We start from the raw sequence: 144,179 nt of genomic DNA on the forward strand, positions 1-144,179 counted from the left end.
GTTATATGGCAAAAGCTTCTCATACATTGCAAAAGGGTGCTGTTGCCCAGCACCATGCCAGAGCCCATACCCTGGAAGGTCCTGAGAGAAATATGGAAATTTTGGCAACAAACACAGTGTGTTATTAATGTTTGCATCATAAGAACTATGATAGAACAACTCGAAAAAGAAGAACCCGTCGAATACTCCTTTGGACTGGGCTGATCAAATCATAACTGTTCACATTGCCGAGTGAGGCAATAAATCAAAAGTATGTTATGATTCCTCTCGAAACTTAAAAAAATCTACAACGTAAAGGTTAGAGATTTTACTCAATAGATTGCCTAATAAAAATATCTGGTTATCTGGCAACGAAAACGAAAAATAAATACATTCAGGAACATTAAGATGGATTCTATTTCCATTTTCGTTTAAGAGAGCTCCCTAAATACAAGAGTAAAAAAAATGCAAATAATGTAAATACTGTACGAAAACTTAGAGTTTTTGAGTAGCCATAACATATGGAGAATAAGCATGTTAATACGAAGGTGTGTGGATACAAATCCGTGGTCTGAGCCGCGATGAGAAGTATTTGATTGATCATTCCTGATCATTCCTGACTCCCGTTGATCTTCGAACTGGTTTTCCATTTGTCCCGATCGCGTGCTAGAGTAGCGTAGTGGTTCTTCGTTTCGAGTGGGGCACGAAGTGCATCATAATTTTCTTTTAAGGACTTCGTGAAGAAATCTGACCATCGAGTCAGCGGTCTTCCTGTAGTGTGCTTAATATCGCGGGGAACCCAGTCCAACGGTTGTTGTTAAAGCGCATCACGTGTCCAGCCCACCTTATTTTACTTTCCTTGGCAAACGCGGCAGCGTCTCTAATCTTTGAGTTGAGTGATAATGGATAATTATTTTCCATTGTAGTAACTTTGGTAGTCTATTTAGAACGGTAGAAGGACTGGAATTACCAAAAAAGAAGGAAAAAGAAGAGAAATCTTGACGAAGAAATCCCCTGGCGGGCAGTACCTGCGGTCCCATTAGTAATTCCGGAGATCAGTGAAGTAATAAACAAATATTACGATAGCATATCACTTAAAAATTGCTGACACTTGTAAGCTCTAGAGACTCAATGATTTTAAAGTGGAATTTAAGTGTTATGCGAGATTTGTTAAATTTTTACCGAAGCGGAAGAAGGAATCTCTTTAAATCGGTCATATCAACAGTGAAAATGTATTAGCAAGGCAAGAAAACAACAATACGTCTGAAAATTAATGTATTATAGATCTTGTAAACAAAAACAAATTGTTGCCTCACAGAAACGATAGACATCTTTAAAAGAAACAAGAAAACATGTACATAGTAAATCAGCCCGTAATTGGGAACATCGGTTCTTAATTGTTTAAGTGTTGATAGGAATAATTATGCGCGAATACTTATCCAAAGGCAAAAATTGGTCACCTGCTCACAATTAAAACCACACACATAAATGGACATGAGGGCTGATATTTCTTAAACCTGAAGATCTCAGAAACAAAAAAAAATTACAGGAGCGTTTCTCCTAAATATAGTAGTGGAATTTAGAAACAATACATCATAAGCTCGAATATGTTTCAGGATTCATTTCCTAGAAATATTTTCTACGAATGTCAAAATGACAACGTTTACACATTTTCTGCATCATGTGATAAAACAATGTGTTTAGTGAGTTGAAATTGACGAAAAAAGTGTCGAAGCTGTTTTCGAATCTCATGGTTACAGTGATAGTAGACAGGTAGTCGAGTCGCCGTCGATGAAATAGTCAGAAGTGACGACAAGTCAGCAAGATAACTGCAACAGCTTTTTATTCAGAAAAAAAAACATATGATTAGAAAAGAGAAAAATGTCCTCACTTGTACACCCGTCCTTCTCCTAGGTCCCTCAAAAATTCTGGATGAATAAATTCCATAATGGTTAGAAGAAGATTTAGAGTGTTTGTTAGTAGATAAATTGTCACCAAAGCGGCAAGAGTTCGAGTTGCATCCTTCTTCTTACGCATGACTAAAGGTGCTTTCGCGCCACCGGGTAGAAGTGTCGGAAGTTGCTGAAAAAAAGAGTTAAGTACCAAGGCCAAACTAGTTTTTTCCTACGAAAATGACAGAAAAATGTTGTTGATGAATTTTCTTTATTTATTCGCATACACAGATAGTGCACCAAAAAGAAAAAGAAAAACGCATTTGTCTATGTCAGGATAGTTAGGAAAAAGTCAGCAAACTCATTGTCAGTGGGGCCTTTTCGTGGCGCAAACGCATCAACATGCCGTTCTCTTACTCCAGAAAGTGAAGAGCCCTCTCATGACATCTAATCCCCCAGTCCAAAGCGCTCAACATCGGTTTATTTATCTACATATCGGGATAACAACTTAGCCCAAGAAGGAGCACGTTGAATATTTATAAATAAATTTCTATTTCTTACTTATTTCCGAATATTACACTTTATTCTGATCAAACACTGCGAGCACAAACCCCTTGAAGCTTGTTGATTGAGGATTCATTTGCTGTTACTTCATCTTTCTTACCTCAATCCGCTTCACTTCCCTTACCTCAGCAATGAAGTCCTTGGAATTTTTGTTGAGGTTGGCTATAGTAGCCCAATTTAACATCAGCAATAGCGAAAATGGAAGAAAGACATTAAGAAAATTGCGGCACCAGAACATCCACACAGTCTTGTAGATATCACTAAAGTCAAAAACGTACTATTCTGGCAGAACTATGATGTAACCATATACCTTCGAGTAATTTCTGAAAGGTCCAGTCGTAGATTGCTGAATGCCCGGCAGTACGGAAACGTATGCAATTCCAGCTCAAAATATATGGATCCCTGAAGCAGATGTTTGTGTAACCTTTTTATGATATCGTAGAAAATTTCCTCCGATAAGAGAGAAATTTAAAAAAGTTGCCGTTTCCCAGCAGAGTAGAAATGATTATTTCCGATGGGGGATACATTAGAGAAGCTTGTGGCAGTTACTTAATGATCGCACAAGATTTGGGCTAAGCAATCGGGGTTGTTTTAGTTCCAGACGTCATCCCCGACAGTGCGCCTCCTTATAGTGATGTAGAGGTGCGGGCTTCGAACTGCGATGCACAACGCAGGTACGTCCTCTGTGGGAGTCTCCTGTACAGAGGAAGAGTTCGATAACTCCGATACTTCCGTCTTCTCATAACTGGAAACCTAGTAAGGTACCGCCAAAATTCCCACCATTTTGACAAAATGTGGCAAGGTGGCTCCCTGCGATCCTTGTAGGGTGCCGACAACCTATGAAACACCTGTGAAATCAAAGCTCTCTCTGACAGGGGTGCTTAGTTTGGGGAAAAGTCTTCCTTGCACTCTAGCGTACACACTGCCTCAGCGCCATCTACAATGCACTGTGGCTCTTGCCTCCGCAGACGTCGAACAGTATGGCGAACATAAGAGGCGATCTAATCTCAGGTTGTTCGGGGTGTGTTTGCTGGCACCGACTAAATGATCTTCTCGGAAGACCACAAACTAAAGGTGTTTGTTTCAAGAGATTAGGAGCAGAAAAAGCGACGTGCGACAGACGAATGACGGTAAACCCGTCGTTCGCGGAGAAATGGTTCCGTCAGGAAAGAGAGCAAAGAAGTCGCATACGATGATTGTATACTCGAGGACTCCTTGTCCCACTTCGATTGGCACATTGAGGGGAGCACAAACCTTGACTACGACTTGCTGTTCGGAAAATTACAAGCCTGTGCTGAACGTACTTTCAAGCCGCGCACGACAAACTTAGATCGGATTTCGAAAGGTGCAAAGGAATCACTTAAATGGTTTTAACTTGATGGTCCGTTATCCATACAACCATGAACAGCCCTTTGCATTTTGGGAAGTACCACTGAAGAGGAGACTATGATTAAGAAACTTAACGAAGCAGGTAAGGAATAGCATCGTGAATAGGGATAAATGGAGACGACCACTGTGAGGACGGGTGAAGTGCACCCTTCCAAAATCTTGACTTGTATCTCGAACATTCCATCAATATCAAGAAAGATTTGAAAGTAGAACTAGAGGGATAGTAGCAGCGTATGCATCATTCCAAAGCTATGGACCAGCTGACAGATTAGATATCTTCTGAGTTTTGACACACCAGCCAGCTAACTCCGACTTAAGGGAGTTGTTTCTCTTGCCCAACCTAATATATATCGAAGACTAACCAGAGATAAGCCGGTCACATTATGAGGGGAATCGACGATACGTGGACTAAAGAAACGTTAGAGTGGATTTCAAGAGATGCTAGTCGTCCAAGAGGGAGACCGTCAACGAGATGGACTGTGATCGCTGCCCCTCACAAAACTTGTACACGTTTTTGATGACAGTTGGGAGGAAGAGGAACGACGTTAACAGATCCTGATGCCAGCACGTAAAGTCAAGATGGATCATCTATATATCATATATGTTAGACTGTTCTAGACTCTTAAGAACTATTTCTAAACAATCAAAAATATTTACCTTCATAATAATTGCTGAGAAAATTACTACAGCAATAACAATCATTCGCTTTTTTGGCTCAATACCTGCCGTAGAACGAAATGAGCAAATATAACGCTCGAACGATGCAGACACTATGAGTAATGTTGAAGCGGCAATAAGAACCTGCAAAATGAAGTATAAACCCCCAACAACGAAGCCATACAAACAGGAAAATCAATTTTTCTATAACACCATCCTTATTTACCTTCGGAAAGAAATTGTTGTTGTTGGTGTTGCAAATGTTTTTGCTACAACTCACCTTCAAAGTAAAAAGTTGAAGGAACAGTTGTAATGACTGTCGTTGACAAAATTTGCCATAGACCACTTACATACAAAATCGAATTTATACACATATTTGTTTTTTTCTTTTCTCTTATTTCTTTTCTTTTTTTCCTCACATGTAATGAGTCCGAACGGAATGGCGATTTGATTGATTTGATTGTGGACTATTCATAACAACAAATTGGGTCAACTGAATAGTAATTGAACTTGAATAGTAAGTGTTATTATTTTGAGTAGTATAGGAGAGAATTAAAAAAAGAGAGAAAAAGAAATAAGAGGTAAGGATTCTCGAGGTCAGTGAAAGTTTGCCGTGTTCGAAAAAAACGCTTTCATTCGACTGTTCGATTTATTTTTCTTTTTAATTAGGGCGCAACAATGTTATTATTAACTCATTTTCGGATTTAGTAGCAATCAATTCAAATTTTCAACAGTAGAAATACACTAGAGATTGCTAGTGGATGTGCGCATTCAAGAAGAATTATGACAGAGCTCTGTTAGTCATTTTAGAACGAGAAATGAAGAAATGAAAATGCGAATGAGAAGAGAAAAAAAAGAAAATGAAACCATCCAAACAACCAAGCTGATTTATTCTTTTTTTTCGGTTTAAGAAGAAAAACGAAAAAAAATTGTGTTTTATAAAACCGAAACTGTACCTGGGCACATGTAGAGATACTGCGAATATAATAATGCCATGCCACATATAACATTTCCACACGGAAATATTCCCAAATTAGAGCTGAGGGAAACATGAGCTGAATGACACACAGTACACAAATATGATTCAATTAGGGGAAGAAAATAGATGATTTTGTAATTTTTCTCATATGACCCGTCAATTATTCAGAAAATTGTTGTGACAATTGTTCACGAAACTGCTGTACCATGAGTATTTATGCTTAAAATTAAAAATAAACAAATAAAAATCAAATTAATGTTTAAAAATTCTCTAATTCATTCTAGTCGATAAATGGAACTCTCATAGTCGTTTATACAAGCGCTCATCTTAGAATTTTAACCCGATTCTAGTTTTTGTGAATTATAATATAAATATAAAATAAAACAAAATAAAACATAAAGCAAAGGATAAAGGATAAAGTTTCTACCGTTAATCAATGCAATTGGGATGCACCACCACGTTCACTTTGACTCAGAAGCGTTTGAGGTTTACGAACGTGTATCTAGCCCATAGCCCCAAGCGGGGGCCAACCCATTTGTCAGGTCAGTGTTTTAATCCTCCCGGACCAGTCTGATACCAAATTATCGACCCCGGAGAAATGAAGAGCTTGGTGAGCACTAGGGCGGATTCGAACCTCGATCGATCGTGCGGGAAGCGGAACCTCTACACTACACCCGCCCCCGTAAACCTCAAAAATAAAGTAAAAATGTAAATATGAATATAAATATAATTAAGTCCGTTTGTCGTTTATTTCTCTACGTGATATGGTTTGCAGGGATTTTTTGAAATATTTCTCTATGGAAATCTTGAACTTTCAATGAACCTCGGCATAGTAAGGTGTCATACAGATTTTTATTTAGCTGTACACGAGGTTGTTATTTAATTCTCTTCGCTAACACTTCGGTAAATCGTCTTCTTCAGAGTCTGAAATGGGCAATTCAGTTCATAATCTAAGCGAATAAAAATCTCCTCACAATCAAAACGAGTCCCTACGTTAATTCTTGAAAAGTAGGCTTAGAGCTTGTTTGTTTAGTTGTGGAGAAATTTCGCCAATTAGGTTGTGGATTGAATCGCCCAATTCAGGCTCTTAAAATGGAGATTTAACGTTAGCCAATAAAATTAATTAACAATCTCGTGTGCAGCTCATCAAAAAGCTCATTACGACATATTTTCCGATGAATTTTGAAAGAAGCATTGAAATTGCACCACCTCAAAAAATAAACCATTCTCTTTGCGGAGAAATCTTGCGCTTGTTTTTTTTAATCTTTCATCTCTCGCTCGCATGTGGAGAATTGTAAAAAAACTGTAGGATTGGCCAAAGCCTACTGTTGAGCTAGATGGCGTTTTTTTTTTCGAACGTTTCTCAGAAAACGAAAATTTCCCTTCGCGTTGTAAAATATCAGTTTTCATTGGGTGGGTGCAGGAATGGTGAGCAGTTTCAATTTTAGCAATTGAGATCTCATTAATCGTATGGAAACAAAGCTCGTAGTAATCTATTCTGTCATCAGGCGCAGTGAGAAGTCAGTTGAGTTACGGTATGTGGCGTGGCAAATCACCTCGCGGAAAGCACCTCGCGGCGACCACATCGATTCCGCGCTGTTCGTGATTCCGAAGGGAGCGAAATGAAGTGAAATGATACTCGTTTTAACTAACCACACAGTTAGAAAGGAAAGGAATTGAAAACGAATAGCCTGTAAGGATAAAGGATAAAATCACTGGCGTATCAATCCACTTGGGATGCGCCAACGCGTTTTACTGGAATTCGTAATCGTTGAGGTTTTGAAACAAGTGTTGGTCTACAAAATGATTTGCAGGGGATCTCCCGATCATCAAGTCAGTGTTTTTATCTTCCCACACAGGTCTGGTATCCATTTGTCGACACTTGGGGGATGAAGGGCTCGGTTTGCACTGGGGCGGTCTCAAACCAACCATCGACCGTGTGAGTACAACGGACCTCTAACCGACTGCACCACAACCGCCCCATAAAGTAACAATTGTAATTGTAAAGTAATTAATAATTGTAAAGTAACAGCAAAATAAGAAATGATTACGATGAACTCCCTGGATCTCTCTCCATTTTGCTTTCTACGGTTTTCCATAATTCTTTTTCGTAAAAAAAAATAAACAGAATTAGATCCCTAAGAATTGAAGGTGGGTCTAAGAGCAAAACGCCGTCACTATGTAGCAAATTTCGTGCTTCTCGGCTCCACATGACACACTTTTTGGTTGCATTTTTAACCGGTTGACTGCGCTAGTTGAGGCGACCAGCTGGACAAATCCAAGCAAAACCACTTGCTTTGCACTCCACTACACAGCCAACTTAACATTCTTCACTTCGACGCTTTGGTTTTTCCAAGAAATTGACGTGGATTGAAAACCTTCGGAAAAACGTAGAGTTTATAAGAAGTATAGATTAACTTTAACATTAAGATTAGCTCACGAGTATCAGCACGGTCCTGCTCAATTTCCCGTGATCGTTCTGAAAAATGCCGTGGGACAGGTTGGTGGAAAATGAGGGGAAGCACGCTGACAAAAATTTAAAAATAAATAAATAGTAATAATAAAATTAATTTAAATCCCGAACTCTATGTTTTCCATGAGGTTTTCATCGGGTCAATTTCGTGACGCTCTGCCTTAAAGGCATTACCCCACGAATCTGCTGTAGAGCGGGTTTCAGGTGGATTGTGCCTATACGGGGTCGTAGATTGTGAGGATGAGAGTGATTCCGCACATCTCTTCCTAATCGCCGTAAAAAAAAACGGCCCGGAAGATGCGGCGCGTGCACGAGGCTGGCGCGCTCCAATCGAACTCGTCGTAGAAAATAGCGCCGCGGAACGCTCGAAGCCTGATCTTCCGGGCCGTTTTTTTACGGCGATTAAGAGGAGATAAACGGAATCGCTCTCTTCCACACAATCTACGACCCCGTATGGGCATAACCCACCTGAAACCCTTACCACGCCAGAGTCGTGGGTGATCCCTTTAAGAAGGATGATGATGTTTTGATCCGGCTTTATGTTGATTCCATTCATGCATATGTTGCGGACGATCAGATTACATACAGATCACTTTAATTGTGTTGACTACAGCTGCGAGTGACCTCCCTTCTTAAAGGCAGCATTATCAGGACTAACCGATATTGAGACCTCTCCAGTACGTAGGATTCGAGACGTTCTTTGCGACGAGATCTTTAAACAGCAAAGAAAAAACATCACGAGTTCGTGGATCAGAGGACAAGAAGTCATAGAAATTGTTTTCAAATTAATAGTTGTAAATATAGTTGGGTCAAAACGACATGAATCACGGGCAGTTGCGTAGCCGGCTGCTTTCGTAACGGTGCGGTGGAGCGTTGCAGTTGGGATCGTGTAAGGACAATCGCTACCGCCACCCATCTCTGGAATTCGCCAAGGTCCCAGTTCAGATCCAACCACTGTCTTCACCGCACCGCTTCGAACGCAGCCGCTTACGCAACTGTCCGTGATTCATGTCGTTTTGACCCGACTATACTTTTTGTTCTTCGGTTTCTGTATTTGCACCGATTACATATATTTTCCGTTTTCATTGTGCTCTTTGTATACCTCCCAAACTCCAATTATGCAAACTCTGAACACCATAGTAGCATATTTCCGGGCATATTTAGTCACATATCATCTCTTCTGCCACTTTGCCAAAATGTCGAATACATTTTAGAGGGCGAAAGGAAGAATTAATCCTAAACTGGAAAACTCAACATTGAAAATTTTCTGGAGAATTTCCTCAGGCGTCGCTTCCACTCTGGGTGGAACTCACCGTCCGTAATCCATACACAGCTTCCGTGCTGTAAAATGCATTTGTCATTGTAGCAAAATAGCAACGGCGAGATGATTTGTGGCTAAACATGGTCGGAAATGTCCTGTTATGGTGTCGAGTGTTTGCTATATGCATATAAATGCATATATAATCAGTTTGCTTATCGAAACGTGTAGGACAAAATCCTTGGCTGAGCAAAACATCCACAAACACCTTTAAAGGTGGATATACTACAGAAAGAAAACTTCTCGAACATTATTCACGAGTGAGAAATTTTCTGGAACAAGAACTTGGAGAAATCACAGAAAGGATTGCACCAAAATTATTCTCCTGAATCCCTAACTCGGTCGAGTTCTAGGACTAAATGAGCGCTCCGAAATAGTCCGATAGCATAAGCTCGCATTTCCAGATTTACATTAATTAGGCCGGAAATGTGAACCAAACTTATGACACTAATGTGCATACATTCGGCCCCGATTTAAAGAGACAAAAACACATAATCGATTTTTGAGGTAACTGAAGGTCCAGGGTAGAATAGGAAGGGATATGGCGAGTGCTTTTGCAGCAGTATTACTTGTCCATGTATTAACCGCAAGTCGTAAATGAATCGTACTTCATTTCATGGTATTTTTCAATGTTACTTCAAAGTTCAAAGTTACTTACCACTTATTATTTTTTCACTTATTACTTACTATTATTATTTTATTTATTGGGTGGGTGTGGTGTAACGGTTAGAGGTTCGGCTTTCTGCACGATCGATCGGAGGTTCGAATCCGCCCTAGTGCTCACCAAGCCTTTCATCCCTCCGGGGTCGATAAATTGGTACCAGACTTGTCTGGGAGGATAAAAACACTGACTTGACACATCGGCTAGCCACCGCAAGTCATTGTGGAGGCCAGATACACGTTCGTAAACCTCAAACGATTCTGAATTGAAGTGAACGTGGGGGCGCATCCCAAGCGGATTGACTAACGCCAGACACTTTATCCTTTATTTCATTTATAATTTTTATTTATTATTCGTTTTTTTTTTGCGAGATACGAAAATTTAATTCAATAACAGGATTCTATCCAATTATATATAATATAAAAATATCTCTTCTAATTTTTTTTCGAGATTAGTTTGAGGATTTTCTAAAAAAACAACTCTGTACAAGGTGAATCTTTAAGGCCAAAACCAACATGATTTATACAGTTGGATAGATGAAGTTTCTCGTGAACTGGTGGATACAAATACAAATAAGGATGCGTCCCACGTTCTTATCTTTGCCTTTTAGGGTTTTTTTTATCCAACAAGCGATCTGACTGAACTGCACCGTGACCGCACCAGGATATCATCAATCGAATCATATTGATAGAAATTGGGAAGAAAAAAGAGACGGCGGTGGTTTAATTTAAAATTTATCCCTCTAAAGAGAGATTTTGTCAGGAAAAATTCGAACGAGTGTAGGAGTAAAGAATTTTGCTGCGATATTTTTCTCTGCTCTATGTATTTCTGGAAAGGGGCTTTTTTTTGGAGTTTTCAGGAACAGCAATGTCGCCTGGAAGGAGGCGAATTTGTAAGGAAAGGGACATTCATTAACGTATATATGTGCGGCTATTTACCTAGAGATTAACTTGTGCAGAAATTCTTTTTTTAAAAAATCTGATCCAAAACTCAAAACTAAAACTCAAACTAACTCTGCTGCTCGAGAAGCTTTAATGAAACACCTACATCACTCCTAATTATGTTTCTTATCTATTCTTCCATTTCTGATTTTCTGCGCTTTCCCTAATTAGACACACAGCTTTATAGGGATCGTTAAGCTCGCTCAGCTCACTAAAATTGCTTGTTTCCTTTAAGTGCACATTAAAACTCAAGTACATATTACGGTCAAGCTATTCCGTTGAAAAATTTTTTGTTCTTCAAATAAACTTACCATAAAGAAAAGTTCAACGAATATGTCGAATACGGCTAGGAGAAATAGATAGAGTAGGTTTGTGTTCCGGAATCGTAGCCGAGAAAACGTCAGGAGCAGCAGCGTGTTTAGAACAATTCCTGGAAATGAGAACTAAAACTATGCCTTCTGTTATTACCATATTATGTTACTTTTTTCAAAATTTGACTGGAACCACATCGCTTTCCTATTTTACTTTCTCTATTGTTCTCTATAGTTTCAGCAGCAGGCGCATAGGTTCAGGGGATTATGTGGCTCTATGTCCACACAAAATGAAGTATTTCTCGGAAAAATTTAAAACAAACGACTCCTGTACCATCCACCATTTCGGATTTAATCAAGCACACTACCATTATAGGTCTTAAGGAGATAGAATAAATTTTTTCCTAAAAAAAAAAACTATGCGTAAGGAGTGTAATGTGAGGTGAGGTAGTGGTTGGGGGGAAGGGAACACTCAGCTGCGCCCTTATTTCTCGAAGTAAATAATCAAATCAATCGGGGCCTTAAGGCCTAAGCATTAGCCTTAGAGGATCTATGACATGTATACTAAACTTACTAAGAGAAAAAAAGTAAATTAGAGCGTCGGGAAATAATGGCGCCACTGAGTGTCCCTCCCTCCCCCCCTCCCCAGCCACATTTTTCCCTGTAATGTGTGTAACACCTTGATCACCTTGATCACCTTTACTCCCGTTGTTTTTCGTAGTGGTCTAGCGGGCGCCTGTAATTTTTTTCTCCATTTGTCCCGATCCCGTGCCAGAATCGCCCAATAGCTTCTCTTTTCGCGTGAGACACGAAAAGCATCGAATCTTTCTTTGAAGGACTTTGTGAAGAAATCTAACCATCGCGTCGGCGGTTTTTCTTTGCGTTTGATGTCGCGTGGCACTCAATCGCTCATGGCTCTGGTCCAACGGTTGTCGCTGGAGCGCATCACGTGTCCGGCCCACCTTACGTATTTTGTTGTCCTTGGCAAATCCAATATATGTATGTGTAGCACTGTGGTACACAACGTAACACCGCTACTAACTTGCATCCAAAAATCGGTCTCCGACGGATTAATCCGTCACATATCGTCAGAATCCTTGGAACTGAGCAAGAATAAAATTCGAAAATACGATTTGAAAGCGACTGAACCGCTGATTTCAAACTTTTTATGGTTGATTATTGAATTATTCACATACTATTTACAACTTACTACTTTGTTTACGGTGATTTATTTTTAGGATTTAGTTTTGACAAATGTGTGGTCTGAAAGCAAAGTTTATCCAATAATTGTTAACTATTTTTACACCTCCGCAATCGTGCCATTGGTATACCCCGCGGATATATTTACAATACGTTTGGAATGAAAAAGTAGGATAGATTCATAGGATTCGAGCTGGTTTCCCAAAACTGGACAAAATATTTAGCATTTCGAAGGGATTCAAGAAACAAATTAGTGGCGGTGTTGTAATGTTACGAAACTAGTGATCCTAGATGGTTTTCGTTTTTTGAACCAGTTCCCAAATTCACTACTAGAACTATCTACGCCATAAAAATCTGGAAATTTGAGTTTGGGTCCCTTTCCTCGAGAATCTTCCCTTAGGTGATGTATAAACGATTGTCTGAGCCCATCACTTCAGGGTGAAATAAAAAAAAACTTGTACCACATCTTAGTGAATCTGCTAGAAAAGAAAGGTACACAACCAAATTTGTGATTTTTTTAAAATCAGAAGCTCCGCAACGATTAGAAAAACTGTGTTGCATGTTTTAAAAGAGTATTTTAGATTGGAGTACGTTTAGAAGTTTAAGCTGTTATTGTAAGTCTCAATTATTTCAACTAAGAAGTTCTATTCACATAAATCGAAAATACTATATCTAATAATTATACATAATAATAACCTAATAATTTAAAAGTAGTCATAATATGTTACGTCCCACTTATGGGATCCCACTTGAGACCGCGAGCGCTTTTAAATTAGAACACCTTCTCATCTCACAAGACATAATTGTGAGAGCAGAGCACACGGAAAGTAATTCCACGAGTCACATGCATAACAAATTCGCTTTACTTCGACTTATAAGAAGTAGATTCTATGGAAAAATAATGGATATCCAATCAATCAATACTCACCAATCAAACATGCTGTACTTCCCATACCTACGATCAATACTATTCGGATAAGGTCTGGTGGTGCTAGATGTTCATCTTCACATGTGTTGTCCGTTTCATCCATTCTGAACGGAAATTTCAAACTGATTATCGACTAATTCCATGAAAATTCCCAGCACTAACAGGAAACATTGCTTCCGGAAGGAGAAATTTGACGATGATATGAAAAATCGTACAAAATATATGCTGCCTATTTAGTTTCTGTGGAAGATAAAGAGGAATAGAAAAAAAAACAAAAGCGAAAGATGTAGAGACGGTTCGAAAACGAAGAAGTATGTACAGTAGTGCTTTATTTCCCTAATTTAAAATTCGAGAAACGTTACAGTTGAAGCTACGTTTTTGCGTAACGAAAATGTGTTCTGAATGTTCTTTTTTATTTGAATGAAGCTTCGCAAAAATCTATACAAATCCATAATCTGCTAAAATCCGGCTAAATCTGTGGATTTCATATGAGGTATGTATTTGATCGATGGAAAAAGATGTCTGTTGATGGGGAGAAAAAATTTGAGTGAGAGAATGAAAAGGAGTGAGAAGGTAGTGAAAATACGTAGAACAAATCGGAGCACATCAGAAACGTCATGAAACTGTGTTTATGCGTACGTAACTGTATTTATGCTACTGTATACCTTATTACTGTTTAGACCTTCGATAAAGAATAAGCAGACGCTGACTGAATGTGAAACTCATGAAGAACTACATACACGAAAGATTTGTTTTTATTGATGTCACCCCTCTAACAATCACTTCACAATTAATTTTGACTTGTCGTTTGCTTTGACGAATGAATCAATGATGAATTTAACACATCGCCTAAGGCATATACATTGTTTATCTGAAAGTTCTCAAAGAGACAATAAATAGGGCAACTCGTGACGAAATTAAAGGCATCACCCCACGAATCTGAGATGGTACGGATTTCAGGTGGAGTATTCGTATACGGGGTCGTAGATTATGGAGAGGGGGTGATTCCGTCCATTTCCTCCTAATTCCCGCAAAAAACGGCCCGGAAGATGCGGCGCGTGCGCAATGCTGGCGCGCTCCAATCGAACTCCTTGTAGAAAATAGTGCGCCGGAACGCCCGAAGCCGTATCTTCCGGGCCGTTTTCTATGGCAATTAGGAAGAAATGAACGGAATCATCCTTCTCTCCACAATCTACGATCCCGCATACGAATGCTCCACCGGAAATCCGTACCACCTCAGATTCGTGGAGTGATGCCTTTAAGTGAGATTTGAGTATGGACGCTTGCAGTTCGTTTCTGCTTCTTAGTTCAGGTTTAACTCTTCTACTAGCTACTACATAGAGGTTCCGCTGTGACCGCATGGCCGATCACGGAAGCGAATAGGCATGTACAGGCTTCCTTATTGACTTGACTTGGTCGGTGAACAGTGATGTTCACGCCTGACACAGTTGTTCACATCGTTCCCGACGTGTCTCACACATGAGCATCGCTCAGCACAAACTTCTGAATCCTCACCAAATCCACTTGCGCAGAATTTATCCATTCCTTGCTATTATAGAAGCGCGGGTGTGGCGCAATCGGTAAGAGGTTCCACTGTGATCGCATAGTCGATCCGTGGCTCAAAACCGCCCTAGTGCAACTAAGCCTTTCATCCCTCCACGGCCGATAAATTGCTACCAGACTCGCCTGGGAGGATAAAACCATTGACTTGAGACATCGGCTACATCCCGTTAGTCATTGTAAGGCTTCATAAACCTCAAACGAGGTTATTGATCGAAGTCTGAGTTGAAGTCGAACGTGGCATGCGCATCCCCGTAGGAATTGATCAATGCTGATCAAATTTGATTGATCAACTTTGCAGTAATTTTTGCACTATCAGAGATTTCTAAACTCATTGAAAATTAATTTTAAAAAAGAATAAAGTAATTATTAAATCATTAGTAAATCAAAGAATTGAACACTTAAAAATTCACAGTGCAAAGATCTTCGTTACATGCCGCTATAGAGTGGAATTTTACAAGTATCCGGAAAGGTGCTACTGGTCTCGTTACATAAGAGAATTATTTTATAAGCTTATTCATATCAACAATTATAAACAAAACTGCCTGTTTCCTACTTCCCAGTTCTCTATATTGATCCAAAAAAATCTTTGAAATCCTTTTCTGCACACTTTAGAACGTAAAAGCGATTAATTCTGTTTCGACTAAATTGTGAATTTTTTTGTTTTTAAGATGCTAAAACTGAGAAAAACAAGTTCTTATCAAACACATTTAAGCTCGCCTTATTTCTGCAATAAAATCAAATAAGAATTAGATAAGGTGGACCTCAAAAACAAACAGACACGAGTTTTTGCTCATAGATCCAGAAAGAATTTTCGGGCTACGTAGCGCCAGTTTCTTCCACTAGGCGAGGGAAGTATCATCAAGAAATATGTGCTAGGCGCGAAGTCTGGATGAATAATGAATAGACATCAGCAGGATTTTCTCAAATTTTAGCACTTCTGGCAAAACGAAGAAGCTGACAGCTCTCTGGCCTTTGTGAAGGATGTACATAGATTGGTAGGAGGAAATGCCGGGAGAAAAGAAATATTCTCAGTTTTAAAAATGCCAGTGAATACAAGTTAATAAAAGAAAAACATAGGTACTGTTTACATCACAAAGTTGAAAAAATAATCGAACTACAATGTCAGGAACATGAGAGATGCCAGTAAATTTCTACAGACTGCTCTTGAAATCTTAGTTAGAGAGGAGAAGAATGATTGGACATTGTTCATCTAAAGTTTGTTGTCTGAAAAAATTCCATTGTTCCCCTTTCAATAGAGGTTCTTCGTTGAATTTTCAGCATAAGTTTAGTGGCGCACTGCCATCCTCGAGAAATTGTGCCGCAACTAATTACGAGGACTTCAACCGCTCGTGTCTATCTTAATTGCACTCTAACTTCCATCATCGCCTGGAACTTCTTCGTTGATTATCGCTGATAGTACGAAAGTGCAACTCCGGAGAACTTACTCGCTACTAAAAATAGATTCGATTTTAAGAAAAGGTTAGAGATTCTGAGGAGAAGAAGAAGTAAATGAGTTGAGAGGTAGTTGTGGACTATACATCAACACTTGAGGACACTTTCACTGAACATGAGTGAGTTAATGTTATTGTTATCGTTAGTAGCACATTATACAGTCACAGACGAACGTACTGTATTTGCCTGACGAGTTTCGAGCCACAGTACCAATGCCTGATGGGCGGGCGTAGCGCACTTGGTAAAAGGTTCCTCCGCGACTGATTGATGGTTCGAAACCGCCCTAGTGCCAACCAAGCCTTTCATCTCTTCGGGGTGGATAAATTTGTACCAGACTTGTATTTGTGGATAAAAACACTGACTTGACATATCGGCTAGCCACCACAAGTCATTTTACAGGATAAACACGAGTCCATAAATCTCAAACGATTCTGAATTGAAGTGAACCTGGTGGCGCGTCCCAAACGGAATTATTAACGTCAGAGTCTTTACCTTTTTTTATTTTATCGGTACCCGCCTCTACTCTCTACTTCTATTACTTCTTACAACTTAGTACTTTCCCTAATACTTTCATTGTGGATAACTATTATGGGATTCTAAGGTTTTTTTTAAGTACTAGCGAATTTTTAAGAAGGAACCTGCAAAAAATACAAAAATTCTGGGAAAAGTTGCATTGTTGTTAACATTTCCAAGTAGATGAAACGTTCCTTCTATAATTTTGCGACAGACAAGCGCGGAAAAACTCATAGACTCCTTCCATATTTTTTTTCAGTTCACTTCTACTTTCATAGTAACACCAGTAAAAAGAATCTGTTACCACCACGACTATAAAGTAATTTTAAGCAATTTCAAGCAAAAGTAGATGAAAGAAGACTAAAAACTATCGGAAAACCAAGAAGAAAATAACTTCGACAATCTTATCCACACCTTCGTCTTATCGATCTCGGTCCTATTGAACGGTAGGGGCAGGAATGAGTGAACGAAAAAAGTAACGTCTCAAGCCGATATAGCCGACATAGTACATTTGACAACAGTTATATGCGAATAAATAAAAACATTAATTGGAATAATTAAAATTGAAATTAAAATAAATATTACAAATATTATTAATAGAAATTTCAATTCCATGTATTGTGATACATTTTGCTGCACAGATTGAAGGCTTTGAGAGCGTAGCGGCTCTCTCTTCCGTAAGAAATAGGCATTTTGAACGTTCTCGTGTCTTGAAACCTCGCGCTCACCTCAAAAACCTTATTGTCTATGTTTTCTAATAGTGTGCCTACGAGGTTTTTAGATAGAACTTTTTATTTGCCTGAGGTTTCGGCTTTTTCGTCATCCTCAAAAGCCTAGATAGAGGTTAATTGGGACACAGCTACGTTTATCCCGTCACTAACCTGGATCAATGTTTCGATAATCAAGATTCAAGGTAATGAAAACAGAACACATATTTTATTGATTTATTTATTTATTACGCACAAAGGCGTGCCCAGAGTAAGAGGCAAGGAATGAGTACAAGTATTCATATACATTGAAAATAAAAATATTAAGGAAATAAAAATTTCCATCTAAAAACCTCGTAAGGAAACTATTAGAAAACATAGCAGTTAGCATTATTGTTTGCTGTACGTGTGTTTTTACGGGCATCCACCTCTTCGCTAATCCTCCATAAGCTGCGCTGTGAAAGGAGCTGCTGACAAGTTTGTGCTAGCTCATGCGCATCACGTTTTTGAAACTTCTAAAAAATTATGGAAGAATTTCTTTGCTCAAACGTTATGTGACTGAGAGATTTGTGGTGATGCTAATTCATAAAACCATTAGGAATGTCTTATCCTACTTATTTAGTTTAATTTATTAGCTATTTAGCTTAATATATTTTAAGCTTTTTTTAAATTCAAGCTTAATTTATTAGCTTATTTAGCTTAATTTCATACAGTAATGTTTATTTAGTGAATTTTCAATGAATGGAGCGGTTTTAGCGCAGTCGATGAAAGGTCCCGTCGGTAAAAGGTCCAAAAGGTAAACTGTACGGTCCATCGGTGGTTCAAAACCGTTCTACAGCCAACCAAGCGTTTCACCTTTCGAGGTCGATAAATTCGTGCCAGAATTGTCTGCGAGGATAAAAATATCCACTTAATACAACGGCTGGACCCCACAAGTCGTTTTACAGCCTAAACTTGCGTTCATAAACAATAAACGATTCTGAATTGAAGTTGAATGCATTGGCGGATCCTAAGCGGAATGATTAACGCCAGACATTCTATTCATTTTTCTTTCAGTGAATGTGCTCGTAAATGGTGCTAGAGCTGGGTAAAAAAAGATATGAAGCCCAGTGCAATAGGCGAATGCATGGAAAAATGGGGTCGAGCAGGGCCCATCGTTTGTCGTAGGGGTGGCTGTAGGGATGAATAAGGGTCCCATTTCTATAAGAACCGCTAGATTCATCGCAACACATCGAGCGCAACCGCCTGCGCACCACCAGGTCACTACGTACTGTCATAGTGCATAGTCTGGTCAAATCTATGTATGTGTTTCTCAACAATTTTGTTAGGAGCTATTAGTATTAGGAAATACTTATGTGTATTTATTTATTTAGTGTTTATTTAAAAAGTAAGTGAACCATCATATTTCTCAGATTTCTGTTACTGTACTCGCTGGAATAAGAAAGAACAGTTGAAAAAAGTACTCTGAAGAAAAAAAAAAAAAAAAAAAAAAAAAAAAAAAAAAAAAAAAAAAAAAAAAAAAAAAAAAAAAAAAAAAAAAAAAAAAAAAAAAAAAAAAAAAAAAAAAAAATAATAATAATGGACAAAACAGATCAGATACAGTAAGATATTGTGAGGAGTAATGACGTCAAAATTTCAATGGAAAAGCCTAGTTTAGGAGCGTAAGGAAGCGAAAACTACAGTAACAAGAAATTGAAATCAGTTCGTTTAGCTTTTTGCTGCTGGATATTTCCCCTAACAAGTAGCGTTTGGACACGGTTTCAAGAATTTCACCTTTCACCGATGGTTTTACGGTTGTAATACCAGTCATTCCTAGCCATGTACATAGCATGAAATAAAAAAAATAACAAAAATAATAATATAAAATAAAAAAAATAATAAAAAGAAAAATATATAAAAACAATAATATAAAAATAACAAACTACGACCTATCGCGCTGCAACACGACACGGACCTCGCAATTCCTTGTTAAAATCAAGAATAACAATCTACTGCTCGTGGATGAGAGTATCTCGAACGCGATAGGTCGTAGTTTGTTCAATAGTTTGTAATTTTGTAATTTTTAATATTCGAAGTACAGTAGCGGTGAGAAAACAGAAGTTTGAGCGCGCGCATTTAAGATGATTCTCTTTTTGCTCGACCTAAATAAATTAGGATACAATACTTCTTGCTAAAATGTTATATTAAACCTGAACATGAGATCAAACGAAGAAGATCAACTATTCAGAAGAGAAACCACGCACTGCGCGCGAACCACTTTCACAGTCACTCAAACTTCCTCATTTTTTTATGAACACTTCAGACGATTTTCTCAGCTTCTTCCCTTTTACTTAGCTTTGAGCGTGTACTTGAAGAAATTTTGCTCGAAAGCGAATTGGTTGCAGAAGTAGGGCGTTGCTCGCTGAGAAATGAATGCTGCTTATGGAAAATCCTTAGGCGAACTAGAAACAGAATCCAACAATCCAAGTACTCATAGGTAACCATGGAACTGAAGGATAAGAATGAGGCCGCGTAAATGGACTAAATAAATAGTAAAGTAAAAAGTAAATTAACTTTATTAGTAATTAGTGTACACAATGTATATATAATGTATAAAATATATATTATAAGTAAATAAGAAAATATGCATACAAATTTATGCCAATAAGTTACCTTCTATTCAGCCCTCTGAAGATGGCAAAAAAATCCGAAATGTTAGGCTAATAAATGTTTAAATAAATAAAGTTGGTAAAATATAAAGTATAAGTAAAGTAAAATAGTAAAATAGTAAAATAGTAGTATAAATAAACGTAATATAAATAACGTTCTTTCAATAAGGATAGAAGATTGAAGAAGTAACCATAATGATAAAAGCAAAAAGCTTTAACTACGGTTTTCTGAAGTTAATTAACTTCAAGATTAGTTAGTTTTAATTATTTCCCAGAATTTTATGAAATCTTTTGTGTGCTCTTGAGTATAAGTATGCAATGACTGTGTGATTTACATTACAGGGAACGATGAGGTTGCAGGTGTTCAGTTCTCAATTGAAATTGAGATTTTTTTTCATCCTCAATTTAGAATTGGCGTTCGGTGCGATAATCCAACGCTGCGACTATTTCGAAAAGCAATCGAAAAAAATCATTAATTTCTCTTTTCTCATCGCTAAGCTTAAAATACAGCTCTTTTGCACTGACATTGAAATAAATGTAGCAGAAATGCTGTGATAAATTCGTTCTAATAGGTGCATACATTGTATTCCATGGTGTTAGTGATTCTCCTACAGTACCACTACTATTACAGTACTACTTCTATGCAACAAAATCAAAACAATTGCAAGAAAATTGCAAGAAAGAAAGAAAGAAAGAAAGAAAGAAAGAAAGAAAGAAAGAAAGAAAGAAAGAAAGAAACCAATTAACAACTCGTAGAGAAGAAGAAGATATGAATAAATAACGAAAAATAAAATAAATAAACAAATAATAATTAACAATAAATAACAAATAAAAAGGATAAAGTCACTGGCGAATCAAACCACTTGGGGTGCGGCAGGGCGTTTTACTGCAATTCGAAATCGTTAAGGATTTGGAACGGAAAAGAAAAGGAAAAAAATTAAAAAAATAAGATGATTAATAAGTAATCAGTAATTATATAAATTGAAGCGATTTCTTTCATTTCTTTAATATTAATTGAAAAAATAGAAGAAATTGCTACGAAGAGTTTCAAGTTTATATGGAAACAGCAGAAGCACGCTTATTCGGTTATTGTCGCAAAACAATCTTTTCCTTTATGAAAATAACTTCCATCGAAATAAAAACTGATATATAAAATCAAGTTCAAATCAAATCAAATCAATCTATTTTTTATAGGATTTAAATATTGATATAAACATTTTACTGTGGATACCAATATTTTCCACATTCCTACACAACTTTATAAAAAACGGTTCCTAAAAGTAATGAAAAATACTTGGGATTAGCTGGGAACACTGATTTTTTAACGCCTAAACGGTTCTTTTACTGATGAGCATGGATTAAGCGACTACATATATGGTAACTATCCTTATTCTTTAAAACTGGAGCGGACAAACGGATTTCATTTGGATGTTTTGGACGAAAAAAAGCACAAAAAACAAGGAAACGTCAAAATTTTTGTGGATTTACTGACCGATTATCTGTATTAGCAGGTTTTTTTTTCAGAAACGGTTCGGTATTTGTCATTGTTTGGGAACTATTTGAGTGTGGATGCATGTATTTTCCCTTCTTCCCAGCGCTTTCTATCCCTTCTATTCCTCGCTTCAATCAAACACTCACTACGGTGTTAAGCATGTGTACCATATGGTCCTAGAGATTGATGTTTTGGCCGTGATGCGGAAACGCACTCACCCTTACCAGCCTAAACAATCTGGCTGAGAGAAAAACACCTCTCTGGGAAATAAGCTCTTGTTCTGACGATGTGAATCAAAACAGGAATGGTTTATGGATACGGAATGGAACAAAATCGCACAATTTATTCATTGCTTATGCGACATGACCACAAGTGAATTTTCAAATGAAGGAGAAGGAGAAGATAGATTCTCTCAAAGATGTAGTCAGTACAGAGGAGGTACAAGGTTATCATCGATAGTACAATAATTTGCACATGGCGCAGAAAGTGAAGAAACTAAAGAGGAAGTAAAAAAAAAATTCCTCATTTCCATACACGACCGGCTACGCTGCGCAGAGTGTTCGTGTCAAAAATAGGCAGGCGGACGTCCGGCTCAACCTCATCCAAATAATGGGATTCTCGCTCGTTGTTCGCGTGATCGCTTTTGCTAATATCAAAATAATTGTATGGATAGCATGAAAGCATCGTTATTCAGAGACCAAACCGAATCCAGGCATTTACCAAGCGATGTGCAGCCGAAGCCGAAGCTTCTCATATTCCCATGAGGAAAACGGCTAATGAACGTGTTCACGAGAACAGAAGCATAGGACACAGCAATTCATTCAGGAGAATATTCTTGGATTCTAAAAGAATGACTCAGAAGGAATGATTTAGAAAGTGAGCCTGTGAGCTGTGTGAGAAACTATTTATTTGTGTTCTTTGCTCATAAGCTGTTGTTTTTTTCGAAACTTTCGCTGTCCACAACAACAAGCAATCAATCATCAGCGAAAATTATTCACTTTCTAATGTTGATGGCTAATAAAACAATCATTATTTCAATTAAAATAAATAACCGCTTGTGTCAGCACTGTTAAGACCTACTTTTTTGTCTCTTGTAATTATTAGCAAAAAAGGAGCAACACCGTAACCGTTTACGGAACTGAACATTTTATTTTTTTTTATTCTAACACTATTTTTACATCTTAAAAAACAATGAAAAGAGGGGAAGCTAAAAAATGATAGAAACGCGAAGGTAAAACACAAGCAAGTTCAACGAAAACACAGAGAAAACGCGCGAAGTAAAAGGAGTGAAACGAAGGAAGCGAAGTGGAAAAAGGGGCGGAGCATATGCCTGCAGTTATATACGGGATTAGACGCTGGGAAACTAGTAGCACAAAAACAATAGGATAAAGAAGGGCATTCAGAAATAAAACGGTGAACACTTGGAAATTTCCAGAAATAACATTACATTTGTCGAGTATTAGACAAAATATACGAATGAATCAATGATGAATTTAGCACATCGCCTAAGGCATATACATTGTTTACCTGAAAGTTCTAAAAGTTCTCAAAGAGACAATAAATAGGACAACACGTGACGAAATTAAAGGCATCACTCCACGAATCTGAGGTGGTACGGATTTCAGGTGGAGTATTCGTATATGGGATGGGAGACTATGGAGAGGGGGGTGATTTCGTCCATTTCTTCCTAATTGCCGTAAAAAACGGCCTGGAAGATACGGCTTCAGGCGTACTGGCGCACTATTTTCTACAGGGAGTTCGACTTGTGCGGCACCGCATGTTCCGGGCCGTTTTTTACGGCAATTAGGAAAAAATGGACGGAATCACTCCATTTACGATCTCGTATACGAATACTCCACCTGAAATCTGCACGACCTCAGATTCCTAGGGTGATGCCTTTAAGCTTTCCATGTATACAGTGAATTTTTGTGGGAACCACTATTGATACCTATTTATATTGGGTAGACATGTTAAAGAAAACCTTAAGGAATGAGTAAAGTTGACGAATTTTTAAAGAAAACTCGCTAACTTTAGTACTTAGTTTAAAGTTTACTTGCTTTGAAGTCGTAGAAAGGATAAGTGCTGGTTGGCAAAATGTTTTTTTTTTGGAAAAAAAAACCTCATTTTTTCCTTTAGTTAAACTCCAAAGCATTTATGTTCATTCTTATTTTAGTTCAACCAACCACATATAACCCTTGTATTCATTTCTATTTATATTATTTGTTTATTTTTAACGTGTATTTAGTGTAACCCCATAACCATCGTCGTAAAATTCCATAACCACGGTCCCCATTGAAATTATCAGCAGTGACCTTCCTGACATTTGATCGATACATTTATTTTTAATACCAAACCTACCAAAAAAAACCTACTCAGAAAATTTAAAAACCAAAAGCAACGATATTTTTTTTGTTTTGAAAATATCGAGACTTAGTGCATAAAAATAACATTCCAGTTCCCTTAATATTGGGTCATTTCAAGTTTTTTTTTCTCGATTTTAAAGAAAAAAATTGTTTTAGTAATAAAAATCAAGAATCAAAAGCAGTGTATGTAATTACCATTATTATCAACAACATCTTCGATTCTTCGACAAAGAGTTGAATGAAGAGTTTGATAATTTCTCCATTGAATACGGGAACAAATTGCGATTGTAATCACCTTAGATTGATTGGGAGAAAAAGCGTATACTACAACTACCCATTTTTCGTCTTCGTTTCTGGCGTTCATAGAATATATACTGAAATTTATTCAAAAAATAAGAAATTTTCAAATATTTATCCACAAGTTTCGCTTACCTAATTCAGTTTTGTTAGCCGTGATAGGTTTCCTCTTTCAGAAAAAAATAATCATCTTGAGTGTTCAGTGAGAGCAACACGGTACCGAATGTAATAGGTTGTTCGAAAAGTAATGAAACATATTTTTCTGTTTTAGTTTTTATTCATTTTTTACAAAAACAAGTTTAGTCAACAATGTGTTCTTAATAAACATCAAAAACTAGTGTCCATCACTCAACGAGAGAACGGATGTCCTCCGCAAACGTAAGAGAACAGCGAATCAAGGAACGACTCGAGCTCAGACGTCACAACTCATCAGACTTCGTGGATCGTTTTGCTCTGATAGAGTTCTCTGGATGATATCACGAGACGACTATGATCCAAATTCTTGCAAAGCAGAAATCAATGACGGTACATTAGCCCATCGTTATTGGAAATTCTCCAAAAATAACAATTGTTCTGTGGTTTCTGCATGAATCTCTTTATAATGATATGCTGTAAATCCACTAATTTCTTTCCCACAAAAACCATACGAATCACACCTTATCTTTACGTTCTTTGAGGAAAGATTGGTGCAGGTTTATTTGGCGATAAATATTTCGCCATTTAGATCGAGAAGACATCTTGTGACGTCCTTCCAGGATTATAATTACTACCCATTTCAAAAAATGGTCCAGATCCATCTTTTTCTCGATGCTTACAATCGTGAGTAGTAGTATATGGAGGATAGAGTGGGCTATGTCAGGTGAATAATAAGAGTGAGGGAGGATCCCCCAGCCAAACGTCTCCAGCTGCTGTCGAGTATTCAAAGCCACATGAGGTCAGACGTCGTCGTTGATCCGAGTCCGTCGTCGGCGTTTTTCCTGGACCAGGGGGCAGGGCTGACGCGTGTAACGTAACGTCGGCGTTGACCCGCATCCTCCTTGCTTGACAGCTGCTCAGAGTACATGGTCTCAGACGGTCGATCGGTCCGATCCTGACCTTTCAGGCTCGTATCGGCCGATGTGAAGCGAGCGAACCAGCGAGATACGGTATCGTGGCTAGTAGTGCTTGGGCATAGTTCAGCGTTGGCTGCCTACCTGTGGATTTTCAGGTACTCGTACAAAGTGATCGTCCGAATTTGGCGTTAGTCCATTTCGATTATACTACGCACAGCTACACATCGCCCTTTTAAACTCTGCCGAAGAACGACCTTGGAATGTTGCTCCAGATCCGAGAATAATTTGACTTGACCCCTTCTAATCCAGGAAAAGCTAGTGCTATTTTTTTTTTTAGCAATGTCCTACTACTTTCCGACAGTAGAATAAATTCGAGCGCAATGTTTCCTGTGATGAAGTCAAGTTTATTACCACCCACACAAAGGTTTTCCAACACTTGGCGCAATAATTAACCGTACTGGTTAAGGTTGGCATGACGAAAAATCAGCTAATTATAAAGTTCAGGACGAAATACACACCTGAACGCTATAAACACCTGCAATGCTCACGTATTTAATATGCGCTTCTCTTAACTAGATGGTATGGTATGGAACTTCTAATCCAGTAGGAGATCTAGGATCATCTTTGATCTTCATTCCTTCTAATGTTTTTTTCCACATCTCATCACAGCCTTAAAACTCAACCAAATGTCCAGATCTACTCTCTCAAATGCCTCATCATTCCTATCTTTATGCTGCTGTTTACGCTCGCGTGTTATTCCCATCCTCATCGTGAACAGATGTTTGTAGGAATAATGGAAACTTGAGAAGAAGGGGAACCCAGCCAACAAGAGATATGGCAAGGACCCGAACGAATAACAGAAAAGACATTAAAGGACAAAAAGATAAAGTGTCTGTGGAGTTCATCAATTCGCTTGGGATACGCCAACGCATTCACTTCAATCCGGAATCGTTTTGAGGTTTACGAACGCGTGTGTCTAGTCTATACGTAGACTTCCGGTTTTTAGCCGATGAATCAAGTCAACGTTTTCATCCTTCCAGACAAGTCTGGTTTCAATTTAACGACCTTAGAGGGATGAAAGGCTTGGCTGGCTCTCTGCGATTTCGAACCATCGTTAGATAGTGTAGTCACAGCGGATACTCTTACCGAATGAGTTCCCCCGCTTAAAAAAAAACACATTGGACCTATCTAAACATTTGTTTTTGAATATTTGTTCAAATAACATCTACTGTATACGTATTCCAAAAAACAAGTACAAACTACAATGATCACTACAATTACAATTACAATTACAACTACAACTACAATGATTTGAATTTGATGATTTTACACTCACTACAATGCACTACAGGGAAGCTCTCAGGTAGTTTGAGCTCTCTCAAACACATTCATCAATAAAGTGTGTATATCTGGCGTTAATCAATCCGCTTGGGATGCGCCCCCACGTTCACTTCAATTCAGAATCGTTTGAGGTTCACGAACGTGTGACTGGCCTCTTCAATGACTTGCGGTGGCTGGCCGATGTAGTGGTGTTTTATCCTCCCGACAGTCTGGTTATTTATCGACCCCGGGGGTGGGCTTGGTGAGCACTAGGGCGGATTCGAACCTCCGATCGATCGTGCAGGAAGCGGAACCTCTAACTGCTACACCACACCCGCCCCGCATTCATCAATACCTTCTTTAAATGACACACTTCGCATAATAGTGCTCGACTGCTTTACTGTTTTGCTTTGTGTCATTATGATCATCTTCAGAAAAATCCTTCTCATCATAAACGTGGCGTTAGCGGAAAAGCACAAGTTCTTTCCATGAAAGGCATAATCCCACGAATCTGACGTGGTACGGTTTTCACGGTACGGATTGTGGAGTATTCGTATACGGAATAGTAGATTATGGAGAGGGGGGTGATTCCCATCATTTCTTCCTAATTGCCGTAAAAAATGGCCCGGATGATGCGGCGCATGCACAAGGCTGGCGCGCTCCGGTCGAAATCCTTGTAGAAAATAGTGCGCCAGAACACACGAAGCCGTATCTTCCGGGCCGTTTTTTACGGAAATTAGGAAGAAATGGAATGGATAGAATCACCCCTCTCTTCATAATCTACGATTCCGTATACGAATACTCCACCTGAAATCCGTACCACGTCAGATTCGTGGAATGATGCCTTTAACAGCCATTGCTCGCCTTTTTTGGGAGGCAGTTGAGAAAAAGTTGAGAATTTTAACAATTTTCTCAACCTTTTCTCAACTAACTTTTAGGAGAATGAAACTTGACTGGAAGAAAATGAAAGTGCATTCTGATAGCAAAAGTTATCCTCTATAAAATATTTCAAATCAATTTGATTTCTGTAGACTACAAGCTGAGTTGTTGGACTTTGTTCAAAGTTATACAGATTTCGACGCACAGCCGAAAATCTGTCGCACTTTGCGAGATTACGATAGCGCGGTTGTAAAATTCGGTGCAAAATTTTGAACGAGTATCATGGAAAGCCCTGCGCTGCAAATTTTGTAATCTCTGCAGGTGTTCTGGCAAAAAACTAGTTGAGAAAAACTTTTTCCTAGTTTTTAGAAGGATACTAAGAAAATTAGAAGCATCAAACTTTGTACGAATGAAGAGAAAGTCTCTACAATTCCGCAAAAGTTTTATTAAATAAAATTCTCTTCGGGCGTCGTTATTCGGAAACTCGTCGGAATTACTTCGCACCAATTTTATCGCTAATTCCGGGTGTCTTTGTTTTCGCTCAGTAACAACAAATTCTTCTTTTTTTGGATGATAATAAGAAAAGTCACTGTCGAATGAGAAATGTGTTCTTCAAACTCTTGGATACTAAATGCAAAAATCACACAGCTGTGAAGGTCCGATACTCAACTTAGCTAAGCTAAGAAATACCAAAATAGAAATTAGAGCATAAAAAAAAAGCACGCTTTTTCGATTGATACCGTATTTGGACCATATTTCCATGGAATTCTACTCGCGCCACCCTTGTACACGTAGCGTCCCTTATTGCCTATCGGGGCAGTCCGAGTTGATTTTCGACGAATCGCAGGGCGGAGGCGGCACCTTGGGGCACTGATTGGTGCACCCATTTATCCCCCGTCGGTCCGCCATATCGATCCGGCCATTGATTCCCCTGCTGTTACTCGTTGTGGTCTACTCACCGGTCCTTCCATTGGTCCATTCTTCTAATTCGTCCGCCCATTGGTGGCCTACCCATTTCACCCATTATTGGGCCCATTCGTGGGCCCATCAAAGGGCACATTGGTCGACCTATTTGTTGGCCCATCATTCCAAAACGACTAAACATCCTTCGACGAAAGCCACAAGGGCGACATTTCACCTCGATGTTTAGTATGAGAACGAGCAGCAGTTTCCGTTTATGTAAATCGTTTTTAGAAAGCGCGCGATATTGCCCTAAATGATTGTTATTGTGGAAAACAGTGGAAAGGGTGAGATGGAACGGGTAGGATTCTGTTTATTGGTAGTAATTAACTATCATTTTATTGTTTGTTTGCATTTGTTTGCATGACCCAGAATATAATTCAGTGATTTTTGTGAGAAAAGAGTATGTGGTTAAAAATGTTCGATTTCCGTGAACTTGAATAAATGTAGTTTATTCGTGTATTTCGTATTTGGCCATATTTATGCCACATCACATCAACGTCCGATCGATCGTGCAGGAAGTGGTTAGAAGTTCCGCTTCCTGCTTCGCGTTCGAATCCGCCTTAGTGCTCACCACGTCTTTCATCCCTCCGGGATCGATAAATTGGTACCACATTTGTTTGAGAAGATAAAAACACTGACTTGACACATCGGCTAGCCCTTGTATTGTATGGGCCAGTTACACGTTCGTAAACCTCAAACGATTCTGAATTGAAGTGAACGTGGGGGCGCATCCCAAGCGGATTGATTAACCCCAGATTCTTTATCCTTTATCCTTTATGCCACATCTATACAACTTTATGCCCGAATTTTCCTCAAAGACACATTTATACTTCTTGATGCACTAATTTTTGTCAAAGATAGTGAACAACAACAAAAATAAAATTAACAACACCAATAATATTAATACTAGTACTAATATCCATCTTAGTAACGATAAGGTATGATACCAATTAGGTACACTCTTCTTACAAATCAATATGAAATGTATTCAGTCAACTAAACTTGTTTTAATTCCAGTCAATTGAATTCTGAATAAAATCAGAACTGATTGATCATTCGTTAACAATCTGTCTGCTCGAGAAAGAAGCGATTACTCCACCTCTCAACTCACACGTATTTGTGAAAGAGTTCTACTATTTTTATGAGTAAATTTTGTGAATATACATGTACCACTAAAATCACTGAATCGATTTTTACAAGGAGTTACATAGACTCTAGGGGAATTATCGTCGAATCTTTCGCTAAAGAGGAGGGTCGGACAAATCTTTCATAACACTATGAGCAAAATCCTGTACGACAGTGTGAAACGAGGTGAACAAAATGTGATTGATTGATTAAAATAGGATTTATCCATAAGTGACGACATTTAAAATTTAAAATTACGCACAGAAAGAAGAGTTAAGCCCTGTGTAACATGCCGTTTGAAAGAGCATTTCTTTCTCAATAAGCTAGTGTTTTTCGTTTTTTTGAAGGATGCTTTAATTTCGGTTAATTTTTAGGTGAATATATTTTGTATTATTGGGACCCTATCGCTGGATATCTAGGTTCTGATAGCAAATCAAGAGAGGATGTGAAGGTGGTCAGTGGATTTATTGGATGGGAATGAGATCGCAGAATTTTTTCTTAGGATTATCATCGTGCGTTGACGTCTTCAAATAAAATCAAGCACTACCACAAATTAAATAGATTTAACCTCCTCGACCTTCTCTGAATATTAACATTGTAGAATCGAATGGAGTGTTACTTCTTGAGATCAACACTTAAGTAGCGGGAGCAGCTCCGACACCCGATATCACCCGTCTACGGCTACCAAGCATCTGCGGAAGATGACGACGCTGGAATAAAATATCGATAAAAAGTTTTATTCTTTTGCACATAAACATTATAGCCTTCTGAACGAAATAAAATGACACTTACGAAAGATGACAATTGTGATGTTGAATGTTATTTTCAGCAATTTTTGATTGGTGTTGGCTTTTTCTATTTGGTTTGCCTTCGCAACTAAGCACACTTTTTACATATGACTGTTTATTATGTTCTGCTAAAAGCTTCATTTTCACTATCAACCTGTATCATTTTTTTTCACTTAGAAAAAAGCTACAATGTTCCTTATTTTGTGATTTTGGAAAATTCTCTCTGAAGGTGCCAACATAAGATTGTAAGAATCCATTCTGTGCAAAAGTTGAGTCAAAATCTAAGTGGTTTACAATAATAATGATAAAAATAATATTAACAATAATAATGAACAAGAACAACATACAACTTGGTGCGTGCAAAGTGAATATGGGTTGAGAGAAGCTCCCTATCATCCAATTTTTCTAATAAAAGATTATAAAAAAGGATAAGTTGTCTGGCGTTAATCAAGCCACTTTCAGTGCACCCCCACGTCCACTTCAATTCAGAATCGTTTGAGGTTCACGAACGTGTATCCTCGCAAACAAGTCTGGTACCAATTTATCGACCCCGGAGGGATGAAAGGCTTAGTGAGGTGAGCACTAGGGGGGAATCGAACCTCCGGTCGATCATGCAGGAAGCGGAACCCCTAACCGCTACACTACACCCGCTCCTAAAAGGTTATGCACCCTACAAGATGTATAACAGGGCCAATAGGCGAAGAAAGTGGTGAGAACCCCATTGAGAGTGTAAAAAATTGAGTTGAAAACTACAGATACGCTATCCTGCGTAAATATCAACCTAGCGTTGTTGAAAGTTTGAGCGAAGCTCATTTTTACGTTGATGAATCCAAGTATTGTCCCCTCGTGGTTCCCAGAACTTCATGAGTTCACCACTAACCCTTCATCCTAAAAATGCGTACCACACCAATAATTTAAATGACTTTTATTTTCAGTAAATTATTCAACAATTTAATACTTAATAATTTTATAGCTTTCTGGCCGATGCGCGCCAATTCGACACCGTGGGACCCGTTCTGGAAATCTGTGACCCAATATGTCCGTTATTATATAGCATGATATATGTATATCCCCGTTACGTTTCTACGTAAGTAGGAATTGACAACATTTGATACGTTGTCTATGAATTTAATTATCTATTTATATTTACATCTATTTATTTTATATTTATATCTATTTAGATTAGTAGGAAAATGGCTTGAAAGATAACAGCACTTTTCGGGAACATAATAGCACAACTTTCGGAGAACGCCAATCTACTCTTCTGGATGATAACATTTAAATATTTTGATCGTCTCGATGGCTTCTTCGGATATTTTTCATCATTTCGGAGAAGGCGATATTGAAACAACTCGTTTGTGTTCGTGGGAATTTTTCCCCGCCTACCGTACCGTATGTTTCACTTACTTGGCCCGTTCTCTACGCTGTAAAATAGTAGTTAAATAGTTATTCCTCAAGTTGCAACTAGCCGCCACTCGTTCATGGATATCTATTTCTCATTCAAATCCAACATTTCTTGTGGGATCCTCTAACTAATGAAAAAAATTACGAAGGATGCGTAGATGATAGTGCACACACTGGTTCTTCTCCATTTTTTAGCACTATCGACCGTCATTTAATCACGGTGGTGAAATAGATACAATAATTCTTCTAAAGGTAGCTGACGTCTATACAATGAATACGTCAGACCAACTTTTTTTCTGTTACAATTCCTAATAACCAGTAGGACTCCGCAGTTACACGACATTTACCTCATTTCAGCAGTAGAAATTTGGTAAGGTTGAAAATGGAAAACAGCACCGGTGCTTTAGTTATAGTAGTTTGTAGTACTAGTACAAAAAAATGATATTATAATAGAACGTAATCCACAACGACTTAGAAATGAAATGTTTTTAATGATAGAAAGAAAAGATAGAAAGAAATTAGAAATGAGTATTTTTAATGATAATATGATCCAGGAAACCATGCTTCTCTTTCGTGGTACACCATGTATGTACGTATCTTTACGTTTCGAAACTCCACAAATAACTAAGTCAATGATCAGACCGAGTGATTAGTGGGGCTTGTCACGTCTTTGTTAGCACAAAGCTCCATTCGTGTTGTCGTAAACCTTGTATACAAATTTATTACGCTCAAGTAGGAAACAACAGTAAGCGATGTTGAACTTCCCAGGAAAACGTTCAACGTGTTTATTTTCCAACAGGAGGACCCCCTTGCTGCCCTGGACCTAGGCACACTTCAATGAGATATTTATCTGCGAGTCTTTACCTATATAAATTTGACAAAGGACTTACCATGGAGTCCGCCACCCACTGGTCCGCCCATTTGTGATCCACCCGCTGCTCCGCCCATTCCTGGTCCGCCCATTCCTGGTCCGCCCATTCCTGGTGAGCCCATTCCTGGTCCGCCCATTCCTGGTGAGCCCATTCCTGGCCCGCCCATTGGTGGTCCGCCCATTCCTGGTCCGCCCATTGGTGGTCCGCCCATTCCTGGTCCGCCCATTCCTGGTCCGCCCATTCCTGGTCCGCCCATTGGTGGTGGGAGCATTGGTGGACCCATCGGTGGGAACATTGGCGGTCCCATTATCGGTACCATTGGTGGTCCCATTGGTGGTCCCATCATTCCAAATGGAAGAGGCATAGGAGGAAAGAAGTGAGATGTCACTCCAACCACTAACAGCAAAACAATCAGCATTTTCAGCTGGTGGAAAATAATTTTTGAAAGGTACAGATGTACAGTTCTGAAAGAAATATTTTTGAATGATTCTAAAATGGTTGAATGGAATGAGTGATTGGAAACGAAGGGCATTGGTTCCTAGGTAACAGGAAGACTACGTTGTTAGAACAACATGTGATTGGAAATCTTGCATAACTCCAAACTACTGCCCTTAAATAGTGCGTAAGCCACGAATAAATTACACTAATGGACATGCTTAAGTCATGTCTACACCACTTAATGCACACATCCTCGTCAAAGAACGTCCACAGTAATAATGGTGACGTTATTAACGCCCATTACATCAATGTTAATACTAATATTAGCATTTATAATGAGAATAGGAGTAGATATGCTCCTATCATAAAATCGAATGATATATACATCTATCAAATAGAATATAATATATGGAATACAGTCAATTGAAGAGATTTTACTCCCAGTCAATTAAATACCCACGTTCCGTTATGAACAGTCTGTTTCAGGAATCGGAAAGAAGAACTCTACTGGTTTGTATCATCACATCCTCAATGATCACCTCCGATGCACGCGTGCGTACGCTAAATGTACGGTCTTCTTGGTCGCGTCTCGCAAAAGGTTTTCCCTCCACCTTACGGGGTCATTTCAACAATACTAACTTTGCCAGAGATTTCCCAGGTATTCGCTATACATTACGGGTCTGTCGTCTTTTGTAGCACCATTGGCACCATACACACCATACGACTCTTGATTCTGAACCCTGGTAAGGAGTAAGAACTGCTGCATCTCGTCATTCTGAACGTCGAATTATTATTTGGTCGAGGCTTGCACAAAGTCTTTTACGAATGCAATTTAGTGAAACCAAGCCAGGAGCGATAGGAAGGCAATGTCTCAACTGCCAAAATTCTAAACAACATAATTACACTACAAAATACAACATAATTTAGTTAAAGGCATCACCCCACGAATCTGGGGTGGTACGGGTTCCAGCCGGGTAGTGCTTTTGCAGTATCGTAGATTGTGGGCAAGAGGGTGATTCCGTGTATCCCTCCCTATATCAGTGTAAACGGACGACCCCAATAACTGCAGAGTGGATAGATCTCATTGGATATCACTGGATACTGCACAGTGCGTAGATCTCATTCGCCTTGTTGACAATCTTTAAGAACGCGGTGGTTTACCAACACCGCTAGTCGGAGAAACTGGTCAGTTATTTTCCTTTTGAGGTTTTGCGTGGTGTACTTGGAACAATATCGAAGGTTGGCGAGGAAAGAGGAGAAGTTTAATGGGATATGCATGGTATCAAAGACCTCGAACCATTTTCAGACCTTTGAAAAAGACGAGTTTGTCGAAACGTTAGGCCAATAAAAAAGAGTTTCACCTAAACCTCTTTGGCATAACAAGAAAACATAAATACATTATCAAATGCCGAGGTTTCAAGAAGAGAGGACTTGGAGACCCCAGAACTGTTTCTTACGACGGCTTCCGTTGCAACGCGCAACTATTGCTCCTCGCACTCCGCCGCACTCTACTACCCTGTATAGGCACATTACCCGGCTGAAACCCGCACCACCCCAGTTGCGCGGTATGATGCCTTTAACTCTCTACCAGGTATCAGAATCAAGAGTCAGATAGTGTGTTTGGTGCCGATGATGCCGCAGAAGACGACAGACTCGTACTGGAAAGCGAACACCTGGGAAATCTCTCGCAAACTTCGTTTTGCTGAAATGATTTTGTAGGGCGTAGCACACTTCATGTGAGCAGCGACCGGATAGTATAAAAACTATAAAACTCAATGTACGGAATTAGAAGCGGATTCCACTCCTTGCCAGGTTTCAGAATCAAGAATCATGTTTTGGGTATCTAGCTTCATATCTAGCCTCTCTTCATACCTCCCATATCTATCTTCCCCCGCGGATTCCCTCTCCTCATCATATTCGTGGATTGCTGCCTTTAAGGCAGTTGTCATGCAGGAGCGGTTAAAAAAAAAGCTTCATGTTTCCCCTCCAGCGTATCCAATGGTTCGCATGATCAGATACATGCGATCACAAAGGATCACAGAAGGTGAAAAACACGATGTCAACGGAAATCTCGAGAAGAAAAAGAGAAGAACGTTTAAAGCACATGTAATTGCATGCATTAGAAGACAATAGAAACACGACACAACAAGATTCTGTACCCAAACGCTCACCGCCAACATATGAAACACAGACAAATAAAACACATGAACAAGTGAAGAATTTGGAAGGAAACTTACCTGAAAGAAGCTGGAGTATGAAAACGTCGAAAAATGAGGTTCTAAAGTAGTTGGGAAGGGCTACTCAGCTGCGCTTGCTTTGGCTTGTACTTTGACGCGCAAAAAAACCCCACAGAGCTGAAAAATCATAGCTCATTTCGATGTTAGTCATTAATCATCGTCAAATAGTTTCATTTGCATAATGGCTGCTGCTGACTTGCTGACTCTACGTGATTTCACTCCCGATTACTGTGCAGCCGAAGCTTGCATTGAAGTCCGAGGAGGAATTTGACGTAGTGACAACGATCAGCGAACCTTGTCCCAACTGTGGAAATTCCCGTAAAGTCACAAAGCAAGCGAACCCAAAGGCCTTAGGCCCTTAGCGCCACCAAGTTTCGAATAAAAATCAAAAATGTGTGAATAGAAGTTGTCAGATGCATACTTGAACGTGGATTATTGTGGTTACCATTTTCGGTTCTTTTTCTTATGGTACCATCTAGCCGGGGCGGGTGTAGTGTAGCGGTTAGAGGTTCCGCTTCCTGCACAATCGATCGGAGGTTCGAATCCGCCCTAGTGCTCACCAAGCCCTTCATCCCTCCGGGGTCGATAAATTGGTACCAGACATGTCTGGGAGGATAAAAACACAGACCATTGTATAGGCCAGATACACGTTCGTAAACCTCAAACGATTCTGAATGGAAGTGAATGTGGGGGCGCATCCCAAGCGGATTGATTAACGCCAGAAACGTTAACGTTATCCTTGCTTGGGAGGTTTGGTAATCTCAAAGCAGTAGTAGTTCCAGCTCTGTATTCCTTTTTTCTTGGTTGCTTTACAGGCCAATATGTTGTGAGTCCCCGAAAACGAAAACGAAAACAAAAACGGTTAGGATCGAGTGTGCACCCATACTACACAACTACAACGTGCTTCATGTCGTTTTGACACGATTATATGTACTTCCACTGATGACCTCGATTCGATCGATTTCGATTGATGAACTATCGCCTTCTTAAATGCTTCTCTGTTCTTCAAATGGGAAAGCCATTTGTCACTTAAGAACAACTTTTCTGTGCTCTATGGACGTTTTTGCACAGTTCGATTCTAGCGCGACAGAGCGTCCCCTCCCAACTTCGTTAGCACCCTCGCCCGCCTATCGCGCGCAGATTACGGCGTAAGTTTTGCAGTGGCTGAGATCCATACTTATCCCACTTTTTTATCGCGCGACTATTCAAAGCCATTAAAGGGGTATGTATGCATCAGTAGAGCCGAATTCTCTCGTTCAAGTTCTCTTATTATTACGTTTTCGTAGCTACAACTTCTGCATGCAGTAAATATATTGTTCTTTGCTTCTTGCTACTAGATAATGCAGTCTTTTTCTGTTACATTTGTTTTCCCATTTATAGAAGTCATGTCGGAACTATCGCGTTACTGCCTTGCTGCAGGAATCACGAAGCCGAAATTGCTTTTTGTCGGTGGCGGGAACATGGCATCAGCCTTAGCGAACGGGTGCGTTTCATCAGGTTAGTTTGCTTGCACATATGTGGGGATATACATTGAGTATGCATCACTCCTTGATCGTCATAGTTATGAGTGCTGCACTAGTAACTACTACTAATTATGATTTCTGATGACGACATTCAAGAGTTACGGGAAAGCGGGAAAAGCTGTTCTTCTTCCTTCTTTCTCCCTTCTTCTAGAAACTCGTTCTTGTTTAGCGAAATGTCACGTAGAAGCCGAAACATTTCTTAAAGGCAGTATATCACGAAATTGACGTGATATGGAAACCTCGGGAAAAAGATCGATATAAAGAAAAAGAAGAAAAAAAGAGATCGGATAGTAGACAAACAGACGATTTGGACTAGACACTCGTGGTCATAATATGCTATGTATGGGGAAGAAAGTTGTGACGCTCATTAGTAACAGCACCAACCTCCAGTACTTAGCTAAGTGTCGAACGCGATGGATGTTTCAAAAAAAAACAGCAAACATAAAATTAGTACTAAACATTGAGTGTTGCAGACGCAAACGTCGCAGCTCCAATCATGGATGCTTGACCCTTTGTTTCTTGTTTTTTTTTTCTTTTCTGCGAACGGGATCAGTCATTTATAGTTTATTCATTTATTTTTCTTTTCTTAGCAGCTTCTTGAATCCCTTCCGTTTCCTATGAGCTTGCAGTGATTTGATTTTAGGGTTTGCTCACAAAACTGATATTGCGATTAGCTGCCGTTCAATCAGTACGTCAGAGAAATGGAAGGTAATGTTATCCTTTCTGCAATTTGTCCATGATATCAATCTTGGAAATCCTGCTCATCTAACATTTGCAACGATGCCACCTTAGCAATTTTTGTTCGCAGACAATGTTGGTTAGAATGATTAACGGTTCCTTCCCAAACGTGTTTACCCACTGTGCTCAAGATCTGCTAACCTGTTGAAAACCAAAACCATTGCTAACCATATCTGTTGAACGTTTTGCTCGTTGCGACATATTGTTAGTATTATTGCGTCAGTATGACATTAGTATTATTTTGTTTTGTTTAGGGCCAAGGTTTCGAACTTGTATTTACTTCTACTTCATCAATGGTGAAAGCATTTCCTCATGGTAAGTTTTTTTTTTTAAAGTAAGTCTTGTAAATTACTCCATTTGTGGTGATTTTTTTGGATTATGAATTCTCTCTTCACGAAACCCACCCTGTTTTTCACGTCGGGAGTCCTAGGTGGCGCTTCACTAAAGGCAGCGTATCACAAAGTTGACGATGTTGGGATCTCTCATTAACGACGTACGGTTCGGGAACGCTTGATTCCCCTTAATTGTCCCGGAAAGCGGCGTGGGAAACATCTACTTCTGCCCTGTGATGCGCCATCCGGGGAAGTGCCAGGTCCGCGAGCCATTTCCCACGCCGTTTTAAGGACGATTAGAGGGGATTGAACAGGGACACGGTCATATTCGTAATCCACATCGTAGGCCTCATATTGTCCATGAAAGATCCCGACATCGTTATACGCTGATTTTAAACAGGTTGTTTTGGCTTATCAGCTCTTAGACAAACAATACAAGAGCGATTTTTCCGAAATCTAGCAGCATAAGGGACTCACATATGATTCTTCGCTTAGTTGCGGACAAAAATATTTTTAGCGAATTTTTAGCGATCTTGAGCGGGTTTATTCGATTTATAGAAGTTTTCGCGCGCCCTTTAATAAGGGGAAACGAAAACATGAATAGGCTATGCAGAGAAAACAGCACAGTTATTTTGGGCATTTGTAAATATGGTTTGGAAACTTGCCACTTTTGTTGTTGTTTTACAGGGATAATCGTTTTGGCAGTGAAACCCCAAGCTCGACATGACGTCATCGACTCCATGTTGTCAGACAATACAAATCTAGCAAATTGTCCATTGATCATCTCAATTTTGGCTGGGATCGATGAGACGATTCTGGAAAAAGAGGTCTATGATTTTTACATTTCCTGGAATTATAACCCAATAGTTCTTCGTTCCGCTCATATGTTCAAAAAGGAATGACAACATATGCTTACTCGAAATACTCAAGAGCAGTTTTTGTCTCGGAAACACCAAACATGTCGCTGGTTCCCAAAAGTGTTCTCCACTGGTCTGGATAAATCAACGAAGAAATTTATTCTTTCTAACTCTAAAAATATGCTGAAATATGAGAGAGAGTGGTCGTTTTTTTCTCTGCTTTCTATCGCGCTTTATTCACCTGAGATTGCGGTATGACGACTGAGGTGGTATTTTATCGATGGATGACGTTACAATAACAACTCTCACCTTCAAACTGTTACCTGGCTACCTAAGTTTCTGAGTCTTTTCTACATTTGGGTCGATTTCCATTCTCTACTTTGATGCTATAATTTTTGGCTCAATGCACGAGTATTTAGCATCGTGCCAAGTTTGAGGCAGAAATGATCTCTCTTTTTTGCTACACCGAGGTCAACAGCAGGATAGGGACGTTAAGAGAACTTCTTGGATAAGTTATCGTGTTTTGTTATGCAGAAATGAGCAGCAACTCACCATTCTTGCTCGTGCGTGCTAAATACGAAAATACTCAATTCCATGCAGAAACACAACACCACCTTGTGACACCTAAGTTAGAACTTGTGATAGTAATAAAAAGGTCATACTGTTAAAAAATAGTATGTTTTGATATTTTGCTCGCATTGAATCCGCATCAAATTCTGTGATACAATAAATATCGAAATATCATGGTGAAAGTAAATATGTAAACTAAGTCTTTTATAAATGATCAAAGATCCCGAACCTCATGAATAAGAAAGTCGAAGCGCTGGATGTGGAAAGACCTCACGGTGTAGTGGACGGGGCAAAGGTTCGCAGCTGAGAATGATCGATTTTATCGGTTTTTGTATTTTCAGTGTCAATATTTCACGCATGCTTGAGAAATTATGGTGTATCATGCGGATAACCACATGAATATTGATTTATGCAATCATCTTATTTTTTTTTACTCACAATTAGGTTCAGTTCCTTTGTCTGATAAATAGTACAGTGTATATTGATGCATTGTATTGCTTTACGATTTCCTCTCCGATGTACTGTCTTGAAAAACTTGAGATCCAAGTAACACGGGACTTTTTTGTATGTTTTCTTACTATTCAATCTGATTTTACTATCTAGTGCCTAGTCTTCAAATCATTCAATCAATGCAATTTTTTTCCTGGAAAAATAATGGACTTAACCGGGCTGCACTGCTCGCTACCACTCTTCTCTTTGAAATGATTTCACGTAGAGCTCGCTATCCTAATTCTTCACTATCTCAACATTTTGCTACTAGCATGTACGAGTAAGGCTAGCGGTCATCGTGCGCGCTGCTATTGCTGCCTCATATTATTGTACACTAAAATAAGGCTCCGTTGACAAATATGAGCACAACATTATCCTTCGCCATTCTTTTTTTCGTCTAAAGCGATGATCTTTCATTGCAGTGGGAGTATTTTCAGAGAATAGAAGCCTTCTTTTTCTAGTAAAGGAAAAATCTATGCTCTGTCCAATGTTTGTCATTGTACAAAATCGAAACAATGCATGTTTTTGGTTGAGTATCCTGTATTAAATCATTTGTATTACTTCCTCCCTGCACCAAAAATTTTCTAATGAAAGTGTTGTCCTTCAATTTTCTGGGAGGAAGAATGTTCATCTTTCGTTCGAGCAACCCCAAATTCTGAATATCAGAAAAGTTTAGAAAAAGCAGGCTTTTCAGTTGAAGTCTGTTGGTTATCTCGGTCCTATTGTACGACTGTTCCCCAACACTGCTGTTGCAGTTGGTAGCGGTGCCTCTATTTTATGTGCTGAACCGAACGTGAGCGATGAATTGGTGCGTTTGAAAACTTTTTGCAGATTAATGAATTCAATCACCTGATAAGTTGTGGCCTAAACTTCATTTCGTTCAGGTAGATCTTGTCAAAAATTTCGCATCCAAAGTTGGTCTTTGCTTGCGGGTGGATTCACGAAATTTTAATGCCTATGGCGCCATATCTGGGTCTGGTCCAGCTTGGGCAAGTTTTGTTTTGATATTTTATTCAAATGAAACTTCAGCACAACACACAAACAGGTATTGTTGGTGGAGAAGTACAAAAGTGGCCAAACAATTTTCTTTAATATAAGTAAAGTAGATTCGTTAGAGTGTTCATACCATGAAGTCATGTTTTGGTTTTAACTTTATTTGCGTAAATCGTCGGATTTAAGTGCTTTGAAATTTTCAGTATAATTCTTCGATAGTTTGTGCTGAACCTCAAAAAAAGGAGTCCTCAACTCTTCATATAACAGTGTCATTCGAATAAGCTATCCCGGTAACTGGGAATCCGTTTGTAACCAGGAGCTGAGACATGTTTCTTTTTGTTATCACTTATCTGGAAAAATCGTGCAGATTCATTAAGATGGAAAAATGAAAAAGGACCTGAGGGGACTAATGAAGACTAAGTTTGATGAAGAGAGATGAGCAACAATGTTGAAAAAACGACACTTGTGAACAAATATTTCAAAGATATCACAAAATACTTTATCCTTTTATCCTTCCCAATGTTCGTGACTGTACGATCCTCCACTAAGATTGATGACCTACTGCTCTAAACTCGGAGAATCTTTCCATTCTATTAAGTTGTGACCTCGCTATATTTGTCACTTCTTAAGACTTCGTTTTAGGTATATATGTTTATCGAGTCTTTGGCTGATGGAGGAGTTTTCGCTGGATGCTCACGTGAATCCGCATTGAAACTAGCTGCACAAACAGTAATGGTTAGTTTCCAATTTTGTTCGAAATGTAGTGAGAGCTTGACTCTGAGCAGTAACGTCCCTCACTTACTTGTGCACTGTACTGTCGGTTGTTGTTTTTGACCTAGCGAACTGGAAATCATCTCCTAGTTCGTTGTGACTGCGAATAACAATAATAAGAAGAATAGGTGGTGAAAGTAAATGGTCCGTAAATTATGTGCTCCCCTTGTTCCACCTTCTTTCTTGCAATTTTGAGGAAGATGGGGAAATATTGAGCAAAAGTAGCTTCGAATAAGTATTGACTTTTTTTGGTCAGTGGAGTCGGAAACTAAATTCTATCAAACAATTTTTTCTTCACTTCAAAGTCATTTTTTATAAGAAAATCTCTTCAAGTAGATTTATACTTCATTTACTATATATTATCATTATTATATTATCAAGCCAAATAAATATATTTGTATGCATACTTAGCCACATATTGCTCTTAGTTGTTGAGAATTTCAGCGATTTTTGCACAAACATATTTTTGTTGCTTCTGCTCCTACGAAATAAAGATTCTAGATGGTGTTTTATTTGCAGTAGTGAAAAGTATACTTCACATGTATTTAGGGGGCAGCCGAAATGGTTCTTGAAAGCAGTGAGCACCCTGCAGTTCTGAAGGACAAGGTATGCTCTCCAGGTGGAACAACTATAGCTGGTCTAAGGGAACTAGAAAGATCAGGTACACATTTTTCCATGAAATTGGTTTTAAGCATTCTGCGGCTTGGGTAGTGCTTATATTTTCTGAGATAATGGTTCTATTGATTTATTGTGCTTCTAATATTCCCCCCTGACTCGTAAAAACGGTGCTTTTGAGCTAATAAGTGGTGAAGTAGGAGTCATATCCCATCAAATTCATCATAATAAATCTCATTTTCCATTTGTCCTAGGCTTCAAAGTGAGCTCGTACTATTTTCCAGTCGTCCTATGCTCATCCAAATTAGCAATTCTATTCTTCCGCTCTGAGAACAACTCAGAAGTACCATCCTAAACACTTGTGTTCTCCCAAGTACGCGCCAATAACTTCATCTTTCCACAATTTGTGAATGAATTCTCTGACGTGTCTGCTCATGAGTGATTCGTTTAGCGTATATCTGCTCTCTATGAAAACGACTTAACCTTGAGCGTTTCTCGCAAAAGTAAGAACCCTGTTCGCATTCTGAGCACTTCTAGTCGAGGCTTGATCGCGAGTGCATCGGTGCTGTATCAGTGAACTGTCGCAAAATTCTGATAAAATGATCGGTGCGCTGCCAAATACTGCACATCTAACCGAAGCTTGCAAACAGTACCTTCTTCAATCACGAAGTATCCCCCTCCACCTCTTATACAGAGATCATGTTCGCCAGGTCTGTGCGGTCGTCGCGGATTCTGTTACGTCGGGCTGACGGGTTCTGCTACTTTATCCAGTGGTACCTATCTCCAGTTGTCTTTAGGAAGGAGGATAATTGATAGGGCGATGGGGCTGATAAGGAAGCTTTCTTGAGAGGCTTTTTTCCGATGGGTATCGTTTCTTGCATGACTAGCATCATTTTGTAACCATAGTCGGGGCAAAATCCTTTTTCATTAGCATCGGCACCATCGCCCTGTCCGACTATAGTACAATCGACCGGTTATGTTCGGCGACGACTGTGATTGATAGGGTCTGTCTGAGGTTCTCCTGACAGACCATTGTTTCACTTTTTCCGCTATCATATTTTGGTGGTTTTGTCCTTTAATTCTTCAGGCGTTCCCTTCCCTATTTTTTCTTCAATATACTGCTATGATTCTCCCATTTCACTGTTTAGGTTTTCGCTCTGCGGTCATCGAAGCGGTGAAGGCAGCAACAGATAGAGCCAATAGTATGAGCTAAACAATCATGGTGAATTGATCTCATTCTCTAGGTTTTGTCTACGACTATGACTTGATCTCGTTTTTTAGTTCCTTATTTATATCAGATAAATAGTAAGAATGATTTTCTCCACAGTTTCACACCTCCCGAAGGATTTACTACCAATTTTTTGGAATGTATGATACGTTAGGGACCTCAGTAATCCGGCATGGAAATCCGCCTGAATTTAATTTTTATTGTCATAATACTAAAATTTTTAGCGTTATCGCAACATAGTGCATTTTGTAAAGGGATGTATGTTCTCACGTATATACATAAATGATTATGAACAAACATATTGTTTGATGGGTGACAGTAAACAAGAGAAATTCGGCTAAGGATTACTATTTAAATAATGCACAAATAATGAAGCCAATTTTGACTTGCTATCGATCGGATTTGACTTGGACATGCTGATGAATTGTCGCCTTAATCGTGTCAGGACTGCCAAAGTACGGTACTTTCTTATCATCACCTTCAATTTGGGCCTTCAGGAAATCGCTTTTATCAATGAACTCTACCTCTGGATGTTACCTTGTTCTCGACGGGTTGATGAGCCGAGATAACAATATAATGTCCAACAGGTGTATTCCGCTGTCCTTCCATGACTGCATTGACAACATCTTGCGTAACACGATCAAGTTCATACAGGAAGTTGATTGGTGCTAGTGGTGGATTCTGCGTACTTTGATTCTCCACAAGGGCTGTTCCCTAGAAATTAAGCACAAATTTATTAGGTTCTTCAGCATAGCTCAGCTAAAAAGATTACAGAATAAAGTTAAAATGGTCAGAATCTGGATGTGATAAATTGGGTTGGTCAACGAGTCCTCCTCGAAAAACTTCACAAGAAGAACTAGCTCTTCTTTTTGATCAGGACATTCAAATGTCTGTGATGAAAAGAGCAGTAATGGAAACACCACAATTGTCAACAACATTCAACCATTTGCTGTGAAAACCCTACATGCTCCAAAATGAATTAGGCTAGCTACTGAAAGCCCAATGAAAAGAACTTTTAAGAGGGTCATGGTTCTCGAAATTTTTCCTTGGAGTCCTGAAGAGCTGGTAAAATGACCAAAGCGAGCTATGAATCGAATGGGAACTAAGATCATCTTTTAGTCGTACTGAGGTTTTTGAAACTCATCTCTCCCTTTCTGAAGCAGCGACGAGGCTGCAAGCAAATAAGTGACCGTTATTGACTATGACTAGCTGTGTATTGCAGTAGAATTAAAAATATTACTTTTTTGCGAAGAGAAAAGGACTTTTTGACATAATTAACAATAGACCTACAATAGACATGAGTATTTCGAAAGTTTAGAGAGCTGGATGCTCAAGGGATCTTCGGGATCACTTCAAGAGCCAGAAACTTTTTTTTATTATTATTTGGGAATGTAACGAATGATATCCGAAGGTACGGATTGCAGTGAGTGATGGAATAAAGTGTTTGGGAGCTTAAAATAACCATATAACTCTTGGCTGTGAGACATATTAACATATTTTTGAAAAGTCGTGTGTGGAAGTAGTTGCAAAAAAACATCGGAGATCCAGTACACTTGGAAGTCTGATTCTATAAGAATACTTACTGCTCAATCTCGCTGACGAACTCTTTCGAAGTTTCCAGATTTGATCCAGGAAAAGAGGAAAGCACTTGTAAACTTTGTCGTTCTTTTCAAAATTTCAATCAGTTGCAAGATATATGCAAATGAAAGGAAGTCTTAAATTCAACATGCTAAAAAGATTGATTATGTCGGAATCTCCTCGCGAATAGATGAGGTTAAGGGTATCACGAGATCAGGAGTGTAACCACGACCAAGCACAATGCAATTCAACTCGTTGCTAGGTGCCTCGCAAGAAAATTAACCCAACAAGTTTCCCACGCCGTTTTTCTGGACAGTAAGTAATTGAGCGTGATCGCATTCACAGTCGTGATCTAAACTCTTGACCCCACCTATTTGAGATAAGGTCCCAACATTGTCAATTTTTGAGAATGCTGCCTTCAAAGAGATTCAGGAGCATTTCAATCCTGCAATGGTAAACGAACCTCACAAAGCCACTTGAAGATATCTGATAAAGGAAGTTCGACAAATTTTGGTGAAGGGTGCTCCAGATCTACATTCATGTCATCTGGCACACTTTCAGTATGATTTCTGTAAGTTAAAAGAATCAGGTAAACTGTAGTTCTCTGTACATTCCGCTTAAAAGTTGCTCATCGTACGTTAGGACAAAGGACTGCTGAAATTCACCTCTCACTTTTTCCGACATTAACATCAAACAGTGGAGAGTCCCATCTATTGCGTTGGTCGGGTTTCTCGTATCGGGCTATAAGTTCGTGAATGGTATCTTCTTTATACCTTAAGTTCATAGTAACTATAAAAAAATACACAGAAACAAGTTGGGGATTTCTATGTACCTGTGCAGCTCCTCCTTTTTCTGGTTCAACCATACACACGTGTCAGCGGAAGCGTGGCAGTAAAGCACAGCGTACGTAGTTTTACACAGCTTGGCAATGAGGAACAATTCATACCTATATCCTAAAGAATCTTTAAAGACAACACACCTAAAGGCTGATCGGGACATCATTACAAATGAAAAGCTACTGTATAAAGCAAAAAATAGAGTTAAAAAGGGACTAAAATGACGGGAAACTATAACTACAATGAATACTATAACTCAATTATTGTCAATTAACTATAAAAATACTGACAAGACTTACCTTTAATGTAGTTTAAAGCATCACATATAACAACAGTGTTTTGATTCAAGGACTTCTGCACTGAAGAGCGCAGGAATGAGCGATGTTCTTTTTCCTAAAAAATTAGTGTCTCAGCAACATCGTCTTCTTAAGCATACAACCGCGTTAAAGCGACCTGACTTGTGGTGGAATCGCTTCGACGCTTGCGCCCGACTTCTGGGATCTGCGCTTAGAGTTCATTAAAGGTATCCAACGAAAAAGAGGTGGGTTGGTTTAAACGGATATAGACCAGGGGGGTATTTTCCGATAAAAAAAAACGGCCCGGAAGATGCGGCGCATGCACAAGGTTGGCGGGCTCCAATCGAACTCCTCGTGGAAAATAGTGCGCCGCAACGCTCCAAGCCGTATCTTCCGGGCCGTTTTTTACGCTAATTAGGAAGAAATAGACGGAATCACCCTTCTCTCAGTAATCTACGATCCCGTATACGAATACTCTACCGGAAATCCCTACCACCTCACATTCGTGAGGGTGGTAGGAAATTTAAAGCTAGAGAGGGTTCCACGGCGAGCCCAATCGCCTATGCAATTGTAGCCGAAGTCAGGTCATTTCGACCCGACTGTAACTTAGGAACATAATGCGAATTAAGAGGTAAACATTAGTTCGACAAAAAGTTCCAAAGGAAGCATTAACTGACCTTACTGGCATTGTTGTAATCGTCTCTGCTGAGAAGAGAATCATCATCATCGCCGATAATAACCACTTCCTTCCCTTCGACGGTGAAATATTCACGGACTCGTTGAACAATTGTCGATTTCCCACAGGATGGATGTCCAGTAACCACCAAAAGAGGCATTCCTACCGGAAATAATGAAAAAGAATAACCCAAAAAAGGTACATAACTAGGTGGTGACACAAAGGAATGAGAAAAAGACTTGTTTCGAGAGGAAAACTGAATTAATATGAAAGAGCTGCATACGAACAAACAATTGAGTCAAACATTTATTGCGCACGAAGACTTTGGCTGCTCGCAACGTCGCATCTGGACCTGGTGTCACAAACGTGTCACAGACAGAACATAAAAATAAAAGAACGAAGATCTAGTGCACTCTGAGAATGTCCAGACAAAGAGCATTCGAATAAAAAACAATCTGTGAGAGTAGCATTCTCGCGCAGTTGGCACATTTGCTGGACAAAGAGTAAGGTGAAATGTAGTTGAGAGGGGCACTCAGTGGCGCCCTTATTTCTCGAAGTAAATAATCGAATCAGTCGGGGCTCTAAGGCCTAACCTTTAGTCTTAGAGAATCTATGACATGTAAACCAAATTATTAAGAGAAAAAAAGTAAGTTAGTGTGTCGAGAAATAAGGGCGTCAGTGAGTCCCCCATCCCCACCTAGATTTTACCCCAAAGAGGTTTAATCCTCATTCAGAGCATTCTCGTACATCGAGTCTCCAAGCATTGTAGCAGCCCATTCCACATTACACTCGATTTTCATGAGCTGCCTTATCTTCGCTATTACTCTTTATTTACTTATGTATTTTACGTGTTTATGTTCGTTTCTACTTTATCTCTTTTGTTTCAATAAAATTTAATTACCTAAGTTTGAGGCATACTTCGTGACTAAAAAATCCACTGAACTGAACACTGAAAACACCTAGCACACATGAGTTCCGGAACTGTGGTTTTTTGTGACAGCCCACTGCGGGAGCCGCCAGCGAAATATGGTTATCAGTAACCAACAATTCCCCGAGCCGAAAGTGCGGCACCGCACATCCGGCTGCTTCAACGGGAAGACTTTTCCGTTCCAGAATTTCATGCATCAACTTCCACTGACACATTGATCTGCACCCACAAGGTTGTGACCCTGAAAAAGGCCTTGGGGTTAAAAGGTGTTTCCTCTGTGAAGGATGTTCGGTTATCTCATAAGAAATGGGATACTTTGCGGTTCTATCATCCCTTTTTCTCTTAGTAGCTTACTCCGACTAGCTTAGCTATTCACTTTCACTGATAAACTGTCGAGTCGAGTGATGAGCTTTCGCCTTCTCAAATGGGAAAGACTGAAAGAAATTTGAAAGGATTTTTGACAGTTAAGAGCAACCTTTGTGCGCTATGGACGTTATTTTTTGCGCGCCGAAGTACAAGCCAAAGAGAGCACCGTTGAGTGCCCTCAACTACCTTGCACCCAGATCTTTCCTACCTTAAATTTTCCGCATTCTCTGCAAAATACGAACGGTACATTTACATTCGCAGTAGGAACTATACAGTCATTTGGAAAAACGATGTAGTGAACGAAAATCAAGAAGTAAATGAAGCATGGATTTAGGTGAATCATGTGAGATATGAAATATACCAAGATGAATACATGACTTGGAAAAAGAGAACGATCGTTGACCTAAGCATATATAGTAAAGCCAAAAAGACATGAAGCACAGTGCAGTTGCGTAAGCGGTTGCGCTCAAAGCGGTGCAGTGGCGCGAACCAGTTAGAATCGAGGTGGGACCATCGCGAACTGCAGCAATGAACGGTGGCAGCAGAGGTCCTCACTCGATCCTAACTGATTCGCACCACTGCACCGCTTCGGGCGCTACCGCTTACGCATCTGCACCATGTTTCATGTCGTTTTGACCAGAATGCACCATCTTGATTTCGCCACATTATAACCGAGCACCTGTACAACACAACTGAAATCTTTGGCGAAAGTACGCTGTTGTGCTCACTGTAGCGGATAGATTCCTGACTAGAAGAATGCGGATAAAATGTAGTTGGGGAGGGGGACACTCAATCGCGTCCTTATTTCTCGAAGTTAATAATTAAATCAGTTGTGGCCGGGAAGAATGCATATAAGGGTGGTATTAGCAAACAATGAGAAGATAACGGGCGCTGAACCTGACATAAAGAATAATTCATTCAATATGTGGAAATATCAAGTCCAAATCAGAGAGAACCTCATAGCAAATGTCGGGATTTTTTTTCCAATCATAAGTACATACATATTGATGTACATATCCACACATCTACACATAAAAACACGAATAGGATTGCAAAAATTGGATTTATTTCGTTCGTAAATTCAAAGTGGCGCAGCAGTAGCCAATCAGAGCACGGTAATAATCACGCATGTGTCACAACGAGCAGACGCCAGGATCGCGTCACTAGTGTGGATGAATGTCCGAAACTGTTACGTTAAAGGATGCTCTAGGAAATGTAGAGGTGGGTTGTATGTAACATTTTTTATTCTCCAATTAAAAAGGAGTAAGTTTTCAGTTACTGGAGGATTTAATATTACCGGATGATCAACCAGCTATCGAGGCTCATCCCCTTCCCTTACTGTGCAGGTTACAGTTTTCTCTTTACTTTATTCATCGTTATCCCGCAATCATCCATCTTCTAGGACAAACTTTGACACCAACTTCGAGGACAGAAATGCGTATGTGACAGGTGTTTCTAAATACATTGAGGAGGCAACTCGTCACGCTCTTTTTGTGAGTTTCTTTTGTGAGTATATTATAATAGATTTGTCTTTGAATTTGTTGTTTTTTTTCCCTGAATTTAAGAGTAGGAGTGAAGTGCATAATGGATGCTACTTGACTTCCTGGCGTAAAACGTTAGAGAGCACAGCGGACGGTTCTTAGTCATCAATGGCGACCAAAGAAATGTTTCCCTAATAGTACTGTTAACAAAAGAATAGTCTGTGGACGAATGAATACGGTTATAAAAAGCCAGTGAAACGGCTTGAAAATAAGTAAATTGCAAAGAAGCATTTGAAACTAGTGGGAAAAGAAAAAATGGTCTAAGATGTAGTTGGGGATTAAGGAGGGTGAAATGTATTTGGGAGGTGCCCTCATTTGCGCTCTTATTTCTGGAACTAAATAACTAAATCAGTCGGGTCCCTAAGACATAAGCATTAGTCTTAGAGGATCTATGATATGTAAACCAAAAAAGGAAGATAAAGATCCCAGAAATAAGAGCGCAGTTGAGTGCCTTCATTCCCCCAACTGCATTTTCCCCCAAAAATAATTATAAGTTTTACACTAGTTTCTGTTGTAGTTTTCTCTTTAGCATTCCAAACATTGAAAGAGTTGTACATTGCTGTAATTATAATACTATATGTTCTATGCAAATTTGCACTTCCAGAACGACCTCCTAGTCGAAGGTCTGCAGCATGCGGCGAACCTTTACACATGGAGATGCTGCTCTCGTGCTGTGCCTACGGTACTAAATCTTGAATGATTCTGTATTGGCGTTATTTCATCTATATTTGTTTTTCAGGTGAAATCAAATGATCAGCCAAATCGTGTCGAAATTAATATGAAAGTCGTGGAAGTTTTGAGACCTGAAGTTGACAAACTTCAACAGTTTATGCTGTTCACGGTTAGTGAAACTATGAGTTTTCTGGTCTACGTCTACATGTTTTCTTTTGTCTGCCAAAAGAATCTGGTTTTGTCGCTTTGAAGTGAAATATTCGGGATTTTCGTTTTTGTTGTTGACTATTTCGTTTTTAGAATGATGCAATTTCGCGATTCTGTGAAGAAGTTCGGCGGCTTTGTCATACAGAAAAGCGGAAGGTAGGTGAATTGCAAAATTCTCTCGTTAACTTCTAACGCTCAGTGAATATGTTTAGGATTTCGTCTCTGAAGCTTACCTTCTTACATTAGGACGCTTTTTGAACATGTTCGCAGTTCTCGATGAGTTGAAAAATATGAAAGCATCTATTAAGAACGACTTCTCCACTTTCCGAAGGTTGTTCCTTTTCTTATGGGATTTTTTTTCTGAACGTTCGTGAGAGCAATTTAATGTCATATTTGCATCATTTCGTTCAGATCTGCACAATTTCTCCAAGTCATGTCTGACACCCAAACCATCCATGATATGCAAAACTTAAGCATGTTTCTAGCTACCCAAAACAAAATTAAGGATGACTTAAGGGCGAGGATGGTGAAGGTAGGGGTTTGGACTAAAGTGTTCATTGATTTTCAAATTTTTGTTTGTCAAGAATTCAAAGTAATTAACTTTTAGATTGAAGCATATGAGGAACTCCTAGCCGATGTTATCAATATATGTGCTCACATGTTCGAAAATCACTTGTATCTTACACCGTCAGAGCGGCATATGTTCGTCAAAGTAATTTGTTCTCCATAGGAAATTAATTGGCTTTGTTTCACTGTGATAATGGAAGTAATTACAAGGTGATTGCTTTTTCTCTGTTTCTCATGGATGGAGATGCTGCCAACGTAGCGAAGATGGATCAGAAGAAACGTCTAAGCATAAGCCGTCTAGATAAGATTTTTAAAGTACGTTGATTTTGCTTCCCTACTGTTAGTGCTTCTTGAGAGTAGAATCTTTTCACAATGCTTGCTGTAGAAGTCTGATCAGAAGTGAAGTTGAAGCGAACAAAACTAAAAAAAAGAAAATTTTATCATAGACGGTAGAGGAGCTAACCAAACACATAACTTGAAACAAACATGCTGTGAATATATTAAGGTGTAGGATTTCTAAGAACTTTCACTTCTTCTCTTTAACGCAGCTTCACATATGCCCATATTTGACACTAGTTCATGCATGTGATTAGATTTTCAAGCATTTCTTTCAAATATCATCATTCATCAATTTGTAACGATTATTCGTTCCGTCATAACTCTCATTTTTTCCGTTGTGCAGTCGTTGGAAGTTGTCCCACTTTATGGGGACATGCAAATACAACCGTTTTCGTTCGTGAGGAGATCGCAGTACTACGAATCAAGTAAATGGACGCTAAGCGATAAAGAGGGTAATTAGCTGGATTTATTTGAATAGTGTTTGTGATGCCAATTGTGTTTATAGTACCGCTTTTTTTTGCAGGTGACAAATGTCATGTGAACATAGTTGAGAAAATGAAGATAACTCGTGCTGATCATGAGTCTTACGTCACTCAGCTTGCGAAATTAAACAACAATGTCAGTTCATTTGTTTCTTTGCTTTTTTTTCGTTTCACTTTTTCTTAGAACATTTTTTGAAATTTGAACCCAGAAGCTTTTCGAGATGAAGTGGAGGCTGCATATTTGGAGATAATGCTTTGTGATGTTTGATATACAGGATACAGGATGATATATGTTGCACTTAGGTTGTGGAACAGAATATAACGCATGTTAGCTTTTACAATTCTATGTGTAAATTCTGCGCAAAATGTAACGTTTCTGTTGTGCTATTTATTCTCACAAAACCAGCGACGATGCAACCACTTCACTCGTTAGGTTTTCTATGAGCTTTGACTGTGAAGTTCAACAAGGACCGACATAGAGGTGGTCAGGGTTACCTCGTTGGTGTTTCTCATCTCCTGTCTTTCACAATCCGTAAGAAAATGCAAAAGTGGGTGCGCTGGGCAGCATTTGGAAAGAGACGTTCGCAAAAGCTGTACGAGTACCCCCGAATGATATAAATGAAGCAGTGAAATTGCAATCTAATAATAAAGATGATCCTGACTTTATGCTACTCCACCTTCTTGTTAAAACCCACATTTTTCGATCAATTTGAGATGATCCTCGTTTTAGGTTGCCATTAGCGATCGAGTAGCTCTAAACTCAGACTCGGAAAACCGCGAACTGACCTCATTAGCACTCAGTGGAATGCAGCTACTCTGTCAGTGGACGGCAGACGTGGTTGAAACTATTAGCTGGAAACTGCTTCATCCAACAAATAGCAGGGACAATAAAGATTGCCCAGAGAGTGCTGAAGAGTATGAGAGAGCTACGAGGTATGGTTGCAAATTGTTGAAAGTATGATTCTTACGAGTAGCTTGCATTGTGGAAACATTGGCTGTTCTGCAACTGCCTGACTTTAGTAGCATCGGTTTAGGTACAACTATTCACCCGCTGAGAAAACAGCTCTCATTCAAACAATTTCGATGATAAAAGGCTTGCAGTCGTTGTTAGGACGTATTGAGTCTTCACTTTCCAACGCAATAAGGTATTGCGATTTTTGTTTTAACTGGTATCTTTGCTTTTGATTGTTTGTTACTAATGTTTGACTCATGTATGTTTCATTTCTTTCTAGTCCCTCATTTCCAGGCGCCATATATACGCTGAATTGCAAGGATTTGTTCAACATGCTTTCAACGAACCGATCCAAAAAGCAGTGAAAAGCAAGAAGGACCTTCTTGCAAGGTAAGCATCTTTGCTTCCACAGCGAATCAGAAATATCCTACATGTATGCGAATGACTATCGTGAATTAGGGTTAAGTAGAAAAATAACTGAGTAGTATGGGATCCAATTAAGCATGTTTCTAGCATCTATCTCTCCTTATATTGTTTTAAGTGGGATGATAGGACTACTGAAACTGATGAATCGGGTGAAGAGGTGGAATGATCTGTTGTTTAGACAATGAAGAGAGAAACGGCAATATTGATTGGAAGTGCTATCATCTCTCATTTTCTTCCACTTCAATAGAAGTGTTGCGTTAATTGGGACAAATGCGGTAATAAAAGCTTTGCGTAGCTAAGATGTCCTCGCTAGGCAGATAAAATCCCGCGTGGTATATATAACAACTTCACGGGCAAAATCTCGCTTTTTATGATAACATCAGCATTAGCGCGAAAGGAAGAGCAAGGTATTTTAATTCGAGAGGTAGTGGTATTTTCTTCAAGGTATTCAGCGCCGCTCTCGAGAATATAATGCAAAGATTTTGATGGGATTATATGTGTATGTGAGAATCGATAGTCAGGAGTTATACCATCTTCGTTTTATTATTGTTCTTTTTTTAAAAGGCGGAATCTAGTCCTAGCCGATCTCGAGGAATCCATAAACAGCAGAAATCTCAGTTTCAGTTGCGCCATTTCGATTAAATGAAAAAAAAACGACAACAAAAGAGGTCCAAAATACTTTTGTCCACTTTAGACTCTAGTTTAATGATCTCATCTAACAGGAATGAATAAAACTGAAAAAATCAGGAAAATACTGTCTTCTAAAGTGAAAAATTCTTCCTTGAATGATGTATGATGTTTTGGGAATACTTTTCATTTCCATTTACATATTTCACTTTGTAGAAAACTATTACTACTTATTCTTCATCTCAATGCTTTAAATATAGATAATTTTTGACTGTTAGAGAGATAGTAGTTAAGGTAACCTTGTCGCTCTATAAACATGAATATTATCTTAACCAAGGCAGTGAAAGGTGTTTCAATGGTCGGAGAATCAGGTTAGAAATCCTCTTTTTTTTTGTCCGATATGGAGGTATTTAAGTTGCTAATGTTCTACTACAAGTTTTCAAAAGGTGAAGATGTATTTCAGAAACATATTGAAAAAAATCAGAATGAGAAGTAGAAGGCTCTATAACTTTTCAATTACTTTTGAACACGTCCCTTAGATACCACCAGACTTATGAAAGATAGCAGATTAATACACTTTAAGCATTCTGCAATCGGTGCGCGATACTTGCGTTGATACGTATTCGTCAACTTCGGATTCACGTCCTTCAGTTGAAAAACCTAAGAAGCGTCAGGGTAAGGACTCTACGACTAGTTCGAGCAGCGACTTGCGGATTGCTCGAAGAGCTTCTCCTCCTGCTCCAAGCAGTACACAGGTACTTGAAGAATTTTTATTTTCACCAACCTGTTTGTCTCTATAGTGGCGAGAAGAAAGTGTCTATAACAGCATCGAAGCAGTTGCTTAGAAGTTGCATCAAATATTTTTTGCAGCTTTACATGGCGAGGACACAGCTGGAGTCGTTGATATCTGAAAGAGCCAGCGGCGGTAAGAGAGTGCTACGTAAAGAGCTCGACGCTAAGACCATTGAAAGGATTTCTATTTTTCTAAGGTATTTCCATCCAACCCGCGATACGTTTATTATTGTAGAAAAATAACTTTGTACAATACGTCGTAGATTGCCTCTATTTTGTTGAATGTGCTGGTGCTGAACTCATCTGTTTTATCTCAGAAAATCAACTCATTGGCCTGCTTTGTTTCGTCTCTCGGACTCGTTAGCAGAGGCTGCTGAGCTAAGCCAGCTCTGGTTCAGAGAGTTCTACCTAGAAATGACAATGGGACAGCGCATTCAAGTGCGTCTATTGTACTTCCGTTTTCAACATTGAACTAATTTTCTTTTTCTTCAGAAATATTTCTAAACCACATTTTGCTATTATTATAAGTGTTAACAGCTGCATTTAAACTGGTGGCTTAGAATTGTTTTTAAGTTCCCCATTGAGATGTCCATCCCATGGATTTTGACTGACCATATACTGACAAATCCTGATTCGTCCTTGGTTGAGGGAGCATTATACCAGCTGGATTTGTACAATGACGCTGCCAACTACAGTCTTTTCAATTTTAGGAAACGGTTTCTCTTTGATGAGGTATGCGAGTAAAGACTTTAGGAAAGTAAAGACCTACTGTTTTTTTTTATATTCAAAGAACAAACTGCAGGTGGAGGCTGAAGTGAATTTGTGCTTCGACCAATTCATTTATAAGCTCTCCGATATGGTCTTCACACACTTCAAGCAGCTAGCGTCATGGTATTTATTTTATACCTCTATTGTCACTTGTCTGTATTCTTGGATTGTAAGATTCTTTGCAGTATGATGCTCGACAAACGATTTAAACTTGATTGTCAGCGTGCTGGAGTCACAATAAGAACACCACCGGCTGGTCGTTTTGATGGAGTGTTGAGACAGAGACATGTGCAGGTGTCATTATGAGTTAAAATGAGTTATGTTCAAACGAAATTGTGCGTTGCAGTTGCTCGGCCGTTCCATTGATCTTAACCGGTTAATATCTCAGCGGATCAACATAGCACTTCTAAAAGCACTTGACACAGCAATCTGGATGTTTGAAAGTGCAGAGCTTTCGAGTATAGTGGTTCGTCCTATTCTACCTATCATTTTTTCTATACTCACGAAGTATGCACTTGTGGATGTGGGCTGTTGTTATAGTTTCGGGGCAAAATGACCTGAAGCCTGATGCACTTGCGCTCGAAGCGGTGGAGCCACCCTGTTGGGATCGGAGTAGGACCATCGCTACTTCCACCTGGAATGTAAAGGGAAGGTGGTTAAGGTCCCACCTCGATTGCCACCGCCAGCTCCACCGCGCGCCTTCTTACGCAACAGTGTCACGTTGAGGGCCTTGTTGCTCCTCTTATACTTATTATTACAACACACACCATATTATGTTTCAGTATAAACGTTCATACATTCAGGAATTAGATTTCCTTATTGAGACGAATCGGCTGTGCCACTCCTTATTACGAGAAAGGCTTTTTTCTGTGGCGGACTTCAACGATCTTTTGCTTGAGGTAGGTTACCTTGCGTAATAAAAGATCATAGTGCCACTCATTCTTAGTATACGTTGCGAGAAGGTTTTTTTGGAGTCTCTCAAATTTACCGGTGTTGCATCCGTTTTCAGATGTATGTCAGATTTGAATACCTACAGATTCCTGAGTGATTATCAATATTAAAACAATTTTGTAACCACGATTCACTCGCCGACATTTAGAAAATACTTCTATTTAGCACTGGTGGACGATTTTACCAGTCGTTCACCAGAGCCTATGTCTGATATAGTTGTCACTGAGAGGATAAATGGCATAGAAATCGAAACCATTGGTGGTTCATTTCCCCAGCCGCACCATCCATTGTTACTTAGTCCATTTGCTGATCCGAATTGATACCTGACAGGATCTGACCGTCTGTTGGACAAACATTTAGACAAACAAACAGTGAATTATCTTGTTTTTGTGCTATGAAATGGATTTAATTTTCTACTGGTTAGCAATGTACCCAACCCAGACACATTTTTTCGATGCTGTAGCGGGTTTATTCATCTGGATAAATGGTAATGAATGTTCCACGTGAAGATAATGCGTGAAGATAATGTTAATTTACTTGGACAATGATGATGGAGACAGGTTCCGTTTCTGTGTGCACAACGGTGCGGTTGCAGTGCACTGTTTTGGCGTGATTTTTTTTAACAAAATATCTAGGAAGCATAGTTTTTGTATGTGCTGTCTTTTACATAGGGATGCAACCAACTTCAACTTGGAAAGATTCCTAGTACTTCCAACTGCAATGAATTCTTTTTTTTTTTTGGGTTTTCTGATTTTTTAAATTTGCATTTCGGATATTCCCTTGTTTTTTTTCGTTGTGGCTTTTTTCACAAGGGTACACCACTGCTTTTCATGATTTAAGCGTTGTTTATCTCCTCCTTCCAGTTTGAAGCAAGATTTTAATAACAACCTTATGCTTCTCGTTCTCCTTAACTTGGTGCAGTCTCTTTCGCTCTTTTTTCCTGTAGATTATTTTGTAGAGAACTCTTACTTTATGGAGAACTGCACCAATTTTGTATTCTTGCCACAGTTGTTTGTTTATGTTGCATTTCTCGACAACCCGAACGTAAACACTCATACGTTCACGTCTTTGCAGCAGACTGCGTGGAATATCTGACCTTGTGCGAGAAAATGACTACTTTAAGGCGGCAGTTCTAATTCGTAGTGGCATAAAAACTACAACCACTGATACCTTTTAAATTATAACTACTCGAAGAGCGGTATAGTGGTGATTTCATCTCTTGCGCAACCGCTACCGGTCTACCTATGATCTTACGATTCCGACTATTGTGTTCCAAAATCTGTCGATTTCTGAATCATTAAAGTCTGGGAACGTATCTTCAAGTCTAAACATCTTTTTTTAAAGGCTAATCATAATGTATCAGCACCACATGGTCGTATCACGTTGCATGTCTTTTGGGAACTTAATTATGATTTTGTTCCGAATTTTATCTACAATGGATCCACCCATCGTTTTGTGCGTGCGAAGGTAGGTCGTCTCCAGGCATCTTCTTTAGTTCTTACTCGATCGAGGCAATTTTAGGAAGTATTTCGGAAAACTCCAGCACGAGAGAGAAAGCCACAAGTTTCTTTTGTTTACCTGTGGGGCTCAAAGTCTTTGAATGCTGCATTCGCTAATATTTTTTATTCATACGCTCGTTTCATTGGTATTCCTCACCTAAAGGCGATTGCACGACTACTCCAGTATCAAGGTGGCACTCAATTTTTCACATTTTTGAATCGATTCACTTTACAGAATTGTTGATTTCTAGGTATTTCTGTTATTCTTGAGGAGCTGTTGAAGATGTCACGCATATTAATCACTGAAAAATTGAAACGACATCTAAGAGCAATGTACTCAGTGATGCCGAAGCTATGCAAACTACCCAGAAGTGATTACGGTAGTCCAGGTAAAAACAACTTGATCGAATTATTACAATGAGAATGATCGGTTTGTTTATTCACAGTAGAAGAACTTCATAAGTGAGTTCCAGAGGTGAAGGCATTAAAAGAAAGCATCCGTACTCTCTTGGACTTCTCTTCCAATTAATAATGGTGAAAGCATTCTAATAATGACAAAACGTTCAAATCCGGCCTCATACAACGACGAGATTGAGGACGAAGTCAAAATTGTGTACAGAACCAGAGAATGTGCTAGAACGCTGCCTATGCTTCACTAGCGGTCCAGCTTCTACTTTTAGTCGTTGTCGCACCTTAATGTTTTTACGCCAAGCTTCAGTATATCTTAAAGAGGGACGGTGCTTACGAAAGTGTTGTTGTTCCATTGAACTCCGTATACGTAACAATACATAAGAATCGTTAAAGAATTTCAGCAACAGTCTAACTCCAACGTTGTTAGATCTTTTCACCATTCATCGCGTTTCGCCTGTGATTAAATCACATCCGATTGTACCCCTATCAAAATCCCCTTTTTATCGGGAGTTCTTGCAAGGATGTGATCGTTACACTTTCATCACTCTCTTCAGGAGTTCTCCAGTACTACTTCCATCATCTCGAAGGAGTGGGCAAGTACAGTGAGTTGAAAGGAGAATTCTGCCAGGTACCTCTCTATATGATTTATATTCTTGATGATGATTGCTTTAAAATCTTTTTTGAGAGGTGTTGTGAGCTGTAATGTATGAAATTTTTTTGGGACGTAAGTACTGATAGAATAGAGGGGATATTTGTCATATTTTAATCATGTGCATATATTATGACCACTTGTTGAAGCCTGCACCCATTCCACACATTTAAAGGATCTTCGAGAGTTGGGCAACATCATATTGTTCTGCGAACAACTTGAACTAGGTATGGCACAAGAGGAGGTGCAGGATCTCCTTGCAGCTGCCGCATTCACAAATGTCATTCCAAAACCACCGGCAAAAAGTTTGTTTTCTCCCATTGTCTTTCTTTTTCATTATTCCACATCTGGTACCCTGAAATTTCGAGTGGAATTTTTCTTCATGATTATGAACACAAAAAACGCACAGTTTTGCGTAACAATGCCGTTCTGGGGAATTATGCTGGAAGTGTTGTAGGGCATGAACTTCTCGAAAATCTCTTCTAGTTTGGAATAGCGTTTTTACTTTGCAGTCTCGAGCAAGAATTCAGCAATCATTTTGCACTTTTTTCACTTCATTTTGTGGAGTAGAGCTTGTTTTTGTTTTTCCATTCTGCTGCAGTAGTGAATTCCCACTAGGAAGAAAATTTATTAGGCAATTGTAAAAGTGATTTCGTCTTAATGAGGAAACTCCATGTGATAGCTGAATAAAGATCTTCAACGAAAACTCTGCTGTTGGGGGAGAAAATCGGGCGTCTATGAATTGAGTTATTTCATTTCAGGACAATATTCTAATTGTTCTTTTACTAAGAACAGAAAGTAAGTCTTCATTTTGTGCAAATGCCAAGAGGTTCCAGGTTTAGCATTTTCCATTTCTTGCAATGGACATCCATGTCATCATGGACTGTTTGGAAACTATTTGAAACAACAATCCAATTGCTTAGATTGAACGGATTGTCTAAGAATTATTCTACTTGGTTATTCATTACAGATGTTGCGGAGCAAGAGAAACAACTGGTTAAACTTGAAGAAAAATATTCTCGAATTCAACTGACGAACGTTGTCGAAAAGCTCGGTGATGATAAGGTATTCTCTACACTTCTCTCATTTTACTGTTGCGACGGTGACGAGTGTAGTACTTCGGGGAAAAAAATAGGGCGCGAGTGAATTGTATATAACGTCATTTCCATATGATATATGGAAATGGTATTATATATAATAAACTATATGTATACAAAGGGGGGGGGGGGGCTGCGGTGGGGTTCAAACCCCCCCCCCCCCCCCCGAAATGGGGGGAAAAAAAAACTCCCCCCCCCCCCCCAAAAATACATATACATACATATTCATTGATTTGATTTATTTTGCAGCAAATCGCAATCTCTCGTGAAGCAGAACTTATGACAAAAGAACGCCTTTGCTGTGGATTGAACATCTTTGACATGTTTTTGAGGAGAATTCGTCAAATAATCGGTGATGATCCGGTTGGTTAATTTCCGTTTCTTTCCTCCACATTTTTATATAGTATAGTTATATAGTATATAGTTATTTTTATATAGTATGTACAAGTTCATATGACAATTACAGTGTGAAGTACGTCCTTTATTTTGTAAAATAATATGTACCCTTTTCTTCAGCTTTGGACTGGTGGCTATCCACCAAATGGTGTGATGTGGATCGACGAATGCGTTGAATTCCATCGTGTTTGGTCAGCTCTTCAGTTTTTCATTTGCCATCCCCGTCTTACTGAAGATGAACGTCTAGTAGAGTAAGTTGGTTCTTTTTAGTTTTTTGAAGTTGCCGAACTGGGAACCAAACTCATCGATTTTGAAATTGGCTGTTCACCAGGCGCAGCACTGGTAGGGTGCGGATGCTAGAAGTTATTGAGTCCTTCTAGTTCCTAAGATGTGAAGCTGAGTAGAAGACGCAAAGCTACGCTAACAATTCACCTGGGAGTTTCAGAGGGTTGCGAGGGATGCATAGATGAGATAGTCGGAGCCGGCGCTCTGACCCCCTTCAATTTTGGATGGTTTTCAAAAGAATCCCCTTCACTTTTGGACGGTTGGCGAAGGGATCCTCATCTATTGGGCTGCAGCCCATGAGCTAGACCCCTTCACGTGAGGAGGGGTCCAGTTCCTCTCTGTCGCACCTATGGAGAAGAGTGTGTTAGCAGTCTGCGAACAAACGAGCCCATTGGATAAGTTCTGATCTACCACTTTTTAAACCGAAGAACGAACGGTTGTATATGAAATAGACTTTTCTGTGTCAATTGACTACCTTGTAAGCTGAAATAAATAGCAGTGTTAGACCCACCACTCTACTATTCAGTTGTGTTCAGCCTGTTTTTATCCACGATGCGATTTTGATGCTTCCCACAGAGACGATTCGGTGCGGACCCCGCATGCGAAGCGGATACATCGTTTGCTAAAACTTTCTTCTTGTGCCGCTTCATCAGTGGACAGCGATCCTTCCAGTCTTCCCTATACGCGCTGCCATTTTTCCTTGCTCTGACGGGCGCAATGTGCGTGTTCGACTTTGGGAAGGAACAGAAAAGAGCTGATTTTGTGCCAACCAGAGAAAATGCGTCACAGTAAACGTGTCATCTTCACTCTGTAAAAATAACTTTTAGGAAATATACCATTATAATTACAAGAAGTGTTTGTAGTCTTTCTGCTTCTTCATCTACGCATACTCTTTGAATAGTGGGACTTTTCAATTAGTCTGACACATTATCATGTTAACTTCAACTACCTCTTCACAGTTTCGCCCTTTTTGTTTCAGGGAACTTTTCGGCGACTCTTTACAATGGGCTGGAATGTCGATCATTTGCTTATTGGGACAGCAACGACGTTTTGAACTTCTCGATTTCTGTTACCATCTTCATCGAATACAAAGACTCGATGGCAAAGATGACACCGTCAATGGAGTTGTAATTTTTTCACTTCGTTACAACAAACCCTGTGTCTATTTCCTGATCCTGATTTCTTTCAGCGCCTGGCTCGAATGGTTGACCGGATAAGACGTTTCCAGCTATTAAATTCTCAAGTTATTTCTGTTCTTAATAACTATCTTCTTACTAACGAGGAGTTCGAAGAAGAAAATGTTCGTGAATTTATGCCACCTACGCATCCATCTCTTACTGGACAATATCCGGTAGAATCATAGAAGAACCTTGTTCTGTTGATCCTCCAGATCTCCATAGGAACTCATCGTTCAAAACAGTTCCTACAGTTCTGTGGAAGAAAGCATTCTAATCTTTTTCCTGTTTGCTACAATAATGACGGTTATTTCAAACTGCAAACAGTTGGCTTTTTTGTTGTTTACTAAATAAACTATTTATATTATGTATAAACAGGCTAGCCCACTCCAGTGAGAGTTCCGTCAGAAACAAGGAACTCACTACAGAATAGTATTTCTTGGAAATTATTACACCACACAGCGAGGGTCCTCCGAGGTCTGCTGGATTTATGTGCAGCGTCTTTTTCACTGGATAAGTTTTTCTTTCTTCATTATCGTGGATCTTTTTTCTTCTGTCAAGATCATAGGATCAACAATAAAACTTCCAATGACTCGTGGTCTTGATACCCGTTCATGATGTCGATTTCATTGTTCTCCGATAAAGACAGTGCAGTAATCAGGTATTGCATCCTCATTCTCTTAAATCACTTCCAAACTGAATTCCCGTTACACGTGCACGAAAATACATGCGAAATAAATGTGAAATAAAATTTATTACCAGTTTAAATTCAAAAGTACGTCAAAGAACGATTATTTTTGGATAATACCGATGCAAAATTTATTATGAACTTCATAATTCAATTACTTGAGACATCATAAGGATAGCAATTCCACTTCTTTTCTACGTTCATGGGTCAAATGAAAATCGTCACCTACAGTGAGGAAAATGAGGTAGTGCAGAAAGATTACACTGTATCTTTTCTGTATTACCTGTAGTTTTCTGTAGTCTCATGACGTTAATGGCATCACCCAAGAATCTGAAGTGGTGCAGATTTCAGGTGCAGTATTCTTATAAGGGATAGTAGATTATGGAGAGGAGGGTGATTCCTTCCATTTCTTCCTAATTGCGGTAAAAAAACAGCCCGGAAGATACGGCGCCGCACACGGCTGGCGCGCTCCAGTCGAACTCCTTGTAGAAAGTAGCGCGCCGGAACGTCCGAAGACATATCTTCCGGACCGTTTTTTACGGCTATTGGGAAGAAGTGGACGGAATCACCCCCCTCTCCATAATCTACTATCCCGTATACGAATACTCCACCTGAAATCCGTACCACCTCAGATTCGTGGAGTGATGCCTTTAAGTGTACATATTACATCGGTTTGCAAATGGTTGGTTAGCTCGTCGTCCCTATCACGAACAGGAATTGCCCAAAGACTTCTCCATCATTTTGATGCACAAGGAACATCAAAATTCAAAGGACTTCATAATTACTGGATCAACGCTCTTTCTATAGTAATACCGCGTGGAACCCGGTCACTCACGTTTCTGCTACACCGATTATCGCTGAAACGCATTACGACATTCCTTTTCTTATTTTCCTTGATGAATGCGACTTCTCCATCTTTCGATAGTCGTTGAGGGGCTGGAACTTTGTCATCTTCCGTGAAGCATAGTACTCCTAGCATTATCTTTCAGATGAAGTGTTGAATGACGCTAATCGCATATTCTTCCTTTCTTTCATGGAAACGAGCAGACTTCTGTAGGCTTAGGTCGGTGAAGGTAGAGCGGTGGTGAAAATGGAGCCAGATGTTTCCCGTGTTCTTCACCACATCCTCGGGATTCACAAAAACAACGGGGATAGAATCGATGGAGGTGATAGAATCTTAAACGGACTATTTTTCCCACTCATCAATCTGGTGAAAATTTAAGCACTAAATTTTGGCAATATTTTTCCGCTTCTTAAGCATAAATCTGACGAAATTGGAGCCTTTTAGGTGCACTTAGAGGTTTCCTATCATCCCAGGATGTAGCGAAAAAGAAGGCCGAAAACATCTGGCTCTATCCTACGCCTTCTAATATCACCACTCTACATTCTCGGATCTAACCTTACGGAAACTGGGTCGTTTTGCAAGGAAGAAGAATATGCGACCAGCGTCAGCAAACGACACTTCGACGCTTTTTTTCAACACTTCGCTTGAAAGATGATGATGGAAGTTCCCTGCTTCACTGTTCTTTGAATTGCTTGAACAGACCCCACTATCAATTCCGTTCTTCCCGACGTGCAGGAGTTCTGCCTTCATAGGATTTGCTTTTGCAGGTTTTTGCTTCCGATAGAACCATCAATTTTTCTTTCCTTAAAGCACTTAGGAGGAAAAAATTGATTTGGATTGGTGACCATTTTCTTCTTCTTTCGAAAAAAAAAACCAAAAGAAAGAAAGAAAAAGGAGGAGCGGGGATGTTGTTGGTGAGCTGAGATCGGAGCCACTTCGTGTTTGTTTTCAGTCATCTTCACTGCATCATCAATGTTTTCACACTGCTCTAGACGCAACTTAGTCAAAAAGAAGGATTAAGCATTGTAGTGAACGAAAAGAATAACGCTATCGTCATTGTGCATGTAAGGAAACTTCAATTATGGTGCATCCTGTAACAAATAAAATTACACGGTACGCCATAATTATAGCGAAGAGATGTTAAACTTGCCTACAGCGTAAAAGTAACAATTTCGAGAAACCAACGATGTAACAATATTTATCGGTCTAATAAGCCACTAAACCAAAAATAACATTAAACTTCGAAAATACCTCCGTTGGCATCGATACAGTCCTTGAGGCGCTTCGGGAACTCATCGGCTGTGGCACGCAAGTATGGTGCGACGAGCTTGTCCCATGCTTTCTGGAGGGCTTTCTTCAAAAAATCTAAGACCAGACGCTGTAGTCCATCGGATTCAAATCCGAAGAGTCGCCCGGCAACTTGCACTAGTTCCGCGCCGTTCTTTGGTTGTGAGAGGGGGCTCTGGATGATCCAGGGACGGTTTCCAAAGTGAGCGGTAGCACAGGTTTGCAATCTCTCCTTCAGAAAACCCAGATAGTTGTCAGCTCTACTGTCTGGGCTAGCTACTACCACTCAACCGTTTCGGCTATTCACCAGGAGAGAACGGCTTATGTTGATAAATAATAAATGTTTATTATTATTAATATTATAAGATTATTTGTGTGAAAGTCGCATCAATAAATATGTAAAACATTGTATAAGTAATTTCTAAACAATCCCTGATTTTTTTTTAGCAATACACTGACTTTGACGTTCACTGACTTCCCTGATGCTATCAGTGTCTCCGGTGAAATTTATTCTTTCTTCTTATTGAAACTTACTGAAATTTATTCTTTATTCTTTCTTTTTAAACAAATAATTTATTTAGTACTAATGTGTGAAGTTTCTTCTTCATCTTCCTTGTTTCTCAACATTTTTTGTGCTACTACTATCATTTAAATTTCTATGCTCTAAACATTCCGTATCGGTTTCCTAAAGACCTTCGCTGCTCTTCTAATTCCTCTTTTCAGTAATATTTGGCTCCATGTTGATCTTGACAACTGTCATCGTTCTTTACACAAAATAATCCATTCGTAGGAAATGCTTGAACATGAACATCCGCAGTTGATTTAACGTATGTATTGAAGCCAACGTTTTTGAAAAATTTTGATCCTGATTTCTCTCCAGTGATAAACGAAGGAACTAGGATCGTAGTTTGTATCTAAAGCAACGAAACCGGAATTACATCCTCCGAAGTTCAGAGAATTAGAAATTTCAGCTTACCTGACGAAGCAGCTCGTTGCCTCCTAAGAAAACAAAATTTCTTTGAAGACTGTAAAGCGATGCAAGAGATACGGCGGCAATCCACTCAAACTCACACCTAAACTTTGTCACCTTTGAAAAAATTCGCTACGGCGTCAGTACCAGATCGGATCTTCCACCTACATAACTCGGTGCGTTTATCTCAAAAATATTCCATACTAGAATTTTTAACGGCACACAGTTTCTCTTCTTTATTTTCTGGCTTCCTCAACATTAATTTCTGGATCTATACCGTTAGTTTGGTCTGTGAATTAATTAAAGGCATCTCTCCACGAATCTGAGGTGGAACGGATTTCAGGTGGAGTATTCGTATACAGGATGGGAGACTAGGGAGAGGGGGATGATTCCCTTTTTTTTCTTCCTAATTGCTGTAAAAAAACGTCCGGAAGATACGGCTTCGGGCGTTCTGGCGCACTATTTTCTACAATCGAACCTCTTGTACAAAAGGGTGCGCCTAAAACGAATGAAGCCGTATCTTCCGGGCCGTTTTTTTTACGGCAATTAGGAAGAAATGGACGGAATCACCTCCCTCTCCGTAGTCTCCCATCCCGTATACGGATACTCCACCTGAAATCTGCACCACCTCAGATTCGTGGGGTGATGCCTTTAAACTGCCTTTTGAAATCCACCTTCTAGGTTCCACCTCATTTGCAGTCCGATTTGAAGGTTTTTTTTCCTTAAACCTTACACTGCCTAAATACTAAGTTGAGGGGAAAGTCCTGAATAAAATAAAACATCTTCTTTTCTCTACAATTTTTAAAAAGAACAATTAGGATAGTTTCATACTGGTATTACTGCCTGATGCGGTTGATCGCATTTTCATCGAGGCCTGTCGTCCTTTAACACAGCTATGCCCAATCTTTTCTATTTATTTACAGCTAGGGCCCACACAGAATCCTTCCATTCGTGGATCTATATCCTGCAGGACTCGCTTTCGCTCTTGCGTCTCGCTTGAACTGCCTATCGACATCGACGGGCTCAAACGTTGGTAGTAAGAAAAAACTAAAAAAAGATAAAGTAAAAAAAAATTAAATGTGGTAATAATAGTATAAAAATAATAAAAACTAACGAAAGTAATTTAAAAAAAAATAAATAACAAAAATAAAAATCAAATACGATGCTGAATCTTTAAAATATAGAATTTCAAACGTTAACAGAAGTATGCGAGTAGAAAAAAGACGTATTTTTACTAAATAAATTAGCGGCATAGAAACAAAGAAAAAAAACAATTTTTTTTTAGCATTGGAGACGAGAAAGATAATATTATAAAGTCCAGTGTACTGTAGTGTACACTATTGAACAGTGTATTCCTAATGTAAGATTGTTAAGTGGAAATTGCTAGTTAATTCAGTAAATATTGCTAAAATTAAGGAATTATACGGAAAAGCCTACACCAATATCTAAAAGAAGTTAGGGAGAAGTTTGTAGAATTTTTTCTTTCACAAATCCCATCACCTTCGTCTTGATTATCAAGGCACCGCTCTTTTCTTCCACTTCCAAGTAAAACATGCAAGCATGTCTATTTCGATCCTTACAATATCAGGGACTATTATAGAAATTATTCAAACGTTTTACAATTTATTTCATCTCCAAGTCTTCTCTTCTTGAAACCTCGGCATTTGATAATGTATTTATGTTTTCTTGTTATGCCAACGAGGTTTAGGTGTTTTTTGTGCGTTTCAACTCGTTTTTTAAGGCCTAAATGGTTCGGGTTTGATATATGCAATCCCAACTCCTCCCTCCTCGCCAACCCCCGATATTGTTCCAGTACACCGAGACCTTAAAAGGAAACATTGACCGCCCGACTATCGGTTGTACACCACCGGTTCTTAAGATTGTCACCAGGCGATGAGATCTACGCACTGTGCGTATCCTTAGGTACTGTGTCTGGATAACGTTGGAGCTGCTGTGGGGAATCTTATAGTGTGTTACGAACAAGTCATTGGTATTGATAGCACTATTTGTTTTCTGGTTCGTCAAGCCTTCCTATATCAAGAAGAAAAAAATTTATTTCATATTCAATATCGCGATACCCCCGCAAATAATTTCGAATATTTATTCAAATAAACCATTCTCTCACGGTCAATGTAGCCGAAAGTGTTAAAGGCAGCATGCAACGAATTTGACTTTGTGAAGAAATCCGTGGAAAAAGATAGAGATGGGATCGTATATTGCGAGATCCGGGTGCGAACCGCTCCAGTTCCAACGAAGTACGTTAGAACGCTCTTCTATGCTCACGTTCCGGTCCCTTCAGCAGCCTCTTCACTGGTTTCACCTGAATGGGGGGTGCTGTGAAGCATCACTGATCTTCGATCGCCCGCACGTGGATGCGGCACGTGCGCAAAGGTGGCGCGTTGCAACTGAAATCGTCGTTAAAAAAACAAGAGACGGTGGAAGACGACGTCTTCTACGACGACTAGGGAGCGATGAGCGGAACCACTTCGGACACCGCAATCTACAACCCCGGCATCATACCACGAATCTAGCTACTCCGGATTTATCCGGAGCGGATTCCATCACCACTTCAGATTCGTGGTATGATGCTAGGCGCTTCTTCAGGCGCTAGTTTGATTACTCTCCACACCTCGTCAAGACATTTTATTCCACAATGATAAAGTCTTGCCCCAAGAACTTACAATCTCAATCAGAAAAAATTACTTCCTTTTTGAGAATCGAATGAAATTCTGAAATGCTCGGAAATGTTGGAAAGTTCCAATAAAAGCTGAATTAAAAAAAATTCGTTGAAATTGATTTCGTATGGTTTAAAAGTGGACATCAAATGTGTGTTCTTCGAGAAATGAACACAGACAATCTGGTCACATGCATACTGCTTCGTCTACAAGAGCTATCACAACTGCTGTTCCCAACAAAAATGTGGATCCTCGGATACGAGGTCGCCATAGAAATAGAAAAATAAATCAAAAAATCTCCTGAACATCATAGAGCTTTTTGTATACCACGTAGCTCGACCTTAAAATTTCTTAAAGACAGTGTTCGGGAAATTTTTGTTCCTGTTTTTTTTCTTTTATTTGTTTATTTTGTTTATTTTTTTTTTGGAAATTCCTGTTTTTTGAAGATCCTATGTCGGATATACAGATTTCAACAAGGCTCTGCTGCTCCGCTAATTTTTTCTTACCAGTAAAATTTGAGTTCTAGAAGGTTGGGCTGACCAAACTTTATCGTAGTGTTATGTCTAGCATTATTTATTTTAGTGTAGTAGGAGTTCAGGATGAGTAATAATATCACAAGGGGAGCACGAAATATCCCTACAAGTCCAGGAACTAGAGATCCTTAGCAGTTTGTCCGGACAACTTCTAACTCGATTACAGTAATGAAATGAACACGTACGAAGTGGATTAATGGTGAAATTACTTCAAGAACGTCATACCTGCATGAGTTGCGGAATTAGTTCACGAGCTTAATTTTATCACACGTAAAGGTATAAAGGTATATAAAGATTTTATGTTGCTAAGTTATCTTAATAGTGGATTTGTAGTGAATAATAATAGTTGTATTTTTCGAATGTTCGCCGAGAAACTCGCAAACCGCTTTCCAAACCTTCCCCGCTATAGCACAAAAGTGATGGAATAACGAAAAATTTTCGGATTATCGCGGCTTGCTGCTTTCAGAGGTTAGCAGACTTGAAATGATTTATCCTTACTTTTTAAAGACACAGACGTTTCTCGGATATCAGTTACTGGTTGACAATGACATTGTTGTTTGTCTGCGCTCGACGCTTTAGAGAAACTCTTCCGGAAACGCCAAAGTTGACGACTATGCATTGGGTTATGCAGAACCCTCTGCCATCCGTATAAACTCTTTTTATCGATTGTCTATAGAAAGGAAATATCTATTAAAAAAAATAAAACCTATCTATAGAAAGGGGCGGGTATAGTGTAGCGGTTAGAGGTTTCTCCGTTTCCTGCACGGTTGATGGGAAGTTCAAATCCGCCCTAGTGCTCACCAAGCCTGATTTGACACGCCACTGAAAGTCATTGTATAGCCCAGTTACAGTTACGTTCGTAAACCTCAAACGATTCTGAATTGAAGTGAACGTGGGGGCGCATCCCAAGCGGATTGATCAACGCCAGAAACGTTATCCTTTTTATCCTTTATCTATAGAAAAAAGAACTCACAGATGCGATTTTTGCAGGAAAAATTGAAAGAAAAGGGGGAAAAAGGAGGAAAAAGGAGAAAGTTCACGAAAATTTTTCTATTTAGCAACCAGCAATATGAAAACTCATGCATTCAGCCTCAGTAAATACACGAGATCGACGAAATTTCGGAATTGGACACGTTTTATGCGAACCTGAAGGAAGTGATCCGCAGTCCGAGAAATTTTGCAATTTTTGCATCTAATCTCTTCTGTTTTTGTAACCGTTCTCCTTAAACCGCTGTCAACATGGAAAAGCCTGTCTGCATCGTTCGTGTGACGCGCCTGCGCGTTTTGAACAGAATGTCAGGATGATTAATGGTGTGGATCTCCCGAGGGATCCGCACACGACGTGGAGGCGGAGAGATAAGGAGAGCGCGCGGAAAGATAAGGTACAAATAGCCCACAGCAGCTTGGATTTCATGGCATATTTTCGCATAGATGTTGTTTTAAGAAGAGATGAGGTTAGGAAAAGGTTAAGAAAAAAAGAAGGAAAGTAATCCAGAAAAGCCGTCATGTTTGCTGCATCTATATATGTATAGTGTGGTGAAAAAGTTTATGGGCTCGAGAATTTCGCAACTAAATTTTCTTTACGCGAGGCAATCAATTCGGATGAAATTTTACGTAGTTCGCAATATGTTTATCATAACAATTAAATTTTACAAAAATTTCTCGAAATCGTCTCAAAAGTTTCTCAAAAACGTTCGAAATTGGCTTTGATACAAGCGTAAAAATATACCAAATAAGCGTTTAGCATATTTTCTCAAATATTGTTGCAAAATTTCTCACAAGGCCTACGTAATTTATAACTTCTTTGAACGACCTCAAGCAAAATATGGTCTTTATTACTACTATTATTAATATTAATATTAATATTAATATTAATATTAATATTAATATTAATATTGTTATCATTATTATTATATGTTGATTTTCATAAATTCATGATGTTTTCGAAAAATGAGGTAGTTTTTGAGAGAAAGTAGCTGTCTGGAGTTCAAGTTATGTAAACGCGATTGCAAAGTTGTTCCTTCCGGAGAAGGTAAAGCTTGAAAGCTGGGAAGAAATCAGCCCTAATAATCGGATTGCGTGAAGTCCCGATAAGTAGATCAGGTGAAGCATTTCTCATTTAACTTCTTCAGCTAGGATCTGAAATGTCTGTAATCTCGGAAGAAGACTTCTCGAGATGTAGCGTTGAGGCGAGCACCAATCAAACGATTCCAAAGTTGATTTATGAGGTTTCTCATAGTTTATTTTCCAAGTTGGAGATTTGGAACAAATGTTTAGCCGTGATGTTCACAACAAAGAACATGGTCCTCATCGATTTTCGCTCATAAAAGCGAAGAGGACAGATTTTTTTCTCATTGTCTCTGTGCACATCCAGCACTTGACCTTGTTGAACTGAATTCAATTCATCCAAAAAGGAGTCACATTCTCTAGCTGCAACCTTTTTTCGGCCCCTTATTACTGGATTTTCTGAAATAGATTCATTTAGTTTTCCCAGGGTTCATATTTGGAAAGATGAAAGAGTATGAAAGAACGGAGTTCATCATTTTTAAATAAAAGAGCTCGCTCAGTTCTTTGCTTTCACTCATTTCTGAGATTCTTTTAGGAGTTATATGACGTCTGTGAAATTTTCTTAGTTTAAAATAAAGATAACAATTGTGTTTCTTAATGACTTCGTGAAGACACTCTATGAGGATCTTGGATCCTTCCAAGAATGGGGTACAATTAGAGCAACACGTTCTAACGCAATCGTTGCTGGAAATCACAAATTCACCAGCAGTAGCTCTCAGAGTTTTTTTTTTATATGTGCACTCTTTGAATAGCTTGAGTCGGTCGAGTTTCGTCTATAATTTTTTTCCGGACACCGTAGAAACGTAGAACTTTGGTCATTACCTCGCCGCTGGCTTATCTACTTTATTATTATTTATTATTATTTTTTATTACCTAAAATGGTGACATACAAATGTTTAGAGAGGTCTCCTTCAACATTCACGCAACAGAGGACCTTCAACAAAATTGATAGGTGCTGATCTTTTCTTTTCTTTTTTTTTATTTTCCAAGTCTAAATGCTGAGAAAAGCGCCATTTTCGAATACTGCCATTATTATTTTTCTGTTTTTGTTTTTTTTTTTGTTTCTTTTTTTGTTTTCCAAGTCTAAATGCTGAGAAAAGCGCCATTTTCTGATTTTGGGGTGGATTTATTATCTTTATTCTCTAATCGTCAACTTACTTTTTAAATTCATTTAGTTAACGCATCCATACGTTGCAGGATGCACAGCATTGCACATCTATTAACGTCTCTTCTCCGGAGTTTTTCCATCTCCTCCTTTCTCAGCAATTCGTATTTCAAAACTACGTGATTAAAGATGTCGTCAACAGGCAGAAGACATCTTAATTTCACTGAAAGCATCCTATTGTTATAAGTAGTGGTAAAAACGTTCTCATGCACTTTGTAGAAGAAACAAGAAAACGAGTTGTGTTTTGGTTCGTGGACTAAAAACAGTAGAGCCTCGTAGGATGGATGCAGTTAATTTGCATTGAACGCAAAAAAAAAGTCATCTTACAAGAAATTGTGATGAGGATGAAGTAAGGACAACTTCTCTCACGTATAATAATTAAATTTTTCAATTTCTCTCTTCCAGTTTTTTTCTATTATTCAATCCTAGAAGTTCTGTCAAATTCAGGGGATCGGAAGAAAATATTCAGCCAACCCCCTGCATTCATTTCTTTTGACATAGAAGCTTTTCTGAGCAGTTATGGCATGTTGTGTGCAACCTGCTTCTATCGCTCTATTGACGTTCACAACGGACGTTCTTCAGCCGAGCTGAACAAATGGGGTTGTACCAGTAAAGCGTGGTGGCCGTGGTGTGTAGCACAATAGCTTTCGGACGCTCTCGGGCTTCTGACGAGAAATGGGCGTGGCCGACGCGGAGCTGAGCACAGACGGCAGCGGCGGCGGCGATCGCTCGGTGGCTAGTGTGGCGCACGCGCGCGGCGGCGGTCGATCCTTCAGAGTCTGCGATGGAGGGTCTGGAAAGCGGTGGTTTAGCCGCTGACCCTCTGCTTAGTGCGGCCCTCTCATCCCCTCTTGGCTCTTCCAGAGAAGAGCTGTTCCTACACGATTTCGCCAGGTCAAGCCCACATGCTGGGGCATTGTTCGGGTAAGCGAATTCTTCACGTCTTCATCTTTCTTCACGAGACATATTCCATATTCTTCCTGTTTTTCTCTCAAGTCCTTACCCATCCTTCGAACCACACACCGTCTACAGTGAGCATAAACTACAGTACATGATTACCACCGAATCTCATTCAGAAATCAACCCACCATAACCTTTCTTCTGCCTTTTCTTTCCAATTTTTTCAATTTTTTCTCATTTTCCAGGTTGTCGGTTGCCACGGTTACAAAGAGAGCTGCCCCATTCTTTTCTTTGTTAAATGTTAAATGAATTGAATTCCCCTCATTTCTATAGCGCAAGAAAAATATCTACTTAAAATTTTTGGTGAGAACATAGCTTGTTCTAAGCTTATCTTAGTTAAATTAAAGAATTAGAATGCTCTGTAATTGTTTCTGATTTTTTTCTCAAAAATTTTTCCTAAGGTCCCTGTTTCATCTTTTAATTTTCATGTTGTTCTGAGTGTTTCATTTGAGTTCCTTCCATGGCTTGTTCGAAGGCGAACAATTCTATTCTTCGCCATAATTTCTTGGAATTTCTCGTGTAGCTAAAATTTATAAGCGGATTGTCCTGGGATTTTGTAGCGGACTTACTGGAAATCATTTGAATAGTCGTCTAACAACTTGTCGACGCTTTTCCATAGCACTCTATGCTGAATGTCGAGTGAGGACGTGAATCGCAGGATCGGGAACTAACGCAGTGATTGAAAAGCAGTGCCGACGACGAATCGAGTCAGGCCGCGCACGCAATCGCAAATTGCGTGAAAATCCATGAATTGCTCCGGGACCTTTCCATGTCTTCTTAGTTAACTTCGAATCGTTCTTAAATACACATGTTACATCGGATGTGCCTACCATATCTTCGCTCCGCTCCGTCGGTCGGTCGGTCCGACGCATCTCGATGCTCGACGCACACATACACACACGCGCGCTAATTGACTTCTAGAACGGCCACCTGATTACATAAACGACCTTTAGTTGCATTAACCTAAGAATTAGCGAAGAAAAGGAAAAGAAGTGAAAAATGAAGAAATAATCTTTGAAAATTTATCTAAGATTTTCTTTTACAGCAATTATGCAACTCTCACCACCTTACAACCTCTTCCACCGATCTCAACTGTCACCTCAAATGGAGGGAAATTCAGTCGATCAAATTCACCCGTAAGAGAACGTCAGAATAAGTTCGTTTTTTCCTTTCCTACTTCATGGTGTACTTAGAATTTTCTTCCTAAAATAACTACTTCTAGAAATTTCTTCTACATAGCATAATAACATAGCATTATGTACTTACATCAACAAAATTCATATTCATATTTTTTCCAGCTATTTCTTCCCGCCCTCTAGTCAATCTAGTTATAATTATAATGTTAATATCAAATATGAGTATGATTTGAAAAATGAGGAGGATTCGAACGATTCACCGCCAGGTAAAAATACTTTTGTTGTACGACTCGATCTCTTTTTACCATCCGGAAAAATTAAAATTTAGGACAACCACCTTGTTCAACTCCTTCCGACTACACACAGAATCATGCCTCACAACCTGTAGAAACCAATTTTTCCTCGGCTAGTTTTGTTCCATCTTACAGCGGCATAGAAATAAGGTGAGTTTTATTCAAATAATGTGTTATTTCGGTGAATTTCCTAAATTCTGAACTTATTAAGGTCACCAAAAATTGAAAAAGACTGTTTTTTCAACGGTTACACTAATGGGGATTGTGAAATTGAAGAAGAGGTAGACATTTGATAATTAAATTCTTATTCCATTTTTATGTTTAAACATATATGATTAATTTTGTTAAGCCCACTTGTTTGCCAAAGAACTGCTCACCGGTAGAGAATGGGCACGGTAGTATAGAAGGAGAGGAGGAGGACGATGGAGAGGAGCTAAATACTAAGGTAATGAGTAGTTCTATGTACCAATCAATTAACGCAAGAAAACGATTGTGGATTTTTTCTGATTCGTATCCATCTATCTATTCATATCCAGAAATTTTTTTGTTACCTACTGCTTTTCAAATTATGTTAGGATGTCATGTGTTGCAGTGTGTAGCCGTTCATATATTGCAACATACATATTTTATTCACGTTCCCAAAACGAAAAAAAAAACACGGTCAGGAAATTGGGCGGAAACTTTTAGAGTTAGTGAGATTGTTCTGGAAATGATGTATGATCACCTACCAGTAAAAATTTTCGTAGAATTAATGGTCGTAATGGCAGAGACCGGCCGTACGGTCGATGGTTCGAAATCGCCCTGGTGCAAACCAAACCTTTCATCCCTCCGGAGTCGATAAATTGGTGCCAGACTTGTCTGGGAGGATAAAAACACTGACTTGATGACCCGGAAGTCAGTGAATAGCGCCAACCCTGCGCTCCAAAACCTCAACGATTACGAATTCCAGGGAGACGCGTTGGCACATCCCTTGTGCATTCATATGCCAGAAACTTTTATTCTTTTTTCTAATGACAGAGACTAAAATGATATTTTCCTAATCGTTAAATATTTCCAAATTTTCTCCTAACTTTGACAGATTTCTTTATGACAGCTCCGTTCGTTTTATTACCTCTAAATAAAGAGTTTTCGATGTCCCTCTGATAATCTTCTCATCGATTGTTTATTTTCTTACGTTTCTTCAGGATCTTGCGCAAAGGATTTCGGCCGAATTGAAACGTTACTCTATTCCACAGGCAATTTTCGCTCAAAAAATACTTTGCAGGTACGTATTATCTTTTCTGGGACTCGTCCCTGTGGAGCTAAATCCCCTTTCCATCTCTTCTGCTCATTCTTTCTTGCTTGTCGCACGCAGTCTAAGCGTAACATGATTATGTAGTCATGTGTGTGCGCCAGTTGGTGACACTGATTGCATCGACTGAAGAACAAAGTCGATTTGATGCGGATCATCGGATTGAGTTCTTTTTTTTTCTGAGGGATTAGGAAATTTCCCGTGGTTGAGTAAGAGATCCCATGCTTGGTTTATCAATATTTTTGTTTTTTTTTCAGATCACAAGGAACGTTATCCGACTTATTACGTAATCCGAAGCCGTGGTCAAAGTTGAAGAGTGGTCGTGAAACATTCAGACGAATGGCGAAATGGTTACAGGAACCGGAGTTCAAACGAATGTCCGATTTACGAATGGCAGGTCCGTATATACATGGAATACATAGAGAGCCGCGTCCCGTAGAAGGATCTCTTCGTTCTCTGCCACCTCTCCTACATCTGCATGTTTATGCTGAATCTGTCATCATTTGCAACGCTACCCTAATCTTCTCGGCGTCCATCACCAGCTGTCTCTCAATGTACGGGCGCCTAGAAACAACCATCAACCATATCTATGGATCTATGGACATTTTTCTCACTGAACACCCCCCACCAAACTCTTTTAGAGTGATGCTTTCGATTGTTCGAATGGAAGAACTCATGCGCATTTCCCTCCATTCATGCAAATGCAGCAACGAGTCGAAGTGAGGTGGCGAGATAGAAAGGACGGGAGGCACAAGGGGGGCTTGCTGCCTGAGGGGCGGGCAGGATCCGCTTTTTGCCACTCCTGAATCCTTAAAGGAGCTTGATCTACGATTGAAATCGATAGATAACTAATGTTAATTATGTACCAGCTGTACCCGACAGATGGTGTGCCATGTACGGTCAGGGGTCATTGAGGGTGCGCACGGAGGCATGGTTGAGCAGGAGGAGGAGGAGGAGGAGGAGAATAGGCTAAATAAGCTGTATTGCGCGGGACCAGCAAAGCAACATAACGTGCACCTGCATCAATTATTTACTTCCCGGGGCCTTTTTTACTACTACATACATTAATATCACTTTTTTAGTATATTTATATACGGAGTATAACTGAAAGTGAACCCCGCAAACTGTGAATTTCATCTCTTTTTTCGTTTTGACTCCTAGCATGAGAAAAAAAATCATAACGAATATCCAGAAAATGAACCCTAGCACTAATTAGCTCACTCATTCAACTAATTAGCTCACTCATTCGCGTAGTTAACGTAAGTTTAGCTCTAATTTCAAGCATTTGTGTGGCACTTTAAGTTTCCCGTGGCTATTTATATTTTTCCGACGACTTTTCAATGTCTTCAGCGCCGGCATGTAATGAATAAGATAAATTTTTGTAAAAAAAAATAGCTTCCGCGGTGAAATCCCGATAACAACCGTCAGAGGGGCAATAGGTGCGGTGCTACTGCCCCCGCTGACGACGTCCATAAAATTCCTTGAAACTTTTTTCTCCGTTCTTAAAGAGTATTCTTCAAAGAAAAACACAGGGACCGTAGTTTTCCAGGTCTTTACATGGATGAATTTTTTTTCTTGGAGCTTTGAACGAGGATTTTATGAGGAGTTAGAGATCCCTGATCGAACAGTTCCAATGTCCCAGCAGATCTAGCGTTTTAGATAGATTTATGCAATCATTTTCCTTGGATCTAATATATTCGCTTTTTTGGAATTTTATCCAGACGAGGACGAATTCGCTCAGTCTGGTTTCTCTCTTCTCTTCAGTTTCTCTCGGTTTGAAGTACCATTCTGGAGGGGGAAAAAACGACGTCTATGCATTAGTTTTGGTATGCGTTAAGTGCAAATGGTGAAGTGACGAATTTCGTTCGCTCATGGCATATCCAGTGAATTATGGGTGGCAGCAGCACAGTCGCTGCCAGCAGCCTCATCGCGCTCTCGCCAATTATGGCTTGGACGGTTGGTGCAGCAGCAGCAGCAGCAGCAGCAGCCGCCAGATGAACTCCTGCTCGACGCTCTCCATCGATGTTCGTTCCTGGATTCAAAGTAGCTCCACCACGTCTAGTGCTTATAGTTCTCTTTCGAAACCAAAAATAGGGGGGAAGCGAACGTAGCGTCGGCGTGGGCGGCCGTTTCTCATCTTTCTCGCGTTACAGTAGGCTGTCGCGCCAATCGGAAATCGATGTGCTTGAGAGGGAATGGAAGAGAGTTTGCGTGTGTTGTAGAGGGAAAAGAAACGGAATGAGGGGAGGCCCTCGAGGCAGCTGCTGCTGCTGCTGGAACTACTTTCTGCAACTAAGCGAGGGGTGTTACGAGATCCTCCCTGCGCCTAGTAGTAGTACTTGTTCGGAAGGAACAACAATGCGAGTTCATGCGCATTTTCTGGATGTAGCCGTTTATTCGAGAAATGAAAACCACGGGGAATCGAAGTCGGACAGCGAGAGCCCCGGAATCGATACATTATGGGCTGCTTACTTTGTTAGCAAATTAGACGAACGGACCCTGCATATTCCTTCAATGCGAACACCAACTGGTAATTTCAACGGATTCGCACGAATTCCTAAAAAAAAATTCCAATTCTCATGGAGGTCCGCAGAGCACGCGCAAACGCTTCACATTCATTTTTGTTTTTATCCTCTACTTTTTCGCTTATTTGTGCTCTACAAATTCGTATTGATTTGCACAACTCATGTCATCGTTCAAATGTAACATGATCCTTGTCCAATTCCAATCTGTTAGTGGCACAGTGGAGATCAGATCCCTGGGTGCTCATTTTGCTCAGCATTGTCGTGGAGCCTGAGCCGAACTTTTAGCGTTATATCAAGTGGAAGTAAGAAGATGAAAAGAATGAAAGTAGGAGTAGATCAAAAGAAAGAGGAAAAAAGTGAGGAATTCCGCACAATGAATTAGTTCACAAGCCTAGCACCCTTTGCTTAATATAGTTACGTTCGTCTGAATGCTCATAACAAACTTCATTAGGTCACTGCACATTCTCTCCGGAATCACCCTTAAGGACGAACATCTGATTGCCCTAATAGTAGTAATCTTGTTGAATCCCAGGCTTAATCCTACTAGATAGATTGTTATCGCTCGGGGCGATTTTGCTTCTCGTGTTTCTCCCATCATTTTCACTTTCTCTTTTATATCAAAACAATTAGCGTTATAGAGCTTTTTTGGTGTAAAAAGAACTAGGTAACGGAATTAAAAGCGCTTTCGAATGCTTGAACAGTAAAAAAAATAAATTAGATAGGCATCTGAGTGTGGCTACTAGAAAGCAGGTCTCGAGCACTTTAGAAAGAGCTTAACCTTACCTTTAAAGGACGTTTAGGACAGGAATCAATTTTTAGGATATTTTTTCTACAAGGCTGTAATGATAATAGGTATTTTCTAGGACCATAATAATAACTGTAATGATAATAGGTACTTGGTAGTATGTATTTTGCCTCTCATTTGTTCCACTAGGAAGCTCTCGCCTTCCAAAAAAAAAGTACCAGCAGATCCATAAAAACACTTCGAGAGGGATGAATTCTAAAATTTTACATTTGTTTACCGCAGCGATGCGATTATTATTGTTTTAATAAGTATGTCGTATAAGTAAGTATAGACATGACGTAATTTCAGAAGTGTAGCCTGCATTGGCGCAAAAAATTCGTAGTGCAACAATCTCTCAGCTATACATACGTGCACGATACAGTACTACTCAAAAACTCCGTGTCACTAGTGCTATTGGGGATGATTAATGTGTAGTTTTTATAGCAATAAGTCCCCTTAAAAAATCCCATCATTTTTCTTTTGGATTCTTCTGGATTTTTCGTGATATCTTAAGATTTGAGAGTCAAATTGTGGAGAATTCTATTAGAATTTTATTTTTTTCAAAGATCCTTAGGCCCTGATATTATTAAAATATTCGCTATTATTAGGTTTTACCATCATTAAAATATAAATTATTCGCTACTATTTAATACAACTAACTGCAACAGACTTTATGCAGTGACTTTAATTGCGGAGAATTCCGTCTAAATCCCCTGGGGACATTCGCCTATTGACTGTCACAATTTCATTAACTCCATTTGAATTATTCACATCTCAGATTAAGAAAAGAAAACGATATCTTTCTGGAATATTCCGTTTCATAGCGCCAGGCTCATTAAGTAAGTATGTATGGGTTAATATTTCAGTAATTAGTGATTTTTGAAGGTGGCTGAATCAAAATCTCAGGAGCGTACTGAAGAAAATTCTTCTGCAACAGCGAATTTTTTAGAAAAATTTTTAAAGCGAATTTCTCTACTGAAGCTATTCACATGCTTTCATAGCTCCCCTAAGCCACTTTAAAGGAATTCATAAATTCCAAGCATTTAGTTCCATATGATGGTCGTTCTTCCAATTTTGTGATGAAGTCATTTCCGTTTTTAGGAATTGAGGCGGTTTCTTTTGATTTTTTTAGATTTAAGGGCAAATTACTATTTTTCGTGAAATTTTTTCTACAAATATCAAAAATGAGTAAAATATGAATTATAAACTATGTCAGATATATAAATAATAAACAAATAAAAAACGAATAAAATAAACGAATAATTAATTAAAGGATAAAGGATAAAGTTTCTGGCGTTAATCAATCCGCTTGGGATGCGCCCCCACGTTCACTTTGACTCAGAAGCGTTTGAGGTTCACGAACGTATAAATGGCCCATACAATGACCTGCGGGGGCTAGCCGATGTGTCAAGTCAGTGCTTTTATCCTCTCAGACAAGTCTTGTGCCAATCTATCGACCCCGGAGGGATGAAAGGCTTGGTGAGCACTAAGGCGGATTCGAACCAACTATCGATCGTGCAGTCACTGTGGAACCTCTGACCGCTACACCACACCCTCTCCGAATAATTATTTACAAGATAAAAATTCTAAATTTAAATTTTTAATTAATATTAATCTCTTTTCTCTCTGTTTCGAACTGAATTCGTGGAGTGATGCCTTTAAACGAGGAAGCGACATTTATTCTTTTATTCTTTTATTTTCCTCCTGGATATTCCATATTTGAACCTCAAAAATTGTGAGTAGTTGAATTATAAGAAAAATCGATTGCAACATATTTGTAGAGAAAAAAGAGCTCTTACGAATAGTATATAAAATTTAACAAAAAACACAAATAAAAAATCCAAAATAAAAAAAATTGAAATAAAATTCTAAAATAAAATCCAAAATAAAAACGCTACGAACTTACCGGCCAACCTAGTAATTTACATTAACAAAAAGCCATTTTCGTTACTTTCGTTGTTTTGTGATTTTTTTTTAAATAACGGATACAGTATACAATACATTGGTTACGTATTCTTATGCTAATTCTCCCTCTTCTCTCCTCTCTCTCCCTCTTCTCTCTTATTGCTAAGTTATGAATGTTCAAAACATGATTCTTTCATTGTAGAAAAGAGCCCGTTTCAAAGAATTGAAAGGGGCACTTTTCTAGGCCTAGGTCTGGATATTTTTGTGATCGAACAACACATCTTATACCTCTCGTTTCGAAGCAGAATACGGATTGTCAACACGAAATTCTTATTGGATCATGGGGCTGCCTTCACGCAATTCTGATGCGACGTTTATAGACGGCAAACGAGTCGTTTGCCGTTCAAATGCCGCCGCCGCCGAAAACAAGGCGGCAGCGGAGACAGCTTGCCGGCGACCGCGCTAGGCCAATTACGGCCATGACCAACACATGGAGGGTAGGGGAGGGGATGGGTGGTAAACTCATTGCTGGTTTACTCTCCCCGTAGTAGAGAACCGACCGTGAACTTTCACTGTCTTACTTTGCAGTGAAGCGCTACGTTGTCGTTACGTTACGTTACGCGTTAGAACAGCGTGAGATCTGTCATGGATACTCCACGACAATCAATAACTATTCTCAGTTTTTTTCAGCATGTAAACGAAAAGAGGAACAACAAGTCCAACACAATCAACCACAACCGCCGAAGAAACCTCGCTTAGTGTTCACAGACATCCAGAGAAGGACTTTGCAGGTTAGATGATGTTATTTTTTGGGGAAATCTAATTTTTATTTAATTATATTGATTTAGCAACGGACAAAATATATAAAAATCAAATAAATAATTAATCAATAGTAATAATAATATAAATCAGTATAAAAACTCGAATCAATATAAATCAAAGGAAACTACTCAAATCATCATAAATAAAAGAAAACTATCTTGTAGAGAAAGAAATGTTCTCTCATATAACCTGCTACGTAGCTCCAAACTCCATTATTCTGTTGAAGTTAAAGTCAATCGAAGTTTAAATTTAGAAAAAAAGCCTTTACATAATAATATTTAATATTAGCAATGACAATATTTACATAATACGTAATATGTAAAAGGAAAGCACAAAACAGATTAATTACAGTGCAGTGAATCGAAGTTTCAAACTTTCAACGTTTTTTTTTTAAATGCAGATGCGACCGCTATAATAATCTGTCACCATCGTCAAGTGTCCCATCTTGGGAATTTTTTTTCGAAAATAATAGAACACTGAGTTTTAAAAACTCGGTAACGTTTATGGTTGGAAGAGTATTTCGTGATGAAGAGAAATCCCCATTGAAGCTTCCTGTTCTGCGTTATAAATGTGTCGATTCTTGTGTTCACTTTTTACAAGCAAAAATATATAGCATCCAGAAATTTCTACAATTCTACAAGCGCTATTACCACGTAAAGTAGACAAAAATTTTTCCTGAAAAATCCTGAGTTTATTGTCAAAAGCCATAGACTGGTGTAGGTTCTTTGGTTATTGAGCGTAAAATTTTAACATGTTATCCGCCACAAAAACGACTGCGCCAGGTTCTACTGGCCATAAATTAGGTAGATTTCGATTAATTAGATTATTAGATTATTAGATTTATTTGATTTATTTAGATTAATTAGATTTTTTTCAATTTTCTCGCTTGGACAAAATGTGTTTCTCCTTCCTGTTTTTGTTTCTCGGAGCATCACTGGTAAATGTAAAGAAATAAAATAAACAAACACATTTACTCATCGCATTAAATAATATGGTGATGTGGATCTTACTAGGAAATGTGTGGACCACCTCCCAAGCATAGAAGGTGAATTGACCGCAGCTCACCGAGCAGCACTTTCTTTCCTCGAACAGCACTCTTATTGAGGGAAGCATTTAAAGGCATCATCCCACGAATCTGAGGTGGTGCAGATTTCAGGTGGAGTATTCGTATACGGGATGGGAGACTATGGAGAGGGGGATGATTCCGTCCATTTTTTCCTAATTGCCGTAAAAAACGGCCCGGAAGATACGGCTTCAGGTGTTTTGGCGCACTATTTTCTACACGGAGTTCGACTAGAGCGCGGCAGCCTTGTGCGGCGCCGTATCTTCCGGGCCGTTTTTTACGGCAATTAGGAAGAAATGGACGGAATCACCCCCCTCTCCGTAGTCTCCCATCCCGTATACAAATACTCCACCTGAAATCTGCACCACCTCAGATTCGTGGGGTGATGCCTTTAAAAGTGAAAAATGAATAGAGCACGCATATGTACACAGCGCTTGCGTCACACGTCATGCGACTAAAACCACCTCGCTCCGAGTTCTTGCACTTTTTTTTGACGTTAGGCTGTTCCATACCATATTCAGCTAATTCTATGCTTGGAACGCGAAGAATTCCATACCTCAACGACTAAATGTTCCTCGCTATTTCGATCATTCATTTGAATGGTGATGAATTTTTTTTCGAACCAGCGTACATACATCTAAATGTCCTGCTGACGAAACGTTGACATGTCTCGCATTTTTTGCTGTCAAACGCGTTGGCGCATCCCAAGCGGATTGATACCACCGAAGACTTTGTCCTTTTTATCCACATCCTTTCGAACTTAAAAAAAGGAAATTCGGCTTTGTACCAATGGCATCGTTCTCGTTTTATTCTTAATTCGTTAGGCACATCATACATATTGCAGTAATTTCGCTCCTTTCCTGGAAATTTGACATTCGAAACAATCGAAAGTGAATAGAAATTCGAAAAACCGAATTCTCGCTCATACTGTACTCATATCGATTCCTAAAGTCTCCCATTGTCTTTAGGTTTAGAATGAATATAGATGTCCGATCGAAATTCGATCCAAATATTTGTAAGGATCAATAGATCACTATTTGTGCCCTTCAACAGTACATCGACAGCTAAAATCCCGCAGATAAGTAGCATCCGGATAGAGATTTTACTTATTTTATCTATACCTAATATTTTAACGTATTCTATCCAACGATGACTATATGAATCCGAATTTTCGCCTTTTGTGTCTTTTTGTCTTTACTTTTCTCTTTTTCTCTGATTCCACAGTATTCTTCGTTCAGAAACGTGAGAAACAATTGTTTCTCTTGTGTAATTTGTGCAATTTATGCCTTATTCAATCTATTTTGTAAGAAAGGCAAAAAAGTATAAGGAGGACCATCCGGATCTCACATGTGGATGGATATGTGACCTTTCAATTCAGGAGAATTGTGACTTATGTAACCTTGTTAAGCCTTTTTGTAGCAAAAGCGTGCTTTATTAGTGCATTGTTGAACATTTTGACATAATTTCTTTTCTTCGAAGCGTATCAATCGTTCCGCGAATTCCCAGCGAATGACCTACGGACAATTTCGTTTCGCAAGACACCAATTCAATGCCTTAGGACCCACCTCAGTCCGCTTCATCGTTTTTTTTAGCGTTTACGCATCAATTCAACGCCATAGGACTCTTCCCTTCTCATACCGTTTGCTGCTTTCTGGATTGACAATAACCAGCGTAATCCGCGGTCCCCAGGTCAAACAGCAAATAAATCATCTAAAGTTTGTAATTTGAAAAGTTTTGAGCGCAATTCATTTTCGACTCCAAATAGTACAATAATACAAAAAATAATAAAAAAAAAAATAATAATAATAATAATAATAATAATAATAATAATAAAATAATAATAATAAAAATAATCACAGCTCTAATACAATATATTACCGATGAGTATCGTTTCCAAGAACGTATCTCTGGTTTTTTTTCATAGTTTTGAATTTTTTTCTTCTCCAATTTTATCTTGTATGTGAATCTATGCAAATAACAACGAGTTTAGAAGCGATGCAATTCTATCCTACAAAAAATTTGTTTCTAGTCACTGAAACAGCGTCCACGAGTGGTTGAAAAATGCTGTTACATACTTGCTTCCCTGAAAAATGTAATCGTAGTGCAAATTATTGTCAAGTTGGAAGAGGAGTAATGATTTTTACTGTCGTAAGAAACGTAAGAAGAGGACCACTAAAAAAATTCAAAGCAAAGCAGTCACGTTTGTTCCAAGGTCCATTCTTTAAAAAAAAGGAGCCAAGCGGTAGTCAATAATGATTTCTGATGGAAATACACGTCATTTTATCTTTTACGCACTTATTCGGAAACGAAATGAAAGGTTTTCAAAGGAATGCCTTAGTGGATGCATTAATGGCACACGAAACTGGCACACGGCAGCGCATGTGGCATTGCACTGCCAGCCCCACACCCAGTCAATGAGGTCAATGATTATGGGGTACGATAAATTGAGGGTGTAAAAGTTAACCTCAGAGTTTTATTGAAGAGGGTTAGGGACATAAAATCCATCTACTACCCAGGAGAAACGTTCTTCCCAAAAATAGCTCTATTTTTATTATTTTCGTTGTCACGATTTTTTGTTGAAATTATCAACTCTTGAGTCAAAGCTTATTATAAAAGCAAAAAGGCAAAATCTGAAAAAATGTGGATGATTCCGCCTCTTCTTGGCCGATCCACTTTTAGATCACTTTTAGATTAGCCTCCCTGGAGGCTTCTCAATAGTTGGAGGAGGCCAATTCAAAACAAAACATGTAGAAATATATGGCGTGCGGAAAAATTACGGAAATCTGTGCACAATAAATATAAGAAAAAACAACGAAAATAAAAAAAATGAACTTCTCAGCTATCGGCTAAAATATGATTTTGAAAAATTTGTCTTAAGTTGTTGTGAATTCGCTACTACCTAATTCATACGACTATGAACGTTTGCAAGAAATTCTCAATCGTCAAAATTCCAAATTCACAATAATTGGGAGTACGGTTAGGATTTTTGCTCATGACCATTGAAAAGTGAAGGGGGTCAGAGCACTGGCTCTCGCGTATGATTGGATTTTTTTTGCTGATTAAAGCACCTTTTCAGCTCACTAGTGAAGAATATTTCAGTATTAAGTAAATAATCCTCTTTGGGGTAGAATAAGTATCTCACCTCTAGACTTGTTGTTATTTACTCGGAACGTCAATGGATTTACCTGCACGGTCGGCCTGGAAAAGTTATCGTGTCATGGCGCTTATCAAAAGTTAAATCAGCTATCAAAAGAAAAAGAAAAGAAGAAAATTTTAAGAAAATCAAAAAAAGAAAGAAAGGAGAAGAAGAAAAAACGATTAATGTGTCTTTAAGTTCAGGGAATTTTTGCAAAAAAAAAAAAAATGAATAATCCGTGTCTTTTAGTTCGAGGGAGTTCCTAAAAAAAAAAAGTTTAACGTTTAATCTTTCTTAAATTTTTTTTCGTGTGTTTCCCAAAACACAAAAATTGATGTTTCTTCTGGAGCTGAACGTTATCGGTTTGACTCGTCACCCATCCGGAATCAACAACCTCCTACAGTTTTTTCTCAGCTTCGCATATCAGCTGTTAGGTACAGCTGAAAAACAAAAATTTTCACAATATTTGTGTATAAAATACATTTCACATTATTATACTAGAGTGAATGTGTAGTTGAAATTAAATTAAAATCTTCTTAGTTTCCCGAATCACAAACTTTAGATTTTAGATTTTTTCTATATAATCCTAGGGAGCTGACACAGCCTGTGAGTCAATTAGCCTTGTTTACCGATCCATACAGTATTTGGCCGACGTATATTTATACGAGTGAATCGTAAACAGGTGCTATGAGGTATGTAGAGGCTCATAGAGGCTCACAGGGGTGTACTCTCACGTAGTACCATCGACGTCTAAAAGTAATTTCACTTTTAATTTGGTCCTATCTCAAATCATTGGGCTCGTGGAAATAAAAATGTACTGTAATTCCCGTTCATTTCGAAAACATCCAAGGTTGCTCTGTGTTTTTTTTTTCTCGTTCCCTCAATCAAGCCTCGTTCTCGTATCCCTAGCTAGCTCTATGATTATCTCTTCTCAAGTCATGCGATATCGTTCTGCAATTACAGCTGCTTTCTCCTTTGTTCTCCTTCGCTTGAGGGATCTTTTTTCACCGTAACGATGCGCGATATTTTTGCTATTCTTTAGAAACAAAACCAATAGGCGCGCCTTAGTTCTCATATCGCAGAAGTAACTCGGTATGGATTAAAGCATGCGTGTTACCACGGAACCATTATGAACATCAATTTCGATGCAAAAATAGGCTGTATTTTCTTTCCTCATTACGAATATTTCTTCAATGGAGACTGTTACTAGTCACATCAATCCATAACTCTTACGTTCGCTAAGAGAAATATGAGCCCGTGATGAAGGATAAGCCGGGACGGGTGCACCCGAAGTATACGTGGCGGTTATTTAGAATTTTCATGATTACAGTATTCATCAGAATCATTTGAAAAGGCGAACGAAAAACTGTTTTAACATCGACATGCATTTCTTTCTTTTCAATCAAGAATCGCAGAGAAAAGAAGAAAAACTGTAGAAAATAGTAATAGAAAAACTATTCTAAAATAGTAGCTGTTGCTTATATCAACTATGTTTTGAGTCTTCTAATTTCTCCAGAGGCGCACAATATTTTCTATCTTCCATAAACTTGCTTTACATTAGGACATAGTTCCCCTTAAAATTTTTGTCTCAATTTCACTCTGAAATCGATACTACTGTTTTTTTTTTCTTTCAAACCTCCATTCTCGATAATCCCAAGGTTTTTAGAAATATTTTCTGCATATATTTTCTTGAATATTTTCTTTAAATGCTTGCAAGTGCGAAATCAATATCCGCTGGCCAAGCAGACCATCAAGCCGACGGTAGCAAATGAGTTCGAACCCGTTTCTCTATTCTCAACATGAATTTTTTCGAAGATTCTTTGATCACTCTAAACATGAAGGAAACAAGATTACAGAAGGACAAATTCATTTCAATTGATGAAAATTTAGAAGAAAAGACATTTAAAGGTATAAGTTCACGAATACACCATTTATACCAAAACGAAATTCATTATATATATTATTTATTTAGTTTATTTAGTTTTGGAAATAATGAAAGAGAAATAATGCAGGAGATTAGCTACGTCTTGCTTTGTTTGGTGTTTTGTTTCTTATGGGCCCATAGATTCAGAGGCACACGTTGTTATTAATCATAGTTCTGTTTTAGGCGATTTTTAAAGAGACAAAAAGGCCCTCACGGGAAATGCAGTTGACGATCAGTCAACAGCTAGGATTGGACCCAACAACGGTTGCTAACTTCTTTATGAACGCCAGGAGAAGGGGACATGATCAGAGACCGGACGATGACACCAGCACGGTGAGCAGCGGAAGTAGCCATGCCTTCGATGATCAGGTGGGTTAGGGTTACGGTGCCTCTTCCGATCTCTTCCAACCCCCGTCCTCAATCTCCACCTCTTCACAGGTGCTCTCTCCACTGCCTCCGACACCGATTTTCGAGCAGCTTTAATCTGCTGTGGCGTGCGTTAGTGGATCGGCATAATCTCCAGCGTAGTTGTGATTTATCCTTAATTCATTTCTCTTAATCATTGCCTTACTGTTTTCGATTTATGGTGCAGAGTGCCCGATTTCGGTGTGTCCGACCTCTCTTATACTGAGATCGAGCACCTGCATTTTTTTCTTATTAATTTTTGTCGGATTGTTAAATAAGCCGGAATTCCTGTGCCATACGAAGTGATATTGAGAGCCTAAGCTCAATTATCGCGACCTAATTTTCGTTTATTTATTTGATTCTTATTTATTTCTTTTATGTCGATTTTATGAATGATGCTTATGAATTATTATTGATCTCTTCTCATCGTTTTCTCATCATCATTTTCTCATCATGAAACCGAATCTCACATCATTTACACTCTAACATTCTTACATTCGTTCGAGTTATTGTTTGTTTGTGCTTTGGCGGAATCCTTATTTTGCCCTCAGATGTATCACTTACTTGTATACTTGTCGTAATTGCAAGGCTTTCTGCGTTTATTTTTTCCCCTAGCCGTAGCCAGGAAAAAAACCGAGTCGAGTTGGCTCGTCGCCAATTCCAATGTTTGGCTTTTATCGAAGAGACATCCCATGACGTTTGTACTCTAGTCAATTCTCCTCCCGTTCTAGTCATTCACTCTCTCTCTCTCTCGCTATACGATCTCATACATGAAAGCAGTAACCAAATATTCACTTTCCCGAATTTTTTTTCCGAATATTTTATAGCTTTAGCATGTCTGATTAGTCACTATGCGTCCTTCTTATAACTTGTACTTAGTTTCATATAAATTGATTTTCTTATTTTTTCATTTTTTTCAAACCTTTCTACAATAATAACGACTTAGCCTGGGTTTTATAAACCACTATGTGGACATTTTTTTTCTGAATTAGAGGATTCTAACGTTTCCTAGTGAAGATACTATCGAGGAGAGGACTAACAGATGAAGTAGATAAAGAGTGCAGAAGAATATCCGAAGCTACACCTTAATCGATAGTCCTTGTTCTTTTTTTTTCTGGACCGTGGGATCCGACGCAAACTTCTTTTAGGGTGTTACGAATCAATAAGGCGCGGAGTTCCCTTTCTTGTCCTCCATTTTACTACTTTATTCCTCAACTCGACGCATAAATTTCGATGTCGTTATATGTCACGAAAACAACGCATCCAAAATATGGTGCGCGCCGACAGAACCAATGGATTTCGTTTTTTAAATTGATCAATCCAAGGATTCTGACTATTTATTTATTTTGACTACATATATCTAACTTCTTTTAACCAATTCGTAACGTCCAATAGAAATACCAGAAGTATGTAGGGTCGAATTCAACAAAGCTTTATTTAAATATTACATAAAACGACGCAAAAGTGCTATAGTCGGGTCTAAACGACATGAAACTCGGTGCAGTCGCGTAAGCGACTGCGCTCAAAGCGGCGCGGTGGATCCTAGCGTCTGGAATCTAATTCGGACTGCAGTGAACTATAGCGATGAGTGGTGTTAAAAGGATCCTCTTAGGGACTTCTTTTAGGGGCTCTTAACTTGTTTTAGGGAGTTGCGAATCAATAGCACGGAGTTCCCTTCGTTGTCCTCCATTTTCCTCGATCCTAACCGCTGCGCTCCGCCACACCGCTTTGAGCCCTGCCGTTTACGCAACTGCACCGAGCTTCAGATCGTTTGGACCCGACTATAGCTACCTAGAACTACCATGAAAATAATCAAGCTTCAACGGATTTCAGGGATGAGTTTTTTGTAAGGTCTCCCTCAGAAAGATGAACTACTGTGCTCGAGAAATGTACAGAAATTTCAAATATTCATAAGCAGACATGTCGACATAAAAGATTCTATAATTAATCGCGAAGAATTTCGCTCACTTTTTTAGGAGTGGATTAAAAGTGCGCGGCGCCGATCTATCTCTTATATGAATGTGCCTACGTGTTCGTCTTTGATCCCAGAATCGTTTGATATTTATGAACACGGATGGAGCCTTAAAAACACTTGACGGGGACGAGTCAATTTGTCAAGTCAGTGTTTTTATTCTCCCAGACAGGTCTACAACCAATTTATCAACCAGGGAGGGATGAAAGGCTTGGTTGGCTCCAGGGTTGCTTCGAACTATCGTTTGTGCAGTCACAGCCGGAACTCTTGCTGACCGCCCCACCTCCATTAAAGGCATCACTCCACGAATCTGAGGTGGTACTGATTTTAGGTCGATTATTCGTATACGGGATAGTCGATTATGAAGAGGGGGGTGACTCCGTCTACTTCTTCCTAATTGCCGTAAAAAACGGCCCGGAAGATACGGCTTCGGGCGTTCCGGCGTCCTATATTCTACAAGAAGTTCGATTGGAGCGCGCCAGCCTTGCGCAGGCGCCGCATCTTCCGGGCCGTTTTTTACGGCAATTGGGAAGAAATGGACGGAATCACCCGCCTCTCCATAGTCTCCCATCCCGTATACGAATACTGGACCTGAAATCCGTACCACTTCAGATTCGAGGGGTGTTGCCTTTAACGTCAGCTTTAACGGTTGTAGATTACGAGTATGACTATGGCAGACCAGACTCAATTCCGTCTGCTCGCCTTGAGAAATGCCATGGGAACGGCTTTTTTCCTATGAGGTACGTTAGAACGCCTTGTACTCTCCGGTCCCCTCACCCTTATTCATTGGTTTTACCTCTTATTAGGCTGATGAGGAGACCCCATTGATCTTCAACGGCTCACTCGTGAACGCTGCGCGAGAGTGGAGCGTATTCATGCACCTCGTAGGAACAAACACAATTTCCCACGTCGTTTTTTTTAGGATTTTGAGGGGGAATTGAGCGAAGGCGTGCTCATACTCCAGGATCCACACCCCAAACTCCATCTTCTCCCAGGGGTTTCACAGTTTCCGCTTTCAGCTGCCTTTAATAGTACGTACATCAAATCATCCATTACGTTGATCGATTTTTCCAAGCAATCACCAATCACTCATTAAACCTTTATATTTAGAGAAGAGTCAAGCTCTACCATTATCTTACTGAATAGCCTGATTTTCTCATCTCGTTCGCTTCCTGAAATCTGTACGTCCGAAGAGGAAAAATCCTGTAGGTTCGAAGGTATAGTTGAATTAAAAAGATTTTCTCGTAGAGCTACTCTCTTTTTTAAAAAAATAAGAGAAAAAAACTTCTAGTAGTGAGTGAACCTTCTCAGTAGCAAATAAATAGGATGGTTAAATATAATTACACTCACAACATGCCCCAAATTGATGGATTCACCGGGATTTCGTAGCTAACATTCGCATCACTTTGGTCCCTTTATGTAATTTTATCTAACTTTGTATTCGCCTTGAAAATCCATTAGGAACGAGACGCGTATACTGATTGTTTACTGTTAAAAACATGCGGTTCGCCGGCTGTGTGGTCTTCCTAACGTCACCGCAAAATTTCTCGCCTCCCTTCCCCGCTGCTCGTTCGTTAGTAGTCTGTAACTGTTTGGATTGCTAAACTTTGCAGCAATAAGTAGGTAATTTTATAGGAACTTCGCTCCTACTGTAGATTAAAAAACATATATAATAAATTACTTAATCACACATTATTATGTAAAGTCTATGAAACCACCTGCTCACTGCTTTAACTCGTAAGAAAGGAGCTCCTTTGTGCACATTTAGTCATATTTTAGTCACATTTTATCCTTTTTTCTCTACATTAACATTTTGATCTACCCAGCTACTAGAATAGTTCACAGCTGTTCATATAATGGGAATCGTTTCTTCTTTTCCGTGTCAGGACTTCTTCTTCAACATCTCCGTCCTGTATTTAGAGAATTTTATCCTTATTATTCGCCTTTACTGCTCGCACCCTGCAATTATCTTGCATCCGACTCCTGGAGCCCCTTTTCTATCTTTTTCTGTCTCTTTCTTTAAAATCCATCTTTTCAAGTCGTTGCGTATTTTGACGGAGCATGCGCCAATTGCTTTTGTTCCTTCTTTTTTCTAAGCTACCTTATTCCTTCAAGCAATACTGCACTAATTTCGCCAAATATTTTTTCTCCTCTTCTTTATTCTTTCAGATACTCATCATCTCATTTGACGTTCTTGTTCAACTTTAGACCAATTAGTTCGATATGCCCCTGCGGCTCGAATGAATATCCCGAAACCGCTGAACAAAAGCCAGAACGGCACAAAAGACGATCTCTTCCTTCAAAATCCATCTTTTCAAGTCGATGAATCTCAATAGTGCATAAAGAAAGGAGACATAAAGAGAAAACTCCGTGTTGCCCTCCTTTATTCTCGCAGAGGGATGTTAGGCTAATTTCTGCGACTGCGGACTGTGAGAAGCCCTATGTAACGCTGTGATTAGAAGACCACTGCCCGCCTTGGATAACAAACATAAAGAATAGTAAAATCTCTGGCGTAAATCAACACGCTTAGGATACGCCAACGCGTTCACTTCAATCCAAAATCGTTTGGGATTTTACGAACGCGTGTCTAGCCTATACAATGTCTGGCGGGGCTAGCCGATGTGTCAAGTCAGTTTTTTTATCCTCCCGGACAAGTCTGGTACCAATTTAGCGACACCGAGAAAAGGTTTCGTTGGCACTAAGGCGGTATCGAACCAGCTATCGATCGTGCAGTCACTGTGGAACCTCTTACCGACTGCGCTACACTAGCCAATGGGTAACATAACGCAGGGCAAACGAATTAGTTTCGTAGAGCAGACTGATGGAACATTGATAGTATGAGCGAACACCACTGGCACATAACAACAACATCGAGGAGGACATCTTCGCATAACTGATATAAAGGCATCGCCCCACGAATCTGAGGTGGTATGGATTTCAGGTGGAGTATAAAAAACGGTCCGGAAGATACGGCTTCGGGCGTTCCGGCGCTCTATTTTTTACAAGGACGGGAGCGCGCCAGTCTTGTGCACGCGCTACATCTTTCGGGCCGTTTTCTTAGGCAATTAGGAAGAAATGGACGGAATCACACCCTCTCCATAATCTACTATCCCCTATACGAATACTCCACCTGAAATCCGTACTACCCCAGATTCGTGGGGTAATGCCTTTAATAGATAGCTCAAGCGTTGTTATAGGCAACCTTGAAAACCATCAAATTATCTCTGAAAGATTTCTACGTTCTATTTCTACGTATGTCACCTATGTTCAGTACTGCGTCCATGAGAAATAGGACATGTCTCGCCTCAGAAAACTTCCTGCAGAAATAATCTTTACGTTGAAAAAATGACGACCTCTAAATATTATCTTCTATTTCGTAACTATCGAATAACTATCGATGCACCGTTAAGGATGTTGCTGATTTATAATTAGTGGAACTTTTTTGGTTTTCTAAAAGTGAAATCATAGTAAGTCATTTTCCAATAAGAATTTAAAAATTAAATATCTTTTGGGATGAGATGAGTTGTCCTGGATAATGCATTTGAGAGGATATAATATTTACGAATGTTCAGACATTTTAGAAGTGGTTGCGCTCACTTGGCCAACTATAAGGTATATATTTTTGCGCAACGTGGATTTGTGAAGCAAAATGATCAGTGATCCTTTAAAAAGGTAATTCACTTGACCCAAAGAAAAATGATGAAGAAAAGAAAATCTGGACAGCCAACTTCGATTTCCGTTCATTTTCTCACGTGTTGATCCCGACGAGACCGCTGTGCCAGCTTGAAAGGACTACAGTTGTTCAATCCCACCTCTCTGTTCGGAATTAGCCTCTCGTTTCTTTATGAACGCGATCATCTACAAACGAATGAAAGTGTCATCTCTTGGAATGGATATTGATAGTCCAATTCTTTGTTATTGCCCTCACTCTGTTCTGACGACAACAGATCTTGGTTTTATTACATAAATTCCTCCATCACTTCACAGGAGCGGGTGTAGCGGAGTCGGTAAGAGATTCCGCTGTGTTTGCATGATCGATCGGAGGTTCAAAACCGCTCCAGTGCCAACCAAGTCTTTCATCCTTCAGGGGTCGATAAATTGGTATTAGGCTTGTCTGGGAGGATAAAAACACTGACTTGACACATCAGCTAGCCCCCGCAAGTCACAGTATAGGCCAGTTACACGTTCGTAAAACCTCAAACAATCTTGAATTAAACCGAACGTGGTGGCGCATCCCAAGCGGATTGATTGACGCCAGACACTTTATCCTTCTATCCTTATCAGTTTACAAAGTGTTTTCTAAGAAGTTGTAAAAATAGGAGAAGGTCAATCAACTTGTTTGGCATCGCTGGAATGATCGGACAATGCGCCATATGCAAGGGAAATCAAAGATGCAACCAATGTCGAAAGAAATGAAGATTAAGAATCATTCGTGTCAGATTGGTATCAGAAAAGCTTTGGAATAGACACAACAGACACAAATTGTTGTGATCTGGCTTTATTTTATACTTTAAAAGTGTGCATAGAAGTTCCAATGGTTCCCTGCTAACAGCTACTGAAATTCTCAAATTCATTTTCTGACGAACGGATCACAGTAGGATTACAGCTTCTAATGAGGATCATACATACGATGTGGAACCAAAGAACATCACGTCTTAAAGGATTCTGTTATTAAGCAGCTTTGAGCATAGATATAATACTTATAATCATCTCCAATATGATAATCTGTAATCGTCTTTCGATAAAATCTTCAGAAATGTCCCACCAGCCGAGAAGCAACATTGAATGTTACACATATTTGTGAAGAAAAGATTTTTTGCAAAGCCAAGTCACAAACTTCTGAAAAAGGGCGTGGATACAAGGCATTCTCCTGTACATTCTTTTCACTCCCTCCACTTTGAAAAGAAAGGATCTAAAAAGGGCGCGGTTCGATGCTAAGCATCCAGAGCATTGACTACGTCTAAAGTTACAGTGAATTAGTCCTGAGTATTAAGATCGGAAACAGTTTAACACCTAAAGCTAATCCTAATTACTTCGCATAAACTCATTTCTCAGAGTTTGGACGTTTGAAGTTCGGTTTTCATCCTGTTATCGCCGTAATTTTAAATGACCGGATCGCTGCGAAGTTCGTCAAGAGCGCGACATCCACTCACTCTTCGTCGCAGCTGTATCCCCGCCAATTAAAAGTGCACTATATTGCATATTTCAAGTGCATATAATTCCTCAATATAACTGTTTTAGTAGAAACTGACTAAAAATTTGACAGGGATTTTTTCCTTGCGATCAGTCAAGAAATAACGGAGTTTTAAAGGCATCACCTCACGAATTTGAGGTGGTACGGATTTCAGGTGGAGTATTCGTGTGCGGGATCGTAGATTGTAGAGAGGGGAGTGATTCCGTCCATTTCTTCCTAACTGCCGCAAAAAAAACGGTCCGGAAGATGCGGCTTCGGGCGGTCCGGCGCGCTACTTTTCACAAGGAGTTCGATTGGAGCGCGCCAGCCTTGTACTCGCGCCGCATCTTCCTTTTTTACGGCATTTACGAAGAAATGTACAGTACCACCTCCCTCCCCATAATCTACTATCCCGTATACGAATACTGCACCTGAAATCCGTACCACCTCAGATTCGTGGGGTGATGCCTTTAACGTAGAACTCCCTTCTGTTCTCCTTCAATAAAAAAGTGAAGTGGATAAAATGTCAAATGTCATCAAACAGTCCGCCAGAGGTGCTCCCACAAGCTCGACCTCAACTGAGTATCATTTTAGTTTTATTAGCGCGTATGTGGCCTATACAATAACTTGTGAGGACTAGTCGATATATCAATTTGGTGTTTTTATCCTCACAGGCAAGTCTGGTACCAATTTGTTGACCCCGGAGGAAATTATTGGTTAGGTATTTCGAACCATCGGCCTTTTAGTCACAGCCAGTCCACCAAGCGACTGCGCTACACCGGCCCTTTCTGCTATTCTGAATGTTTGGTGTAACCTAGATTTAATTACATTGAATTATTTGCGTCCTAGAATTAATTAATAAATCGTAATAATTTCTCCGTCTGATATTCGTGACATGAAGAAGATTATACGTCCATGGATTGATGAAGGGATACTTGAGCTGTGGGGACAAGGCCTCATAATTCCCTTCCTCATGAATATATTCGTCGCGGAACCTAGTAGTTAATATCATTGCTATGAGTAACTTACATGGTTTTGAAGCGGAATCACTCTGGGCAGGCAAATGAAACACTTCGAAGAATGCAATCGTGACGAAGAAGCTGGCTTTGGTCCTTGTGTCGATTTGTCGATTAAAGGCATCACCCCACGGATCTGAGGTGGTACGGATTTCAGTTGGAGTATTTGTATACGGGATAGTAGATTATGGAGAGGAAGGTGATTCCGTCCATTTCTTCCTAATTGCCATAAAAACAACGGCTCGGAAGATGTGGCGTGTGCATACGGCTGGCGCGCTCCAATCGATCTCGTTTTAGAAAATAGCGCGCCGGATCGCTCGAAGCCTCAGGACGACCAAGGGAAATTGAGCGCGACCATTGTCACTCATACTCGCAATCTACAACCCAAACTTTATATTTTTCCACAGATTTCCAAACAACGTCAGTTTCGTGATACGCTGACTTTAACAAGGGATTTGGGGTAGTCAGTAAAAATTCCGGCTATGACTGTACAAGAGATGGTTCGAAACTGTCCTGGAGCCAACCAAGCCTTTCATCCCTCCCTGGTTGATAAATTGGTTGTAGACTTGTCTGGGAGTATAAAAGCACTGACTTGACACATCGAGTCGTCGCCGTCAAGTCTTTGTAAGGCTCCATCCGTGTTCATAAATATCAAACGATTCTGGGATCAAAGACGAACACGTAGGCGCATTCATAAGAGATAGATCGGCGCCGCGCACTTCTAATCCACTCCTAAAAAAGTGAGCGAAATTCTTCGTGATTAATTATAGAATGTTTTGTTTTCATATTTCGGATGTGTTGTTTTCGTCATGTGTAACGACATCGAAATTCATGCGAAGTTGTGGAATAAAGTAGTAAAATGGAGGACAACAAAGGGAACTCCGCGCTATTGATTTGTAACACCCTGAAAGAAGCTTGTGTCAGATCCTATCCACCGTCGAAATAGAAAATAGCGCGCCGGATCGCTCGAAGCCTCAGGACGACCAAGGGAAATTGAGCGCGACCATGGTCATACTCGCAATCTACAACCCAAACTTTATATTTTTCCACAGATTTCCAAACAATGTCAGTTTCGTGATACGCTGACTTTAACAAGGGATGTGGGGTAGTCAGTAAAAATTCAGGCTATGACTGTACAAGAGATGGTTCGAAACTGTCCTGGAGCCAACCAAGCCTTTCATCCCTCCCTGGTTGATAAATTGGTTGTAGACCTGTCTGGGAGGATAAAAGCACTGACTTGACACATCGAGTTTTCGGTCCCCCGTCAAGTCTTTGTAAGGCTCCATCCGTGTTCATAAATATCAAACGATTCTGGGATCAAAGACGAACACGTAGGCGCATTCATAAGAGATAGATCGGCGCCGCGCACTTTTAATCCACTCCTAAAAAAGTGAGCGAAATTCTTCGTGACTAATTGTAGAATGTTTTGTTTTCATGTTTCGGATGTACATTATAAGTGTTAACAGTTACATTTAAAGGTATCACCCCACGAATCTGAGTTGGTGCGGATTTCATGCGAAGTTTTGGAATAAAGTAGTAAATTATGGAGGACAACAAAGGGTAACTCCGCGCCATTGATTTGTAATACCCTGAAGAAAACGGCCCGAATTGTAGCGCGTCACAAGATCCTACCCACCGTCCTTGTAAAAAAAAAAAACAAGGAATATCTGTATCTCAGCCGTCCTGCACCTCTGATTGCCGTGGTCGTCATCGGTCGTAATCGGTCGGATCTGGTTGGCTGCAAAAATGATCAAGAATCAAAAATCTCATAGAAAACAGGGAATCTCCAGTTATTGTCAAAATGACAACATTCAATTCAATGATCAGTTCAATTTCTCTTGGGCTAACAAAAGTGTTATTGAAATTTTCATAAAAATCCAATCAAATGTTCCATCCTTCTGTTTGATGTTGGAACTCCTCGAAAGATGACATGACAAAGAGAGGACCAAAATCTCTATCCAAAAAACAAAATCCATGCAGAAGGCTGATGACTTGTGAGGCTTCAGCTTTTCTGCCGGAGATTTAAAGGCAAGACACGAATACAAAATCGAAACGAATTGGAAGCAAGTTGTATCTAAGTTTTTTTAATTTTTTTTTTTCAGTGGTTTCTAATAACAGCGTTATTTAGGGCTTCTACAGTACCGCAGTCGAAGAAAGTAGCCGTTCATCCCTCTGCGAGAATAAAGGAGGGCATATTCTGGAAAGTTTTCTCTTTCGCATGTCTCGCTTTTATAGGCACTATTCAGACCCATCGACTCTGAGGAGGTATGGATTTCAGGTGAGAGATTGTATTTTAAGCCAGTCCTGGCTTTGGTTCAGCGGTTTCGGGTTAGAAATCCGAGCCGCAAGGGGACAGCGCACTCAATTGGTCTAAATTTGAACTTAAGAACGTCAACATTGAGATGATGAGTATCTTGAAAGAATAATTTATAGGAGAAAAAATATTTGGTGAAATTAGTGCAGTATTGCTTGAAGGAATAAGGTAGCTTAGAAAAAAGAAGGAACAAAAGCAATTGGCGCATGCTCCGTCAAAATACGACTTCATATGGAGTATTCGTATACGCAGTCGTAGACTACGGAGAGAAGGGTGATTCCGTCCATTTTTTCCTAATTGCCAAGAAAAAAAAACGGCCTGAAAGATACAGCTTCAGGCGTTCTGGCGCACTATTTCCTACAGGGAGGTCGACTGGAGCGCGCTAACCTTGTGCGGCGCCATATCTTCCGGGCCGTTTTCTACGGCAATTAGGAAGAATTGGACGGAATCACCCTCTTCTCCATAATCCACTATCCCTTATAAGAATGCTCTACCTGAAATCTGCACCACCTCTGATTCGTGGGGTGATGCCTTTAATGGCGAATTTGTTAGCTATTCCCTCAGCTTCTATTTCACCACAGAAGTTTCAAACTTAGCTCTCGCAGCAAGCAAGCCACGTCCAGCTCTGTCCTATGAGAATTCGATTTGTCAATTGTCACATGGAAGCAAGAGCCAAGATTGTTAACAAACTTAATTACGACTAACGTTTTGGCGTCGTCGCATTCGTTAGAGCCTAAGTAGCCCCGTTGCTGTGATATTAGCGGACCTCCGCGTGACAAAATCGCTCCGCTGATTTGACAACCAAAAAGTTGCAATCTTTATGGCAAGATTCAAGTAAGGTAGAACTTTTACGCTTCTGAAAATTATTCGATTTCGATTATTGTACCATTGTTCATTTTTACCTATCACCTGTTCTCTCGTTGTTCATTGATTTCCTCGAGCGGGCACCACTAACACTTCCATTTGTCCCGATCGCGCGCAAGAGTTGCCCAGTGGCTTTTCTTCTCGCGAACGACTCAAAGAGCATCGAATTTTTCTTCAAAGGACTTCGTGAAGAGGTCTGAACATCGGGTCGGCTGTCTTCCTACGGTGCGTTTGATGTCGCGAAGTGTCCAGTTACTCACGGCTCTTGTCCTACGATTATCGTAAAACACATCACGTGTCCGGCCCACCTAACTTTACTTTCGTTGGCATATGCGGCAGCGTTTCTGATCTTCGATGGGTGACGTAGGAATGAACTTCGAATCCCTTCTTTGACTTGTGTAAAGCAGGATACTATTAGCATCACTCTTTAAATTGCGCGTTCTATGACGCTGGTCACATTCTCTTCTTGTTTGCGACAGACCCAGGTTTCTAAAGTCTAGCTCAAAACAGGAACAATGGTGGTGCTGAATAGGTGAGCACAGACCCGGATGTTATTAGTCCTCTTTACTAAATCCCCAATGCTCTTATATCCTCCCCAAGCACCTCGTTTCCTCCTGAATAGCCCCGAGGTCAGGTTCATCATTAATCATTGTTGATTTTGATTTTTTTCATTCACCATGTTGATTTCCCGACCTTGATACATAACTGAACCATTCGGATATGTTCGTTCCGTTGAGCGTGAATGGAGCATCAGAAGCCCACTGGTTCCTTATGAAAATAACGTATACGCGAATTATTATGTAAATTATTATATGCGCCTAACCAGACAATGCATGTTCGATTGGGGTGGAGCAGGAGGAAGAGAGAGTATTTCGAGCAGAGAAATAGTGTGCGCTGCGGCAGAGGCGTCGCGGTTCAGTTGAACACATTCGACAGTGTACTTCTGCTTCTCTTCAGTGGTGTTACTAGTCATTGCACTCTGATGGCAGCACACCACGAAATTAACGATATTGGGATCTCTCCATGAAAAAATAGGGTTAGGGGTGTACATCAGGAGTATGAGTATGTTCATGCTCAAATCCTTGGAAAAATGGTATGGGAGAAGGCTTTCCTGTACCAATTTTCCTACGAGGCACCTTATCACGCGCCATGCGAGCAGTCGATGATCAATGAGGTTTTTCAGCATCCTATCCAAGTAAAGCTATTAGATAGGCTGCCGAAGAACTTGCGCGCGAGCAAGAGAAGCGTTCTAACGTACCTCGTAGGAGAATTGGTATAGACCGGCAGTTTCCCGCGACGTTTTTTCTGGACGAATCGAAGACTTTGACCACGAACAACAATCTTAACATCGTCAATTTCGTGGTATAATGCCACTGATGGCAACTTGCTGCTACATACGCCACAGACACCAGTAGCTCTACTAATCTTTTTTTTCTTAAAGTATTTTTTTCTACAATTGTGGATTACTTGAATAAAGTATTCTTCGGGTAATTAGCAACTAATAACCGTTCTTCCCACCCCGTACCGCTTATTACTACATCAGTATTTCATTCAGTGTTAACCACGTTAGCCTCCTAGGGCTATTTTCACTCCTTAGCTGTATTATGTGCTATAAATGTAAATGTATTTTAATCTCTATATGTTAAAGCGAAAAAAAATAAGGCTTTAATAGCTGCCCTATTTAGAATCTAAGACAAACCCATTAAATCCGCGAATGAGAATAAGAGCAATACTCAAGTGGCCATATCGGGTCTTTGCACATCTTTTCTCACACGTTTGGGAAAAAATTGAAATTTTTTCATTTTTTTAAAGCACAAAGGTTCAAGGATCAGCAATGTGATTATCATCGTTACCAGCAACATGTAGTCCTTTAATGGGCAAAGAGTCAGTGATCTTCTTCGAAAACAAAACGAGACCCCACACGGCGAAGGTGACGCGACACTTTCTGGAGGGTCTCTGCGCTGGACGACTGCGTCCCGCCCTCCTTATAGTCCGAACGTTGCCCTATCTTTCACCTTTTCTGGCCTCTGAATCAGCATTTGTTTGTAAGAACACTTTCAAAGACCGGAAATACTTTAAAACTTAACGACGTTTTGTCCAGTCCCAGTCCCTTTCGTTCCGGAAGAAGGGGATTGAGGGTTTACTCATTAAAAAGCTCTATATTGTTGATAATGGTGGTAATTACATTGTTGATTCTTGACTTGTACTAATGAATTCAAAATCCGATTTTTTTATGGAAGCGATAAAAAATTATGTGCAAAGATCCGATGGTAGGAATAAGAAATAGTTATAACCTGTTCCATTCATCGCAAAAGAACAGCTGTTCACATAGTAGACAGCTAAGAACTCGTGATTACTATTTTTTTTTTCGTCAAGAAACCAACATTTGTCATCTGGTACAGACATATGTCGTGATGTTTTGAAAAGCGGCACAAAATTCTCGATACTCTTCGATGATGGTGTGTGTGTGTGTCGTCTTCGAACATTTCAATTAGTAATCTGCAACGAAACGATATAATCCATCTTCATTTCCGACATTAGAATCGAACGCGTCTCTTTTTTCCTTTACACTTTTAAACGTCTTTTGTTATCAGATTGACTTAGCGCGTCCAGAAATGTAGATTGATTTCTTTCAATTCCTCAAACCCCGTACCTTTACATGAACAAATACGTTGGAAAACTGGTTTATCATAATTAACGACAAAGTATTATGTACTATACAAAAAAGATCCGAATTGAATACATGGTGGGAGTTTGTGGAGTTTCAAGAAAAAAATGTTTATTAATGTATGAGGGTATGTGGTTCTTTTCTAACTATTATCCATGCAACTAAGCTAATGAATCTATTCTTCTTCAACACACCGAGAACAGAATGGTACATTGCTCTTCAAATGCCCTCAATCAGGAAAACAAACATAAAATTCAATGACGCACTGTTTTTCTTCCATTTTTGGAACATTTCTAGTATGTGATTTTGAAAAAAATAGGAATTGAAACGGTTTGAATGGTCCATGGTTTATTCTACTTAATTTAAACTGAATTATGTCGTGCTAATTAACTCAAGAAGCACTCTTTAATTAGTTGATTAATCAGTTTTAATCTTGAATAACTCAAGAAGAAGAAGAAGTTCCAGTACTTTCAGATCTCTTCGCGTAGTCTCTTCTAGCCGAGAAAATGTGAATGACCTGGACTAACCCGGTTGAGAAAGCGCACTTTCCGAATTTGATTCGTCGGCGAAAATTCCATTAATACGATAAAACACTACCATGAAAGTTTTTGAAAGATTCCAACTCAAATCGGAAGTAACGGGGCAAGAAAAAAAAAACAACGCGACTCTCCATATCTTCTGTCATTTGCAGTGAACGCATTCATCTCAATAAACACACTTTTTCCGTCCCACTTGAAAACTGGGACGGAACTCATAAGGGGAATTTCATTGTACATTTGCGGTGATATCTTCGGAGGCATTCTCCGGTGGTAGGTGTAGGTAGCGGTGAGCCTGAAATCACCTGGAACATCGATTCAGCTGCAAGCTGTGCGTGCGATGGACGAGGCTCGGCGGCGTAGGGCAGCAGTATCGAACTGCGTAAGCCGTAGCCGGTCATTCATTCAGCCACAAACCGAAGCCACCCAGCCTTATGCGCCGCCCACGTCGTTAAGGCAGCACGTACGTATTGACATTCATTTCGCCTTCCGGAACCTGCTAGGTTTTTTTTTCCTCTGCCATTGAGAAAACTTGTTTTGGAATGCATTAAAAGTAAGCAAACATCATTGCATGTGCGCTTCTTTGGTTCTCCATGATCATCGAATCCTCTGGCAATGAATATGCAATCGGAAGTGACATTTTTTTCTAGCTCGTGCTACTAGCTGAACTTCTTTGACTCATGCAAGCCTGCAAGTTCAATCGAGGTCTCTGTTGGGGCCTTTCCGGAAGTTCCCCTAACCTTCCTATTTTTATTTAAAAGACGGAACCGGGGAGAGGGGGAGGGGAGAAGGGGAGGGAACCGACGTTGGTTGGTCTTTTGGCCGCCAACTCGAGAGTCGCGTGGGTTGAATCTCAGCATAGTTAAATATGCGGTGCGAATTATGCATCACTGCTCCAATTACGGTGGAGAAAATAGATCCAACACTTCTCTGTAATTAGCCTAAGCCTTTTTATTTTTTCCTTTCTTTCCTTTGTTTCTTTTTCACTATGAATGTCAAAGATATCAATCAGTTCCTCATTCGCCTTTTTTTTCGATGGAAGTTTCTGGCATTATTTCCACTTCGCTCGTTTTCATTTTCTTCTTTTTCGTTCCCTTCCCTTCAATATCCACAATCGAAAAAGACTTCAGCAGTATTTTGGATAATTCTGTCACGGTTTCTATTGATTTCACCTCTTTACCTTTTTGAAAATAGAGGGAAAAAAGTGTGAAAAGGTGGAATTCGTCCGGTAGCAGCTACGTTTCTGTCTCGATTCGTGTTCCCCTCTTAGACTCAACCACAGCCGACATTAAATACCTGTGTCGGACAGCTGCCTTATCCCTCAATGTCGCTCGTGATCTTAACCTCAACAACTGTCCTCTCAGTCTCACACATGCAACTGTGAAATAACAGGAAATGGCTGATCTTCGCTGTGTTTTCAGCTTCAAATCAAAGCAACACACCGGTCATCCCGGTTACTGATAACACTTTCCTCTTTCTCGATAATCGATAACGGATGTTATCAACGAGGAAACTTTGATTTCTCTGGAATGTTTGCGGCTTAACAGACATTCCATTGCTCTCACGGTTTCCGATCATTCGATCTAGATGGATTCACCTGCAACAATCTCTCCAATCGCTAACGCTTCGTTGTTTGCCTGAAGGTGATTCGAGCGACGACCTCTTGCTTGTCGCCAGCGAATGTCATGTGATCCAGATCGACACAGTCGATTCTTTTCTGTGCTAAGCCGACAATCTCTCTATTCTACAGTCAACTTCTTGATAGTTTACTTTCTTTTACATATTTAAATCCTGTAAATAATCCACCTCAGAACATATTTTCACTTCTCTCATGAGCTTCAAACTCTTAAGGTCCCATAATGTCTCAAATCCTTCTTTTTTTTGTTTTGCCTTTTGACCGTTAGTAAATACAAATATATCAGTGACATAATGTAGCAATATCGCATAGGAATGACCAGAAAATAAAAAAAAGAAAAAATCCTTCAAAAAGTGTTTTTCTACGTTTGTAACATGTCTTCGTCGATCAAATTGCAAACAAATTTCACTCTAACTGTTACGTAGCCCTATAAGTTCATGGATGATGGAGGTGAAAGACTCAAATGTCCTCCATAGAGCAGTACGTTTCATCTGATTTGAGGAGACTCGGAGAGTGCTTCTTTTTCCTTCTCTTTTTTTTTCCTTTTTTTCGCTCGAAATAATACTTATATCTCCGTTACCGTCTGTTATAAACATCATTTTGAACTAATGCCATGCGCACAAGAGTTATGGCTTCTTACCAAAAAAAAGAGAGCTGAATTCGTGGATCTCTGATCACCCAGGAGGTACTATCATAACCTATGAAAAGCTACAGAAGTGCTGCCGGATCGAGACCGTCAGCTCACGACAGTACGGTGACGGTGGTCGACTTCGATGGTGGAACAAGAGCAGAAACTGCAAATGTTAACACACATGGAGGTCCCAGAACTCCTGAAGAGGCACCACGTAGTGCGGTGACAGTAATTCGAAAAGTTGCAAAAGTCTTGTTACAGGTCTCGAGGTCATTTTTTGGAATTAAGTGCCTTCGTATGGAAATGAGGTGCAATTTAAGTGGTAACGTGCAGTTCCGGATGAGAGGGGGCACTCAAGTGCGATCTTATTTCTGGAAACTCTATCTTCTTCTTTTTTTTCTGCCTTAGTAGCTTTAGCCTACATAACGCAGATCCTCTAGGCCTAATGCTTAGGTTTCAGAGTCATTTCCAGGAATAAGAGCTTCGGTCGAGTGCTTCTCCAACTACACTTTATCCCAGCTTAAGAAGAAATGAAAAGGTTTCACTGGGAGTTCTCGACCGATAACTCCTGGAAGAATGACCGGTCAAATCCAGCGTTCGTCCTGTGTGTAACGAATCCCTTAGCAATGTAAGACTACTTTAAAATGTTACATTTCATATTAGCGTATTGGCTGCTTATTTCGCTAAATTACTGACTCTTATGAGCTCAGTGCAGTCAGAGAAACCCCTGGAGTTGGAAAAAACCCCGCAGCCCATCACATTATTTTCATCCGCCACTGTAGCGTAAATTAAAATGCGTTGTTTTGTTTTGCGGACTTCACAAAGAACAACATTGTCCTTTGGATACACGCAATAAAAACGGGGAAAAGGGCTATAAATGTTTATTAGGAGCTACAAATGTAGGTGGTTGTGAATTTATTGCAAGTTGTAGATGTTTATTTCATCGTACTAGAATCCTCTCTGGTCCTGCACTTATTTCCAACGAGGTACAGTGTTCATCGTTAAAATTGCCGTGTTTTTTGGTCTCCTTGTATGCTTGAATCCCTAGGTGTTATTAGAATAGGAAGTAATAGGATGACGTGGGAGAAATGAGGGAAATAGAAGCCGAAAAGCACCGGAGGCGCACACATATGCAACGATTTCCCATTCCGACATCGGATAGTTTCTTTCTTTCTTCTTTTTTTTAGGAGCTTAAGCATAAACAAATGGATGTTTGATCTGTTGCGATAATTTCATATTTTGTGGACTTTTCATCTGCATACATCTCGCTTTTGTTTGCCCATGTGTGGAGCGAAGCCGCCGCCGCCACCACCACCGCCAACGCCGCCGCCGTTTCGTAATGCAGCCGGCGATTCTTCTCGCCGCCAGCGCGTGGGTGGGGGCGGCCGCTTCCGTCGCTCTTTTGCTCCTCGCCGTCGTCGTCGTCGTTACAAAGCGACGAGGGCGATGTCTTTGCTTTTTCAATCTTACATGTTCCACCAACATCGTTGTCGTCGTCGACTCGTTAATTTTCAATCACAATACCACTATCCAGTAGCCGGATGGATTGTTCGACTTTGAGGTCTTTATTTCTCCCTCGTTCTAATTCACTCTTTTTCTTTTCCCCTTCTTTAAATTTAATTCAATCAATTCCTTGTTCATTCGTTTGTTTTATTGCGAGTTTGTTAACTTCCTGCTATAGCTATTATTCGCTTCGTATATACACGATCGTACATTTCCCAATAATGTTTTAAACACAATTCGTGATAAAAATTTATGGTATGCACTGCTCACACAATTGCGTTATTTCAACATTTTTCATCTTTTCATTATTGTTCCATTCCAGTAGCTCATTGTATGTGAAAGTTGGAAAATTCCTCCGACATTTTAGTGTCGTATCAGCTTGTTTAAAGATTAATTCATGCTCTTCTTTATTGCGTAATGTGGTTTAAGTGTAATTACAAGGATCATATGTAAACATTACCATAATCCAACCATTGGAAGAGGTTTTTTTTTAAAATCAGATCATTTGAATGGGGAGGTCCAGTTTTTTTTGGCAAGTGTGAAGAAGTTCGTTGATGAGGAACTTTTAACGCAACAAGACCTTAGGTTTATTGCTAACAAAAGAAAATGAAACGAGGGTGTATGCTTTTAAAATCACAGTTGTGGGATAAGATGTAGTTTGGGGGGGGAGGGGCTTATAGCGCTGTTATTTCTGGAAGTTACTGAATCACTCGGCACCCTAAGATCTAAGCATTAGTCTTAGAGTATCTATGACATGTAATTTAAAGTTACTAAGAGAAAAAAGTAAGAGAGCTTCCAGAAATAAGTGCGCCTCCCCCTACTACATTTTCCCTCAGTTGTGTTTACCGATTTATGCAGTTACAAAAGTGTTTCCAGATTCGTCCTTGTTGTTCTTGCTTACAATCACTTTATTTAAATTACCTCTGTTATTCCTGCAGTAATAAAAATTAGACGCTAGTAATTTCCAGTTCTCCATCCGTTCTTCCACCTGCTGCGCTATTCATTTGCTGTTATTTCAACTGATCTTTCCAGGTATGGTTAGTACTCCACTTCCATCCACCTCATTTCATCGAGAAAAATGTATAACCGGAAAAGAGCTTAACCACATTATGGAAACTGAACCGCATTCGTTGTGTATTTTAGATTGCCGGATAGGTGGTCCCACCTTAAAGGATGCAAGCAGGTGAGTTTCTTCGATTTGCTTAGTGTTTTCGAAGTGAAAAGTAAGAATTGCGTTTCTTTGTGTTCAGAGTGCGGCTTCCAAATGTTTTATTTCGACGTTTGGTTAATTGTTCGCTGTCATTGTCAACTATATCACCTCGTCTGAACGATCCAGATGTAAAAGTGGTTGTAATTACTGAATGTGGATCTGACTGCACAACATCTGATGCACTAATAAATGCTCTGCAGAAAGCAAACGTGCACTACCAAATTTTAACAGGTAAATTTTTTGTCAGATATTAAGATCATATTTAGAAACACCGAAAATGTTAAAGAATTTGTTAAAGAAGACGTTTTCAGATCCTGTTGAAGATGTGCTTACAGCTTTTCCATTATTGTGTGTGGATGAAGAGCGGCAAGCTTCTCGATCATCTGGCGACGTAGTGTGCCTCAATCTAAAGTGCGTAAAGTCATTTTCCCGGGAATTAGATGTTCTCATCATTAGTAAGCCAAGTTAATAGAAATAATTATGTTAGGTCCGATTTACATCATTCCCTATTATCGATACTTCCTCTGAAGAAATTTTTTCGGGCTCTCTTCTTTTTTTTGTTCCCATCTCCGCCACGAGCATCCTTCATAACTTTCCTGCGAGTTAACAGTTAACGAACATTTCAGTGCCTTGCGGATTGAACCCAGTGTTCCTCCGTCGACTGACAAACGTCAAGCTTTTCCTGTTAAAATCCTACCTCACCTTTTCCTGGGCAATTATGAGACCGCAAGCGACGAGCAAGCTTTGAAACGGTGAGGATGTTTCACATTTGTAATCTTTACCATGAAGACACCACTTTCATTTTCTAATATAAACTTTGTACAGTTTTCTTTCTCTGTTATGCACTTGATGAAGGGGAGGGGGCGGGTGGGTATTCTTCTCCATTACTTCCTTGTGTTTAGATTATTCTTAAAGAAACTTTCGTGCATTCGAACTAGACTTTGGGTTTTTTTCGCTGATTTTCCATGCATCATGTGTGAGTGAATGGGTTTCCATTCGACAATCAGTGACCTAAAGTCGTTTTTTTGCTCTTGCCAATGAATTAATTTTCCGCTGACTAGTTTTGTTTTACTTTTTAGTGCTGTGAAAAAATTAACTACTATTGGAGTCTTGGTGGTAACATTAATCCAATTGAAATAACAGAGTCTCACGCCATGTTTTTATTGGGATCGCCGTAACGTTCATGTGCATTTATCCCTAATACTCTATATAGAAACTTCAAAAAGAAAAACTCAATGACTCAACATGACATGAAGCACGGTGTAATTGTGGATAAACTCCACTGATGTCATCGAATTATCCATATTTGGTAATGATTCTCACTTTGAGGTTGTGCCATACTTTTTGGTATATCATTGCAACAAAATTTACCTCCTAAGAATGCATTCTTGTATGTTTACGATTGTGTATTGTGTACTCACTCAATCGTGGTACATAGTGTTTCCGTGAATGTAGGAAATAGGTGTAGTGCTTCGAAACGTCTTAAACACACTTTTTGTTGGCTTATTACTCATACTCGCTTAGGTCACCTCTACTGTTTTGTTTTGTTGTTTAGGTAAACTATCAATCAAGTCATTGGATCTTTGCTCAAAACCACGCATGTGAAAAAACATGCATCCTGAGATCTTGGTTGCGTTATTGTAATTCATGTAGCCTTCTATGCATGCTCCTCATCCTAAATAGATTCTGGTTACTTTGTCATCACTTATTCTTACTTTAAATCTACTTCTTATGGTTTCATATGGTTACAAAACAATTAATGCACAGTTGTGGCAAAATTTACAATCTCAAACCATCGCTATGTTTTCATGGATTAATCCATCTGTGAACATCTGTCGAAAACTTTCTTTCTGGTCGAACTCTTATTATTTATTTTAATTTATTGGACAGGTGTTATAGACAAACCTCGTTTTCTATTTGGTTGTTGAATTATCATGTAAAGGAAAGGTATGAGTGATATGGCAGGTTTAGATTAGTCGAAGGTTAATCGAAAGTGGTGGTTTACTGCTGATGAGGCTGCCGTAGATGTTAAAACTTGCTCAGTGGGTTCTTCTATATCGGCTACATGAAACCCTCTTTCATGAATTCGAGCCCTTTTTCGGAATATTTGTTAAGAATTCCGATATGTTGACTCAATAATGAGGTCATATTTGTTTTTGACTTACTTGCAGTTCTGTCACAATGTTTTTATTTGTGGTGCCATCTATATCCCTACAAAGTTGGGCTGTTAATCGTTTCCTGACTACATGATATTTCCATGACTGCAACGAATTTAACGATTTCTATCATTGTGGCTGATCAGGCGAGGGTGTGTCCGCCGCATGTTTAACACAAACACCGGAAAGAATATGAATTTTTGGTCGAACACAGTCTCAGTTTTGATGATGTGGCACGATCCGCTCGAAAACGACCCCATCCCATTCCCCGCGAAATTACGGAACCATAAAAAACGAAAGCGCAAAGGTCACACAGATTGAGGAATAGGACCACTTGAGTTCGATTCTTCGCCGTACCGAGTTTTTGCACAAGAGAGAAAACTTAGAACTGCACTGCAAGATAATCTGCCAAAACCAATATGTTACATAGTTTACCATGGTTTTGTACCTAAATTGAATAACATTTGACGACCAAAAACGCTCAGATTGCGTACTGTTATGTTTAGAATATCGTTAATAACGTCACTTTGAGAAATACTTTAGACATGTGTTGAAGGAAAAGACTTGCTCTTACAAAATTCTTGAATTACTCATTATTTTTATTGGTTTTTGTGGGGGCCACCCAGTTTTTTTTTCACCTTAGATAAAACACAGATGGGAAAATCGACATTTTTCTTATCTGTGTTCCATCTGAATATTGGAGAAACGAGGAAAGCCTGTTAAATGTGAAATCCGTATTGGGGTAGGAGAAATCTTCGCTTACAACATATGGAAAAGTGCATTGCTTTACATCAAGTATGACCCTAGTTATTATACATTATTTATGATCATACACTTCTCCACGCTGGAGCAGAAATAAGAATTTTAGCGAGTTTTTCCGTTCCATGTACCACTTACTTTCTTATTCTTCTCTCCTCTTTTCTCTTTCCCTCTACTCTTTTCCATATCTCACTCTTTTTCATTCAGTTCTCAGAATTCCATTTCTGAAATCTGTTGCTCGCTTTTTGTATTTAAAATCAAAAGTTAGAAAAATCGTTAAATTAATGATTTTTTTTTGCCTCTTTTATGCTGGGGCACCAGCCGTCAGAAATTTTGGGACAAAATGTTGTTGTGTGCTTACGACCTAAAGACTATGACAGTTTCGTCACATTTTCTGAAGGGTCTTCGCGTCATTCAGTTTTTTTTTAGTATTGGCGTGCACTACATTATCAATGTTACTTCGAACCTCCCGAACCCTTTTGAAGATAATCCATCATTTCATTATCTTCGGATTTCTGTTGACGACAACAGCTCACATAATCTCACTCAGTACTTCTCAGGTTTGTGTTTCCACACTTTTCATATAAACGTTGATGCAATATCGCTATTTTTTTCCTTTTTTTTTCAGAGGCGATTGCCTTTATAGATGCTGCAGCACGTGCTGGTGATGCGTGTCTAGTCCACTGTTTAGCGGGGATTTCCCGTAGCGTAACTGTGTGCCTTGCCTATCTCATGACCAAGAACAAGCGAGTTTTCTGACTTTACTTCGTATTATTATTAATGAGCGTAATACAGTATAAGCTTTCCGTCACAGGTGGAGTCTGGAAGACGCATACGACTTGGTACTACGCAGAAATGCTAGCATAGCTCCAAACTTCCACTTCATGGGACAGCTCACCGAGTACGAGCGGCATTTAGGAGTGCGTGGTACCAATGTTGGGGTAGGTTTTTTTTTCTGTCCTTTCCTTTACGGTTTTCCTGGGATACACTACTGCCTTCCAATGCAAGGGACAAAATTCTTCTCAATTTCAATTTTCTTTTCGTTTTAATAATGAAGTAATTTGTTTTTGGGTCAGTTTTTCAAATTGTTTTCTCAAGTTCGCTCTGAAAGTGACAACAGTTCTTGGTGGAAAAGATATCGTTTTGTTTCACGAGTCAAAACTTAACCGCGACACAGGAAGAGTAGTGGAGATTGTAGTAGATTTCGCTGAAAATCTGTTGTATTTGAATCATCTCCGATTGATTGTAAGAGCTGCCACAGAGACAATGTTCTGAAAGTTAAGAAGTGGTAACGTTTGCCTTTTGCTCCAGGATGAGACTTCATTTGAGATAAGTAATTAAGACACATCTAAATCACATACAAAATCACTTTCTCACAATCAAATTCTTTCGTGCATCAACGTCTTGCAAGGATTTTATTGCAGCATCAGTATGCACTTCCATACCAATAATTTGCAATGCATGCGTTTGTACGTGGGAGTAGGGCTTTCATCACATCCATTAATGCTATTCTATTATTCCTTCCATTCAGTATATCATAAGATCGTTAAGACGAGAATTACTTTTTTACACGTAGGAAGTGTTCTGTTCGTTAATTAGCAGCAGAGAAACATCTATAATGATTGTAGTAAAATGCGTATCTCAAGCTTTTTACACATATCTTATATGTTCGGATCAAAACGACATGAAGATCGGCGCAAGCGGCTGCAATCGAAGCGGTGTGTTGGAGCGTAGCGGTTAGGATCGAGGAGGAAAGCAGCACTTTCTTTGCAGTTCGCAATTGTCCCATTGCAGTGTGCAGTGTAGTGGTTAGAGGTTCCGCTGCCTGCATGATCGATCGGAGGTTCGAATCCGCCGTAGTGCTCAGAAATCATTTAATCCATTCCGGGTCCATAAATTGGTAGTGGACTTGTCTGGGAGGATAAGAACACTGACTTGACACATCGGCGAGCCCCCGCAACTCATTGTATAGGGCAGTTACACGTTCGCGAACCTCAAACGCCTCTGAATTGAAGTGAGCGTGATGGCGCATCCCAAGCGGATTTATTAACGCGAGACACTTTATTTTCCTGTACATTAGACAATGCGAATCTTCCCATTTGAGTGAAATCCTTCCGCCTCCAACAATCAATAATAGCTTAGTTTTAGCTGATGTCTCTGTTTACCACCCACGTGCGTTCACATTCTTGTGTTTATGAAATAATCTCGTATAAATCCGAAAGGTTGTTAATGGTTCGGGTCTTTGGCTCATTAAAATAAATAATTCCTTTCCAGAAGTATCCATCAGTACCTCCTCTTTCGCCGTCCTGCTCCGCTCAGGCTGCAGTCGCATCTGGACTGCTTACTCCTCCACCTACAAGTTGCTCGACTTCTCCGCAAAGTTCTGCGCATTCAGTAAAGAGTTTCGACTAATTCTTTCGCATTCTGCTTTCATTTCTGATATGAGAATGTATGTTGATCAGAATCCAAGATTTTTTTCCTCGTGGTGTGGAAGAGCTCCTTTGTGGAAAGGTCATTTCTCTGTTCCTGTGCACATATTCCCACATCGCTCTGTGTGATACCAATCCTCCAACAATGTTTCTCAGTTGAATTCTATACCTCATTATCAAAACCTACACATACTGTACATTGTTGTGTTTACCGTCAAGAATTCTTTCATTTTGTTGTGCCTACTCTTCCTTGTGTGTTTCTGTGCATATTTAGTCATTTTAGTGTTTGATCTGATGCATCGGTGTTTGTAGTGGAAAAGTTGACAGAGAATATCATGATGCCATGACAAAGACCTCTAATATAATATCTTTGCCAGATGTTTTTTTCATTAATTTTCAAAAATAAATGGATAGTGTAACCTGACTTGGAGTTCCTCGTTGCGTATGACTGGCCTCACGGGTAACACTATCTTTCTGAGTTCGGTATGAACCATTATTGCACATTATTTTACTTTCGCAACAGTATTTCCTTCATCGATTGAACCGTTAATAGATGCTATACGCAACGCGTCACTTTTTTCTCTGCTTTTGTTTGTTTTCATCGGTGTGCCCTGTTGATAATCCAACTATAATCGTGTCAAAACGACATGAAGTCCGGCGCAAGAGAAGCGGTGAAGCTAGCGGATCGAGGTGGGACCATCGGAAACTCCACGGTGAATGCTATTTTGAGGTTATTTCTCAAATAAGAAAAGTCAGAGTTGGGACTAAATCCTAATTCTGGGGAATTCTCCTTATTCTCTAATCATGTTATGCGGTGCCTCTTGTTTGTGGGAATTTTTTCATCCTCATCTGAAAAAACTGAATGAAAAACAAAGCATTAAATTGAAAGAAAGAGGACGATTTAAGATGTTAAACAGCTGAAGAACTATGTTTCTCTTAAGATGAATTGTTTTTGACGAAAAGGTAGCCAACACTTACTAATTTGATTTTTACCTTCATTTCTCACTTTTCGTAACTGCTTGAGAGAAAGTCTTGAGCTTGTTTGGAAAGGTTGATTTAACCGGGGGTCCCAAAGTAACGATAAGGAATGCAGACGAAGAAACAAAAGCGAATTCAAATGATTTTCGAGAAAAAACTAATTAGGTTTGCATTTACTTTGCATATTTTTGACTGTGATATGCTAAGAACAAAAACATCAAAACAATTTCATTCTGGAGCGTTCTACAATGAATCCACATGTTTGCGAGCAGCTCTTTGTTTTGACACTCGGAAAAAACTATCTCATCCAAATAATACGATACGGAATGTTAGGATATGGAGCTCTCAACGGGATATACAATGCATTAGAGGTTCTAGCATGGTTCATTTGTTCTTCTCCATCGTCATAGCTCCAATGTAACAGTGTCCACCACTGACTAGTCTTTCTTGCAATAATTAGTTTTCAAGTGAACTGAGAATGGAGGAAAATATTGAGTGAAGCGCACGTGGTTTCGTAAGAGTTTACTGCAGACCACCTCAACAATCTTACGGCTACTGTTGCAGTTTTCTCAGAACAACTGCAGATAATAAAAAGGATAGAGTTTCTGGCGCATCAATCCACTTCGGATGCGCCATCGCGTTCTTTTTACTGCGATTCGTAATCGTTGAGGAATGCGTGTTGGCCTATGCAGTGACTTGCGAGGGCCGAGCGATGAATCAAGTCAGTGTTTTTATCCTTCCAGACAAGTCTGGTACGAATTTATCGACCCCCGGGGATTGAGATGCTTGGTTGGCATTAGGGCGGTTTCGGACCATCAACGGTGCGGCCCAGAGGAACTCTTAGCGACCGTGCTGCACCCGCTCCGCAGGAGATCGTAGCAAAGGAGGCCGGGCGCTACGAGATGTAGTTGGCACCGAACGTGTTCAACCGGATGAGCGCATTGATGAGACGGAGCGGAAGGGGAGGGGAGAGTGTATTGGGAACAAGGCAAGAACGTGCGTTACACGTTACTTCAATCGGTTGAACGCAATTGGTGGTGAGTGTGCATGTCCAATCCCTCCGATAAAACTTATGTTATGGATCATACACTATTTTGTACATATATATCCCCGGATTTTTCTTCGTTTTGTTTTCTATGGTTTTTCGCTATTTTTTTTCGTACAATAATGTCTGGATAGCCTTAACAAAGTGAACCATTTTGAACTTTGAATGAACTATTTTTTCTTCCAAGAATTCAGATACATACATGCAGAAGGAAAAAATTGGAACTTACAGTATAACGATAATCCTCATCTCCGGTACTCTTGAAAGCTGGAATAATCTCTTCCTCTCATATTTCATGTTAGGATATCTTTTGCTTTTGGTACGGTTACAAATTTGTGATCACCTCACATCACAAATTCTCAGGGTATGTGTTTGAATCTCCAAAACAATTTAGTACCTCTTGAATTATATCCTAGCCGGTGATGCAGCGTACGATTAGCGTTAGATAAGCAGACTCAGCTATTTAAGTAGCAACCAAGGTGAATCTCTCCAGGATACGCACCATCGGTAATTAGTCTGCAGAGGCAAGATCGGGGATGCTCGAAAATCCGGGGGACCCTCCTTACACGCACTTAACGCGCGGTCGCTTCTTGCAGGGATTGATGAATGCTGTGCCCTTCACCAACTGATCACAAGTGATAGGAACGGAAACTAATATAGTTTGTGAATCAGAAGAACTTATTAGAATCCGAGCTTTTGGAAATGAAGCTTCAAAGTTCAAATTTTGACAAAAAAGAAATCTTGGCTTGTTATTATGAGGCCCAAGTCCTGTGAGTAAGGAGAATTTTTCTATATTTGGTATCATTGTTCACTTTCCGATTGCTTCGCCATAGTGATTTTAATTTGGCACTTCTGTGGCACAATCCTGTGCAACATCAGTGAAAAAACCAGGTGACACTTGATTTCTAAGCAAAAGTGAAGGAATTCTGCCAGAGGGCCGTGATTCACGGAGACGGGCTTACCCGATCTCTTCTTAGTTCTTAGTTGGTTAGCTTAGTTCTCCAGTCTAAATAGCTGAAATATTGTGTAATGTAAAGATGGAAGATAAAGGATAAAGTCACTGGGTATCAATCCACTTGGGGTGCGCCCCCACGTTCGCTTCAATTCAGAATCGTTTGAGGTTTACGAATGTATAACTGGCCTATACAATGACTTGTGGGGGCTAGCCAATGTGTCGAGTCAGTGTTTTTATCCCCTCGGACAAATCTGGTACCAATTTATCGACCCCACAGGGATCAAAAGCTTGATTGGCACCAGTGTGGTTTTTAACCTCGTGGCTGCAGCGGATCTCTACCCGACTGCGCGACACCCACCGAAATGGAGGCGGCATTTTCTGGATGCAAAACTAGAGATGTGGTATGAAGGGTGAGGGTTGCGATGTTCTCCCAGCGAAAGTAGCTTCATATACGTTTGCAAATGTGCAATTGGGACGCCTTCCATCGTTTATGAATTATTTTCGAAATGTACTAGTGCATATCAGCACTTCCACGCATATGAATGCGGGGATTAAAGGCAGTGTATCATTGTTTTGAAGTGGTCACAGAACTACAGCAAAGCGTAGAATTTGGGTAATAGATTGCAGAAGCCATCGTTGTAGAAAACGGCGTGGAAGGGCGTTCGTTCCTACGAGATACGCCAGAACACTTCCCCTTGAACACGATACGGTCCTCTCAGCAACGTATTCATTTGTTTTACTTAAATAGACTGGTAGGAAGAACTCATTAGTCTTCGAGCACTCGCTCGTGGACGCGGCACGTGCACTAGGGTGGTGTGACAACATATCTCGTAGGAAAGAACGCGGTCTTCCACTCCGCTTTTTATGACGATTAAGGGAAGTTGGACAGAACCACCATGGGTTACAACCCGAACTCTACGGATTCCCTGAAATTTCGGTACTACGTCAATTTCGTGATATGTTAACTTAACCTTAATCTCTTTGTTCTCCATTCTGTACTGCTGAAATATTGTGTAGTGAAAATGTAGACATTTTCTCCATGCAAAACTAAGAGCTATGCTATGGGAGGTGACGGTTGCGGTGTTCCCCGAGCGGAAGTTGGTTCAGATACTTCTAGCTTTTTACAATTGGAACTAGTTCCACTGTTTCTCATGAACTCTTTTCGGTTTGTGCAAGTGCAAATCAGCACTTAAACGCTTACAATTGCGGAGAATTAAACAAATAACCCGTGCAGCGGAAGTGAAAACAATCTTGAAAACAATCTCTATAAAAAAATCCGTGCAGTCACGGTACAAACGTCTACATCAGTACAACTTTTTACGGGTTTATAAGAGTTCGTAAAAGACGATGGTGATAGACACTGCATTTCAGCGTATTCCGCCCTAAATGGACTGGTTAGAGGATTATGGAGTACTGGCGCGTAGATTACTCTTAAAAATTATGCTTTAGGGTTTGGATGACGATGAAAATATTTTGCTATTTATCGTCGATCAAAAGTACTCGGCTTTCACTTTTCTCATCATTCTAATGTTTGAACCAGCTGCAATCTAGCGAATTAGCAGTAGCAACAACTTTATTTAAAAATAAAACGAAATTGTATACACCTGAAAACCCAAATCAAAATTCACCCGTGACGGGGGGCATAACGTGACACATGGAAAAAAACATTGATCAGCATAAATGTATAGCAAAATGCATAAAAGTGAATTACAAACATCGCGGGGAGCAGGTGAAGTGATTCCAGAGGTTACATTATCGCCTTCATCAACTGGACAACTGATCAACTGATCTACGATGTACAACGATTAAAATTGTTGATGAGTAAACGAATATGGACTAGCACCAAGCGCATAGAATGCAAAACGACTATATAAGGAAGTAGAACAGGAATATCACATTTTGCAAAAGAATGGTTGTAAAAGCAGGTTGGAGCCTTCCTTGAGCGAACGGGTCATTGCGTTAGTACAACACCTCGATAAGGACCTTGCATTTTCAGATACTGCAAAGAAATAGTTTATGAGCTCTTAATCTATGATTTATGAGAAAATTTTTGTTACTGCAAATGAAGATTTCGTCTTATCGATACTCTGGACAACTGATAAACTGGTCCAAGACCTAGTTCGGTTCTTGCCTAATGTTTGATCTCTTCAACCTTCACACTCCAAGCTCATTTGAATTCGTACGGCCCAAAAATTCTTTTCAACTTTCGGCACTCTGCTGTCAAGCATGTTTATTGCGACACATAGTATGCACACGCTTCGAAATCACGAGGCAGTCTTGCAGTGTGAAACTACACTTCCATGATGATGACAGTTGCTTCAGAGTGTAGCACTGTCGAATATTACAAGAAACCATGGCAATAAATGCAGACACAACACCGATAAATAAGCAAAAATGATAGGTCAATGGCAAAGAAGAAAAATACTTTAAAGGCAGTGTATCACGAAATTGATGTAGTGTGGAAACTTGATGAAAAAATATAGAATTCGATGTGTAGATTACGAGATGAGCGTTTTATACTACGTTATTTGTGTTGTAGCGTTTGATACAAAAATAATGGAAAGAAATTCTACGGGGTCATGCTCAGTTCTTCCTAGTGGTCCTGAAAAACGACAAGAGAAACGACGTTTCTTCCTACGAGGTACGTGAGAACGGACCACCTGAGCTGGAGCATGTACAGGAGTGGGGTGTCCTGACGTACCTCGCGGAAATTAAGGCGGATCCTACTTAATCTACACCTCGAACTCTATATCTTCCATAAGGTTTCCACACACTACACACTACATCAATTTCGTGATACGCTCTCTTTAAGATTGCATTCATGATTGCCTGACTTTGTGGGGAAAACAAAGGCCAGTTCTTTAAGGTTATGGTGAAATTTTTAATTCCTTAACTTAGTGAACATAACGCGCTTCAATTTCAAACAGTACAAAAGATAAACTCCTACCTGTATGACAAGGCTAGGCCCTCCTGCAGTGATTTCTGGAGGAATCTGACTTAAAGGGCAATTTTCAATGGACATTATTTCGAGCGAAGAACAGAGTGCCAGCTCAAAAGGAAGATTGTGCAACGAGGGGTTGTCGTTTAGATATAATGACTTCAAGCAATCCAAGTGACCTGTAAAAGAATGGACTGAGTGATTTCAGAGAGGGTGATTCCCTTTATAACTCACCTATTTCCTCGGGTATAGACGACAACGAATTTTCACCAACTCGTAAATCTTGAAGACTAGCGAGATTACCTATCGTTCTGGGTAGGTTCACAAGTTTATTGGACTGCACCCACAATTTTGTCAGTTGTAGAAGAAATCCTATAAGTCAAGAAATTACAGGGAAAATTAACGTTTGCTACTGAATCAGGCAATAAACCGCATAGTCAAACGGTACCTATTTCACTTGGGATCGTTTCGAGATCGTTCTCTTCCAGATCAAGCTCTCGCAACTTCTTTAGATTTCCTATTTGCGCTGGCATTTTCTTAAGCTGGTTATTCGACAAAACCAGGATCTCGAGATTTACCTAAATACTTGACTTCCACTAAAAATCTAGACGGAAAAATATTGTAAGATATAAAATCACAAGCTTCTCTATGTCCTCAGGTAGAACTTTCAATTGATTTGTTGAAAGGTTCAACTCAGTAATAGAAGTCCAGCTTCCCATATCTAAGGTAAAATATTACAGTGAGATAAGTAAATAGTAAGGAATAGAAAAAGAAATTATTCAATAATTACCTAAAGGCAATGAGAGCAGTTCGTTCTCTTTCAGATTCAACTTTGTGAGACCGCTTGCTCGTGAGAAGATACCGATCGGAATTTTACTAATCCGGTTGTGCTCCATATTAATAGTCTGGAAGAATATAAAGTTATCAGTCGTTGTGATGAAATTATGATAGAAGTTCTGAAGCTTTCTATAATGTATTGACTTCATCTTAGTTTTTTTTTTTGTTTTTCTTTTTTTTTCTCTTGCTTACCTATACAGTCCAAAAACTACGTAACCGCACGAGAAAGCAAATTTTTTGTTGTGAGTGCGGAAAGAACAGGTCGAATGAAAAGCTAAGGAAAACAGAGAAAAAAAGATGGTAGTAATAGGATCTATGCTGAATGTTATGATGAACTACAGTATATGTCGCCTAGTAGCGTGGGCTAAGGTAACCGTAGGAGTGTGAACTATTTCATACTTATATCAGCAAAAATCTCTGTGTCATTCAAGAGTGACCTGCAGATAACTTTAGAATACTGGAAAATCCCGAAACTATGAAATCCTTTCTTGTAAAGTGGGAAGCAGTTTTTATATACTGTCCAGCTGATTTGTGATTTGGTAAACAGCAAATGAAGCATGCCATACTGCCCCAGGTAAAAATCAACTCCTGCTTTTAATAAGTTATGGGTTAAGTAAACAGAAAGCACTTAACTACTGAGGAACGACATAAGGCAGAATTAATATTACTATCAGAAACCTTGAAAATTCTTTGCGGACAACTCTACTGCTAGATACTTTTGTAAGTTCTCCCAATAATAGTGTATTGTTAAGCAATGCTATGCGAAAACAATACAATTCTTGGTTGAAGCCCACGGTGTTTGTACTTCATTACGAATTACCAAGAAATTTTCTGTGGTCGACGATAACTTTTCTTTCGAGGATTATATTGCATACTCCATTTAAAGTTACATAGCAATTAGCAGGGAATTTTGGCTCTTTTTTTTTCTGGGAGAGAGAGAGATAGAGAGAGAGAGAAATTGGGAGTTTCGAAACTCAAGGACTTTGAGGTATTGGCAGTTTAGAAAGCTATGGTTTTGCACTCCCTTAGTGTTAATTTAATGTTAATAAGCCAAAAGAGAACAGTAAGATAGTATACGGAAAGAAATGGTACAATCTACATTAACTGTGAAAATTCCGACATAGAATCTTTCAAAATACATGGAAAAACATTTTCAGAAACATTGTAAATCATATTTGAAAAAAAACGAGAGTTACAGTCAATCTAAGTTCCAAAGTTTCTCTAAACTTTGGAACTTAGATTGACCGTAACTCTCGTTTTTGAAACCTAAAGAACCTTGGGAAATATACGGACTTACCACAGCAGCAGCAAATTGTTGAGGGCCACCTTGTGGAAAGCCTGCGAGCTCGTTCCGAGATAAATTAATGGTTCTCAGCTTAGGAAGACAAGTCAACATAGCGTCCTAAACGGAAAAAAGTCAGCTGCATTCAGAAAATGTATCTCTTTCGTCTGTTTCCTGTTTTATGAAATGACTTCTACATTTGCCCGGACGCTGCTAAAGTACATGTCAGAACTATATTTAGTGATTACTAAATATACTTCTGACATGTACTGTGCCTCATCTCTTTGGCTGTCAATATAATACCTCTAGACGATCTGGTCTGATCGATAGTACTGTATATCGGGTGAACAATGGAACGCAACAAAGAGATTGCGAATTTTTGAGAGAATTTAGGGTAGCTCTGTCTAATATACATTTGGCCAAGAATAACTAAACGTGTTCTCCAACAACTCACCGGAAGTGTTTGCAGATGGTTCCCCTCTACGATGAACTCTTCTAACTGGGTACAGTTTTCCAGAGAAGCAGGTAATGATCGTAACTTGTTATATCTAAGAAAGTGTGTAAATGTTGAAGAAGGAAAAAAAAGCAGTGATGTAAAGGACACCTTCTTGAGTCTTTAAAATCTGCAATTACCTGATACCCAGTCGAACGAGGTTCTTCAGTTTACCCATTGTTTCTGGCAATTCTGTGAGGTCATTATGTTGAAGATCGAGCTGTGTCAAGCTAATGCACAATCCAAGTTCTGGAAAACTTTCAACATGTATATTGCTCTATTAATATGCCGCGGTCCCCTCAAACGTAGCTACTCTGTGCTTATCACAGTACCACAAATCTTAGACGTGTACTAGAGTAAAAATTTTGATGTGTGTTGGGTGTTTACACCCGTACGGAAGATGAAATCCTCTTTATGCATTTTTTTTCGAACCACCCGGGCGGGTGTCCTCGGCTATCTCATAGAGTAACGCTAGATCATTGATCCTGTACTCACAAGTGATGTCCCTGCGCTTTCGCTTTCACTTCTGAGAATCATGTTTGAAACCTTACCGACTAACAGAAAGAAATGAAACATCGAATATAACCAGTAGCCAGATTTTCTTCGTCAACTGCACTCTCAAAAGTGGTTTAAGAGAAGTTTAAAAGAACAACATACCATCAGGCACCTGCGACAAGTGGTTGTAGCTCAACAAGCACACAACCAAGGAGTGTATTTTACCAATTGAAGCCGGGAGACTATGGATCTTGTTCTCGCGCAGATCGATCATCTTGAGCCTAAAAAGGCCCGTTTCTTAGGAGCATAATATCTTTTTCCGAGAATAAATGCAATAGCCAGAACTCTAGCACATTTAAACATTAATGCTATGCAAAAAAGGGCAGCTGGAGAAGAGATGTGCAGAAGTTCTCGTTCTCTGGTCCCATGGTCTTCAATTTTTTCAAATCACAGTCGTCTGATTTTGGGCCAACGGAATCACCAATTTTATTGATCGATGAACGATCATTAACAATTTTGAATAAAAATAGAGAAGGCCGAAAAAGTAGGAAGAAAGTTATTGAATGGTTATCATTAAATGTCCCCACATAGCTCAATTCTTTGTGTCCACGCTCTTTTCCACGTACTTCTAGATCGGGGCGAAAACAGCTATTCTTGCTTTAGAAGCGACTATGATAAATAGTGGCCAATAACTCAGTAGTGAGGAGGGGCGAGGTCAATTTTAGCACCAGCTGGAGAATTGCTCTCAGAACGACGAGCTTTATGCTGATGGTTCCATTTCGACATTATTCTTCTAAGTTCGAGTTCACGCAGTATCAAGCTAAGAGAACAATCATTAAATCAATTGGTATTGCGATCTCTAGCTGAGGGGACTTAGTTCACACTTGATTTCAAGCAATTTGCACTTTATTTTTTTTCAGGTGGTACGAGGGAACGGCGTGATCCACTAATACGTCAATGTTGTAATATTTTGGACTCTTATATGTTTCTTAATTCCTAAGTAGAAACGAGAACAGCGCATTGGTAAGGGATCACCCCTACTTATGCGAGTGATGGACGACTGACAGATTACGGCTATATCGTAACAACTGACAACGGATGAAAATTGCAAACGTCTTTGTTAAAGTAGTAATGACTGAATGATTTCCTGTTCAACGAAGGTGATGAGCCGAAAAAAGTCGAGTGCCCCTACTTTTCATTAGTACGGCAGCAATAAAACATTTTGAAGCAGCTGGCTGTGACAACTAGCGTGTGGGTGTTCCCTATTAATAAGCATATGAATAAATAAGAACATCTATTCGGATCTGAAACTCCTTTCTTATCCTTTTTAACGAAATCCTGGTTCTGTTCTGCGTAGGCCTAACAATTAATTGAATCTGATTGGATTTCTGTGGAATTAAAGCCTCTAATCACCAAACTATCAAACAAAACTGCCCTGTACAGAAGTAAGAAACGTATTGTAAAAAAAAGAAAGCAAGCGAAGTTGTGATACACGAGATGATAAAGAAGAATGTTTCATTAGGGAAAATAAATCTGTACCAACTCACTTTGACAAATTCCCTATATCTTCGTCGATGCAAACAATTCTGTTGTATCGTAACCATAGCGTCTCTAGTGACGTTATGCGGTATATTACAGGTGGTATCTGAAAAAGATACAGCTCACAATGCTTATTGTTTCACAGTATCATGGATTCTATTAAAAACTCAAAAGTGACATGTTATATATATATATATATATATTTGAAAATAACGTAGTTGCAACCTCTTCCATCTTTTCTCTTACTCCAACTGCGAGACAGAACGTCTAGAAAATGAGAGTAAGAACGAACCTCTGTAAGCTTGTTGTGCCGAAGGTCCAACGTTTCTAACTGGGTAAGTGAGGCAAGTGAGTCAGGCAAGGAACATAGAGCGTTTTCACTCAGTCCGAGTTTTCGTAGTGACACCTAAATAGAGCAGTGAAGACGAAGAGATTCTAAATTCTAAGATGTAGTCAAGTCGAAACAACCTGAAGCTCGGTGCACTTGCGTAAGTGGCTGCGCTCGAAGCGGATAGGTGGATCTAGCGGTTGGGACCTTCGCTAGCTTAACTCTGACTGCAACGATGAGATAAGCGAGTGAGGGTCCCTGTGGACTCCAACAACTACCTTCTCCGCGCCACTTCGAACGCAGCCACTTACACAACTTCTCCAGTCTCCTTACTCAAACCCACCAAGTTGCCTAGTTCATGTGGTAATTGCGTGAGCTTGTTCTTGTATAAGAACAACTCGGTTAGCTGCGTCAGATCCCTGATAGATGAAGGTATCGATGTTATCTGAAATGCAAGAGAACTTTCTGAGTAACAGTAAAAATCCTTAGAGAGGAAATTGAAGCGTTCATCAAAAAAAAAAAAAACTTACGTCGTTTGAGCTGAGATCAAGTCGAAGATCGTGACTGTCGCGACATCTTTGGAATTCACGATGGAGATCCTGTAAGCTAATATTTTAGGCATCAAGGAACTGCTGTTGCATCATAGAATTCATCTATTACTAAATAGTGTTTATTTACGTCATCAAATCCCTGTAGTTGCTGCCAACTGAAGCGTCGTAACGTCTTGTCGCTAGTGAATTCAAGTCAAGTTTAGAAAAAAAATGCTTCCTATTCTATTTATCTGATATCTATATGCGACATATCTTACATGTATATGATCTCAAATCCTTATTTTCAAAATTTCACTTGGAAAATAGTCTCCTAAGCATGATAGTGCCCAGATATTGTCACAGTTTTCGTTCTCTTGGTCGTCGCTTATGACCAAAGAGCTGCTGCAATGTTGTTCAGTCCCTAGTGTTTGATGAGATATTTCACCGGTCTCCCAACTAAATTTTCTCTGTTCCTCTGCTCAAAACGTTTCTTAAAGTGCCCTTTTATTGTAGTGGTCGCGACCAGGTGGCCAGTGTGCCGTGTCGTGAGGGAGCGAGCAAAGAAATAGGAAAACCATGGGAAACGCTACAAATTGAACGAAAACAAAATATTGAACAATTCGTTGTTGATTGAGCGATTCAAAACGACATGAAGCTCGGTGCAATTGTGTGAGCCACTGCGCCTGAAGCAGCGCGGTGCAGGCAGCGGTTGGAATCGAGACAGGACCATCGCGAACTGCAGTCGTGAGTAGTGCTAGACAGGGTCCCCCTCGACCGCAACCGCTACGCTCCACCACACCGCTTCGAGAGCACCCGCTTACGCAAATACACTGAGCTTCATCTTTTTGACCCGACTATAAAGGTGTGGGTTCGATTAAGAAGTGTAACTTCAGTGAATGCAACGTTTGCAGAAATTTCCCGATAATGGGTTCTCTCCGATGGGTTCGGGACAGCGAGCGATGCAGCGATGACGTAAACCTCCTCCTATTCCTAAAAGAGGTGGGTCTGAACATGCAGATTAGTCTGCTCGAGGAAGCAACTCTTTACACTCGATAAAGTCCGAATTCCCGCTTTCATGGGCGTAAAAAGTTGCTCCGTCTGTTAGTGTGACTAGTCTAGCGTTTCCCTTCAATCTGATCTCCTAATTTTTTGGGAATGTCCCGCGTCTTCGTAGTTATCTACTTGAGAACTACGTTCCAAACTATATGCACTCTTGGATAGGGCCTAACATCGAGAAATTCCCTCAAATATTGTGTTTAATTGGCAGGGCGGACTCATTTATACATTATGCATATGCAACTGCAAACAAAATTCGTCATAGTATATTCGATTCCTGTGCAAAAAAGGTGAAATGGCATGTGAATTGCCAAAATATGGTCTGAAATTCAATTAAAAATGACAGAATACCAGATTAGGGCAAAGAAGCTGAACAGGAACTCTGATACACATCGAAAAGTATCGTTGGCACGAATTATACTACGTGAAAACGTCGACGTACGATGGGAAAATAACGTTTTGATATTTTGAAATGAAAGTGATGAAGTAGAGCTAGTTAGTGAACTGATTTTTCAAAACGTTCTGAAGTGAAGGGAGCGTCCGGTGAAAAACCACCTCATTTCCACTTCGACGTCTTTGGCGTCGTCGCGGGACGCTTACTTTCAGCACTGTGTCGTTGCAGCGGGAAATGAGCGTCCCGCAGCGAAGATCTCGCTGACACCTGGAACGCAGCACGGACTATAGGACTGCTCGTCCTTTTTTCCTCGTTTTCAAGTTTGACTGCGTCTTATTGGTTCGTCCAGGACGATAGTAATACCGAGAACTTATAGCGGATCCTTCCTCGGGTTTCTTATGCTATATAGATAACATCCCACTATTACAGATCCTATGTTATTTTAGTGAACAAGGTTTCTTCTTCAAATGAAAGTGGCCAGTTCACCAATCCTGTAAAGCGAAATGTGCGTATGCGATTTCTGCACTTTTAGCTAATTATATTGTTCCGAATCAAGCCCAAATTGAAACATAAAGTGCAACAAAGGTCCTCCAAAACCTGTCTATCTACTAAGCGGCAACTAAAACTCACCTTTTTCGGCTTTTCATTGAATGTAGTCGAGTTGGACGTTTTCTCATTGAGCGAATGACGCGTCTTACTTCTCGCAAAATTGCTCAAACGCCCAATCACTCCAGGACTTTTTGACCTAGCACCCTCTTTGGTGGGTCGAAATTCGAACTCTTTCGTATCCATACGGGCCTTGAGGCAAAGAGCCAGCGCGTCTGAGAGGCGCGCTGTGCTCACACACTTTCCACCAACAAAAGCCAGCGTAGAGTGGTGATTTCGTCGACGATCAATGCATTCAGCACAACCTCAGCGTTTTATCGTCGTAGGTTTTGCAGACTTGCGGATACGAATGTGAACCTAGCAAAGATTTCAGGATCAATATTGATTGACAAAACGGCTAGACACGAAGACAATTACGGCGCGCAAAATACAAGAAAATAGACTATAATCGCCGGTTGGTGATAGTTGAAAGTGGCAGCGAATGTGGGGGTCTCTCTGTTCCTTCTCCGTTTCCACACTATTTTTAGCGGTTTGCACTTGATTTGGCAAGGGAGGAAGATAGCAGGCAGACTAACGGCGCAATTCTAGAAAGAAGCAAACTGAGAGCACGCAACCGAAACCGGCAGTAGACAAGAGAAAATTGACGCCATGACATGTGAGAGAAGATGAAAGACCGGAAGTGGAAAATTGGGATGAAGGACGACGACGGTAGCCCGGGATCGCTCTTTGAATGTTAGGTGCAACCATGATACAGTGAACATAATCATAAAACAGGATCCAAAATCACCCTCAAAAAACCCGGGAAATGTGTAAATTCTTCTTTTTCTCCTTTCTTTCTTTATTCTTATCCACGAGAGAAACATTGATTGTAACCAGTCATACAGAAATGAGATTATCTGAGCTTACAAATCCAGTGTGGCTGAACTAAACTAAAGTGGCTCATTAGTCATTCGTCAACATCAAGGGATTTGAAGCGAAAAAAAAAATCGTCATAGAAGTTGCCGGCACATTTCTTTCGCTATCGGTGAAATGAGTCGGAAAGCGCCGACAACAGAGATCAATAAGGACCGTTGTTGTACTGATCTAAGAAAGAACGAAAGAAAATCGTTGGAACGTTGTTTTACGGATAACGTTTGACGTTAGAACAGCTGCCCGCAAAAGAAATGAGATTAAAATAGTGCAACATGCTGTTTAATCGCGTGTTGCACCGAAAAATCATGAAAAGAAACATAGAAGCACAGAAAAAAAAGCTTTTAAGGTACTAGTGCTAGTAAAATGAATGATACACAGACACTAGTGACTCATGGATTCTACCTTGGCGCGTATTATGAATGAGAATGCATCTATCAAGTACATACATATATGAGTCATCGCGGTCCTACGTAGCTGAAATGATTTCACGTACGAAAAACGATAGTGCTTCTAAGCCGAAAATGTGAATCCCTAAGGAATGATAAGCGAAGCAAAGAAGCGGAACATAGCACGTAACTTCGAACAATAAGTGGGAAGAAGAATGATCGATTAAAACACACAATGCTGTAAAGAAGAATAACAATACAGGGAGAGAGAGAGTGTGTGAGTGAGAGCGGTCTAAGTGGAGCCTAATGTCTCGTCATCGTCATCGGAACCGGCCCTCCCTTTTTATAGAATCGAATGGAAACAAATGTCAAGTAAATAGAGACGAATGATTGTTACATTTAGTTCCTATGTCTTAAATTCTTATAGTCACCCTAATTGAGGAAAATAGTATCTAAGTAGAAGCCTTAACTCATACACAAAAAGTAAGAAGTAAGAAGTGGTGAGAAAAGTCGGTAACCTCCTCCTTGAATCCATTTCAAAGACGCTGGCAGACATCGATTTCAAACTTTGAACGAAGCGAGAGCAACGCATGATGGACGACTATTCGGGCATTGAACAGAGCGGCAACATGAGGAATATCCACGGATACTTATTCTAGGGTAAAATCAAAAAACTCGTATACATTCTATGGTCAAATCTATCTCCCAAGAAATACAGTGGATACAGTAAGAAATGAGTAGAAAGAAAAAGAGAAAAGTAAAAAAAAAGTAGGAAACTCCTGGCAAGTAGGAAACTATTGGATCAAGCGATACGCAACATATACGTAGTCTGTGGCAAATTAGTTCATTCTAAATTACTAAATTTGAGCGATGCGGTTCGTAGAAGGCGACATTTAAGTCGTCCTCAAACATAACAAAGGAAAACCTTCAGCGGGGGTATCCCGAGTTGGAATCCAATAAAGAATATTAACAGGAGTATCGACAGAATTTTCGTGAGAGAATAGTCGAGAAAAACAAGAGGCGAACCACAAGAAATGCAGTGCAAATCGTTTCGTGTGACCAGTGTCTGGCCGCGACGTAGAACTTTCTCGAGAATTCGTCTACTACGTTGTCTACGCGGTTTTTTTTTAAAGGAAACCTTAGGAATCGATCACGTCAACGTACAGAAAAATCTTGCAAACATGAATTAATCAAAATACTTGAGCGTTAATTGGAATTATTCGTAACGGAGTTAGTTCCCTTCTTTCTTTCCTTCTTTCTTTCTTTTTCTTTCCTTCTTTCTTTGCTTCTTTCCTTCCTCCCTTTCCAACTTTTTTTTTCTCTTCAAAGAACAAGCACTGGCTCTCTAGTTTCCCACTAGAAGAACGTAATTACATTTTTTTTCTAAAATCGAATATTTGAAGTTGCTGGGTTCTTCTAGTTGGGAAATGGTGCTTTTTTCCCCACACTCTCTCGTGACCCACTTCTAAAACGTTCTTGTAACGTCAAATATTCAGAAGTTGTTGAGTCCACAAATGTTAAGAGCTGAACAAATGAATCCATGGAGAATCCTAGAAGATTGTACACATCCATAAAGCAAAACTATGGAAGCACTCATCTCAATTAAACGTTTCCTTTTCATGTGCTATGAGAATTATGCTTTTTTTAAATTAATACCGTTTGGAGAAGCTAAAGCCCACTTAGAGAAATCTGAGGTTCATTAACACTTATGTGATGACATTATAATAATGTACTTGTGCTGCTTAGCTGAAGTATGCAATTAGTGTTTTTATCCCTACAGACAAGTCTAGTACCAATTTATCGACCTCGAGGAAAAGCTTGTTTGGCCAACGTCGGGTTTTTAACGATCGACAGCGCAGTCGCAGCCAATTGTGCTAAACCCCCGCTTGACCAGCAGGAATTAATTTCTATTATAATTTCTATTAAAAGACAGAAATTCCTCGCCTTGTTCGCTTTCCTACATTCGAGTTAGTCATAATTAATTAAAGTGTCTGAGCGTTTCGGCGCGCTGTTTTCTACAAGGAGTTCGATTGAAGCGCGCCAACTGTGTGCACGCAGTTTTTTTACGACAACTAGCAAAAAACGGACGGAATCACCCCCTTCCCTTAATCTACGATCCCTTATACGATTACTGCACCTGGAATCCGTACCACCTCAGATTCGTGGGGTGATGCCTTTGATCAATCCGTTTGGGATGCGCCACCACGTCCACTTCAATTCGGAATCGATTGAAGTCACGAACGTGTAACTGGCCTATACAATGACTTTCGGTGACTAGCCGATTTGTCAAGTCAGTGTTTTCTATCCTCCCAGACAAGTATGATATCAATTTACAGAGGGATTAAAGGCTTGATGAGCACTAGGGCGGACTCGAAATTCCGATCGATTGTGCAGGCAGCGGAACCTCTAACCGACTGCGCTACTCCCGTCCTTGGTCATAATTAACTAAATAGTTTTTGGGGAAAATGTGGTTAGAGGTGGGGGCACTCAGTGGAGTCCTTATTTCTGGACGCTCTGTTTTACTTTTTTTTCTCTTAGTAACTTTAGCTTACATCTCATAGATACTCTAAGACTAATGCTTAGTTCTCAGAGCCCCGACTGATTTAGTTATTTACTTCTAGAAATAGGGGGAGGGGAAATAGGGGAATCGCCACTGAGTGCTCCGTTCCCTCCCCCATAACAATTTACCCTAATTTTTCTCTGTATAGCAGCTGGGATGTTCCAGATAATAGAAGAAGCAGAAAGGAAAATAAAATAGAAGACAAATGAGGTATAGTCGGTCAAAAACGAACTGAAATCTGGTACAGTCGATACATAAACGGTACCCTTACTCACTTCTGCAGTGCGATTGCAGCAAGCGAAGGTTCCGCCCAGGTCGCAGCCGCAAGCTCTACCGCGTCACTTCGAGCGCAGCAGCTTACGCAATCGCACCGAGCTGCAGCTCGTTCATATGCGCGACTATAGCCGTGAATTTAAACCTAGGTTTCGTTAGTCGATCATGGAAGATTATTAGGTGTTCAGCTCCATATCTGTCTAACCTACTTCATAAATAACAGAATTGAACATCTAGGATTAGGGTCCAGCAAACTGTTGTTATTTACCACAATGTAAAAAATTATGCAGAGACAATACAAAAGAGGGATAGCAGACAAGACGAAAAGGTAATTTGGGGACACTTCAAAACTGCTCCAATCGCCAATCGGTTAAAGCGCAAAAACGTTCGAAGAGCACAAAAATCTTGCTTAATTGTCAAATGGCTTTCCCATTTGAAAAGGCAGTAGTTCATCAATCGACAGTTCATCACAGGAAGTGAGTAGCTAAGTTAATCGGGGCTCTAAGCATTAGTCTTCGGGTATCCATGACATGTAAACTAATGCTACAGAGAAAAAAAGAAGAAAAAGACAGAGTTGGAACTGCTAATGTTTTATCCTAACCAAACTTTCCAAATAGGATTATTGGAAGTGAATAGCTAAGCCATATCATGTAGTGCTTCCGGAAGATCCAAAAATGGGGTAAGATATGGCTTCTTCCCAATCCGCATTTGACAGCTAAGGACGATTTTTGTGCTCTAATTAGCAATTCGATTAGGGCAGTATTGGAGTACTCTCCTCCTCCCACCAATTCCATTTCGCCGCAGGCAAATAATAAATTATTTGAAAAAGAGCTCAGTTCCATGTATCGGTCTCTTCTTCTTTCTCCTACCATACATACTTAAGTGCGAAGTTTTGGAAGCAGTTCAGTAGAAAGAAAAGTGGGAATTTCTTTCCGAAGGAGCAGAGGATAAGAAAGAGTGTAGACAGCGACAGATACTTGATAATCTACACGAAGTGTCGGGAAAACGAGGAGTCGAAAGACGAAAAATGAGAAACTATAAAACATCCATCCATATGACATTCCTTATGTTTTTTTCCCCAATCAAACACTCTTCTAATGAGAAACACCTGCGCTTGATGGGAAAATAACAATACTGGCACACGCGATAGACTCAATCACTTATTCCTGGCAGTTGTTAATTATCGCTACTATGTATACGCCTGATTCAATAACCTGGTTTATTTTTTGATGAAAATTTCCTCCTCGTTAACACCAACGTCAACGATAACCAAAGCATTTCTCTCCTGCCTCTTTCCTTTCCTCTTCGCTACAAAATGCTAATGAAAGGAAAAAAAAAAACCACAACGGAAATATAAATGAATACGTTTACCATAGACGTTCCGTGTGAAAATGCACATCAGTCAAAAAAAGCTACAACAAAGAAAATAACCTTTTTGTTTCTGGATCTTCATATTCGTTTTAGAAAAAAAAAACAATGACAAATTGTCCAATTATTTCCACTATGTAACCCAAAGAAATGTTTCCATTTGAGGACAAAGATGAAGATCCATAAACCAAGGACGCCACTTTGTATGGTTGTACTTTCTATAGGACGAAATAGCAGACCTATAGACCAAGAATGCTAATTTATTTAATTAATCACACCAATTTATACCTGCTGCTAATCTTAGTGCAATTTCGAGACGATCCTCGAAATTGCACTATAATTCACAGTCGAGGACGAGCTGTGGTCCCGCGTCAGCTCTAATACCAAGGTCCTGGGACGAATAGCCTACGGTTAGTTCTTAACGGCAGCTTTCTTACTTTTGATTAATGGTACATCTGGCTCTGAAGCGAGCCTAGTAACTTCTAGCTTGGGGCAGCCATTAGTAGTGCTGGACCTTGGGTGGGGTTGTGGAAGTCAGCCTTACTGATCCTCGGAACTCGGAAAATCGCTCATACACTCCCATTATCACTTCGTGATGCATCCCACTATTCTCTGATAGAATAGGATGGTTAATAATCAAGAAACTGCTAAAAATGACAGCAAAGAATGCTCAAAGTGCTTTTCGTTTGTGTTCGTGGTCATACGACCTCAGTTCTCCACTTAATTATTCATTATTCTGAGTGTTCGAGTGGAATTAAGGGGAATGCACTAATCTGTAAAGGGACTAACATGCAATGCGCAAAGCAGAATGGTAAAATTAATGAGAAGTGGAATCTCGTTGGAGAAATTACAAAATCTAGTCTAAAACAACGTTTGTTTATGAAATAATCAAAAGCATTAACTACGATAAGGAAGTAGAAAGTATTTTATGGATTTTCAATAAAATGTACTATAATATATAATATTTATCTATAATAGGATCTTTTATGTAGTGTAATATTCATCTATAATAAAGTCGTATATAAATAAAATAAATAAAATGAATTCAATTCAATGTTTTATATATGACTAAAATTGAAGTGAACGCAGTGGCGTATCCCAAGTGGATTCATTAACGCCGGACACAGGCATTTTATTATATAAAAATAATCAAAAGCACAAGTCAATAGAATATTGTATATGTCCTTTGTAATACATAGCTAGTGGATACCTGCAAGGATATATACAGTACTTATTGATCTTGAAATAATAACAGAATGGAACAATTCGTTAAGAGCAACAGGGAAGAATAATAGGAAACTTGCTGTTCACGTCCACTTGAGCTAGACTACACCAGAATATTCTAGAAATTGGTGCCAGTTTGAAACCAGAAAAAAAGCTGAGAGGGGTTGCCAAATCCCTGTTTGCCAAGTTTACTGGATTGTCTGATCATATCTTCGCAACCATACACAGTAGTTGTCAGAAGGGTTCAACCACATGAGCGCAACGCAGCTGCCACAACGCACGCTCTTTCTCTGCTTGACTAACGTTATCTCCTCAGTCTCTTATGACAAAATCGGAGATGGCCTGCGTGCTACCGCTTGGCGCCGATTATAAAGATCACAGAATCAACATATAGTCGGGTAAACATGACGACATGAACCACGAGTGTAGTTGCGGTGCATTTGCGTACGCGCTCGAAACGGCTCGGTAGAGGCAGCAGTTGGGACCGAGTTGGGACCGTCGCAAACTGCAGCGACGAGTGGTACCAGCAAGGGTTTCACCACGCTCCTAGCCGCTACGCTCCACCGAAGCACCTCGCGAGAAGCCGCGTACGCAATTGCGTACGAGCTTCATGTCGTTTTGACCCGACAATGGGTGTTCATGTAGTTGGGTCAAAACGACATGACGCACGGTGCAGTTGCGTAAGCGGTTGCGATTGAAGCGTAGTGCTGTAGCGCAGCGGTTAGGGCACATGGGAGATTTTTGATAGCGCGACTCATAGCTGCAGTTCACTATGGTCCCACCGCGACCTCAACCGCTAGCTTAACCGCGCCGATTCGAGCGCAGTCGCTTACGCAACTACGCAGAACTTTATATCACTATGACCTAATAATTCATGCTTTGAATTGGAATATGCTTGATTATTTGAATCACAAAGAGAATTCCTAGTAACAGAATCATTCTCGTCTTTGAAACAAAACAAACGAGCTGATGTGTTGCGCAGTCTTGAGGAGATTCACAGAATCAAAGAGAAACAGGATTAGATTGAAAATTCGTTCCTGCAGAATTCATGAAGGATTTCGAAATCAACAATAAGACCAGGAACAGCTGTGGATCCATCAAAAATATAGAAGCTGTTCAAAAACACATTTTGCAGCAACTGAATGCCCTTTGAAAAATAAGATGACCTAATTCTCGCAACGATAAGAAGAGGTGCTTGTCCTGCTAATTGGGGTCTTTTCGTCACAGCTGGCATGAAGGATTTGCGAAGAACGTGAACTATCGGAAGAAAAGCTCAAGCACTATGATTATAATAATATACATAATCAATGACAATTTGTACAATAATAGGATTAGTAGGAAGACTGAAGAGTGGAAAACATGCTCCAATTGCAAGGACGTCCCTATAGGGACCTAATGCTAAAGTATTTTCTTTTTTTAAATTTTGAAGCTTGAGTATCAAGCCTTCAGTTGGGGAGTGGAGGGAGGCAGCAAAGAAAGAGGTGAAAGGTCCAGAAATACTCGACCTCAGTCTCGTGACCTGACCCCGGGATCTATAAGAGGTTCCCGAGTGGAAGTATTGGAAGGATATTGCCGGTCATGTTTCGCCTTGTTTCCGCCGGCGGTCTTGAACAGAACCGCCGCCGATCCTGGACATCGGAAGCTTCCCTCCCATATCCCTTGGGTAGGGAATTGTTGTCTTAGGATGGATTTTGCGATGTGCCCTCAAGACAATCAGAAAAATTGACAAACATCCGAGTAAAATGTGTTGGGGGAGGGGAGGGGGGCACTCAACCGCGATCTTATTTCTAGAAGTAAACAACTAAGTCAGTCGGGCGCCCTAAAATCTAAACATTACTCTTGGAGGATCTATGACATGTAGGCTAAAACTACGAAGAGAAAGAAAGGAGATAGAGCTTCCAGAAATAAGGACACGGTTGCCCCCTCCCCCCTTTCCCTCAACCCACATTTTTCCAAAGAAAAATCCCTATCTACAGTATATATTTGCTCATTATTTAATTGTCAGCGCTTCAACGACCGCTTCACCCACAAAATTTAACAAACCATACGGTAATTGCTTTAGAGGCTAGTTAATTTAGAATATTGTAAGGATATCCCCTTGAAAATACTCTAATTGTTCCTTATAATTATTTTCTCTAGGAATATAGTTTTCGCTATACCCTTCCACCCCACAGAATTCCTGAAATCATCAAAGAGATCAGTATCGAGAACAGGATTCTACAACTATTTGTGAGTAAACATTTATATAAGAGTGAAGGGACGTTTACGCCCAAAAAATTGTGTTCGTATGCGCCCATCTTTTCCAATTTAACATTTGTTGACACTTTTCAGGAGGAGTTACGAGAACTGAAGTGAGCGGTCAGGAAGTAACGGAAATTGTGCGCGAATGATCATTGGCCGCTTAGCTGTTATCTTGGCTAACGCTCCAAATGCCAATCACTAACATTTTTATCGATCAATAATTAATAATATGTATTTATTATTCGGAATGCTTTGGAACAGTAGTTCAATAATACGTAATAGATGTATTATTCGATGTAAAAGACGGTGACTGAGCTTCTAGGAATTCGTTTTCTGCTGCTGTTTTCAATATGTATGGGTTCGAAAGGCAATTGAGGGAATTTCATTTTCTGCAAAAAAAAAGACTATTTGAAATTTGAAAATGGCAGAGTCGTTTTGAATTGAATGTTGAGTTGTCATTCGAAAAAAAAAGACTCTTTCCATCCTATTCGAATATTTCACTTTGAAATCTCCAAGGATTCCCTTTTTTGCGGTTCTCCAAGGAGACCAATGCTTGCAAATTTTCGGGGAGAATTCAGTGGTTTAGAGCTTCATGGTTTTTCGCTGCGCTTTTCATAGTGGATACATCCTTCGATCTTTGGAATCATCCGAATGCGAGCAGAGGTGTTGGAAGAAAAATAAAATAAATAAATAATAGTAAAAAGAGAAAAGTGGTGGCAATTCATTAGTTCTATGACGATTAGAAATACTCTATGGATAAAAACATGCGAATTTAGTGGATAAACACTATGTTTACAATTTAGAGGGCAATATCACTGTTTCCGGAAAAAAATCATAATTCTAATGAGTCACAACATCTCATGCATATGTTTTTATGATGGAAAGAGAAATACTTCTGTAGATATGGTCAGTAGATGATCAAAAAGATGTCTGAGTGCCCCAAATAGCATATAATGTTTTACATTTGTGTAGTAAACAACAAAATTGCGACAAAACAAAACAAATAAAATCTAAAGATGAGAAAAATTGAATCCTGACTGAAACTTTACTCATGGGAAGAAATCACCAAAAGAAAAAAAAAGAGCTGGAAGAAGTTAGTCAACAACGGATGCTCCCGAAATGTGTCATCCTACCAAATTGGGTGTCATCCCCGAAGGAAAAGGAAATGCGACGACGACGACGACAATCGATAAGACGGCTAGGCAGAGCAAGTCGACCTCAGATCCTGTGGTGGTCGTGGTGGGGTGTGGGGACCGCGCACGGATCGGCGAGGGCGAGAAAATACGTTTCACACGAACACGGTGTCTGTGTGTGTGTGTGTGCTTATCGAATTTCAGTTTATTTCCGAAATGGCGGGCCCGGCTGACGCCCTGAGGCAACGGTTAAATGAAAACTTTCAATCATTCAAGCGTTGACAGATGTCAACGGCTGCTATGTTGGAGCGATTTCCCGGAAAATTGGGAAATTTCACCGTGGATAATTGAGCACGGCTATAAATAATAGATAATAAAGCAGCAGTTGGTTGAATCAATCTAGATCGCTTAGGCTGTTAGCCTAAACTGAATAAAACCGCTCGAGAATGGATCTACAAGGATGAGCAGAGGTAATTGAAAAGGAGATATTTGATCGAAGAAAACGATTCGGATATTTAGATTTATTTCGTTTATTTTATTGGAATTTTTATGAATAAAACTGTCGCGAACAAAACTTCTCCGGAAATATTAACAAATTTTACATCGACAGCTTACTATTTGTACATTCAGCTATATTCTAGATCACTGACATAACTTTAACGTTACACAAAACCCTAATATATCCTGAAAACAAGAAGAATATCTTTTTCTGGTTCTTTTTTTTTTTTGTTAAAAATTCAAAAATGCAAAGTAGATGCACTAGAAAAATGATATGCTTTCAATAACGGGAGTAAATTTCTGAGTTATCAGATCTAACGGACGAAGAGATGGATGGACGGGGGTAATTACGTCGTATTGCGAGACATTATTACGATCTTTGATTTCAGGATAATCTCTTTTTTTCCGAAGTCCCTTTTTTCCGGAACATACATCAAAAATACGCTTCGAGGAATAATTACATTATGGAATAATCCACTAGAAGTAAGAGAAGCCTCAGAAGAAATAAGAGGTGGATAGTATCGTGATGTGGTCATAATTGGATCCTTTCCCGGATCCACGGGTTTCCATAGGTGATTTTTCGCGTCAAAAAATCAAAGTTCTGCGGAATGTGGAGTTGCTCGTCGTTTTTGCGAATTCTATGGACAATTATGCACGATTAAAGAAGCGCAGGAGATTAGAGAAAAGGAAAAATCCCGAAAAACAGAGTAGAAGAAGGAAATGAAAAGGAAATTCAAAGGGAAATTTTCTGGAATAATTGTCCTTCATACGTATGCTTAGGTTCTCGTTTCACCTTAACAATTTTGAAGAAGTTACCCATTCGCAGTAAACGACATTTCATTCGGGCCGGCACAGCATACAAACAACCTGATCGGGATTCTCATGAAAAATTCATGATGTTTTTTTGTTATTGCTGGATATTTAGATTCGCGTTTCAACGATTATTTGGCCGAGGAGGAATAGAAGATGATGTAGGAGAGGAAAAAAGGAGAAATCTCGTCATAAAAGACAGCTCCATGCAGAGTTTGCGCTTAATCCGCACCAATGAATCCACAAAGTACATACATATATAAGTGTTTTAAGCTGTCCCTATTCGGAGGAGGATATCGTGAGGAAAAATGAAAAAAGAAAAGAAAAGAAAAATCTGAAGGCGATTAGGAATCGTATAGCGGTCAAAAATGTGCCTGATCTTTATTCATGTTACTCTCATCTCACAAAACATCGAAAACATCTAAGCAACGTCTTATCCGGATTAACTCGACGTCTCTCTCTCTCGGATTTAACCCGTAAACATTCGGGAAAAAGAAGATGGCAGGACGTGACAGGACGGCCCGGAAGGGGAAAAAAAAGGAGGAAAACGAACGCCGACGGATCAGAGAGCGTGTGAGATGCAAGGGGCTAACTGGAGATCACACACACACGTACAGAAACGAGACACCTGGCGACTCTTATCCAGCACGGCTGCTATCCAGAACTAGGGCGTTGTTGAGTGAAAACGAAAACGCGGCGATCGTTGACATTGACAAGGCGGAAGGAAATTCCCAGGGTTTTTTCACGTTCAATAAAGCCAGCAAATCTCTCCTTGAATCCAGAATTGAACACGAACACTTGAAAACGGGGTGGAGAGGCGATTGATGTCCGAAGCGATTTCACCCGGACAATAAAGCGATTCCGTAGATCGATTGCTCGTAAGTTGTTCAGTCGTCGTGTTGTAATAATGATCGCGCCTCTCTCTCCACACATACATACACACACACACGCACAGACGAGAGAAATCATTCCGAGATCATTGTAGTGCACACACACACCCCGTAAGGCTACGTATCAGCCGGTTAAGGGGACTGGCTCGAACTCCCCCCTCCCCCCACCGCAAAAAAAGCGTATCTCGGCCGTGGCCTAATTTCTGGATGTTCTAGATGTTTCTAGAACCCATTTAATCTTAATGTGGAAGTACTTTTCCCGAAAGACATAACAATTAAGAGCAAAAGTTGCAAATTTTGCAAAATTCGCAAACTGCAGACATGTCTGTTTCGTGTTGATGTAATTTCGGTGTGGGAAAAAAGAAAACGTCCGTCCCGCTAAAAGTACAACTGCCATTTAAACGAGAAAACTTGGATCAACGGCTTGTTTATATGCAGTGGTGACTCGTTGGCGGCTGCAGAGCTGTTGCTATCCGCTGCAGCTGCATCCGGGAACACCCCGCAATGGATCGCGTGAACTTTGCATAATTACTGAGCTATTAGTCGAGAAAAAAAGCATTATATGCGCCACTGAGCAATTGAGGATTACGATCCGTTGCGGCGAAGCGCAAAGAAAAATCCCGCCAAAAACTTCAGCATAAAGAATCTATAATCTTCGATTATGGGAAGCATTTCTTCAGGAAAGGAATGCTATAAAATTGAGGTAATATGGATAATTCACAGCAGAGAACGTTGCACGCTGACAAAGTATGGAATTCCGACGCTACTGAATCTAATAAGAGATAAAGGATGAAGTATCCGGCGTTAATCAATCCGCTTAGGATTCGCCAACGCGTTCGCTTCAATTCAGAGTCGTTTGAGGTTTACGAACACGTGTTTAGCCTGCACAGAGTGACCTACGGGGGCTAGTTAAAGGCATCACTCCACGAATCTGAGGTGGTGCAGATTTCAGGTGGAATATTCGTATACGGGATGGGAGACTATGGAGAAGGGGGTGATTCCGTCCATTTCTTCCTAACTGCCGTAAAAAACGGCCCGGAAGATGCGGCGCTGCGCAAGGCTGGCGCGCTCTGTCGACTGTACAAAATAGTGCGCCAGCCTGAGGCCGTATCTTCGGGCCGTTTTTTACGGCAATTAAGAAGAAAGCCGGAATCACGGAAACTTCTTCTCCCGTCTGCGACTACTCCTTCCGCCCTCAGATTCGTGGGGTGATGCCTTTAACCCTCAGTGTTTTTACCCTCGTAGACAAGTCTGGCACCAGTTTAATGGGACGGGTGAAAAGCTTGGTTGACACCGGGGCGATTTCGAACCAACGACTGATCGTGCAGACACAGCTAGAACTTCTTACCGACTGCGCTACCCCCGCCCCGAATCTAATAGGTTTTGAGGAGTAGCGAGTGCACCCCATAGATGTACAGATCCGTTATGACGCATAGGATTGCAACTTGAAGTGTGGTCCATGGCCAAACTCGTCATTTTGTGGGACTCTGTAGCCAAACACCTTCACAAAAATTCGAATTACATCAAATTTTCCCGAGATGAAATGAAATAGGTCAGGATTTTGTTTTGTGAACTTCCCGAATCCAGCATTTTAAAGTAAAAACAAACATGGAAAAAGCTATTGTTGAACGTTTTTTTGAAAACGTTGAAAAAAAGGACCCATATGTGACTATTTTATTTATTTTAGATCTGCCTAAAACACTGACTTATTACATACAGCTATGGGGCTTTTACAACACACACATAGAGGAATAAATAAATATATGTATAAATAAAATAGAATGGATAGGAGATAGGAATATCAAATAGATATGAGAAGTAAAATGAATAGGAAAAAGAAAGTCATTGGCAAATAGAGGCATGTGCGCGTGGATCGAAAAAGAATTTGAATAAAATCGAACTTTTCAACAAATTCGATTAAAAACTGTTTTTCTTTTCATAGTAAGAAAGAGGTAAATGAGTCTAATCGTTGAGGAATGAGTCGTATGAGGTTTGTAACTAATGTTCGTGGAAATTCTGGCGATACATTTTCCACAAGATGGGAAGATTCCCGAAGTGAGCATTTAGCGATACGACTGCCTACGATAATGGTGGTGCTGTGTTGCGAAAAGGGCTTAGCATTGACAAATGAGTCTAGACACTTTATTTTGTCATTTTTTTGCGGGTCCATTTAATCCCTCATCCGTGAACATTTCGCGTTCATTATAGAATGGATTTTACAGGTCTCCATAAAAAGAAAATTACTAAGAATTAGGATTAGTGAAATATCGATGTTATTGTTCATAAAAAGAAACGTAGTCCTCTAGATTCAGAAGGATCAATGAATTACGGTAGAACAAATGATGCACGCTAAGAAATAAGGTATGTATTAGGTTGATGCATAACTAATGGCGTTTTTTTTATTTGAATTTAAACTCGCAGATAAAACACCGACAAAAAGAAAGAGTTTGGCGTTATGTATCAATATATTTGAATGAGTATTTTTTTCTATATAGATAGTTTCCTCCTCATTTTAAATTAATTTTTTTTTCTTCTTTTCCATTTTTTTCATCCTCATTTTAAATTAATTTTCATTAATTAATTATTAGTTTAATTTTTCTGTCTATTTTTAGAGAAATAAATATCGGCTTTATCTATCAGATATTTCTTTAAGAGTTCAGAGAAGAAATCACAACTATTAAAAATTGCCATAAATTGCAAGACTGTCAGTTTGGGCTAAAAAAAATTAAAATATTGGGACGAATATCAAAGGGATGTGCCGTGCATTGCTTTTGTGCTCGGATCAGACCATTCGGCAGCAAATGAAAAGATGTGGGACTCGAAAAAGAAAAGATTGACATGAGAAGATCAAGGTCACAACGATGTGGCCGTGTATAGTCAGCGCAATGAGTTCAACCGAATGAATGCGTTGCGTGGTTGATTGGCATCCAGGGGGAGGGAAAAAAGGAATATGTAATCATTTCAAGAAAAAGAGATTCGTCACAGTTATTTGTCACATTCTCACGACTGAACACATTTGGCGACAACCATAAATACGAAAATTGCGCATGAGTCAGAAAATACATCATGAAATTCTCCCGATAAGTTGTGACAAAAAGATAAACGAGGAAGTGTTAGGAGTTAATGAATCCTCTCAAGATACACCAACGAGTTCAGTTCGATTCAGAATCGTTTGAGGTTCTCGAGCTCTCCTCTGCTCTCTCTCTCTCTCTCTCTCTCTCTCTCTCTCTCTCTCTCTCTCTCTCTCTCTCTCTCTCTCTCTCTCGAGTTACGGGGCCAACTGATGTATCAAGCCAGTGTTTCTATCCTCTCAGACAAGTCTGGTGCCAGTTTATTAGCCTCGGAGGTAGGAAAGGTTTGGCTGGCGCTAGCATGGTTTCGAACCATCGGTCGGTACCATACAGTCAAAGTGGATCCTCTTACCGGCTGTGCTACACGCGCTCATCCTCAAGTAGTTGTGATGCACTTACATAGTGAGCCCTTCCTCTCGAGCTCACCCCATCCCTTCGCCCAGGGCCCTAACGAACTCGTTCGTGTTCTGGACTAAGTTAAAGGATAAAGGATAAAGTGCACGGCGCAGATGGTGGCGCAGAATCCCAATGGGGATGCGCCTACGCGTTCGACTTCAACTCAGACTTTGTTTGAGGTTTATAAGCCTCAGAATGACTTGCGGTGATCAGCCGATGTCCCAAGTAAGTGTTTTTATCCTCCCAGATAGGTCTGGTACCAATTTATCGACCGCGGAGGGATGAAAGGCTTGGTTTGCACTGGGGCGGATTCGAACCTCCGATCGATCGTAATCACAGCGGAACCTTTTACCGACTGCGCTACACCGTCCTTCTGGGCTAAGTTGGCCATAAAATCCTGGTAACCGTTGTTGCATTCTAACGTTCTGAACTCGGCGAAAAGATCTAGCGTGAGGATTTCTCACTTTCTTCAGGAGTAAGGAGAAGGACCTGTCGACTCACAACAATAAGCTAAAAAAGCACAACCTTGCTGTATAAAACTTTGGCAAAATTCCAGTGAGCTCGGCTCTTTCTTATTTTTGTTTTATGGCGCACCTATAAGTGTTTCCAAGCAAATGAATAAATATACACAGTGTCTTTCTGTTCAGAGATGATCAGCAAGAATTTTGCGTCATCTTCGTCAAATTGATCGAAAAACTCAATGGGGTTTGATGGACTAGATTAATTTCATCTTTAGGCCAGCCACAAAGTGGCGTCAAGTCTTTAAAATGATAGGGTTAGAACTATACAATGTTTGGTTCAGTGATAAAAAGACTTATGATATTCCCTTTCCTGGTGGGACTCCCAAAAACCTTATAGATCCTACTTTTCTGGATAGCTGGACTACGATTCACAAATAGACCCAGATAAACCGAGATGAATACTTTTGCTCGCTGATGAACAGCCTTATTATCACTTTTTTGAATTTTTCATTACTTTTTCTACCTTTATTCCTCAAATTTTATGAAAATAGTTATGTTGCATCAGAGGATGGAAGATTTTCAAAGAGTTACAATTACAGAGACACTGAGTAATTGATAAAAGATACCATTACTCTGAATTTGACGTCCTTTGTCCAAATTTCAAGGATTTGGTCTACTACAAGCCCTGGTCCAAGGATACCTACTCTAATGCAATTAAATGGAGCTGTTCTTATTCCTTGATTTTTTGCGTTGACCTATTTCTAGAGCATTAATTTTGCCATTCGCATTTTTTTCTCATTTTGTTGGTGCACCTCGAGTCCATTAAATAAATGAGTACAAAAAAGAAATGAATAGAACGTTTTGATCGTTGACAAAAAATGTTGAGCCGGAGAAAGTAGCCCGGACGGCTGAGTGGATGTCTCTACGAATAATCGAGCGAAATGAAATTCAACCGTATGCAATGTAGCCTTGATTAGATTTGGAGAAATGGAATACTACTGAAATCAAAAAAAGTATTCCGCCCGTAAATCGAGTTTGCATTGATGTGAGGGTTACTTACATTGTTGTTACTTTGCAGGAGAATTAATGGAGAGATTCTTCCG

General features: G+C 39.7%; 9 protein-coding genes across 13 annotated transcripts; 5 read left to right on the forward strand and 4 right to left on the reverse strand.

Moving 5' to 3' along the window:
• Positions 1-1,642: 1,642 nt before the first annotated feature.
• RB195_000548 (uncharacterized protein) lies at positions 1,643-28,683 on the reverse strand (the record flags this gene model as incomplete). 3 transcript variants are annotated; one of them, XM_064196958.1, is made up of 8 exons in its annotated part: positions 1,643-1,808; positions 1,871-2,061; positions 2,560-2,695; positions 2,746-2,837; positions 4,482-4,625; positions 11,165-11,283; positions 13,293-13,396; positions 28,538-28,683. In XM_064196958.1, 8 exons carry the CDS (start codon positions 28,681-28,683, stop codon positions 1,643-1,645), a joined length of 1,098 nt encoding a protein of 365 aa, XP_064052839.1. The 3 variants fall into 3 exon arrangements, with proteins under 3 accessions (XP_064052839.1, XP_064052840.1, XP_064052841.1); XM_064196959.1 differs by lacking the exons at positions 1,643-1,808; positions 11,165-11,283; positions 13,293-13,396; positions 28,538-28,683 and having other exon boundaries at positions 1,867-2,061; positions 2,536-2,695; positions 4,482-4,526; XM_064196960.1 differs by lacking the exons at positions 1,643-1,808; positions 1,871-2,061; positions 2,560-2,695; ... (2 more) ...; positions 11,165-11,283; positions 13,293-13,396 and adding an exon at positions 25,247-25,481 and having other exon boundaries at positions 28,538-28,665.
• Positions 28,684-32,643: 3,960 nt separating this feature from the next.
• RB195_000549 (uncharacterized protein) lies at positions 32,644-33,148 on the reverse strand (the record flags this gene model as incomplete). Its single annotated transcript, XM_064196961.1, has 2 exons — positions 32,644-32,681; positions 32,749-33,148. 2 exons carry the CDS (start codon positions 33,146-33,148, stop codon positions 32,644-32,646), a joined length of 438 nt encoding a protein of 145 aa, XP_064052842.1.
• Positions 33,149-36,790: 3,642 nt separating this feature from the next.
• On the forward strand, positions 36,791-43,506 carry RB195_000550 (uncharacterized protein; the record flags this gene model as incomplete). The annotated part of the gene is made up of 9 exons (XM_064196962.1): positions 36,791-36,902; positions 37,572-37,636; positions 37,921-37,981; positions 38,686-38,825; positions 40,609-40,722; positions 40,799-40,903; positions 41,550-41,642; positions 42,228-42,339; positions 43,442-43,506. The coding sequence occupies 9 exons, from the start codon at positions 36,791-36,793 to the stop codon at positions 43,504-43,506; spliced, it is 867 nt and encodes a 288-aa protein (XP_064052843.1).
• Positions 43,507-43,858: 352 nt separating this feature from the next.
• RB195_000551 (uncharacterized protein) lies at positions 43,859-47,067 on the reverse strand (the record flags this gene model as incomplete). The annotated part of the gene is made up of 7 exons (XM_064196963.1): positions 43,859-43,999; positions 44,059-44,235; positions 45,563-45,668; positions 45,765-45,872; positions 45,932-46,052; positions 46,235-46,328; positions 46,909-47,067. 7 exons carry the CDS (start codon positions 47,065-47,067, stop codon positions 43,859-43,861), a joined length of 906 nt encoding a protein of 301 aa, XP_064052844.1.
• A 2,310-nt stretch (positions 47,068-49,377) lies between these two features.
• On the forward strand, positions 49,378-62,225 carry RB195_000552 (uncharacterized protein; the record flags this gene model as incomplete). Its single annotated transcript, XM_064196964.1, has 33 exons — positions 49,378-49,422; positions 49,477-49,547; positions 49,604-49,694; positions 50,347-50,424; positions 50,482-50,583; positions 50,715-50,777; positions 50,834-50,952; positions 51,033-51,153; positions 51,229-51,333; positions 51,399-51,503; positions 51,871-51,979; positions 52,051-52,145; positions 52,740-52,942; positions 53,044-53,154; positions 53,256-53,351; positions 54,598-54,769; positions 54,885-55,003; positions 55,124-55,244; positions 55,380-55,538; positions 55,609-55,697; positions 55,760-55,868; positions 55,921-56,040; positions 56,378-56,473; positions 57,870-57,992; positions 58,047-58,215; positions 58,276-58,413; positions 58,990-59,063; positions 59,260-59,389; positions 60,055-60,149; positions 60,431-60,544; positions 60,698-60,828; positions 61,842-61,989; positions 62,052-62,225. The coding sequence occupies 33 exons, from the start codon at positions 49,378-49,380 to the stop codon at positions 62,223-62,225; spliced, it is 3,795 nt and encodes a 1,264-aa protein (XP_064052845.1).
• Positions 62,226-73,050: 10,825 nt separating this feature from the next.
• Positions 73,051-88,588, forward strand: RB195_000553 (uncharacterized protein; the record flags this gene model as incomplete). Of its 2 annotated transcripts, XM_064196966.1 has the most annotated exons (14): positions 73,051-73,190; positions 74,272-74,382; positions 74,525-74,628; positions 74,691-74,805; positions 74,867-74,936; positions 75,005-75,100; positions 75,840-75,919; positions 76,204-76,343; positions 76,851-76,957; positions 81,541-81,691; positions 81,749-81,793; positions 81,851-81,951; positions 88,289-88,474; positions 88,544-88,588. In XM_064196966.1, 14 exons carry the CDS (start codon positions 73,051-73,053, stop codon positions 88,586-88,588), a joined length of 1,491 nt encoding a protein of 496 aa, XP_064052846.1. The 2 variants fall into 2 exon arrangements, with proteins under 2 accessions (XP_064052846.1, XP_064052847.1); XM_064196965.1 differs by lacking the exons at positions 76,851-76,957; positions 81,541-81,691; positions 81,749-81,793.
• A 16,801-nt stretch (positions 88,589-105,389) lies between these two features.
• RB195_000554 (uncharacterized protein) lies at positions 105,390-113,360 on the forward strand (the record flags this gene model as incomplete). 2 transcript variants are annotated; one of them, XM_064196967.1, is made up of 9 exons in its annotated part: positions 105,390-105,507; positions 107,856-108,006; positions 108,074-108,264; positions 108,345-108,444; positions 108,660-108,785; positions 111,378-111,508; positions 111,577-111,694; positions 111,763-111,889; positions 113,223-113,360. In XM_064196967.1, 9 exons carry the CDS (start codon positions 105,390-105,392, stop codon positions 113,358-113,360), a joined length of 1,200 nt encoding a protein of 399 aa, XP_064052848.1. The 2 variants fall into 2 exon arrangements, with proteins under 2 accessions (XP_064052848.1, XP_064052849.1); XM_064196968.1 differs by lacking the exon at positions 105,390-105,507 and adding an exon at positions 106,602-106,695.
• Positions 113,361-118,306: 4,946 nt separating this feature from the next.
• On the reverse strand, positions 118,307-127,039 carry RB195_000555 (uncharacterized protein; the record flags this gene model as incomplete). Its single annotated transcript, XM_013437101.2, has 15 exons — positions 118,307-118,354; positions 119,303-119,472; positions 119,528-119,665; positions 119,742-119,871; positions 119,932-120,014; positions 120,084-120,198; positions 121,428-121,532; positions 121,867-121,960; positions 122,046-122,154; positions 122,563-122,681; positions 123,948-124,045; positions 124,232-124,345; positions 124,611-124,712; positions 124,798-124,866; positions 126,878-127,039. 15 exons carry the CDS (start codon positions 127,037-127,039, stop codon positions 118,307-118,309), a joined length of 1,656 nt encoding a protein of 551 aa, XP_013292555.1.
• Positions 127,040-135,426: 8,387 nt separating this feature from the next.
• Positions 135,427-135,723, forward strand: RB195_000556 (uncharacterized protein; the record flags this gene model as incomplete). Its single annotated transcript, XM_064196969.1, has 2 exons — positions 135,427-135,625; positions 135,716-135,723. The coding sequence occupies 2 exons, from the start codon at positions 135,427-135,429 to the stop codon at positions 135,721-135,723; spliced, it is 207 nt and encodes a 68-aa protein (XP_064052850.1).
• Between the last annotated feature and the right edge of the window lie 8,456 nt (positions 135,724-144,179).

Source organism: Necator americanus, chromosome IV (genome assembly GCF_031761385.1).
Source record: "Necator americanus strain Aroian chromosome IV, whole genome shotgun sequence".
Taxonomy (NCBI): domain Eukaryota; kingdom Metazoa; phylum Nematoda; class Chromadorea; order Rhabditida; family Ancylostomatidae; genus Necator; species Necator americanus.